This window comes from Zootoca vivipara, chromosome 2, assembly GCF_963506605.1.
Source record: "Zootoca vivipara chromosome 2, rZooViv1.1, whole genome shotgun sequence".
In the NCBI taxonomy this organism is placed as follows: Eukaryota; Metazoa; Chordata; class Lepidosauria; order Squamata; family Lacertidae; genus Zootoca; species Zootoca vivipara.
In genome coordinates this window covers 93,304,681-93,411,446 of record NC_083277.1, presented here as the reverse complement: position 1 = coordinate 93,411,446, position 106,766 = coordinate 93,304,681, and the positions used below count along the sequence as shown (strand labels likewise).

The 106,766-nt window shown below is 46.0% G+C and overlaps 5 protein-coding genes across 10 annotated transcripts; 3 read left to right on the top strand and 2 right to left on the bottom strand.

Moving 5' to 3' along the window:
* Window positions 1–7,705: 7,705 nt before the first annotated feature.
* Window positions 7,706–65,325, bottom strand: ACSF2 (acyl-CoA synthetase family member 2). 4 transcript variants are annotated; one of them, XM_035104379.2, is made up of 17 exons: window positions 57,486–57,625; window positions 55,909–55,987; window positions 55,482–55,573; window positions 54,019–54,147; window positions 52,444–52,497; window positions 50,741–50,859; window positions 47,580–47,742; window positions 45,862–45,957; window positions 44,770–44,918; window positions 43,607–43,698; window positions 42,368–42,444; window positions 14,858–14,965; window positions 13,849–14,000; window positions 11,669–11,810; window positions 11,312–11,422; window positions 10,120–10,188; window positions 7,706–9,443 (listed from the first exon to the last, which is right to left on the bottom strand). In XM_035104379.2, exons 4-17 carry the CDS (start codon window positions 54,085–54,087, stop codon window positions 9,363–9,365), a joined length of 1,482 nt encoding a protein of 493 aa, XP_034960270.1. In that variant the 5' UTR covers window positions 54,088–54,147; window positions 55,482–55,573; window positions 55,909–55,987; window positions 57,486–57,625; the 3' UTR covers window positions 7,706–9,362. The 4 variants fall into 4 exon arrangements, with proteins under 4 accessions (XP_034960270.1, XP_034960266.1, XP_034960268.1 ...); XM_035104375.2 differs by lacking the exons at window positions 55,482–55,573; window positions 55,909–55,987 and adding an exon at window positions 65,110–65,325 and having other exon boundaries at window positions 57,486–57,681; XM_035104377.2 differs by lacking the exon at window positions 55,482–55,573.
* Window positions 27,977–40,631, top strand: CHAD (chondroadherin). 3 transcript variants are annotated; one of them, XM_035104383.2, is made up of 4 exons: window positions 27,977–29,007; window positions 36,376–36,539; window positions 37,035–37,180; window positions 38,338–40,631. In XM_035104383.2, the coding sequence occupies exons 1-3, from the start codon at window positions 28,228–28,230 to the stop codon at window positions 37,174–37,176; spliced, it is 1,086 nt and encodes a 361-aa protein (XP_034960274.1). In that variant the 5' UTR covers window positions 27,977–28,227; the 3' UTR covers window positions 37,177–37,180; window positions 38,338–40,631. The 3 variants fall into 3 exon arrangements, with proteins under 3 accessions (XP_034960274.1, XP_034960275.1, XP_034960273.1); XM_035104384.2 differs by having other exon boundaries at window positions 37,035–37,189; XM_035104382.2 differs by having other exon boundaries at window positions 37,035–40,631.
* Window positions 65,326–72,720: 7,395 nt separating the features above from the next.
* On the top strand, window positions 72,721–86,408 carry LRRC59 (leucine rich repeat containing 59). The gene is made up of 8 exons (XM_035104385.2): window positions 72,721–72,790; window positions 74,997–75,152; window positions 77,938–77,997; window positions 78,707–78,865; window positions 79,483–79,587; window positions 80,755–80,827; window positions 82,430–82,603; window positions 83,688–86,408. The coding sequence occupies exons 2-8, from the start codon at window positions 75,048–75,050 to the stop codon at window positions 83,930–83,932; spliced, it is 921 nt and encodes a 306-aa protein (XP_034960276.1). The 5' UTR covers window positions 72,721–72,790; window positions 74,997–75,047; the 3' UTR covers window positions 83,933–86,408.
* On the bottom strand, window positions 86,368–94,586 carry EME1 (essential meiotic structure-specific endonuclease 1). Its single transcript, XM_035104386.2, has 8 exons — window positions 93,737–94,586; window positions 93,407–93,534; window positions 92,583–92,672; window positions 90,872–90,984; window positions 90,450–90,579; window positions 89,976–90,091; window positions 88,722–88,911; window positions 86,368–86,544 (listed from the first exon to the last, which is right to left on the bottom strand). The coding sequence occupies exons 1-8, from the start codon at window positions 94,539–94,541 to the stop codon at window positions 86,368–86,370; spliced, it is 1,749 nt and encodes a 582-aa protein (XP_034960277.1). The 5' UTR covers window positions 94,542–94,586.
* Window positions 94,540–103,496, top strand: MRPL27 (mitochondrial ribosomal protein L27). Its single transcript, XM_035099018.2, has 5 exons — window positions 94,540–94,556; window positions 96,076–96,203; window positions 96,874–96,996; window positions 99,226–99,293; window positions 101,380–103,496. The coding sequence occupies exons 1-5, from the start codon at window positions 94,540–94,542 to the stop codon at window positions 101,584–101,586; spliced, it is 543 nt and encodes a 180-aa protein (XP_034954909.1). The 3' UTR covers window positions 101,587–103,496.
* Window positions 103,497–106,766: the final 3,270 nt, after the last annotated feature.

Here is a 106,766-nt window from a genome sequence, read left to right as displayed (position 1 = left end):
GGTTGGCAGGAGCTGGGACCGAGCAACGGGAGCTCACCCCGTCGTGGGGATTTGAACCACCAACCTTCTGATCGGCAAGCCCTAGGACTCTGTGGGTTAGACCACTACATAGGCTGCGCAAAACTGCTTGGAAGATGAGTGGGATTCTATACGTAGATTGATGCATTTGCAGGTGTGTGTGTGTGTATCCCATAAATCTAGAGCAGGGTTTTCAGTACAAATATAGACCCTCAGCACTTGTAGGACTCATTTATGAAACTTCTGGTTTGGCTTTTTGGAAATAGCCCCTGAACTAGTTCCTGAAGTGTCTGGTAGCAACAGGAGATGGGGGTTGTTATGGAAAATTGCCCCTAAAATGCGCAGCCTTTTAGGAAGGACAGATACGGGTCATAGAAACAAGCAAAGCACGTGGCTTTCCGCAAAGAATCCCAGGAAATGTACTCCTTACAGAGGTTCAGCACCCTTAACAAACTAGTCCCCAGGGTTCTTTGGGGGATGTCAATGTGCTTTCAATGTATGTTGTATACACAGCCATGGACAATCTTCCTCTCCATTGCCTTGGAACTCCACACACACACACCCCTTTCCCCTCATGAACCTGTGAAACAGGACACACCTAGGAAAAACGAAATAAAAACCTAATAATAAGACCTTTGAAAAGCCCTAGGCCTAGGACCTGGATTTACTCCAGGCATATTTTTAGTTGAATCAATATGTAGGTTATGTTATATCAGGCATGTCCAAAGTCTTTTTCGGGGGCCTAAAAACAAGGTCAACAACTTTGGTTGGCCCCCACGGCCCTTCACTTCATCAAATCTAGCCCTCTTTGAAAAAAGTTTGGACACCACTGTGTTATATGAAGTACCTTGAATTGGTGGGTCAACGTCTGTGGTATCATGTGCAAGCCTTTGAAATGACTTCAATTCCAGCAGCAAGACAGCAGATGGCACACCTATGCTTTCTAGAGGCAGAGCGGTCACTCGGTAGCTATTAGACTCCTTAAGAGTACAACCCAACGATATTAGATGCGTCTTAGTAATTCAGAAGACTCTCAACCATGGCAACAAAAGGTCAGGCAAATGAGAGGCTAGTTAGTGTCACACACAAATATACAAACCGCCTGGCTTCTGGTCTTATTCGAATCATCTTTTTATACTATACTTTAAAGTCCCAAATATCCACCCCTTAGGGGAGAACGTTATGCTACAGCTGGAATAATGCATTCATATTCTCTCCCATGAATTCCCTCCTGCAAATAGAAAGCTGTCATTTCAGGGACGATTCATCCATGTAGAAATGTGGAAGTAGTTTCTGGATTTGTAGAAGGGTGTATATAATGAAATAAAATCCAGAGCAATAGCTATGTTAGTCTTTTGCTGGTTGTTACCACCATTGTTTTTTTTACTGATATCCCTGACTCTCCCATAATTGCCTAAAATCTGAATCTCTTTATTGCCGTTGTAAACCAAGTGTTAACAAGTTTTTTCTCGTTAAGGGAACTTATTAATTCTTAATTGTTGTGAATTCCCATAAAATCTTCCTTCTTTGGTGATCACTCGTAGCCTAGTAAGATTGTCTTCCATGAACACAGTCTTAACAGTGAGTCTGTAAGTGACTGTGGAGGCCAATTCTGGATCCACACGTCCTTCCACGGTGGGGACATAGGCTTCCAGACACCAGTCGATCATGGTGAGGGATTGCCAAGCGTGCCTTCCTCTTAGCACCTTTATCCCTTTCTTCTTGAGTTTGAGCGTCTTCAAAGTCCATGACACGTTTGGTAAAGGCTTTTCTCCAATTGGAGCACTCAGAGGCCGGTGTTTCTTCGTTGTTACTACATTTTGGAGAGCAAAGCTGGAATAGATTCTCTCATTGCTTTGTTCTCAAGTGACAGCTGTAACCAAGAATCGAATCTGGGAGCAACTCCCATTGGACTCGATGGACTGGACACATGGGATTGCATTGAGTAGACACACATGGGACTGGCATCTCTATTTCATGCTTTAGGATTGCAGCTGGAGACGCTGTGCATTGTCCATCTCCCCCACCCCCCACCCTGCAGCACCACTGCCTGCCTGCTAAATGACTACCTCATACACCACAGTGGTCAGCCCTGGCAGAGGCCTGTCTGGAATTTCTCCCCCCACTCAGGAACCACAATCAGTATCCCATTTTTTAATTGAGGAAGAGCATTCAGGTTTGTGTATCTTGCACGCACAGAGAGAGATGTGCGTGTTGTCTCTTTGGGTGCTGAAGGCATCATTATTGTCCTGGGAGAAAGGTGGAGGGGGCTGTGGCGCTTGATCCAAGGAAAATAGGAAACAGAGCAGAAGAGGGAAAGGACAAGTGAGGTTGGATAATTTGAGATGGGAGCAGAGGCGTAGCCAGCCGCTTGGGTGCAGCGCCTGTGCCCTGCAACCGGGGGTGGGGCGTGTTGCATGGAGCCTCTCCGCTGCCTCCCCCTCAGCTGTAGGGTGGCTGAGGGAGAGGTGGTGGGCAGATGCAAGTCCCACGCTGCCGTTTCAGGCAGCGCACAGCCTGTAGGCGTCCAAGCCACCATGTCACTCCCAGGAGAGACGCGTGGTTCGGGCACGCTGCAGGCCCCGCGGTAAGTGCCGGCCCCCGCGGTGTGGTGCCCAGTGCCAGCCGCATTATTTACGTTTGTTGACTGAACTAAAAAGTTTCGTGAGCCCAATTTTTTAAAATTATTTTTTTTTAAACTCATATTTTTGTCATTTTGTCACCCGCCTCAGTGATGACACCCGGGGCGACACCCCCCATCCCCTTCCTCCACCACTGAATGGGAGAAGAGGACAGGAGAAGGTTATGGCTATTGGACAGGTTAAAGGTAAAGGTAAATGGAGCCCTGACCATTAGGTCCAGTTGTGACCGACTCTGGGGTTGCGGCGCTCATCTCGCTCTATTGGCCGAGGGAGCAGGCGTACACCTTCCAGGTCATGTGGCCAGCATGACAAAGCCGCTTCTGGCGAACCAGAGCAGCACACGGAAACGCTGTTTACCTTCCCGCTGTAGCGGTACCTGTTTATCTACTTGCACTTTGCCGTGCTTTCAAACTGCTAGGTTGGCAGGAGCTGGGACTGAACAACGGGAGCTCACCCCGTCACGGGGATTCGAACCGCTAACCTTCTGATCAGCAAGCCCTAGACTCAGTGGTTTAACCCACAGCGCCCCCCGCGTTAGGTTAGGCCAGGGTTAAGAAGCAAAGGAAGCCTGAAGGAACATTCAGCACCATAAAAGGAAAGCCTTTGTGTACAAGCCCAAGCCCACAACCACAACCAATAGCTCCTTGCCCTGCACTCATCTCTGTTGGGAAATCACACAAACGTAGCATCCATGCAGGCAACAGTTTCTATGGAACTGAAACTAGATGTTAGTGCTGCTGTTAGAGCATTGGGGGATCTCCACTGAAGCACTATTCAGCTGTTCTCAGGGTTAACCATCCCTGCTCTCTAAGCTTTGTGTAAATGCCTATACATAATGCAATGGTCAATACACTTCCAAGAAGCCTAGCTTGCTTTTTGGGGGGCGGGGGGAGAAGCTGTGTTTGCATGTGTGGCATGGAGGCATTTCGCAGGCAATATTTCTAGAAAAGAGGAAGAGATTTATGGCTAATAAGTTTTATTTCCTAATTATTGTACTCGTCAGAGCCTGCAGGGGTTCAGCGAATCCCACAAACTGACAGGCCTGCTACCTTCCTACCATATCTGGGGGCGGGGGGGGGGGGGTGAGTCACACTAGCACAGTGAATGGGAAGGAAACCAGTTCCCTTATATGAGAATTTTTCCGTTCCTTCAGGATGTGGTCTCAATGTCACCCAATTCAAAAGACACATCAAAAAGAAAGTGCTTCTGCTGCAGAAATAAAAAGGAACGTTCTTAGGTGACAGGACCCAGGGGGTTCCTCAAACACAGAGTGATGACACACATTGGAATCACTGTGGCCTGGCAATGAGGATTTCCCCCTTGTCTGGCAACATTTATAAAGAGAGAGGGAGGGAGGAAGAGACAGAGAGAAACCAGGATGCACACTGTTTTTCACGATGGCTCTCCTGATACTGAACGTGATGTCCATGAGGCTGTGGTGGAAGGTTCGTACCTTTGCATATGCTGAGGGGGTAGAGGTCATTGCGACAACAGGGGATTAAGGCTTTGCGGATGGTAGCTAATGCTAGTCCTACTCGAAGTAGATCCATTGAAGCTAATTAATATACTGTACACAACCAACATAGGTTTATTTGTTTCATTGGGTCTACTCTCAAAGGAACTTCACTGGTTGCAATCTGAGGCATGCAATTTTTGTTCTTTACAAACACCCTGGTATGGGCAAGTGGGGAAGCGGTACAAAGAAAAAGCTAATTTGAGGGAAAGGGGAATGTTGAGAAATCATAGGAGAGCTTTACTCTGGCAATGTGGCCCGAAAACAGGGTCACAACGTCTCATATAGTAACTTTTCACTTGGCAAGGTAAATATGTAAGACAAGGTCTACTGCAGTGGTTTACAACCAATGTGCCGTGGTGCCCTGGGGTGCCTTGAATGATGGTCAGGAGGGCCACAGGGCAACACTGGCCTCTGTCCCTCTTTCCTTCCCTCCCTCCTCTGATGCCCTCTCGTGCCTCTGCCTCCCAAAGGCTTGCACAGCAAATGGGGATGGGGGCAGCTCAGAGACTGCCCAAAGGACTCCCAAGGAGAGGAGAGGAGGCTGAGGGAACACTCTGCAAGGGAGGGTGTTTGAAAAAGGGTGAGGGGCTGCCAGCTCTGCAGGCAAGGGGAGACATAACTGGGCTCCTGAGCCCCACAGGGGTGCCGCAGAAAGGATGTAGTTGGTCAAGGGAGCAGTGGACTCAAAAAGGTTGAAAACCTCTGTTCTTCTACTGGATCAGACTAAAGGCGTATCAAATTAGGCACCCTGGTTTTTTTTACAGCGTGTAGTCAAAACCTGCTGGGATGCTCACAAGAGGGCATGAGAGCAATAGCTTTTCCCCCCAGAAAATGATATCCAAAATCATATTCCTTCTGAAGCTGGGGGCAGTTCAGGCATTGGTGATTGGTTCAGGCAGATGCCCACTCAACCGCTTTGATCTGCAGACGTGGCACTGTAACAGATACCACATAATGCTTGATCCCCATTTGTAAGAAATGGATCTTTTAATGTTTCAGCACCTAAACTTGGGAACTCCCTACTTATTGACATCAGGCAGGCGCTGTCACTGTACTCTTTTCGGTACCTCCTTAAACATTTCTTGTAGAACACTGGCATGTGTTTTGAACTCTTTCTGCTTCCAAGTGATTTTAATTTTATTTTGAATGTTTTTAAATGCAGTTTTAACTGTATTTTATTGATAATTTTAATGGTGGGGTGTGTGTGTGTGTGTATATTTTAAACCGCTTATGAGGTTTTATTGCAATAAAGTTGTGAACTAAATAAACGTAACCATTATGCCTGTTGATAGCCTTATCCACCATGATAGTAAAGGTAAAGGGACCCCTGAACATTAGGTCCAGTTGTGACTGATTCTGGGGTTGCGGCGCTCATCTCGCGTTATTGGCCCGAGGGAGCCAGCGTACAGCTTCCAGGTCATGTGGCCAGCATGACATAGCCGCTTCTGGTGAACCAGAGCAGCACACGGAAACGCTGTTTACCTTCCCACTGTAGTGGTACCTATTTATCTACTTGCACTTTGATGTGCTTTCGAACTGCTCGGTTGGCAGGAGCAGGGACCAAGCAACGGGAGCTCACCCCGTCATGGGGATTCGAACCGCCGACCTTCTGATCGGCAAGCCCTAGGCTCTGTGGTTTAACCCACAGCGCCACCCACGTGCCATCCACCATGATAATCCCCTTCTAAAGCCATCTAAGATGGTGTCCAGCACCATATTGGTGTTACAGCATTATGAGGGAGAAAAACTGACTATTCCCTTTCTCCATATCCATGGATACATTCAGATACCTCTAGCATATCCACTTCCTTGCCTTTTATCTAAACTAAAAACACCTTAAACATTGCAACCTTTCCTCAAAGGGAAGTTGCTCCATCCGCCACCATTAATTAATAATTTTGATTGTACTTTTCTGCATCCTTTTCCCACCTCTACTTTTTTTCTTTTTAAAAAAGAAAGTGTTAATAATGTGAGGTCTGACATAATCATCTCACAGCATAATTTCTCTGGCCATCTCATGGCTGTTCCTGTTGCCAAATTCCTACCAAACAGATTAAGACTAGAGAAGCAGCATACATTACCCAACACTTATTTCATTCGCGTTTTTGGGATTTCTTCCAGGGTTTCACCCCAACTCCTAACTTCCTTTCCCATCAAAGAAGCTGGGCATTCTCCTGTGTTGCGGAATCCAACAATATCACAATGGTAAGTATATTTCGAGCATCTGTGGCACACGGCTGCTAAGCTTAAAGTGGCCACTAAGGACTGCTTGTGAGATAATTTCATATTGCGCTTAAAGGACAATGAAACATGTACATATTTCATATGCGGGCTGGGAAAATCTATGGTGTGTTTTTAATTTTTAAATAGTTGGCACAAGTTTCTTGTGCATTTGATGGGCCATAACTGGGCTCTTAATCACTCCAGATAAATAGGTTCTTGTGCGACAGGAAGGTAAATGGCATTTCTGTGCGCTCTGGTTTCTGTCACAGTGTCCCGTTGCGGCAGAAGCGGTTTAGTCATGCTGGCCACATGACCCAGAAAGCTGTCTGTGGACAAATGCCGGTTCCCTCGGCCTGAAGCAAGATGAGCACTGCAACTCTAAGCCTTTGACTGGACTTAACTGTCCAGGGGTCCTTTACCTTACCTTTACCTTTTATCTGTAGTTGAGACATAACAGAGAAGAAACAGCTGGCAACGTTGAGGTCCAGTGAGTGCCACTGGAGAGGTGATAGTTGTTGTCAAGAGGATAAAGGCCCATCCATTTGACATCTGTGGGAGGGATCTTATTTCCCTTCTCATCCCCTAGTCTCTATTTATGACATCAAACATTCACATAATGAAACCCTTTCTTGACCTGACCTGGATTCTGTTTTCTGTTTTTCAGCAACAAAGCAACATATGGAGGCCCCTCATGCTCTGCTTCCATGGGCAGAAACCACGCTTCAGCTGGGAGAGCAAAAAAAAGTTACGGAGGAGACACACCCTGACCACCTTCCTTTTTCCCTGATAAAACTCTGGCTGTTTCTTTAAGAGATGAAGAACAACTTCACGTGCACTCCCATACACCTCCAACCCAAGAGACATTCCATGTTTCATTTTGCTTCTGAAATTGCTCTGTGATGAGGAGTCACATCATCAGTGCTAATGACTGATCTAGAACTTCCCCTGGGGGGGTCTTGTTCTACTAGATAGAGGGAATTCCACTGCATACTTCACTTAATTTGTTTGGAAACCAACTACCAGTACATTCTGCAATACCCACCAGTGCTATAATGCAGTGCGTAAGGCCATTTAGAAAAGTTCAGGGTAGGTCACCGAAGGCGAGGAAGAAGAATCAAGATCAAATTCTGCTGGCGTGGACAGCTGCAGCCGGAAAAGAAAAGTGTTACGCACCGACTTCTGCGGTTCAGTATCATGGTTGGGAGGTGCTCTAATAAAGCTCCTGTAAAAACTAACTCATCCTAGGTGCATTCCAACATATAGGATTTGAAGTTTTGAATTTCTATGGCATCAATACTTGTTTTGAATAGGAAATAAAGCAGATGAGAAATCTAATGTGTGGCAAGATTCAACTTCATGGCTTGCACTCAAAAGAACTGGAAAGAGGAACTACCTCCTCCAGTCCATAGCAGGGAGTTGGTTGCTGTGGAAGTGATGAAAGTCCTTTTCTAATGCTCTCACGCTTCCTGATCCACGTATTTCCTCGATGGGCAGAAGGCTCTGGGTTGATTCACACCTCTAAAGCCACAGAAATCTGCTCTTTCCTTCCCTTTTGGTCACAACAGTGTTATCTTGAATTAAATATGTGGTTGTTGTTGTTGTTGTTGTTGTTGTTATCATCGCTGCTTTTTGTTACAGTGTCACACTTTCTAACAAAAAGGTGCTGGTACTGTGTACTCGTACCCCCTGAAAAAAAAAGCAGCGATGATAATAATAATATTTTGTTTTTTTAAAAAGCACTTATCAGTCACCTTTTTAACAAAATGCAGCTCACAGCAGCTTGCAGCAATAAGCAAATAGCGCCTGTGTAAGATGTGACATGGGAAATCAGGGCCACTCACATTTAAAAAAGAAAAACGCAATTGCAGAGGGGTGGGTGTGCATTAGCTGCTAATTTCCCTATAGGGGAAAGCATACAGGTATCACAGTGAGGGAAGAGCAATTTAAATTGGGGGTGGGGGGAGGCACAAATGGTTCTCTCCCAGAACTACAGTTCCTATCTAGCTCTCAATAAAGATGCCCTACTGTTAGCTACTCTAAAATGAAATCACAAAGAAACCTGAGAGAGCCTGATCATGGATCCACTGCGTCACATCTGGCTAATCCCTGGGAGTCCAATGAATGGTGTTCCATTTCAGTTACCAAAAGGTAGGCAAGTGATCAAGCAAATCTCACCCCCTGCTCCTTGCTACATCAGGTTCAACACCCTTCTCAGGCAAGTTGCTCCAGACACTTTTGGTGTGTGTGGATGACCTGACTAATGAGAAGACGAGAGGTTCAATCACCATAGCCTATTAGCATTCGGCAGAGAATGAAACAACAGGACATCCAAAAGTGAATCACGATGCAAAAGTGCCAAAATTAACAGATTTGTTCCTACAAATCCAATATGAACATGTTTCAGGTGACTCTGCTCTTCTCCCCATGTCGCCTTTCCGACTGCTAGAAAGTACTTTCCCCTTCTTTTGGCTTGTAATTTGCAACATGATAGCTCTTAATGTTCCTACATGGGACTTAAATTTCAGCACCCTGGCATTCTTTTCTCTCCCTTTGCATGCACCACTATTCCTCCAAAACTACAATTTCTAATAAAAGAACTGCACAGTAGAGGGAAAGGCAGGACTATGTCTCTTCCATGATGTGCTCTGATCATAAGGAGCAATGGGAATTCCCTTACGGTCCTCCTTATTGGGAGGAAATCGTATTTCTGGATGCCATTCCCAGAGATACAAACATGTTTTGTATTTTTAACAAAGTGAGGTGGAATTTCTTAACACAGAGAAATAATCTCTGCTAAAGAAACATATTTTTTATTTATTAGAAAAAAACCCCACATTATTTTAAGTATGCCTGACTAAATCATCTTAAGGCAGGCTGGTGATTGCTATCTTAAGGCAGGCTGAGGGTTGCCAGCTCTCTTAACGGCTTAGAAAGCTGAAGTATAAAAGTTGGCAGAAGAAATATTAATTTTGGGTTGCGCTGGGTTGTTGGGTTCGAAGCTGAAGATGCTTCTCCATTCGCTCCCTCAGTTTGTATTTCTGAATCTAAGATTGGAATAGGGAGGAAAGAAGAAAGGGATTGGTTACACCATTGCAAACATACTGGTCGTCCCTCTGCAAATATTTTGGTCCATGCCTATGGTCATCTCTCATTTAGGCTACCATAAAGCGCGCTCTCTCTCTCTCTCCCTCTCTCTCTCTCTCTCTATGTTGCCTCACTTTGGACCCCTCACTTCTACCCAGAACTCTGTTGCCAAAGTCATTCACTTGTCTCTCATTGCTCTGATGATGCGATGCCGCTCCTTAAAACCCTACCCTGACTTCCCATCTTATCCTGGATTCATGAATGTCCTTTCACCTAAAAGTCTCAACCTCCCTCAAAAAATCCCATCTTCTATTACCTGCTGCCCTTCATATGCTGGTCACTGCCTCCTATAGCACCTGCACAATGCCACTTCTCCTACATCTTCAGATTCCTCTTCAAAACCCACTTGCGGCCCACCCATCTACTAGTTCCATACCCAGTAGTCTGTAACTAGGCCTAAGCACATGTAACTGAAGCTATTGCACACACTCCTTCCCTGTTTAAGCCCTTCCCTGTGATTCCACTGTAACCAGTTTAGTTTTCAAGTTCCTCAAGGCAGGGCTCTTCCTGCACTCCACAAAGCACCATGCAACCTATTGGGGCTAAGCAAGCAAGAGCCTTTGGACGTTCACTCACCTTGCCCGAGACGGTGAGCGGGAAATCCTTCACAAACACTACATACCGAGGGATCTTGAAGTGAGCGATCTGCAAAAGAAAAGCCAACGGCTGTGGACTGACTCAATCTTTATATGGCTGGCTTGCTGTTCCCTGCTTGAGCAGGACTCAGAGCAAGTGCCTCTCCAACATGAAATACAAAACTGCAATTTATCTGCAGCCATGCGCCCACATGATATTAGACAGTGGGAGCTTCCACACTAGGCATTTAGTGTGGAACTGCCGTGTGTATTCAGTCACTTGTTATGAGGCATCCGCATGAAGCTGTCATCCTATCATACGGTCCCTCCATCTTTCCTCAGACTAAAGAAAGCCCCGCTTTTTTTCCAAAAGAAAAGAAGAGCAGCCCAAATGTGAGAAGCGTATAGTTGTTCCTTGTAAGTCAAACGGAATGCGTTCCAGAATTCCGTTTGACTTCCAAAGCATTCAAAAACCAAAGCGCAGCTTCTGATTGGCAGCAGGAAGCGCAGCTGGACCTTCGCTTCCAAAAGAACGTTTGAAAACCGGAACAGTCACTTCCAGGTTTCAATCGTTCAGGAGCCAAAACATCCGAGAACTAGGCTGTTTGAAACACAAGGTACAGCTGTAGATACTTTTAGCACCACTTATAGTGGGCATGTGCTGAGGTTCAAATGGCCCTACGCTCAGCAACTGTGCCATGCCCCCATGGATGTATACAGAACATAGTGGAATGCACACCTCGAAAAGCACAATCCTCCTGATAGTGTGGGACATCGATTGCAATTCGATGTACAGTGGTGCCTCGCAAGACGAATTTAATTCGCTCTGTGAGTCAATTCATTTTACAAAAAATTCGTCTAGTGAATCCCATAGGAACGCATTAATTGAATTTCAATGCATTCCTATGGGAAACTGCGATTCGCTAGACGAATTTTTCACAAAACGAATTCGTCTAGCGAGGCAACCTCCGCTCGAAACATTTCTTCGTTAAGCAAAAAATTCGTCTTACAGGGCATTCGTCTAGCGAAGCACCACTATATAGCTTACAACGGAAGAGCAATGATTGGGTTGAGCTAGAAACAACCCATCTGGAAGCAGCCCTTTACAGAACATCAACTCTCACCACTGGAGAGCTTGCTCTCTTTTATTGGGGGGAAAAGCAGGACACTCCCACCCACCTCAAAGCTCCTACCTTCCCTTTGCAAAATGCCTTGACTTCTTCTGCTGTGCACTCTTCTCCAGCTTTCACTCTGATGGTGGCGCAGATCTCCTCTCCCATTCGCTCGTCTTTCACGCCAACTACCTGAGTGGAAGAGAAGGGAAAGGTTGATCATTGGGCCCACACAACGTCTTGGGGTTCTTGACCCTGCAGGATCAGGCCAACGACCCATCTAGTCCAGCATCCTGTTCTCAACAGTGGCCAACCAGGTGCCTGTAGGAAACCCACACACAATCTCATTTCCCAAAGTGGCACTGGGGCCTTAAGTATTTAGCCAAACGAGAGGATTGGAGGGCATGTTCCCACGTCCCACCTCACCATTTTCCTCACCTGCACCTCTTGAATCTTAGGATGGGTATGTAGGAATTGCTCGAGCTCTGCTGGGTATATGTTCTCCCCTCCTCGGATGATCATGTCTTTGCAGCGGCCTACTATCTTGCAGTAGCCATACTCATCAAGAATAGCCATGTCCCTGGAAGGAGATCACAGTCATTCTACCCTGACCCTTGCCATGTTGCCAGGCGCCCCACTGGAGAACAGAAGAAGAGCCTGCTGGAGTAGGCCAGGGGCACACCTGGTCCAACACCAGGCCCTCGCGTCCTATGTAATTTTACACGCTTCAATCATATCTCCTCTTGCTCGCTTTTTCTTTGAACTAAAAGGCTCTAAATGCTGTAGCCTTTCCTCATAGGGGAGTTGTTCAAGCCCTTTGATCGTTTTTGTTTCCCTATTCTGAACCTTTTCCAACTCTAAAATATCATTTTCAAGGTGAGAAGACCAGAACTGTACGCAACTGTTCCAAAAGCTATTGTTGCACCATAGATATAATACAGGCACCCACAAACTCGGCCCTCCAGGTGTTTGGGGACTACAATTCCCATCATCCCTGACCATTGGTCCTGTTAGCTAGGGATGATGGGAGTTGCAGGCCTAAAACATCTGGAGGGCCGAGTTTGGGGGTGCCTGATATGATAAATGCTTAGATGCCCAAGACCAGATTCAATTAAACGGTTGGGCAAGCAGGAGCCAGCACAAAATCCCACTAGTACAATGGGACTTTCTGTCCATCTCCTCCCCATACAACTCCTCCAAAACAGTTCTGGCAGGTCAGGAGTACCCCCAGAACAGGGTACTGGGAGAAGAGAATGGAGATTGTTCCATGTGACAAACACAAATGCTTGTGCTGATGGAACAGTCAGCTTAGAGCAATGTTGAGTTTCAGCCGGAATGTTCCCTTTTCAGCTTGTTTTTTAGCAGCTAGTCCTCTGTACTTGCATAAGCAATAGATCACAAGCAGGACTCTGTGAATTCTGCATAACCAAATACTAGATTCTGCAATGTGGCAAGACATGACGTAGTGAGATATATCATATGCCAGGGAACAAAGGCTCCCTTCATGCACACCTGGAAGTTTGAGGCAGCTCCCTCTCCATGGAGCTATCTATCCCACGTGGGAGCAGCAGCAGCAGCAGATTAATGGATAATGCAGCTATGTGTCATTGATTGCATGGTTTTTTTTCCCCAACAGATCACCATCCCACCAATGAGGAGGGTGGTGATCTAGTGGGAAAGAGTCACAAGGGGATGGCTCCATGGGAAAGTGGCTCTCCTACAACTCCATGCCTGTGTATGAAACAAGTTTGCTGTTGAGTGAGTGTTGGGTAAGACTTAGGCCTAGGGGTGGACATGTTGCTGTTCTGCCATTCCCCATCAGGTGAAGCTGCCCAACCCCATTATCTCAAATTCAGCCCTGTACAAATTTAAATTTTAAATTTAAATTAAAAGACGCCTGCTTCTTGGGAGAAAAGCAATGAAAAACCTAGACAGCATCTTAAAAAGCAGAGACATCACCTTGCCTACAAAGGTCCGTATAGTTAAAGCTATGGTTTTCCCAGTAGTGATGTATGGAAGTGAGAGCTGGACCATAAAGAAGGCTGATCGCTGAAGAATTGATGCTTTTGAATTATGGTGCTGGAGGAGACTCTTGAGAGTCCCATGGACTGCAAGAAGATCAAACCTATCCATTCTGAAGGAAATCAGCCCTGAGTGCTCACTGGAAGGACAGATCGTGAAACTGAGGCTCCAATACTTTGGCCACCTCATGAGAAGAGAAGAATCCTTGGGAAAGACCCTGATGTTGGGAAAGATGGAGGGCACAAGGAGAAGGGGACGACAGAGGACGAGATGGTTGGACAGTGTTCTCGAAGTTACAAACATGAGTTTGACCAAAGTGTGGGAGGCAGTGCAAGACAGGAGTGCCTGGTGTGCTATGGTCCATGGGGTCACGAAGAGTCAGACATGACTAAACAACAACAAAAAAATTATGCAATGAATAGGTCAACTTGTCCTCAATTGTCCAGTTAGAGTGACTGACATGAAGAGATAATGTCTTGCTAAAGTGCAACTTTTAGGGCCCTGAATGGAATTCTCCATCCAGCATTCCACCTACTAGATCCTATTGGCTTCCCAAGGATTATCCTAATGAACAAATGGCTTCTTCCCCAACGTACCCGGTCTTGTACCATTTCTCATCATCCATGACTTCATTGGTTTTGTTGGGGTCTGCCCAGTACCCTAGCATGACGCAGTAACCTCGGACCTGAAGTTCTCCTGGGCTGTTGAGTGGGATAATTTCCCCTGTCTCAGGATCCTCAATTTTTGCCTGTTAATACAAAGGAAACAAAACATTAATGGTGGCATGGAGTGGCATAATAAAAGAGATCAGTTGGACAGAAGCATGTTAGGGTTAGAGACTGTGAGGGTGTGACAACAGAAGATACAGCAAAAGTGTTGTGATTAGCAGAGTCTTTCAAAAGAACGAGTCTTCCTTCTTTCCAGTAGTCATTCTTTTCCAGAGTTCCCAGTTAAGAAAACTCCTTTCCCACTCGGTTCAGTTTAGAGTGTTTGTTGCCTCATGAGACAAAACAAGCATAAACACACTAGCTACATAAACTTTAAGAGGTGCTGGCACATCATAAACTATTCTACCATAATACAGTTCCTCTGGCCTTAGAAGTAAGCCTTGTAAACATACAAATACACAGAGAGATCCACTAGCACTCTACCTTCCTAGATCTCCATGCTATACTGAACATGTAACCTTCAGCTTCTCCACTACTACCTTGCACTGAGGAAAACCTCTTCTCAGTGAATATCTCACACTCCTGCCTTGGCTTTATACCTGCCTCTGCACTTACACACATTCCTTAAAGAAAGGGAGGATGAGTCATACTCCAGTGGTGTCCAAACTTTTTTCAAAGAGGGCCAGATTTAATGAAGTGAAGGGCCGTGAGGGCCAACCAAAGTCGTTAACCTTTTTTTAGGATTTGTTGAGCTTTTTCTAGGGTTGAAGTTGTTGCAGTTTTTTAAAAAAGATTTTACCCAGGAAATAAACTGGAAATAAACTGAATTCTGAACAGAATTCAGGTGCGGGGCATGGACTGCTCAAGACACGGGCCAAGCACTTAGTGCAAGTTCACCCATTTCCCCCAGTTTACACCAACAAAGGGAATCAGTCACCTCTGTATGTGGGAAAACACATCCCACAGTCTCTGTTTTCTGGGCAATGTTGTCTTGAGGGAACCCCATGAAGGTGACAGGGCTATTCTCTGTGGTTCCATATGCAACCTGCAAAACACAAAGGAAACAAAACAGCTGAGAGAGAAACTAAACCAATGCAGAAGAAGTGCTAAAGTGTTATGGGCAAAAGCTCCCACCTGCAGCAGACAAATCTATATAAGGGAAGTTAGGAAGTGACAGTCTTTCAGGGAACTGCATTTTATTTTGCCCCACTATAGTGCATGCTATTCAAGCAAAACAAATCATCAACGTATGTTTGCATGCACCAGCTTAATCTGCACATTTCACCCACCTCTCAGTATATTTGGATCGTTGCAGAATTTGTTTCCCTACAAGGAGCGGACAGGAGGTATCTCATGGGAAGGAAGGATCAAGTACAGGCAACTCCCAATTTGCATGGTGGTTGTGTTGTGGGCATTTGTGCACCAGCATCCGCCGGCAGTTGCACATCAATTGAATGGGCGCAAAATGATTGCCACCTGTAATGTTAAGAGGACTCCTGCCCTCATGTCCCGATTGCGGGTCTCCACATTCACACAAAACCTAAAGCCATAAACTATGGATTAGTAAGGTATCCCATCCTTGTACCTAAGTGCTCCCACTTCATTCCTTCATAGATGGCTGCAACCATGGAGAAGCTGCTGCCAGTCAGAGTAAATACTGAACCAGGTGGACCGCTGGTCATGTGTCATGCGACAGCGTACAGACCCCTGACTAGTCATGATTAAAAAAGCAGGACGCTGGACTCGATAGGCCTTTGTTCTCATCCATATACGGGGCACAGAAGGGCGACTGATAGGGATATCTGCTGAAAGCGAATGGGATCGAACAACTGCTTGAGGCAATGTCATATAACCTCCCTGCAAGCATATTGGAATGAGTGCTGAATAAATGGCCAACATCCTAATACCCCTTGGCTAACTTTGTGAAAACAATTCAGGATGAACGCTCAGTAAACAGGTCACTAAGAAGCAGTTTCAGTATTTCTGGATAGACGTTTTAAGGATGAATTCACAAGTACTCTAAGACTTCCTTTGACCACGCCTGATCTTGCAAAGACCCTATTTCAGATTCACTTGACATGTTTTTTAAAAAGCTGTACAGTCCTGAGCTATAGGTGCAGCATTCTTCTGGTGGCTAAAATTAAGCTCATTTGTGCACTAGGGTAACATTTGGAGAAATCCTTGGAACCCCTTTAGTTCAAAAGAGGTCATAGAGAAGATAATCACATAATTGGCTGGTTACAGGTAGGTAGCCGTGTTGGTCTGGATCGAAGTAAAATAAAAAAATTCCTTCAGTAGCACCTTAAAGACCAACTAAGTTTTTATTTTGGTATGAGCTTTCGTGTGCATGCACATACCAAAATAAAAACTTAGTTGGTCTTTAAGGTGCTACTGAAGGAATTTTTTTATTTTACTTCGATCCAGACCAACACGGCTACCTACCTGTAACCAGAACTATGGAAGGCACCACATTGAGCCGCATGAAATGGAAGTCCATCAACCTCACCAAGAAAAAATCTGAAGAAGTGTGCATGCACACGAAAGCTCATACCAAAATAAAAACTTAGTTGGTCTTTAAGGTGCTACTGAAGGAATTTTTTTATTTTACATAATTGGCTGAAAATAATTTCAAACCGCAACTACTTGGCAAATGGATCATCTCATTTAGTGGATTTACTAAGAATCGTTCTGAATATTGCAGGCATGCAATTTATTTTTGGTGACAAGTGCCTCTTTCTTAGGGAATGCAGAGCCCCAGGCTAAATTGGGAATAAGAAACATATTAGCAGAACTATTTGAATCTAAACACTGCTATAAAACCTCGGCTGCTAATGTTGTTTAAACACTAGCCAGTGTAAGCCAGTCTTCAAAATAGAATGAAATAAACATTTGGAGGAACCTTGATTTACTGGGCAGGGCTGTTCATCAGGGGTGCCTGGGTTTTATTCTTGGCTCTCTCACTCTGTGTTTGCGCTGGCAGAAAACTCCTCCAGGTATATCTAAGGGGTAATTTACTACTGATGATACTGGAAGTGTAGCCTGTTTTTACACTATCCCCAGTGAAGGGCTACTCTACCAATCTGCGTGTGACAGAGGCCCTGAATTCAGAAGAAGCAAAGACACTCCCCAAGCTACTCCTTGGTGCGAGGAGACACATTTCTCACAGGCTTGGGATACTGTTGGTCACACGTAGCAAGCTGCATGGTTACAGTGCGGTCAAGATGTCCTATGAGTTAGCAAGATGAAGCAAATGGCCAAAGGGTAAAAGCAAAGATTTAAATCTGCTTCTGAATTTCAAGTCTGCTGCCAAGTCCACCAATGTCCAGGTTCAGGAAATCCTATTCCTCCCCTGGTGGCAGCCAAAGAAGCAGGTAAACACAGAGAGTCCTTACCACGTAATTTATTCAGTATTCACAGAGAGAGAGAGACAAAAGAAGGTGGTCCTTATTCAATAATGGCATTACTCCAAGTAAAGCCCAACCCCCTCCGTCTCTCTTATCCTACGTCATTCCTGTGCTGGCTGATCTGAGATTTTTGTCTCTGAGCTTTCTGTACTACTACTCTTAACGCATGCCTAGTCTTGGGAGAGACGGCCTCAGGAATGCTCTCCGAAGACACTGCGTCTGTCAGCTGTCTCTCCTCCAGTGTTTCTTCTTCCTGCTGGTCCTCTTCCAATATTTCCCAGCTTTCCCCCTCTGAAGTGTCTGCAAACCACTGTTCTAAATCTATACAGTCATACCTCATGTTGCGCCTACTTCAGGTTGCGTGTTTTCGTCTTGCGTCCCATGGCAACCTGGAAGTACCGGAATGGATTACTTCCAGGGTTTGCCGCTCACGCATGCAGAGCATCTCCACCTCCATCGCTCTGCCCGGACACTAAGGTCCAGTGCCAAGGGCCTTCTGGCGGTTCCCTCACTGCGAGAAGCAAAGCTACAGGGAACCAGGCAGAGGGCCTTCTCGGTAGTGGCACCCGCCCTGTGGAACGCCCTCCCACCAGATGTCAAAAAGAAAAACAACTACCAGACTTTTAGAGGACATCTGAAGGCAGCCCTGTTTAGGGAAGCTTTTAATCTTTAAGAAATTAGTGTATTTTAATATTTCTGTTGGAAGCCGCCCAGAGTGGCTGGAGAAACCCAGCCAGATGAGTGGGGTATAAATAATAAATTATTATTATTATTATTATTATTATTATTATTATTATTATTATTATTATTAGAGTTACAGGCTTTTCACGTTACAGACGGGCCTCTGGAATGGATCCAGTCCGTAACCCAAGGTACCACTGTACTGTCCTCCTGTTCTCGGGAAGGTTCAGGGGAAGGGGTGGTGGTCCCCACCATTCCTCCCCAGGTCCAGCCCTGGACAGCCAAGCATGAGAAAGAGTGTGCTGTGAAATGTCCAGAGACACCCACCCACCCACACATTTAAACATGTTATATGCAGAAGATATTTCAAGCTAAAGGCAACGAGGACAGGGGTACGGGGAAAGATTTAACTGTGAGCAGCTGCAACACATCCACAAATGCACAGCGACACTCCTGAGCTGCTTCTAGACTTTGATCATTGAAACGGGCAGTGTGCAGGCACAACCATGCTCTAATTAACAGCAGGCACAAATGTAAAGCAATGGTATTTTTCAGCAGGAACAGGCTGCCAGGTGTGTCTCCCCAATTGTGCCATGTGGGACTGGGTGCCTCTCTGCTTACAGTATAACAGTGGGAAAAGACGCATCCCTGCTAGCCATTCTTTAGTAGAACAGGAATTGTGCAGGTGCAAATCAAAAGTGGAAAAGTAGTAGCCAGAATTATGACTTCTGTTGCAGAGGAAAGTATCTTGAAGCTCAGAAGTGCTTAAAATGCTACAGAAACCCTGTTTGATCGGAGACCCGAGTGGGGCAAAAAGAAGTGAATGTGTGTACCCCAAAGATGATGACTGTTCAATCATGATGGCTCCTTTCGTCAATCAACCAACTATCACAGATAGTACATGAATGTGTTGCCACGATTTCCTAACATTTGTACTGCAAAGTGTTGCCCTCCTCCTCCTCCTGGCTGTAGAGGAGATGTCAGCCTTTATTACCAGGCTTGCATTATGCCAGCCTGACACAAACAACATTTCTATTAACATTTCTATTAAGAGCCACGTTTCAAGTCCTTTCAAAATACCAGGGCGAAAATTAAGTGGCATTGGCTTAAGAGGAAAGGGTAGACCTGGCTAGGAAACAAGAGTAATTTTTGAACTTCAAAGACAATGTGGCAGGCGGGGGAATAAAATAATAAACCAACGGAAGTACTTGGAGCGAAAGAGCCGTCTACCGGTCCTGTCCCCTCTTGCCCTACGGGATGGATTTAATTATCCCTCTAATAACACTGGGTATTCTGTCTAGACTTGAAATCAACACCAATGTTCTTTCCGGATCCTCCCTTGGCATCTTGCTCCCCGTTTCCCCCAACATTTTTTGTCCTTGTCTACTTGGAAGAAACTGGCACATAGCTCTGTCCCGTTCGGGGTCTGGGTACGTGCAAAGCCCCAGGACAAAGTCCTATATGCCTTCAATCCTATATTTGGAAGGGCTGATTTGGATTGCTGTGGATAATGGTATGCAGACCCTGCAGAGAGAAGGTTTGCAGGGCTTAAACATACTGTACACCATCTGACCTAGAAGCCCTTCCTCCTAATATCAGATGGAAAACCATCTGCATATGCTCAGGGGGCATTTTCTGTTTGTATTGCTCTTTCTTTATATGTCCCACAGCTGAGCCCAAGCAGTGAAAACAGGTTCTGGGGCTAAACCTGGTAGGTCATAAAGTCCCAGAAAATAAATAATGTCAGTTGTAATGTAAAGTAGCAACAGGGTTTGCTTACTTTGCATCCTGGCCTATTTCCCTGAATGCACCCAAGAAATTTTGTCTATGCTTCCTTTTAGGCAGTTGTAAAAACCGCTGGAGGCATGAACGCCTGTGCAGTTAAGAACATTCAGTGCAGCCCTGCAGGATGAGACCAAAAGCCCATATTGTCCAGCACTGCATTTCCCACATGAGATGCCACAAACAGGTCATGAGGACCATAGCTCTGAATCTTGTTTACACCCCCCAGGACCGGGTATCTGGTGGCAGACCATCTCTGAATCAGGAGGCTCCATGGAAGAGCCTTACCCATGCTCTCCAACTTTCTGCTCCCTAGCTCTGGGATGCTCTTACAAGATCTCATGGGGCCATCAAAGTTCCCACAAGATCTCACTAGGCTCTGAGAGCCGGCCCATTGAGGGGGCCTTGTCCCCCAAACAAGCCAGGGAGCTGAAAGCTCATTCCACACCAGGTGTGCTTAGATTACCCAGCATGAGAAGTGCTTTTAAACTCTCCACCTTGCTTGTTGGGCAACACCTGCTCAGCATGTGGACTCTAGGGATTTGCTCTCCCTATTTCAATTGGGGTTTGGACTCAGTTTGGCACAGAAACTGCTTTGGTCACTTTGCCTGATGACCTCTGTCAGGAGAGAGGCAGGGGGGACGTGTCCTTGTTAATTCTTGACCTCTCAGCGGCTTTTGGTACCATCGACCTTGGTATCCTTCTGGAGTGACTGTCTGATTTAGGGGTCGGTGGCACCGCTTTGCAGTGGTTCTGATCCTAATTGCGTAGTCGTTTCCAGAGGGTGTTGCTTGGGGAATGTTCTTCAGCCCCATGGACCCTTCAGTGTAGGATTCCTCGGGGTTCAGTTGTTTAACAACTGTTTAACAACTACATGAAACCGCTGAGCGGGGTAATCCAGAGTTTGGGAGTACATTGTCAGCAATATGCTGAGGACACACAGCTCTACGTCTCCTTTACATCTGCAGATTAAGGCCATTAGAGTCCCAAAGCACTTCTGTTTTTTTGGTGCCTCCTTATAGATCTAATTCAAAAGATAAACATCAATAAAGCATAAAACAAAATGTTTTTAATGAATCAAAACCTACAGTAAGATGGAAAACCATGTTTATTTTTGTATACTTCCACTATATTTATATTTGGGGGGAAATTCTCCTACATTTTCTAAATGCAAAGTGTTTGATCGGAACTAATCTTACAGAGGGACCCAGGTGGCGCTGTGGTTAAACCACTGAGCCTAGGGCTTGCTGATCAGAAGGTCGGCGGTTCGAATCCCTGTGACGGGGTGAGCTCCCGTTGCTTGGTCCCAGCTCCTGCCAACCTAGCAGTTCGAAAGCACGTCAAAATGCAAGTAGATAAATAGGAACCGCTACAGCGGGAAGGTAAACGGCGTTTCCGTACGCTGCTCTGGTTTGCCAGAAGCAGGCTTTGTCATGCTGGCCACATGACCTGGAAGCTATACGCTGGCTCCCTCGGCCAATAATGCGAGATGAGCGCGCAACCCCAGAGTCGGTCACGACTGGACCTAATGGTCACGGGTCCCTTTACCTAATCTTACGTAACACATCTGCTTCTATACTTACCGTAGTAGAGATAAGGCATCCGGCCTACCTTGCTGCATACGGTAGTTGTTTTGGTGGGATTTTTTAATATACTTCAACTGAGAAAATGAACGCTCAATCTGAGCAATATTTGACTATTAATATTGAAAATCCGGCAGCGGAAAATTTCTGTGGTGCTCCCCTTCCCTTGATGCCCTAAGCACGTGCTTATTTTGCTTAATGGCTAATCCAGCCCTGCTACATACAGTGTTTTGCCTGAAAAGAACCTGCATCATCAGAAGGATTTCTTTTTTTCAGCAAATGGCCCTGTCTTCATAAACATCATGTGAAAGATATCAACCCACCAGACCTGGCCAGACCACTGAAGATCTTGGGCTGTTTTCCTACCATGCTGAAAACCAACCTCCTGTTATTTTTCTGCATTGGTGGCTTGGAGCTAAATCGACTTTCCAGAATGATTAGCATTCTTGTGGTTCATAAGTATTTCTCCAGCTCCTACGTGAGCTTCAGAAGTGCCGCTTGGCAGCCGTTGCAGAAAAGTATGTGACATTAGCTTGCTATTTTATCCATGCCTTCATAGATGCCCTCGCTAAGTAACTAATCCATTTGCCTGAGACTGGGAGGATTATCCCAGCGTTCAGGAAAACAGTAAGGGCAAGTGCACAGAAATGACAGGTAGACCAGTTCTCTCTCTCCTCGCCCGCTTTTTCTATGGCCCTCATTTATCCTAGCAGCAGGCATTAGTCTTAAAATCATTTCTTCTATTATCCCCATTAGAACTTATGGGTGAAAGAATGTGTTGTGGGAAGGGGGTTGTTATTAGTTTGCTTTTCTTCTTATTTTTATTACGTATTTTGTGCTTCTTATGGTGCCATTTTATGTTGCGAACCACCCTGAGATCTACGGATGAAGGGCGGTATACAGATTTAATCAATAATAACCTAGTGGCTTCAGTCAAAGAATTGATGCTTTTGAATTATGGTGCTGGATGAGACTCTTGAGAGTCCCATGGACTGCAAGAAGATCAAACCTATCCATTCTGAAGGAAATCAGCCCTCAGTGCTCACTGGAAGGACAGATCCTGAAGCTGAGGCTCCAATACTTTGGCCACCTCATGAGAAGAGAAGACTCCCTGGAAAAGACCCTGGTGTTGGGAAAGATTGAGGGCACAAAGAGAAGGGGACAACAGAGGACGAGATGGTTGGACGGTGTTCTCGAAGCCACCAACATGAGTCTGACCAAACTGTGGGAGGCAGTGGAAGACAGGAGTGCCTGGAGTGCTCTGGTCCATGGGGTCACGAAGAGTTGGACACAACTAAACGACAACAACCACCTGGTGGCTTAGTTATAAATTTTGATTTGCACCATGTACTGAATTTGGGCTTTTGCTATTTGCAAACCATGTTGTAATGTATCACGGGGCGGGGGGGGGGGTGTCACACAGATGGTACATGTGCTAATTTGAATGAAACGTAAGGGTGTGCTAAAAAAGGGGTGGAGGGGGAAAGTGGACCATCTACATAAAAAACTAAGAGGACCAAAACAGCCCCGAGCTATGATGCCACTGAAATCTATATTTATGCTGATTTGAAAACGGTGCATTTACCGTGTTTCTCCTAAAATAAGACGGTCCTCAAAAATAAGCCATGTCAGGCTTTTAATTAGTAGAATAAATATAAGACATCCCCCGAAAATAAGCCGGGGGTGGGAGCCGCTTCGGGGAGCACAGTGCAGCGCGAAGAGCCTGGTGAGAGGCAGCTGCGGCTGCAGGTGAAGCCCGGGATCTGCGTGGGCGACTGGGGGTGAACGCACTGAGCGCTGCGGCGGTAGCGAAGAGGCGCCCGATCAGCTGAGAAGCGGGCTGATCGGGCGCCTCTTCGCCACCGCCGCAGCGCTCAGTGCGTTCGCCCCCAGTCGCCCACGCAGATCCCGGGCTTCACCTGCAGCCGCAGCTGCCTCTCACCGGGCTCTTCGTGCTGCCGCTTCGGGGAGCACAGTGCAGCGCGAAGAGCACTCTTCTGGTGCTCTTGTGCGTGCGTGCGTGCGAGGGAGAAGTCCCCTTTTCCTTACCCAGGTGCAGCAGCAGGAGGCTACCCCCGCGAGGTGGGCAGTCTGTGCTCTGCACACACACACACCGTTTCGCCTCGCTCCGTCTCTCCCCCCTCCGCAAAGACACCAAAAAAAAAAAAAGACATCCCCTGAAAATAAGCCGTGGTGTGTTTTTTGGGAGGAAAAATAAATATAAGACGTGTCTTATTTTAGGAGAAACACGGTATTTGCTTACCCCACAAGAGCCTCTGTGGAGAGGCAGCGGCGAGTCTGACCTTCGTAAATTATTAGCCACTTGATTCACGCACTTCTATGGCAGGGAATGTTTGCAGAACTGTTATTCAATTAAGAAGGAGGGGATTGCGGGATAATCCTGCCTCTTCTGAGACCATCCTGCTGGTCCAGGCCCCATGGGAGCCTCCAAGCAAGAGGACTGAATAGAGGTCCAGTGAAAGCGATGTGTTTGTTGCCCTGGTGGCAGAAGGAGAATTGACACAGGAGCCATTGTCACTTCCTGACCACATGCCACCCAGGAGACGCTGGCACAAACTAGGTAAACTGTGGACCTTGTGAGAAGAATCACTGCCTGCCTTTTGCCCAGCTCTTACTCATCCCTGCTAAAGAACTGTGAAAGTTAGTAGGCAAGCACTAAATCCCGCTGGAGTGAGTGCCACCAAGAAGTTCAGGCTTCAGACAACAGAGTGTCCAGAGGTGATTCCATTTAAGGCCATTCCACATTGGGCTCTTATGGATTTCCCCCTTCCACCAAACCTCCTCCAGAAGCTTACCCACATCAAAGCAGCAGGAGAGCCCAAAAAAACTTCCAGGAGAAAAGAATTTCAATTTTGCTAAATTTTAAAGAAAGTAGGGTAGCATCTCCTGGTAAATACTGCCATTACAGCCTTTGTGCCTTGCTTGATATGTTCTGAATAGAAGACATGTGGGTCTTGTTTAACCTCTGCAGTGCCACAGGGTGAGCCATGCAGAGCGCAATCATATGCCTATGCTAATAGGGTTGCCAGACGTCCAGAATGTCTCAGACATATCTGGAATACTGCAGTTGGAAGCAGGGTCTGGGTGCAAATCGCAAAAATGTCCAGGAAAATCTGGACATATGGCAATCCATGCTGGCAGTGTCGTTTTTGCAGGGGGTGCCCTCCAGAATTTGTCGGCTACAACTGTAGACTAGGCAATATATCATTTAGGGCTGGGTGATATATCATCTAAAACCGGTTTGAAGTCCATATTGCGATATCGGTTTTATAATTTTTGACCTGGCAATATATTGCGAATCATGATGTGTTTGTGTGTGGTAAGCAAAAATCACAATGTGGGGAAACTGTGAAAGCTCCATCCTTATTTCAGACATTGTGATATCCTATATAATAAAGTCCAAGTGTCTCTGCGCATGTGCCCCACGGACAGCCATTGGGACTTGGAGCGCAGAGACTTCGGACAGGATAAACCAGGACCGTGAGAGAGATTACATGCTTGCATATACACAACCATACAAAAAAAATTGTGTGGCTCCCCCTTGCCTCTGCTGTGCTATGGAAGGATCTCTCTCTTTCCTCCTGGTTTCTTCTCCGTTAGAGGGGAAGGAGAGGAGGCAGGCGTGTGCTGGTGAAAGGGAACGGGAGGGTAGGTGGGTGTGGATAGAGAGAGAGCGCGAGTGATGCGGCTGCTGGGCTGAAGGATCGTTTAGCCCAGGGGTCCCCAGACTACGGCCCGGGGGCCAGATATGGCTCGCGAGGCTCATTTATCCGGCCCCCACCGCCCCCCACCGCCTGCCCTTATCGGCGCAGTGTGGCTGCCCACTTGCTGGTTGCCGGAAGCTATGTCCGACACACTTCTGGGTCGGAGGAGGCCCATGCACACAAGCTACTTCCAACGCTCCAGAGACCTGGAAGTGCACCGGAAATCGCATGTGAGCACGCGTATGGGTGCGTGCTCCAGCGCGCTCCGGCCCACTGTGCGATCAGCGCTTGAGGCACCGGCCCAAGGCCAGGTAGGTTTGGAGGTCCCTGGTTTAGCCATCACTGAGGGGCGAAAGCAGGAGAGCGGGCAGGCGGGCGCACCCGCGGGGGAAGGGGGAATTAGTCCCTGGAAGTGTGTGTGGATTTTGGGGGGGGGGGTTTAGAAGGGCTGCTACAACTGGGACCAGCGAGGGGAGAGAGAGAAAAGAGGAGTAGAAAAAAGAGGGTGGGAAATGGGGAGGGAGAGAGGAAGCTGAGGAGGCAGCTGGCTGGGGCGGGGGGGGGGCAGGGAAGGGACTGAGTGAGGGGCTGAGGTGGTGGCGGTGGGTGAGTCACCGGGGGGGGGGGGGAGAACCCCGCTAATTAATTCTAACACCCATTAATTTGATGGGCTTCATGATACTAGTATCAATATATTGTATTATGGACAGCACAGGACACTGGGCATCACAGGAGTGAGTTCGCCACATTCCCAGTTCTTCACTTCTGAGAGAACTTCATGGGAAGTTGTTAAAAAAATAATGTCGCACAGTTCATTTGGCAGTAGTAAAAGTTGCCCGGAATTATGACCCAAAATCAACGTGCACACCCCAAGGTGCAAAAAAGCCCTCCAACTTCAGTTAAAAAGTCCCTTTGAAATGTACCCCTGCAAAACAAGAGGCCTGGCTAGTGTGCATAACAGCCCTGCGCCGCATGCGCCGCGATACCTCCTTTCAACAATGGAAAAAGCCAGAAATCCTTGTGAATAATCCCCCCTCTGTGTCCTAAGCCAGTCCTTGGATTTCCTGCCTTTCTTGAGACTGTCTCGCCTCCGTAAACACCCCAGCCAGCTTGGCTTTTGTAGCCAGCTCCAGCGGTGGAAGCCTCAATAAGCTCACAGTTATATGCCCAGGTCTTAGTTGTTTGCTACAGCCAACGGCATCTGGCGAGAAACCAGCTCAAAATGTTCCATTTCTAGCCTCTACCCTCAACTCCTCTGTAGTCTCTCTCTCCCCCACCCCCCCCACCCTTGTCCTGTCCCCACTTGGCAAAGGACCAAGGCCTGGGGTTCTTGGGTACTTCTTCACATCGTGCTGTGTCTCTGTGTTGGCCTTTCAAGTGCATGGATACTATGTACTCTATTCTCTGCCTCCACTTTTGCTAAACAAGTGGAAGGAAGGAAATTCCACATCTCTCCACTCCCCTCTCAGTAGCCTAATGTGCCAGGATCTCTATTGCAGGTGGTTTATGAATAGATGGGATGGCACTCCCAGGTTTGTAGCTACTGAACCCAACCTTACTCCTAGATGACCAAGTTGTGGCTAGGGGTGCCTTTTACCAGCTCTGTCTTAAACACCAGTCACGTCTTCTCTTTGGAAAGTCAGAACTAGCCATTACTTATGCCTCAATCAGCTCCAGGTTAGCCTACCGTAGTACGATCTATATGGTGATGCCTTTGAAGACAGATTGGAAGCTTCTGCCAGACAAGAATACAGCTGCCAGAACATGAACTACAAGTGACAGATTGGAGCGTGCAACTGTGATACCATCTAAACTGTTTGTCACTTTGCTTTAAGGCAAAGTGCTATTTTTGACTTTTAAAGCCTGAAATGATTTGGGACGAGCGTATCTCAAGCACTGTCTCCAGTGATATGAAGTTGCCCAACCATGAATATCATCCAATGAGACTTTGATCTGTGTCACTCTATCATTTGAAGTCTGGAGACTGGACGCAAGGAGCAGAGGCTTTCCTGCAGTGGCACCAACACCTTGCTCTAGGGAGGTTGCCTGGCCCAATTTCTGCTCTCTTCCAGAGGGCATTATGAAGTACTGCCGCTTGAACTTAGTTCTACTGATGGCTTTTACTGTTTTTAAAATTGATTTTAATTAAGTTTTCCAGAGCTTATCGGACTCTAGATCCCCTCAACCCTGATCACTGACCATGCTGGCTGAGGCTGATGGGAGTTTGAGTCCAACACTATTTGGAGGCCACCAGGTTGGCTACATTTTGACTAAGGACATTTAAAGATTCAGAAGGTATTTGGAATAGTTTGAGCCCAAGTTAGCAACATAGTCAATAAATCCATACAAAGCAGCAATGCAGTGTTGGTACAGGTTGTATTACTTAACTGCCAAGTTCTGCCAACAATTTAGCTGCAAGGCTATTTGTTACTTGCATTATTATTATTATTATTATTATTATTATTATTATTATTATTAGTGAAAAATAACAAATTAAGGATGTAGACCACTGAGTTCTAGGTAAGCCAGATGGAAGGGAGGCAGGGGGAAGATGGGTTGCACCCACAGTAGCCAATCAGTATACTCAATGGAACAGCCCAAAAGATGCCCTGTGAACTGGGCAGGGGAGGAATTCAGATTGCTTCCATGTTAGTTACCCTGGCATGCCTTTCCTACCAGCTACTGATTGGAAGGCAACAAGGAGAAAGTCCCCCTCAGCACATCTGAAGATCCCCTTAGATGCGGTTGTATTTTCCTGCACGCATAGTTGACGGAAGGACGAGAATTTTCAACAACAGACATACAAACACTGTTCCCCGTGGTGATTTGTTAGCAGGGGAAACACTCCCTGCATCATCAAAGTAAAGAAGAGGAGAGGGAAGGAGGATCCCTCTGTGCTTGGTGCCAAGGGGTTAAAGTCACACCAAGTTCCTGAAGCCAGCTGCTTCCAAGTCAGAGTCTGGCTGCTGGCTGCGGTTAGTGGGAAGGGATTTTGTTTTTTAATAACATTATAAATAGGGCTGTGTTCAGCTTGCTGCATGCTCACTCTCCCTTCCACCTTCTCCCTCCTCCTCCTCCTCCTTCTCTTGCTGCCGCTGCTCCTCCCTGCACATCCATCGCAGCTCTGTGGACATGGACCGGTCGGGCTTCATACTCAAGCTCTTTGGCTTGCTGCTATGCCTCCTGCCCGTTCTCCAGGCATGTCCTCAGAACTGCCACTGCCACGGGGGAGACCTCCACCATGTCATCTGCGACAACGTTGGGCTGAGAAGGATCCCCAAGGTAGCTGAGCAGACGCGGCTCCTCAACCTGCAGAGGAACAACTTCCCCGTCCTGCCGACCAACGGTTTCAGGGATATGAAGAACCTCGTCTCTCTCCACCTCCAGCACTCTCACATCAAAGAGATCTCCAGCGGAGCCTTCCGGGGCCTAAAGCAGCTGGTCTACCTTTACTTGTCCAACAATGACATCAGCGTCATAAAGATGGGGGCCTTCGATGACCTGACGGAGCTCACCTACCTCTACCTAGACCACAACAAGATCCCAGACCTTCCCAAGGGGCTCCTCTCCCCACTGATCAACCTTTTCATCCTGCAGCTGGGCAGCAACAAGCTCCGAGAGTTGAGAGCGGGAGCCTTCCATGGGACCAAGGACCTTCGCTGGCTCTATCTCTCGAACAACTCTATTAACTCCATTCACCCTGCGGCCCTGGACGATGTGGAGAACCTAGCCATATTCCACCTGGATAAGAACCAGCTGACCAGCTACCCAGGGGCTGCCATGAGCAAGCTGAGAGTGGTGGAGGACCTGAAGCTCTCAAACAACCCCATGAAGATCATCCCAGATTTAGCCTTCCAGTCCTTTGGGCGCTACATGGAGACACTCAGCCTGGACAACATGGGCCTAGAAAAGGTAAGCGGTCCACAGCACTTTCCCTCTCCCTCCCTAGATCTTGCCCATTCAAAATATTCCATCCCATTCTCACTCAAATTCCACCCCGTTCTAGCAGTGGGGCATTAATGCAGCTCCCCAAACTGTTTTCTGCCCACTCCCTGCACACCAAAAAGGAAATAAAAATTAAAGTAAGGCACTATACTGGGTTGGACAGAGAGGATTTAGCTTCTGCACCTAGCCCAGCACCCAATAGGGATGCAAATGTCCCCTCCCTGGTCACTGGATCAATCATTTGATGAGCAGGGAGAGGGTGACGACTCCATCGCCCTCAGCTGATCTGCATGGATCAGCTGAGGAGGGGGCTGTCTGTGTGTGCAAAGTGAGGGTGCAAAGCGGCCACACCCACTGTTGGCATGCAGGTGCTGAAGGGCTGCCCAAGGGCAAGGGCGACAAACAAGGTGAGCCACCCCAGGTGAGCCATCAAGCCATGAGTTTGTTCTCAGTGGCTGAGACCACCACTTCTTTACATATGAATTAATCATTTCCCTTCACTTCTGCGGGGAAAGCAACATTTGCCCTTGGGAGGCACTGTTGCCTTCCATATATAACCCCAGCCACCATGATGATTGCAAATGTTTCTAATGCAGACTTTTCAAAAGTAGTCTCTCTCTCTTCTGTCACACTCCAGCCTATAGCACGGTTAAGAAACAGAACTCAGGGCTGGCTGGGTTCTCAGTCGCTCCCATCACAGTTATATGGGGCAAAAAAAGGGGGGACACGGTTTTGGATGCACATCCTGCTTTCACTCCATACGCAGGGGAAATGAGTGGCAGGGAGTAGGTTTCAATCTGCCTTCTTTCAGTGGCATGTTTGCAGTGCACCTTTAACATATAATTCATTCCGACAGAACAAAGACAAATGCTACATTTGGGAACGACATTGAAAGCCACACAGCCTGAAAGTAAATCCAGTGGTTTGTCACAGCCTCCTGGGTGATTTGGAAAAGAGGCAAAATAAAATAATAATATATTATTTGTACCATGCCCATCTGGCCGAGTCTCCCCAGCCACTCTGGGTGGCTCCCAATCGAATATTAAATTTTGAAGCATAAGCTCGATTCAGAAAGGGGGGACTGTCAGTCTTCCCTCCCTAAGCATAGTTTTTTGGTAGGGAGGGTGAAAGCATTGGCTACCTTCTTCTCTGGAAGGCATGTTTAGTTGGGGGAGAAGAAGGGGGGAACACCAGGTTTGGAAAAGCATGACTGGCTGCTATGGATGGGGGCAGGGGAAGAATTAGTTTGGTTCACATTTAATGGGAATCCACCTCATTCCCACTTCTTGAGCCAATCAAAATGCAGTTACCCTTCAAGATGCACATGTCACCGAATTCAGTGATGCAGTTCTCCATCCAGCTACAAAACATATATTTACAGGAAAGGGTGCGCAAACAAGTGTGCATTAATGAAAATAATGTACAAAAGGGGAAACCGCTTGCAAAAATGTGTAGTTTATGAGGAATGCGCAGGTTTTAAAAAATAATCCCAAACCGATGTGGACATAGCGTAAATGGAACTCAAAATCAGAAAAATGAAAATTTGAGAAAAATGAAGTGGACAGATTTTCCCCATCCCTACAGGTCATGCCTCTTGCTGTATTTGAAGCAATGACCTCAATGATGGTGAGAAATCGGTAAGTGGGATGTGAAAAGGACAGGACTCCCTCCCTCCCTCCCTCCCCATTTGTCCAACCTCAAGAGCTTTGACTGTTTACATCATAGCTAGGGTCACATCAATGCCACCGCTTTTAACAGTCATGGCTTCCCCCCTCCCAAGGAATCGTGGGAACCGTAGTTTGTTAAGGGTGCTCAGAATTGTAGCTCTGGGAGCAGCTTCCTAACAACTCACAGCACCCAACTACAGAAGTAAATCATTAGCAAAATAGCACTTCAGATGCTAGTGAAATGCAAAATAGTGAGAATGGGTGATAGATATGCATTTGATTTATTATTTGCATTTCATGCTCCTAGGTTTGAAATAAATTGCTTTGGAATAATTTCCTTACAGCCACTTCTCTCTCCATCAAGCCATGGGGCCCTTTCTGCCTTCAGGTTGCTCCTGAAGGGAAACTAATATTTTTCTGCATCACTGTTCACATTTCCACTACCTATCTCCCTGTCCACTAGTTATGCTAGTTATTCATTTGAAATTCCTCCCTCCCCTTGCCTTCATCTCATCTGTTTATAAGCCCTGTAACCTGGAGGCTTCATGGTTCTACATGGAGCCTGCGATGCTTTCAAACGAAGTAATATTGAATAATAACAGCCATGGTCATGGTGCCTGTCCTCCAAAACAAATGATGCAAAGGCTGTGTCAGTTTGTATAGTGAGAGCGATTGACAGGCAGAGACTAGGTCCCCAACCTTCCCCAACCTGGTGGCCTTCAGATTATATTGGATTACAACTCCCAGCAGCCTTATGGACTACCAACTTCCATTGTCCAACGACTTATGGAGGGCACCATCTTGGGGAAGGCTGAACTAGGAAATTAATGGGCTAGAGTACTGGAGGCAGAAGGCTGGCACCCCTATGCCTGCTGTTTGCAAAAGGGAGAGTGAAGCTCTGTTCCTAGACCCCAGACTGATAGCTTGTTATTGGAACGAGTAAGTGAATGCAGTGACCGCAGCAGAAGTAGAGGCTAACATCAGCGACTGGTGAGTGCTCTGCAGTCAGGTAGACTGAGCACACATGAGGACTTTTGCATCTTTGCCTCTCTCCAACCTTACACTTCATAAAGAAGGGTTTGTTTATTGACTATCTCTCAAGAGAAACCCTCACAGCACTCCACAAAGGCACTCTGTTCCTATCAAGAGAGCTAGAGGGACATTCAGGTAATGCAGCAAAATACTCCTCTTCTTCTCGGCAAATGAGTCATGTCCCAGAGGCTGAAGCATCATGCTTGAGGTGCTTTTCGTAAACAGGAGGCAGCAGTGACATCACACTAGATGGAGCATGTCCCAGATGGGGGGGGGGGAGTGACCACATCAAACAGAAGCAGAAGGATCATGGAAGGCTTCCAGGTGAACAAGGAGGGAAGTTTCCAGCCATGCTATGTACCCATGCTGAGGTTATCCAGGTGAATCAGCACCAAAACAGTGACCCTCAAAGAGATGCTAAGGGATGCAGCAACATGAACCCCCACCATCACCGCAATAAAGCTCTGTGAATGACAGAGTGTTGGCATACAAAATTAAATACACATTTTACATGGAAAAGAAAATCACCCAGAGCACAGAGCATACAGGGTGTCTACAGACTGTCAATATTTCACAGGGGGAGGGGGAGGTTCAATTGCTTGCTAGAACTTCAGGTTTGTGCAACTAAAATAGATTAAAGCACAAATCCACATTTTTAAAATGAACTTTTTGCAGCGTGAAAAAGGACAGTGTGAAGGCATCATAGATTATGCATTGAGAAAGTGGGGTGAAAAAACAATTAATAGGAAGTCATGTAAACACCCAAGAAACAAATCAGGAGAAATGCTCATTGTCATATGAGCCTTGTACACAAATCAGAATGAATACTCAATAAATACCAGACACAGTCTAAGCTCTACGTAAGCTTTGTGCAGGCGTATCAGAATGAACAGTGAACAAATAGATTCACCTGAAGGAGCCTATAAACACAGGATGCAAAGTTATCAAGCAGGTGGTGGTGGTAGAGAAGGAGGAGAGAGTTTTCAGGGATGGGGATTGGCAACTGGCAAATTATTCAGGACTGGAGCAATGTGAAGTCCTCTTGATGAAAGAGCTTTTCAATTTCCAAATTACAACAGTAATCAAGAGCCTCAGAATTGCATACATATTACCATAAAGGTGTTATCTTGTGACACACTTTTTAAAAACAAAACAACAAAGCAACCTCTTGAAGTAGTCATGGAACTCTTTTAGGCTTTACCCAAGCAAAATACGGTATACAGTACCTAAAAGAACAATGGGGTTTGGAGTGTTGAATGAATTGTATAAACTCAGAGACACACAATGGTGATTTTCACCAGTCCAGAATCCTGGCTCACAGTTTGACGTTCAGTTATACCAGCAACTGGATTACTATTTGACAGTTATATGTATTTCCTATCCGAAAAGGATGGTATCTAATCCAGAAAGGAGAAGTCCACATGGGAGCTGTCCACAGCACCATAAACAAGCTACGTCTTTTGCCATCTGGCTCGTGAATGGATGATACTCACTGATACTCACTGATCGAATGGATGATACTCACCCCTTCGAAGGCTGGAACTTCAGCAAAGCTCCACACGAAAGGAGGGTCTCAGGTGGAGTTTTGTACACATGCTGGAGCCTAATCTAAATCTCCATTCAACCTGTGTGGACCCTCAGTTTTCTTGCTTCTTCAATCTACCTGTATGTATGTACACGTGTGTGTGTGTGTGTGTGTGTGTGTGTGTGTGTGTGTGTGTGTATATATATATATATATATATATATATATATATATATATATATATATATATATATATATACACCTAGTCTAATCCCATCTATGCATTTTCACAAACTCCTCTTTATGGGTTCTGTTGGGTGACATGGGAAGAACCAAGCCAGATGAAAGAAGCTGATGCTGTGGATCCTTCCCCCATGCCAGCATTACTGCTGATACAACCTGAGAAGGGGATCCATGCACACTTCCCTTTCTCCTGCTTCCTTAACTCTCTTCTCGTTACCCAGCTTAATTACTGTGCTATGGCCTTTGGTTCTCCTTTCGTTTAGCAATCCCATATGGTTTGGTTATTGGCACACATTGGTACCCTTAACATGAATTCTAAAAAAAAGCTTCTAAAAGCTGAGAATTTGCTATTTCAGTAGTCAATGTAATGAACACAACACTTTTACATGTAGTTTCAACATTATAGGTTTCTGCAAGCATTTAGAGCAGACCTAAGCATTTAGTAATGGTTAGGTTTCCAGGTCAGAGTACCAACCAGCCAAGGCTCAGCTGGAAAATACCAGAGATGACAGTGCAACCTCTTGGAATGGGTCAACAGACTTCTCAATGAGCAACCAAACAGAGCTACGCCTTCCCTGGGAAGATCACAAATTCAATAGATCAATAGAATCATAGAATCATAGAATGGAAGGAACACAAAGTACCCTATATAAACACTCAGTCTCATCTCATCCTTTCAGACAATAACTACACTAGACAACTCCAGCACAAACTCAGCACCAGGAGGTACAATATCTAAGAGCAGGTGGTAACACCACTACACAAAGCAAGAATTACAACATCTGGCGGTGAACCGCAAAGCCCTCTAGAATGCAGCACATCTACTTCAAATATATACAGTGGTGTCTTGACTTACGAATTTAATCCGTTCCAAAGGCACCTTCGTAGGTCGAAAAATTCGTAAGTCGGAAAGCGCCATTGGAAATGCGATTTCCCATAGGAATACATTGGAAATGGAAAAATTCGTAAGTCGAAGCAACCCCATCTAAAAATTTGTAAGTTGAAAAAACCCTATCTAAAACCGCCGCGGTTTCCGTTCGGATGTCGAGAAATTCGTAAGCGTGCGGCCATTTGCCCCATTCGTAAGTCGAAAAATTTGGTTGTCGAGTCATTCATAAGTCGAGGTACCACTGTACAGCTCTTTGAGATGAGATGCTTGCCTTCCCATCTCGTGTGAAAAAGAGCCCTGCCAACAACTCAAGGAGAATCTTCTGGGATTCATTCAGTGATGGTCTGTAGAGGAATTTATTCAGCAATTGGACGGTTCTTGTTATGTGTTGTGGAAACACTGCAATGACTTGTAATTTTATCTGGGCGTAGTATATATTCTTTTCATTTTCCTGAAAGGGGGGGGGTAAGGGGAGTGGTAATGGGGAGAACGTTGTTGTAACCACTGGTAGATGTTTTGAACCTAAATTAGTAGCCTCCAAGGAAGTTTATGTTGTTGAGTTTGTGTGCATCGGAATTTTTCCAAGCCAAGCAAGGAGCAACAACTAGGCCGAGAAATAACTGCTTTAACTCTTTATCGTCTCATGATTCTGTGAAAGAGCTGTAATCTCCAAGCAAACCTATATATGGCATAAATGTACACATTATGCAGCATCCCGGTCAGGAAAAAGAGAAAGGGGAGAGGAATCTTGAGTCACTGGAAATCTGCCTTGCTATTTCTACTGTGCTTGAATGCCAAGTGTAACTTTCCATTGAGAGTCCACCGGGTTCTGCCAAAGTCTACAGGCCCTTGAGTCTCCACAAATACTCCTCTCCATGAATGTGGCAACTGGGTGCCAGAAAGGATTTCAACTATGAAAAGCCAAATAATCTCTTTGCTCGTTTAGAAATGAAGATATGTCTAGAAAGAAGCTGGAGGCAGGGAGAGCGATGGAGGTTGTCGGAACACACATATCTTTTAAATAATATGGGGCACATAACCCCCCCAAAAAATGTCATCAATGTCTCTTCTAATTGGAGAACAGCCTTGTATTCTACACATGCCTGTAGAGTCATGGTTTCAGATTCCAAGAGCTTAAATTCAGCGACCCTAAAATATGAAGACAAATACCAAGGTGGTCCTCCTTCTACCTTTCACTCTTCTCCAGAGCTCAGCAAGATTCATACTGCAGGGAAGGAAGCTAAACATGAGGCTCAGGTCTGCCCCTGTTTTTTGACTTTTACAAAATACAAAATACAGCTGAAGAAGTTTAAAGTGGAAGACGCACACTGGGGAGGGGGGGAGGCTTTTTAACCTTTTCCCTCCTTGAGGTTTTTTTTCTGAAATGGCTGCATCTTTCTTTCTTTTCTCATGAGGAAAGTCACCAGAAAGAGTGGCAATTTGGTCCTAACGTCTGAGAAGAAGAAGAAGAAGAAGAAGAAGAAGAAGAAGAAGAAGAAGAAGAAGAAGAAGAAGAAGAGGAGGAGGAGGAGGAGGAGGAGGAGGAGGAGGAGGAGGAGGAGGAGGAGGAGGAGGAGGGGGGATACTTATGGCTAAATTCATAGGTTAGGTGTGCATGCAAAAATCTAATGGGCATTCCGCACCATATATCCCACCCTGATATTGATCCCTGAAACATTGGTCACTGCTGGAGGGAAATGAAGAAAGAGAAATGGGAGGCACTTAAGGGTGGCTGCTGGACTTTGGGTTGGAGTCATAGAAACAGAAGAAGAGCCTTGTTGGATCTGGCCCAAAGGTACATCCATTCCAGCATCCTCTTCTTACAGTGTCCAACCAGATGCCGACGGAAAGCCCAAAAGTAGCCACACCAACTCAAAATGCACTGCCAGCAAAAAAACTGATTTGTCAACTAGGCCCAAAGGATAAGCTTCTTCTTTCCCTGCTGGTAGCGTGATGATGGACATGTGTGCCTGTGCTTCAGTTTTCAGATAAAGCATTTGCTGGCGTAACCACACTGAAGACTGTTCACATTGAGAACAACAAACTGTCCAGTCTTCCTAGGAACTTCCCTTTCAGCCGTCTTGAGACCCTCACCCTGTCGAACAACCCTTGGCACTGCTCCTGTCAGCTAGCACCTCTGCGCAGGTAAAAGATCACTTCGTTCTATATCTCAGGGGTGCAATGACTCCCCTAGTCCAGTCTTGTGTTTGTGTATAGGAGAGAGAGGGAGGGAGGGAGAGAGAGGTGATAGATGATAGATATAGATGATAGAAGATAGATAAATAGCTAGATAGATGATAGATAGATAGATAGATGATAGATAGATAGATGATAGATAGATATTAGATAGATAGATAGATAGATAGATAGATAGATAGATAGATAGATAGACAGAGATAGATAGATAGATAGATAGATAGATAGATAGATAGATAGATGATAGATAGATAGATAGATAGATAGATGATAGATAGATAGATAGATAGATAGATAGATAGATAGATAGATAGATAGATAGATAGACTGGTTAGCTAATAAATCCTTGCCAGTACAAGGCATGAGTTTGGTAAATCTCACTCAGGAGATCTACCCTGACAACCACACTGTTGTGACCATGAGAATTTGCTTCTTCTTCTGTAGGTGGCTGGAATCCTCTCGATCACGCCCTGATGCAACCTGCGCATCACCCTCTCCAGCTCGAGGACAGCAGATCCGAGATACCTCTGCACTCCGCGGTTGCAAGGTCCCCACGAAGAGGTCCAAGAAGGGAAGTCGCCATTAAGCAGGCAATTGAGGTTCCCCCCCCTCCTGTTTTCTATTGAAGATGACTTTCAGAGAACCCTTCCCACACAGGCTTCGCCTGATCACACCCAAAATAACCCTATAAAATATTATGAGACCACACCCATAGTATATCAAACAGGTGACACGTTTTCTAGCACCAGTGTCTGCCCATGTATATTTGCAACCGGAGAAAGTGAGGCGAGTGAGGTCCTGATTCACAGTGTTTGTGCCGTTTTTCAGAATGGGAGGGCCTGCCATGTTGCTCGAGCCAAGACAGAACTAATGCCTAGCTCTCTGTTGCTGGTAGCGTCAGCAGCAAAGCCATTCCAGGGGCTTCTTTGAATGGAAGCCTCTTCTACTCATCCCTGAGGCCCACTGGTAGGGCATAATTACATAAGCTGGCAGCATAGGCACCCGGCCTGTTCCTGTTCTGTGTCTCAACAGAAGGCTTCATTTTGTATAGTTGTCAAAAGTCCAGTACCTTACAAAACACATACATTTGCATTACATACAAGGACCCCGTGTCCCAGAACATGGCATCCCAGTAGTCAGAGATGGATGCAGTTCAGAGAAGGGAGGTTGGAAACAACATAGCTTCTTGTTGCCAAAGGTTTGGCAGGGAAAAGGAGTGCAGAGGAACGAGTGAGAAACAGAAAGCGACAGATGAGAGAATCTTGTTCCAAAGCTGAGCTGCTGGCTATGTCTGTCTATACCCTGACGCTATCTATTGGCTAAACCCAGCTGAGCTCCTGCCTCCTGAACACCATGAATGTTCCAGAGCATTTTTTATTGCCTGACCAGAGGTGTGTGTTTTTCCATGGAAAGTTCTCCTGTTTGAGTCATCTCTGCTTTAAAATGGTCACAGTACAGATCTTTTGAAACTTGGTGGAGGTACCGACCAGGGCGTTCTGCCAGGAACTCGCTAAATCGTCCTGGGCAAGACACACATGTTCAGCCTCAGTCCCTCCATCTGCAATATGGGGTGGTGGTAAAACTAATTTGCCTTGCAGAGTTGCGAGGATTAAGCAGGTGAGGTGCTCTGAAAAAAGTGAAAGCGCCATACAAATGTCAAGTGTAATTATTATTGCGCTTGATCTGCTCAGAATACTTTTTAGGTTTATGGAGGTATTTCTTTCTTTCTTCTTCCCTGCCCTCCCAGGACCCAGGAAAGCTGGTCCAGGTGACTGGCTGCTTCAACCAATCAGAAAACTACTGACTCCATCCAAGCCCTTCATCCCCAAGCAGCTCCACCCCTTCAAGAAACATATATCTGGTAGCAACCACCTCTTGCTATATGAAGATCGCAGAGTGGAACCCACCATTTCATCCGCCCCCCTCTGTTATTATATCTATTATTTTAAAAGATTTAGTTGTTAACAAAAAACAAAACCTAAACTTATGCATGGCAGTGCTAAGACACAGCTAAACTAGATCCTGCTGGTAAAGTACACAGTCCTCTTTCTTGATACCATTCAGCTACTCAGTTTATCTATGGGATTTGCCTTCTAACAGGATGGGAGTTAACAGAGAACATTAAAAGTTTCTCCACATCCCCAACCCAATGAATCCCTGATTTTGCATTGGAAACTTTGTACTTGAGCAGAACCTTAAAGTCTACCAGCATGAGAGCATGAATTCAGTGTGCGGCCTATACTGTGAGGAAAGCTTTTTTTGGGTTATTCTGAATGCAAAGGTTGCATTGCCTTCTTTTAATATTTGGCACGGTTGCCACCTGGGTGGTGGTTGTCAATAGGGGAGAAGCAATGGGACAAATGCTGGAAGATTACTGGAAACAAGGCATGGGGTGGAAAAAGGATTGCGCACCATGACATGTGAGATGAGCAATTCTCAGCTCCATCAATTCTGCACATCTGAATTGGTTTAAGAATCGGCTTTCCCAATGCAGGAAAACTTAAGACACTGGTGAGGAGTTCTGGGGGTCTCCAGTGGGGAATTCTCAGCACCCACACATGCCAATATTCCTCAGGGTGAGCAGTTAACATATTGATTTCATAAATGCAAATATGGCCACAGACTGCTGTTTCCCCCCCAACCAGTTCAATGTAAGAAAGAGACTAAATCACCAACTAGAGGGCTGCAATGGTTGTTCTGCCCTCTGCAATGCCCAGACATTCAAGAATTTGGCATCCGATGTTCAACATCCCATTTGAACTGCCAAATGCAGAACCAATGGCCCCTAATATCCAATTCCATCTAGATACTCTGTGTAGAAAAACAAACCAAAGAACAATATCCTTGCCCTATGCTTTGCAGAAACGTGAGTGCAATCCTGGGACTATATAAAACAGGGACAGTGATTCGGATCTTTATTCCTGGTATAGATAGATTTTTTCGCCCCCATGCAAATAGGGCAAGAAGGCCATCAGGCTCTAGTAACAAAGTTATCTTGGGATTTTTGTGGTAAGGATTTCACAACTTGCCCTTCAACCATACATGAGCGGCAAAAATGGATTTATTGGATGTCTTTGAGCTGCGATCTCCAGAATCTTTCTATATAACATATGCAGTATAACTCTATAGATTCAGCTCATAGAGATGGAGCATCTCTCCTGTTGGAAGTGCTACCACAGTGAATCTGTACAGAGGACTGCAGTTGTGGCAGTATGCGTGGGCTAGCTGGTCACCATGAAAATAACAGCAGATTTTCCTCTCTAGGCTGATCAGACTGAACAGAAATCTAGGGTTCATTGGAAGTGAAGCCCTTTTTTTTACTTGGGGGAGGCAGGGACTGGTTCCTCAACTACTGATTTTCTAATCACACACACACACACAACCGTTCCCCGAAAGGCAACTTGGCTATTGCCCACCATTACTGATCCTCCTAGTCAATATGCAGGTCCAAGAGGGGGTTGGGTGGCTTCTAGGCTGCACTCTCGGTTCATGTTGAGCAACGACAAAGCCTAATGGATTTGGACGGCAGGCCTTGCAAATGGAGATTGCGCCCCAGAATCCTTTCTGCATGCAAGGCTCTTGAGCCGATTCACAGGGGCTCATTGGCAGACAAGGAGGGTTCTCTTGAGGAAAATTGAAACCCACTGTCCTAGAAGAACAAGATATCAGAAAGTGTGCATATATAAAATGGGCAGGGGTGGGAGGGGGAAGAGGACACAAAGGGATTCTCACCTGCCATCCTGAAAAAAAGATTCCTCCATCCACCCTATGACATAAAACATATAGCTGTTTGCAGCAAGATGACTGTGGCTTATCACCATGGATTTTACAGTACCACGATTTCAATTTAACTGCTTTTATTTTTTTTAACCCTGAAGGTTTATATAAATATATAATATTTATTCCTCTGTTACTGAGTGTAAATGACTCCAAGGAGGGTTTTTTTAAAAAAGAAAAACGAAACAAAACACCAAGATCTTCTTACTCTTATGTAGAAAACAAATTATATATTTTCTTATGTACAACTTCTGTATAAAGCTATTGCTGCAAAGATGAAGTGACCAAGTTTTCATGCATTTTTATGTGTCTTCCATGAGTCAGAAACTGAGGTCTGTCAATAACAGACACTCCATAGACACTACTGAATGATATGTGTTGCGACCCTGCTATTGCTACAAGAGCAATCCCATAGGCTGAAAACCCTTGACAAACACCTTGCACCTGGGGACACTCAAAATATGGTCTCTGGTATCAGTACAGCAAGGGTGCTCCCCCCCCCCCCGCGCGCGTTGATGTCGCTGGACTATAGCTTCCATTATTCTTGAACCCTGGCCATGCAGAGTGGGGCTGATGGGAGTTGGAGACCAAAAAGTCTGGAGGGCCTGAAATACAGTCTGCACAGCATCTTTTCTGAGACCCTTCTCTTCATCCAGGATCCTTCCAGAGCTCTACTTTTGGTGTTGTTGCAGAAAATAAGCACAGGCCACAATCATAGATGTAACAGTCCCTAACTTCACTGTTTTCAAATAAAGAGCTGGCTCTTTCCAGGACAGAAAAGCTGGCACACTGGAGACTGTGCAGTCACAAAAACGATCCATGGGAGCACAGCCTTATGCCCAGCCATGCAACGTGCGCAAGTATCAGAAATACGTCCTAAGGGGCCCAAACAATACGTCACCACAGTCTAGTACAGGCATCCCCAAACTTCGGCCCTCCAGATGTTTTGGACTACAATTCCCATCTTCCCCGACCACTGGTTCTGTTAGCTAGGGATCATGGGAATTGTAGGCCAAAACATCTGGAGGGCCGCAGTTTGGGGGTGCCTGGTCTAGTATATTACCTAACACCAGGAATGCACAGGGCTGTATGCGAGATCTTCTTAGAAGGCTTTGCAAGAAGCTGCCTGGCAGAGCAGAAAAGGTCACCTGCCACACCATATATTGCTCCCCTTGTTTAACCCCATCGCCAAAGCTCCTTCCCTAATATTCATAGCTCTGCCGGCACAAGGAGAGAGAGCGTGCACATTATCCATGTTACAATATGAGTGCCAACAAACTGACCAGATATGCATCAGAAAGAACATCAAAGGATCAAACTTCCGAGCAAGGCCCTTTCCTTTAAGAGCAACATGCCATGTAGCCATGCAAAATGATAAACACACACAACAGGGCTTGACTTGGGCTACAGGTTTGTCCAACACCAAGACACGCCATTGCCCATATTCTTCCAGTGATCTACAATGGCAGATTTTTTTCCCCTTCCATCTCATACATCCCTTTAAAGGCCAGCTACACCTTTAGTTCCCAATTCAGACATGTCAATTTCCATATATATCCAAACAACCATGTTTTCTTGTGGACAGCCTTCCATGGGTGGCCTTGCATGCCATGGGTGAGCAGTGCAAGAGGCGCAAAAAAGTGGGTGGGATCAGAAACAAAAGTGAGTGAAATAACTTCGATGACTCTAACCTTTGCACAACAGGATACATCCCAACCATGCAACAAAACAGGGGCTTCTGCACCAACCATCTCTCCAAGCGAGGCAGTCAAGAGGCATTATCAAGGTTCCAGAAGGCATCCCAGCCAGGCAAAAGCATTCCAGAAGGATGTAGAGCAAGGGTGACAGCGATAGGTGTGGCCACGAGATGGGATGGCTGGGGCAGAGTCCCCAAGGGTCAGACACAGAGGCTGAGAGGGCTGCATTTGACCCCCTGAGCTGAGGTTGCCCACTCCTGCAACAGAGGAACCTTCACAACCCAAAGATTAAGAGTGACTCACCACCAGCTCCCGCATGTTCATGTTGTTGATGATCTTCTTCATGACCTCAGGAGGAACTGGCGAACCTGCAATGACTCCTGAAAGACAAAAATGCATACCTTGAGAGGTTGCCTAAAGGACACTGCAAATTTACAAAGCGAGTCATGACAACAGCTGCATACTTTATTATTATTATTATTATTATTATTATTATTATTAACCCTGATGCTTTGCAAATCAGCTGAGATTTTGGCACAACCAATAGGGCAGACAGTAACAAAACATGTGAATATAGTTTGTGTGAATTCAAACAGTGTAATTCCATACTTGTATTTTTATTTGCAGATATTTGGTTTGGGATGCCTTCCATTCAATATTTGAAGTCTGCCTGGCCTCTGCTGCCACACACTGGTGGATGCAGAATTTTTTTAAAAAAGGAAAACCAATGTATTGTCTACCTTGTGCTATTTCAGTAACAGAAATAGCAAAAAACCAACGCGAACTTTCAGATTATTAAGCAATAAAAAGGAAGGTGTGCTTGATGGATTGCTCATGCATGAGAATAAACATAACATGATTCAGTGGTTCACTAATATACTCCAATATTTTTTATTAACCTTCTGCTGCTCTTGAAAGTGTCACCAAGGTGAAGGGAGGAATGGTCCCTAGGTCTGTGCTGCTGGATCAAACCCATGAGATTACTTACCTCAAAATATCTGAGTTTGGGGAAGGAGTGGGCAAGATCAACCAGCAGCAGCAGCAGCAGCAGCAGCAGCAGCGCCCCCTCCCCCATTCACCTAGAAATGAGCCAATTCCTCTTTTAAAATGGAGACATGCTGGCTCATTTTTTGAGGAAATTAGTTTAAACAAGAGTTGCAAGCTTTGGTCGAATCATTAAGAACTTATGCTGACTGGGGTTAATTTTAACAGATTAGGGCAAACCTGAAATGATTGAATGGTGAATTAAATGCATGCTTTTTGGTTCTGGTATGTTACTGTAATGGGGAATGAAAAAATAAAATATTAAAGACAACATTTTGTTGTAGCCAATATAATAGCATATTTTAAAAGTAGATTGCAAGCCATCTAACACTTCTTTCAGTACCTTTAAAATGCTGTGCTACCGTATATGCAAATTGATGCAAATACATTTGATTCCGTTTAAAGCTTGTATTTAAAAGGCATCCATTAGCTTTTTTTTAAAATGTGGGGCTGATAAGCCTCATTTAAACATGCTTACATTTGGGTTCTTATACTTACCACCCCGAAGAGCTGAAAGGTTGTAGCTGGCAAAGTCAGGCTGAGCTAGCATATCTATGAACATGGTTGGAGTGCCGTGAACATGGGTACATCTTCAAATAAAGACAAAGAATTGCAGGTTGCTAAAACGAAGGCAGGAGCATGGCAACTGCCTCCTCCACCTGAATCGGACTGCAAGTATGAAAGCTCAAGTTCGTCTTTATTGCCAAGCTTAAGCATCCTTTCCTTGTAACCATGGGAAATTCTTTTCCCAATGCAAAGAGAACACAATGTGCACAAACGCTGTATGCATGCATATCCCCCGTTGCCTAACTCCACATGAAAGATGGCTCCCCAGCTTCACAGGGTACCAGAAGCTCCTGAAAAATCCTCAACCACCTGGCATTGAGGTTTCCAACATTATGAAACACACCAAAGCTGTGAAGTGTTTAGTCAGCGCAAAGCGAAAAAGCAGATTTTTGTGAAATATGAAAGTGCCCTCCCCCCCAAAAAAAATTCAGGGGGGCAGTCGTTCTAACAACACCCCTAACCACCCGCCCAATTTAAAAAAAGCTCAAAATGATGCTAGAAGTGGGGGAATTCTGTTGTGGAATACAAACATGCCCAGTCTGTTTCTGAATATACTTTCTTCAGAGGCAAAAATATATCCGTTTCAATTATAGTGATTCCTTCAGAGCAACATAAATGAATTGCCACAATCTCTTCGCTCCTGAAGAAGGCACTGTGCTGTAATGTTTAGTGTGTGTTGCGTTCTCCCAATAACGTTCCCTCGCTTCCCGCTACACCACGTGCAGAAACTGCCTTCTTGAATGTTGGAGCCACTATTGGTCAATCCACCGGATCTCATCTTTCAATGCAAGAGAAGTCCCTAACTCACCAAGACTTTGAGACTCATCGGCTACCCTCACCTGGCTTAGCCAGCCAGTCAAAGCTGTTTCCCAGGGTGTGGCTGCTGTCCCATGCTGACAGCTTCTAGGAATCACAGGTGCAAGCTAAGTGCAGGTTGGGGACCAAAGATGGACAAACCTCCCCAGAAGGAGCACAACGCGACCCCCCCCCCACCAGACGTGCTACTCTTCCCCTAACACCCCATATACCCCAGTATGGTCTGTATTAATAGACAGCTAATTCTTCCTAGAACCAAGCTTAAGACGGACTCTTACTTTTCATGGTCCAGGGCCTTCAGTGCTGCTTTTGCATCAAAGCTTAGAGACGGGAAGACAAGACAGACGCCATGAATAGCCATCAGCACACAGCCTGCCACAGACCCCAGGCAGTGGTAGAGGGGGACAGGGAGGCAGCAGCGGGCATTCTAGGGTCAAGGCAAACAAAGAAAGGGTAGACTTGCCTTCCAGTGCTGGCTCTAACTTTGTTTACAGTTCATTGTCCCAGAGACCAGAGGAATGCCAGCAGGAAGCCTGGGGTGGAGATTTGGATGGCTGGGACAATGTGTGACTGTGAGAAAAGTGTATGTAGCTTTAAAAATTTCTAACCATTGAGTAATATCCACTCCTAGACTAGAACATTCACATAGAATTAGGCAATCTCTAACTAATATAGGATATGAATGTGCCAAATTCAGGTTAAGTATATAAAAAAGGAGCCTAGAAATTGAGAATCTGGTGGCAAATGCACAGTATTGATCCTTGCACCTTTTTTAAAAAAATGAAGTTACTAATCATTAAATTTCTAGCAAAGACCTTGAAAAGTGTATGAAAAGCTGAGAAACTAGGAGGGAAAATGATGTATACTTCTACATTAGCACCATATCACACACACACACACACACACACACACACACACACACCAAATAGCCCTCACTCATTACTTAAGGCATAGCTGCCAAGTACCCCGTATTTCCCAGGAAACCCCCGTTTTTTCTTAACCTTTCCCGCTGGTCTCCCATTTGAGCTCCTCTCCTGTTAATCTCCCTTATTTTGGCTCCTGTCGGCGGCCATTTTTCTAGTGTCGCTTTGCCCATCTATGGGCACTGAAAATGGCCGGTGCCGGTGCGTAGACGCACTTCCGGACATGCGTAGATGCGACTTCCGGTGCCGGCGCTGGCCATTTTCGGTGCCCATAGATGGGCAAAGCAACGCTGTAAATTGCATCTACGCACCTTCTGGTATCGCGTGGCTGCTGATCCCGGATTTCTTCACGAGAGACTTGGCAGGTATGACTTAAGGGACACAATTTTGCTCCTTACAGATAGTGTTTGCATGCTCAACATTAACCAATAGACTGAGATGACTCACCCCATCTTGAACTCTCAGCCTTAATCCAATGAGGAATGCATTGTTCACAATGTTGTGGTGAGAAAGGGTAGCTCCTTTGGGGCTTCCTGTTGTTCCCTGAAAGAAAGAGATGTTTTGCTAACTCGGTTAGACCTCACCCTATCCCACAGTCGTGGGCTAATTACAACTCTTCAGATGTAATACATAAATTGCTGAAATGCTATACATGGATGGGCAGCCTGTGGTCCCCCCAGATGTTGCTGAACAACAACTCCGTTCAATTCTGGTCAGCATGCAGAATGGTGAGGGACGATGGGAGTTGTAGAACAACATTATCTGAAGAAGCCACATGTTAGCCACTGCTGTACTATAATAAGATCCCAGCTCTGAGTAATCCAGGACTCACCTGGATTTCAGGAAACCTGCCCTGGATAGAAATACACAGAATAAGGGGGCGGGGCGGGAAATATCTGGTTGAAAAAGAGTGAGAGGCAGTATAATTCTCAGAGAAGAAATGGGCAGGGTGGAATTCTAGAAGAGTAGGGGACATGAGATACATGTCCCAGGAAGGAGAGGAAATAAAGGAGCAATGCTGGTCCTGAAACAAGCAGAAGGGGGCACAGGCAAACAAAATTCAGTGCAGGCCCATGGTCCTAGTATCACAAAGCCAACTCAGGAAGACTTTGTGAAGCTTCTGGAAGTTCCTCAGGGTTGGGATCTGGTGGGTCTCCAACCTTAATTTCTGGGGCTTCAGAGGCACAGGAAACTCGATGTATCTGGAATGAATGATAAGCTGCACTACCGTCTATTATCACACGGAATGGTTCTTTGCCTGTATTTTACTTTTCAACTCTAAAGAAAGATACTTGGGAAATTTCTGCCAGCTAGAAGTCTCTAGACCAGCCTTTCTCAACCTTCAGTCACCTGAATTTCTTGAACTACAACTTCCATCATCCCTGACCACTAGCCATGCTGAGTAGGAACTCCTAACTCCCACCAGCCCCAGCAGCATGAGCAATAGCCAGGAATGATGGACATCTTGAACACACTAGCTTCCCCATTTGTGGCCTAGAACAGCCTTTCTCGATCTTGGGTCCCTGGATGTTGTTGGACTACAACATCCATCATCCCTGGCCATTGCTCATGCTGGCTGGGGCTGGTGGGAGTTGGGAGCCCAACAATATATGGAGGGCTGTTTGTTCCCCATCCCTGCTCTAAAGTGTGATGGTAAGTAAAATATGCTTTGCCTGCCTGCCTGCCTGCCTGCCTGCCTGCCTGCCTGCCTGCTGGCATATGCTTCACCCCTGAGAAAACAGGATGCTAGACTGGATGGGCCTTTGGTCTCATCAAGTAGGTTTCTTATGTTATTCTAACCTATGAAAATTTAGAAAGGAAATAGAAATTTGGACAGGCACTGGAAGTGGTCAGGAAGCTAGAACTTCTATGTCACTTCTTCCTTCTCATAGTTACTAATCCTTTTGATCTTAATACAGTACTACCATACACACTAGTTTTTCCTTGTTTTCTATCAGGTATTATAAAAATATTTTGGATTTCCCCCCACCAAACCATTGTTTTTCACAATCCCCAGAAAATAAATTCCTGCAAAAGTAGGCAGACGTTTCTGTACAACAGATCCTAAGCTTCAGATCTTGGCTTCTTTGGTACACGATATTCCTGTTTTCTGACCATTGTGGCAGCATTATTTGAACACCAGAAAATGCATATTTGGTACTCACTGAAGTGAACTGGATGTTGATAGGTTCTTTGCAGTCCAGCGTCTTCTGTATTTCCTCTAGTTGCTTCTTGTGGCTGCTGTCTCCAGCCTGCATCACATCGTTCATTGAGAATGCACCGGGCAACTTGGAGTCTGAGGTGATTACAACAGAAAGCTCTGGTAACCTGATACAAAAAAAGGAAGGTGTGCTCAGTAACAGGGGAAAGCGGAGTATAGTTTGCCATGGTACAAGCACAAGTTCAGGGAATAAGCTCCGGGTGGCGCTGTGGGTTAAACTACTGAGCCTAGGGCTTGCCGATCAGAAGGTCCGTGGTTCAAATTCCCGCGACGGGGTGAGCTCCCGTTGCTTGGTCCCAGCTCCTGCCAACCTAGCAGTTTGAAAGCATGTCAAAGTGCAAGTAGATAAATAGGTACCGCTACAGCAGGAAGGTAAACGGCGTTTCCGTGTGCTGCTCTGGTTTGCCAGAAGTGGCTTTGCCATGCTGGCCACATGACCTGGAAGCTGTACGCTGGCTCCCTCGGCCAATAACGCAAGATGAGCGCCACGACCCCAGAGTCGGTCACGACTGGACCTAATGGCCAGGAGTCCCTTTACCTTTACAGTATATGGACCAATTTTTCCCCTGCTCCCAGAAGCTGAGAAGGAAGATGGGACTAGGAATTCATGGACTCTTGATGTTTGATGAATGAATAATCTGAACAGTTTTATACAATCCCTCTAAATTTAACTGGGCTTCCAATTCCATCCATGGCTGCTGTGCTGACAAAAAAACAAACAAACACAAATTGATGGTTTAGTAATTTCATAACGTTTTCATTATTCAGGTTCCACAATTGACTCATATGGTATTAACACAGTGCCACGGTGGTTTTGTGCTGAAGAGACCTTGGGAAATGATTTTAGGATATTCTAAAAGTGGAGTTGGCAGCAGTTTGGATCCACAGATAAGAGACCGGAACAGACTACGTGGGGTTGGCGGGTCTCTTATCTTTCCATGAATGTTTGGAGACTGAGAAATAGTTTTTAACACACTGGCTGTGGTTCCAAAGGTCATCCATGCCAAATGTCTATGCACCAAGCACACATAGACTGTCCCCTCAACCTTCCTTGGCAGGAGCTGCCCATTTGTGAATAGAGGACCCGCCACCCGCTTGAAGATAAGAAAGACACGAGGACACAATGCATTTAGGTTAATGGGCTAAAGAAGACCACAACTTTTATTGGTTACACTACAGCATGTGAGTGGTATTGGCTTAGGCACTGGATCAAACAAACCATACATGACTCCACCCCGCTCAGCGGGGAGTCATTCAAGGGTTAAAAGCCAGAAGGTGGAGCTTCTTGGTGCAAATACAACTGGAAGCTTCCCCTGATGTCACCGGGGGTCATGCCATGGCCCTAGCCACCAGCAAGGCATCGGACAGGATCCACGACCACCGGATCCCTTTAACGGAATACCCAATAAGTAGAGGGATAGGCGATGGCCACAACCTGCCCTCCAATACACTGACAAAATCCGAAGCACAATGAGGGCTCAGCACTGCCGCGGCCGCTTAAGTATGGCTAAACCCCGCCCCCTAAGCCAGCCCAATTGGTTGGCTGCAGGGGCACGGTGCAGCAGCCGGGACATCTGATGCACGCACACACACCCCGCCAATGCGGAAACCGGCTCTCACTCACAACTCCTCCCCTCTGGAAGGAGGAGAGACTTTCACATCAAATCACCTTTTCTGTTCCAGCAATAAAGGTTACACAAAAAGCGGCTTGGCCTGGATTCTGTTATAAAGATCATATTCCACTAAGTCTGCCAGTAATTCCACTTGGCTTTATGACACCATATATGCATAAAAGCCACAGGACTCCAGCAGATACGGATCCTGCTGGCAGAATACTTGGGAGGTGGGGTGGAGAAAGACACACAGGAAACTGCCTGATATTGAGCCAGGCCACTGGTCCATCTAGCTCAGTCTTGTCTACACTGACTGGCAGCAGCTCTCCAGGGTTTCAGGCAGGGAGCTTTTCTGAGCCCTACCTGGAGATGCTGTGAGTTGAACTTGGAACCTTCTGCATGCAATGCAGGGGCTTTAAGTGCTGAACTATGTCCCTTTTCCCAAAGGAACAGAGGAGAGGCTTTTCAAGGTCCGGCACTGGCAAACCATTGCAATAAATAAACTAATCCATTAATTATACATATGTATGAGAGGGCATAGGGGAATACGATCCCCCCTGTGGTAACAGCCAAGAAGCAGAGAAACAATTAAAAGTTCTTACCACGTAATCTATTAATATTCACAGAAAGACATGAAGGAATGCAGTCTTCCCTAAAAAAATGGCGTTGCTCCAAGTAAAGTCCCACCCCATTACGTCTCTCCCTGTGTCGGCTCATCTGAGCTTTCTGCCTCTGTTCTACTACTCTCAATGCACGCCTGGTCCTGGGATGGGGGATCAGGAATGCTTTCCAAAGACACTGAGTCTGTCAGCTGTCTCTCCCCTGGTGGTGCTTCTTCTAACTGCTGTTCCTCTTCCAAATTTTTTCAGATTCTCCCCTCTGCAGCCTCTGAACCAGGGGTCCACAAACTAAGGCCCGGGGGCCAGATGCGGCCCAATCACCTTCTAAATCCAGCCCGCGAACGGTCCGAGAATCGTTTTTACATGAGTAGAGTGTGTCCTTTTATTTAAAATGCATCTCTGGGTTATTTGTGGGGCATAGGAATTCGTTCATATTTTTCCCCAAAAAATATAGTCCGGCCCCCCCCACAAGGTCTGAGGGACAGTGGACCGGCCCCCTGCTGAAAAAGTTTTCTGACCCCTGCTCTGAACTATGCCCTTCTGCAGCCCACTGTTCTAAATCTATACTGTCCTCCTGTTCTTGGGAAGGTTCAGGAGAGGGGGGGCAGTCCCCACCATTCCTCCTCAGTCCAGTCCCTGACACAAGGGGTGAAAAAGTGAAAGAACTGAAACGGTCCTTAAATTCATCATCATGTTTCCCTTATGGTGTGCTCCAATGTAATAGAAAATCTGAAAGCCCCTCCCGCTCTTAATCTTGTGGCGCCTTTGATTGATTGTGTGGGTACTTACCTGGGCACTTTATTAATAAGAAAACAGTGTTTAAGATCGGGCCTTGGAGGAGACTAATCAGCAAAAGCTCAGTGAACACTTACTTCTTGCTCTGTAATGCTCCCGGATTAGATTGTTCCAGCTCAGGGCACACTTGCTTCAAGATCTCATAGTACTTCTGTGATTTGAACTGTGTAGGGAACACCAGTGCTTTGCAGCCAACCTAGAGAGATAGACGTAAGGATGAAGCAAATGGGACACAAGGCAACCTGTGCAAAAGAGCAGCCATTCCAGGTGTTTTGAACCACAGCAGTCTTTTCAGCATCAGCCAGCGTGCTTTTGTTCTGCCTTTTACTGCTCTAGGTGAACTTTTGCGTACCCCTACCCCTTCCTATCTACTTATTAAAAATGATACACCACTTGATTATAAAAAACAACAACCCCAAAACCCTCAAAACAGCTAACACAAAGAATAAAATGCCTTATTACTGTATGCTCCAGCAGCATTGCAACAGTAAATTAAATTATCAAGACTTCACTGGGATACTCTTTTCTAATTTTAATAATACAGTGGCATCTTTATACCCTCGACTTTACAACTGCATCTATGCCGTGGGTGACCTGTGGACACCAAGAGCCTCTCAATCATGTCTTCTGGAATGAAGGAGATACCACTCCAGCCTGTGTGCCCAAAATGCAGGCAGGTGGTCATTTCCATATGCCTGTTTGAGGCAGGTATACTCAGAGTTTTGCCATTGCAGGGCCAGCCCTTAATGAGACTCATTCCCAAGTTAGCGTGCACAGAAAGCAGCCATCCTTTGAGAGAGCACTGAAAATACATTCTGCTGAATTCAGTGAAAGTTACTCTTAAGAACATTAAGAAGATGTTCTCATAGCGGTGGCCAACCAGGAAGGAAACAAACACATAGGAAAAATGGGAGCAGTAGGAACTGCAAATGACCAAGCAAAAAACATTTGCCAGCTGAAACAGCATTGTGCAAGGCCACTAGTACCGGATAAGCTTGTCTCATTGCTTCCAAACTTTTTCCCATAGCGAGAGCAAGCAAGAAGTAGAATCACCTACTGCAGCTTTTGCATTTCACCTCTCATATTTTAACGATTTAGCTCCAAAGCTAAACCAGAAAAGTAGGTACAAGAGGCCTCTTAATCTGGGCAAGGATTAATTTTTTTCCACAAGACACTTAATAGCTTTAATCCCTCATTATTAGGGATAAGAAAGTTGAATGGCTTAAGTCAGCGATAATTGCCATAGAGGGAGACTATGTTGATTAGGAAATGTTGAGAGAAGCAAAAACAAAACAAAGAAAAGCCATGTATGCCACATCGAGCTCCTTGGAGCAACCATGGGATATAAATATAAGAAAATACAGTCCATGAACATAAATGCTCAATTTTAGCATCTGGGTATTGGTCTTATATTTTTTTAAAAGTCATCTCAGCTCATGGTAACAAAATCCATCAGTTCATTCTGATTGGGGGGGGGGCACTTTTTCATTTGTGCCTGCCCTCAATCAACTGCCAATTAACTTGATTCGACAACCAGACATGTCAGTATTATGAGAGAAAAAGATACAACTCCCATTCTCTTCAGTCAGCTTTTCCTCCAAAACCAAAAAACCTCCAAACCCATTAGCCATTCCCAAATTATTGTTTGGGCTGCCTTTTTCTATACTTTCCTCCGAATCAAACTGCTAACTTAATCAACGCTTTCCCAGAGCTTCAAGAGTTTTCGGAAAGCGCTGTGGATGAAAACAAGCAGTGCTGGCCACAACAGCCCTTGTCGTACCTTCTTCACCACAAACTCCAGCTCTTGGGATTGATATGCTGGGTTCACAGACACCTGGAAATGATAAGAGATGAGATCAATCAATCAATCAATAAGCTTTATTTGCATAGCTGACAGCCATAGCAACAGAATACACGCAATATACAATTAAAAACAACATGGATAAAAGGATCAGTCATATGACTATGATTATTGTTTAAAAGATAGCCCTTAGAGATGAGAATTAAATTAATCAGAGATACAGCTTCTTAACCATGTACAGCTAAACAGTGATCGTGTGTGTTGAGAGGTAAGAAGTCTCCTAGTATTGGTTTCAGAGAATGAAGAATACAAAGCGGGCCTAAACCACGCTTGTGTTTTAATTAATTGTCACTTGGTGGAAACAGGAGAGTATTTCCTAACACAAGTTGCCACTGTTTCCCAATGTAATATTTATTTATTTAAAATATTTATATACCACCTTCCAGGCAAGCATCTCCTGGCTTGTACTCCTCTAATACCAAAACAGAAAACAAATACAAAATATGCAGTGCGATGTCAACACAAACCCTCCAGCTAGTGCAGGAGAAAGAACTCCCCATTCTGCCAGCATGATGCAAATAGACTCATCTTGTTTATTTCACCTCCACAAGCATCTTTTCAGATTTATTTTTTTTTAAATGTCATGGAAGTGCTGATGACATAGGAGCCAACTCCTAGGGGCCAGCCCCCCCCCAAGTTGATGGGCATTGCCACTCAAATGCTGTGTGTGCTGTGTGTTGTGATTGATAATGCGGGGCGGGTCTTACCTCAGCCCCCCCAACAATAAAATATTCCAGTTGGCACTCCTGGCCGATGGCATGATAAAAATGAATAGACTAGATTTTAAATTGTGCAATATATGTTGCAAATGTCAATCTCTACATTTCCAGTTATGTAATCATGGCCATACAAAAAAAAGGAGGACCCCTCATTTGCTTTTATCTCATTTATTGTTATTTTGAGATGGTATTGCAGTGGAATCCATTAGGGGAGTGGGTTAAAAGCATGCCAGCACAGTTATCCAACTGTGAAAATATGATACCTGTTAACAGCAACTAAAAAGGTAGGTCCTGTTTAACATGTAAAACAAGCCATTCCAAAATGTGTTAATCTATAGCGGGGAAATGGGAAGGAGAGGAGAGAACTAACAATGTTCTTCTGGAAGAACATTTGGGTTCAGAAGTAACACAAAACCTGCAGGAAGTATGAAATGCAAATGTATATCTGTGAAACTGGTCTTAGATTAAATACAACTTTTATTAAACCAAAGGATATTTGTGTTTTTTTAAAAAAAAAGCTTATGAATTTTACAAAGTAGATAGATTATTCCCATCATACAGAAAGAGCAGTTACTTTCTGCCAAAATACAAATTCAAACACTTTTATATACTAACATCAAAGGTGTATATAGTTGTGTCAATACCGAATGGTGTTGTGAATGTTCTTAAATATACAAGCTCTCTTCCCCAGCATGACGTCCGTCTAGGGAGTTATTTGATTTTTCCTTAACCAGCCACCAAGCCACTCAGCTGTTCATAAGCAGGAGGAACTTACCAGGATGATTCCTGCTTGCGCCGTGGCAAATTGCATTAGGACCCATTCGTACTTGTTGGGACCCCACATTCCCAGCCGGTCACCCTTTTTCAAACCAAGGGCCAGAAGTCCTTGTGCTGCCTGCTCTACCTAGAGAACAGGAGAGAGAGAAAACCCCAGTCTCAGCAGATTGAGCTAGACAAGTAGGAAACGATGGAGTGTGTGAGCTGAACGTTCCATTCTGTGCACTGACAATATGGAAGAATCTAAAAAGGCAGTAGCCGGTATGTTCATCTCCCAAGGCAAGATGGTTAAAAAGCATCAGACAAGTTTCCTCATAATCAGAATATGGTGTGTTGGTTGTATTCAGACCAAACACCAATGATCTAAAGGAAATTCACCTTTCTGGAGGGCCACCAATTGATTTAAAAGCTCACAGAATTCTACCATTTAATTCACTGTGTAGTCTCTTAAGAATGTACTTTATTTAAAGAGGTAATGGCTGTGAATACTGGATTTTGTGTTTGTTTGTTTGTTTGTTTGGTATTACTTATATTATTATTTATTGAATTTATATACTACCATATCCCCGGAGGTCTCAGGGTGGTTCACAGAATAAAATCAAAATATAAAACCACAAAATACATAATCAAAATAAAAGCAACCCAATAACCCCCCCCAAAAAACCCCACATTTTAAAAGGGCATAGGATGTCAATCAAATCAACAGTTTCCACCTCATTTTTATTATTTTATTTCATATTTCTTACTGGATTGTTATTTTAACTTTGTGATAAAGCCTTGAATTGTTTAATAAAACTGACACAAGCCACATTTAAAATTACATATCTGATTTTGACATGCCCAAGAGAGGTTCAACGTAAAATGTGACGTGAGAGTAGTAGATATTCAGCTCTCTATGTTTGCTAGAAGCAGCCCTGTTGGTACCTGACCAGGACTATCTATGATAATACAGGATACAAAGGTTCCTCAAAGCTACTATAAGCCACAGAGACCAGAACATACAGGAACTGGGTTTGTGCCTGCATGTTTCCCCCTCCTAATAGTAAGAGAGCAGGGAGGGAATTGGATGAGGGCTGTGGAGTGGGGGAAATTAGCTGGACACTATCACTGGGATCCAGGTGGCGCTGTGGTTAAACCACTGAGCCTAGGGCTTGCTGATCAGAAGGTCGGCGGTTCGAATCCCTGTGACGGGGTGAGCTCCCGTTGCTTGGTCCCAGCTCCTGCCAACCTAGCAGTTCGAAAGCACATCAAAATGCAAGTAGATAAATAGGAACCACTACAGCGGGAAGGTAAACGGCGTTTCCATGTGCTGCTCTGGTTTGCCAGAAGCGGCTTTGTCATGCTGGCCACATGACCTGGAAGCTATACCCCTGCTCCCTCGGCCAATAATGCGAGATGAGCGCGCAACCCCAGAGTCGGTCACGACTGGACCTAATGGTCAGGGGTCCCTTTACCCTTTACCTTTATCACTGCTCTGCTCCATTGTAGGGGGAAACGAAAGAGGGAAGAAAGGCATCCACAGACTTCTACATCACAATTAGATTGGCCCTAACCTAAGCAAAACGAGTGAAAACAGCCTGAGATTAACTGATGTGTGATGAAAAGCTCTACAAGGAGCATTAAAACATTAATGTCCTAACTTCAGGTGTTGCTGTCTTATATAATTCCCAGCCCCTCTACCAATTGGCCACAGTTGCTGGGCCTGATGTGGGGACTGGAGTTCCACAACATCAGGAGGGCCACAGCTTCCCAGCCCCAGTTCTAAATAGCTTATAAAGCTTCAGCTAGTTTGAGCCTTTGTAACCCAAAATCCCATGCATTTAATAGGGAGTTAAATCCCACTAAAGTACGGTGGGACTAATTTCTGAGTAAACATGCATGAGATCACCTTCAAAGCGTTGCAGACAGATGCTTTCAGTAGCTGCTCAGTCCCACTCTGGAAAACTTATCCAAGCTTTGATCATCATCTGGAACAATTAAGTCCATCTTACTTTTAGGATACTTGTTATTTATTTATTTCCAGGCAGCTTTAGAGACTTGCTTTTTCAGCAACTGCTCTCAAACCAGCTTACGGCTTAAGAAAAAAATAAAGTACCCATAAAATCATGACAACAATAAAAGGTTAGGAGAAATTAAAACAGGGTCAGGTAAACCTGGAATTACAGCATAAAAATGGAGAGAAAAGATATCGACAGCGTGTTTCAACGGACCATTTCCCAGAATTTGTTGCATCAACTTTCCTAAATGATTCCAGTGCTCGGGGGCCATCACAAAGAATGGAAAAGGAACTCACGCACAAAATGTTGCTTGCTCAAGGATCTGTGTGGCCCAGAAGGGCTTTAAAGGTGAGTGGCAACGTCTTGAATTTAACTCTGCAACAAACTAGCAACTAGTAGAACTCATAAAAAGCAAATGTTACCTAAGCAGGATAGCACATTCTGGACAGCTGAAGATTCCAAACTGCTCTCAAGGGCAGACCCAGATGCCCCAGACATTGTAACTGTCAATTATATGGGTTATGAGGGTTCTGATTATTGCTTAGGGTTAAAACGGATCAACTTGAGATTATCTGTGCTCTCCTTGAACAAAAAGCTTTACCAATGCCTAGTCCCAAAAGCCATATTCAGTTCTAAAATTCAATTCTAAGAACCGTGAAAAATAAAGGTTATATTATCTTTGACCATGTGCAGAATGGTCTTCTCACCACCGCCAACAAACCCTCAAAACATCTGAAATTTTGGAAAGGTCTTTTTGGACAGCAGAGGCAGCTTCCAGACATGCTAGATAGAGTCTTTAGAAATGCAGTTGTTGGTATTGTAGACAGCTTTTATTCTGACAGGTGTATTTTTTTAAATTTATAGCTACAGTACTGTATTTGTTTTGTTTTTTTCCTTTTTGGGGAGGAGGGTCAGGAGAACCCTTTGAAAAGGGGAGATTGTTCAGTTGGGCCAACAGAAATGTTTGCACTGACAGAATGATCTCTTTACACTACTGTATGTTGAATTACGCAAAGTCATATAACCTGGTTTTTGTTAAATCTTTGCATTTTTTTGAAAGAAGGAGGGGGAAATAAGGATAAAATGCTAAAATATGTTACATTTTTGAAATATAACTTGGAAATGTATGCAATATTGAGCAGTAAATAAGGGTGGGTAGTGAAATATCAAGGCAGTGGGGCCTTTTAAATTTGTATTAAACTTGAATTAATTTGATGGCAATTTGTTAAAAAAACTGAAAAGCAATAAAAATTAATTGGCAATATATATATATATTTCCGTTTAGGGTCATCTGGAAGCTACTGCTTCAAAGGCCTTTTAAAGTATAGGCTATCCTATCAATATGTCTTAGTGCTGATTTGTGTAAGCCACTCTGGAAACCATTTTTAGCTGAGGAGCAGGGTTAAATACTTTAAATACATTGTGTGCATCCCCAGATTCAGTAGCAAAGGAATCGTGAGCCACCTACATCTTGTCTGAACTGCGCAAACGTCTTCCGAATCCCTTCTAGAGGGAACACCAAGGCTTCTCGCTCAGGACACCGGTGGGTTGTCTCCTCCAGGCACTGATCCAGAGTTTTGCAAAGAAGTGGAATGTCTGTCACCCCATGGAGATAGCTTTTGCTTGCTATAGGTGTGGCAGGGGGTGCATCCGTTTGTAGAGAACTGTCAAGAGAACAGATGAGATGCAGAAATTGCAAGGGGCAATGTCGTTCACAGCCAGAAGAAGAAAGGGTTAGGGTGCATGGTCCTCTTTGATATAGCCAAAGGGAGGAAAAAACAAACCATAAGAAATATCATCAACCTATGTGTGCTAGTCACAGCATATGGAGAACTTTCAGTGGTGCACAGAAATATTTGCTGCTGCAAACTTGTTCGCTGTTTCACAACAAAAAGTCTGCAGGGGATAAAAATGTTATTTGAATGTGGAACTAAAAATGATAATCTAAAGTGGCAGATGTTCTAGGTTTCTATTCCCTGCTTGGTGTTCCTCAGAACTACTTCCCTGTTCCTTAAGTATAACCAGGCATAACCAGGCATGGAATAATTTGATTCCTAGTTCAACAGAGAATCCTACCGGCCTTCAGCTGGTGGGTCAGGCAGGATCAGCCTGATCTAAGATGGGGTGCAGCTGTAGCACTGCCACCTAGGTAAGAAAGAAAGAAAGAAAGAAAGAAAGAAAGAAAGAAAGAAAGAAAGAAAGAAAGAAATGGGCCCCACATGCATGTTTAAGTTAAAGGTAGATACCAGGTCTGTAAACAGTGGAGACTATTTATGTATCTAGTTTTATGCTCAGGGAGGAGATCTACCAGCATAGTAGCAGCATAACAGCTGTGAGTATCTCATGCAAGCTCAACCTAGGAGAAGGGGGAAATCAGAACACAGAACATTGAAAAGCGTAATGAAAACACTAGCCATTTCCTCAGTGACCCTACCATAGCCTCAGGGGCTGTGCTACCAACACACAGAGGGGTGCACAGAACTCACAAGCACGTGCTCCTATCCTGTAGCTTTGCATCACAATGTAAGAGTGCCCCTATAGCCCCCATTGCTGGTACTGCAGATCAGGGGCGGCTCGCCCATTGGCCCTAGTGGCACGGGGCGCCGAGGGGCGCTGAGGGGCGCCCCAGCAAGTGGGGGAGCTGTGCGGCGGCCTCCCTTTCCCTCCTCCTGGATGCCCGCCAGCCACGCCGCTGGGAGGAGAGAGGTAAACGAGCAGGGGCACTAGGACCCTGTTCCGCTCTGCAGCGGAGCTTTCCTTTTTTTTAAAAAAAAAAGAGGGGAGCGCCCAAGGGATCTGCACCAGGGCACCCGATGACCTTAAGACGCTACTGCTGCAGATCTGCAGTTTAGGATTCTGTCCGTAGGCCTTTGGGTTTATTGGGGATTCCTTCTACAAAACTGTGCTTTTTAAACTGCTACTCCTTTTCTCTGCCAAACTGTGCTTTTCTCTGCTGCTCTGTTTATTTTTTATACTATATGCATATTCTTCTAAATTTTGATGGTTATTAGCCACATAGATCATCTCAGAAACTCAGGAGAGGTGGTAAATAAATATTTAAGATGAATGAATGTCTGAATAAATAAATAAATGGCAACTCTTCCCCTTGCTGGTTCAAGTCTACCCACCTCCAATTTGAGTTCAGCTTCCATCTACCATCGTAATTTGTGTGACAAACCACATTTCACTGCATGAGATGCTGGGTCAACCATCAGCCCTTCCCTTTTCAACAAAATAAATAAATGCAAGTAATACATGTGCATTTGTTCATTTCTATGTTTGTCCTTATTTAACAATAGATATAGATGGGTGGGTGGGTGTTAAAAGAGTTATGAAACAGTTCTGGCCATTGAAGGAAGTGCCTTAATGACATCATAGACATTCACCAATTGGCACATCCAACCATGGGCTTTTTTTCTGAAAACCTGCAGAACAGTAACTGAAAACCTGGACAGGAAAAGGTGTGTTCATTTTGAAAGAGCAGAATGCACATCCAAAATCAGTCCCACTGCTCTAAAAAATGTCATGTCTGTCTTAAATGCAGAACAGAGGGGAATCATTCCTGTTACAATGGAACTCATTGTGGGGAAAGGTTAGGGCAGTAAAGAAGGGCAAAACCTCATATTCCTAATCTTCCATTTCGTGCAGTTGCACAGGTTACCCACTTTTATTACATTTCAAGCCAAGGCCATGATATTGGTGCTATTGCAGAATGGAGGTGATCAAGAAAAGAGAGAACAAACAGAGAAAGGTATAAACCAGCAGGCAAATGTTCAGTAGGATTATCCTTTTTTTATTGGGAAATTGCTGGGCAGGTTATGTAAATAGAGCTGGTAAGAGTTTGCAGAAAAACAGACCTATAATTTAGGAGTTTTCAGTTCCCAGGAAACACAATGGGAGAAGCTGAGAGAAGGTAAGCAGCTGTTTCTTGCTAGTACAATAGCACACCCATCCGCACAAACAAAACCACCAAATTTTTGAAGCTACCAACCTCATATCTCACCAGTTACTACATGCCCTAGAAGAGGGGGTAGCTAGCCTGTGGCCTTCCACCTCAGGTGGCGGAAATCCGAGAGGTGGTGCCCTCAAGGGCACCCTGCTACCCCTTCTGCTAGCTTCCGGCGAGATATCATGAGATCCTGCTGAAATTTCACAAACGTTGCTGAAACCCACCACTGGCGGTGCCGCTTTTCGGCCCTGCTGCACAACCCAGGTAAAGGAAGTATTGGCAGTGGGGTGGCACATTCTCACTTTGCCCCAGCCATCATGACCAATGGTCAAGAATGATGGAGTTAGCAGCAGAAGAAGCTGCTTTCTACTGAGAAACTCCCAATTGGGTCCATCCAGCTTAATGATGGCAGTAGCTCTCCAGGGTTTCAGGCTGGGGGTCTCTCCCAGCCCCACCTAGAGATGCTGGGGATTGAACCTGGGACCTTCTGCATGCAAAACAGATGAGCTATGCCTCTTCCAGTTGTAGTCTAATGACACCTGGAGGACCAGAGGCTGCCTAGAAATACTGCTGCCTAGAAATACAATACCGTAAATATTCTAAAATTGGCAAATCAATTCCTCAAACTCCTTGTGGAGGAAAGGCGGCGTGTAAAATTAATAAAATAAATAAATAAAAATAGAAGGGACCTACACACACACACACACACACAATGATTGCTCCTTGACTTAAAGGAACTGATAGGATGCCATTTGCCCAACAGATAAAATGCCACATCCAGGAACATTCCCAGGCTACAAATACCTCCTCCAGCAACGCAACCCACCCCCCAAACAAATATTTCTTTAAAAATTACAGCATAGTTTTTACTTTGTACATTTCATGGGTGTTTGCTGCACCAATCTGGAAGCTGGCCCAGGAACTGACAACTTTAATGACAGCAGGCCAATTCGATGTCACATGGCTGCCTTCTTTAGTAAAGAGCCGTTGACTGTTGCAAACCATGACCGTCAGCACATATATGTAACACTAAGATTAGATTCTTTGAAACTCAGCTCTGCAGAAATCCTCCTCCCGCCCTCAAGGGAGAAAGTGAGGGAAGTGGGAGGAGCCTGCAAGCCCAACACTTCACTCCCAGAGGCCCTACACATAGCACTGACCTAGTGCAACACTGCATGCAAATACAGCATATGAATCTGATCAGGCTCTTCTATGGAAACAAAACTTTCACTTCTGCTATAAGATTAATGTGTGTTTTGACTCAGATGCCTTGGTAGCTTCTATTCTTCCATGCCCTAAATCCTGTTCTTAGCAACTGTAGGACCATGAACTTCCAAGACTCCCAAGTTCTTTTTATAGCATGAAATTAGCTGTCAGAGATGCAGATGAAAAGGGGATAACGGGGGAATGGTGCAACTGTCATTATAAAAAATGTAAGCTGCTTTGCACCTCAATATGGAGCACCCAAAGTGGTGAACTACTTCTTTCCATTAAGGAAAAGAGGCTTTCAGAGGCTCTGCAAAACTCTCAGGGTTCGCTGATTCTTTGTGCAAGAGATGCAGCATCTTCTGAAGGCTGGGCACTAAGCAAATATGAGAAGACTGACGTTTTCCTTCTTCTGAAGTTTCCATGGAGATTTAGATCCAAAGGAACAGCTAGCAACTGGCAATGTTTAGACCTGGCACAGTGGCAAAACTCTAACAGTAGGGAAAGTGCAAATAAAGCAGGATTTAGAAGGAGCTGGTGAAAACAGATGAAGAAAGTTGTTCTTCCTGATTATTTGTGTATTTTACATCCCGTTATTCTGAATTACAACAACTCCCAATATCCCTGGCCATCAGCCATCCTTTCTGGGAACCTGGAGGCCTCCAACATCTAGAGAGCATTACATTGGTTCCCCTGGCCTATAGGACAAGACAATGTGAAACAGAGCAGAGTTCCTGTCACTTTTAACAGTAGGAATATCAAGGAAATTTTAATAGGTGAAAAAGCTGTATTTCAGGGGTTACTAACCCCAAGGATGTGAGTCTGATACCAAAAGCCACCTAGATCCTATACAGCCAAGCAGGAACTGGTGTCTAATATGTATACATCTCAATTTGCAACGTAGGGGGCAGGGTACTCAAGATTTGTGGGTAATGATACACTCAGATTTTTGCTTCTCCAGCATTTACAGCAGTGTTATAAAATGTGTGTCAAACTTTGCTAGAGTGGGAGAAGTAGAATGACAAATTGTTTCAATGGAGGCAGGGCAGTCTTGAGTAGGTCGGGCACCCTGGCGTTGAGGCGCGGAGATTGCTCCGGCGCCCCCGCCCTCGCAGCGCACAGCACGGCTTCCACACGGCTTCGCCGCGCAGCGCCGCGCCTGCCGGCCTGGTGCCCTGGCACCCCAGGCCACCAGGACTCTACCTAGAGCCAGCCCTGAATGGAGGAAAGGGATATAAAGCACGATGATCATGGAAAAAAGCTAATGCTATTCTAGGCTGCATCAACAGATGTATAGTGTCCAGATCAAGGGAAGTTATAGTACCATTCTATTCTGCCTTGGTCAGACCACACCTGGAATACTGTGTCCAATTCTGGGCTCCATAATTTAAGAAGGATGTTGATAAGCTGGAACATGTGCAGAGGAGGGCAACCAAGGTGATCAAGGGTGTGGAAACTAAGCCTTACAAGGAGTGCTTGAAGGAGTTGGGTTTGTTTAGCTGGAAAAGAGGAGACTGAGAGGAGATATATTTGCCCTCTTCGAATATCTTAAGGGCTGTCACATGAAAGAAGGAACACGCTTGTTTTCTCCTGCTCTGGGGGGTGGGACTCGAACCAATGGCTTCAAGTTACAAGAAAGGAGATTCCAACTAAAAACTTTCTGACAGTAAGAGCTGTTTGACATTGGAACAGACTCCCACAAGACACTTGGGTCCCTTCCAATGCTACGATTCTATGATTCTATAATGTAACTATGACATTTTATTAGCAATCCTATTTATTCTGTGGGGAGAAAAGCAGCCCAAAAGAGCCCTTGGAAGCATAATGCTGGGCTGCAGAGTTTGCTGATTTAAACCCCGTACTGTACTTCTAATTTGCATTATCATCTCAGCTCAAAAGCTTGGAAGGGCAACAATGTAAATGTCTTTAAAAGGTGTGTTGAACTGGTTAATTTGTACCTTGACAGTCAGAGATACCCACTGAGTAGATAAACTTACCAGTAAAGACAGCAGAGTTCACTTTCTAGTGAAACTGCTGACCCCAAAGCACATGCATTCCCTTAGGCAATATTTGCCAAAATCATCTCTGATATCAGCACATGATCTCTGGCTGCAAAAGCAGGATGTGATGGAAAACCCAGACCTCAGTACAATACGAAGATGGCAGCTGAGCCCGGAAATACAAGAGTCTCCTATGAAAATTAGCTTTGGGGATTGCAAGAAAAGTGGTTCAGGTCTTGAGGCATCATTTTAAAAAAGTAATTAAATCCAGAAGAAATCATGGCGTTGAAATATAACCCGGGGGCATCACAAACATAGCTTGAGGGTCCAAACCTCCATTTATACCAGTTGATCCAAAATGAGTGTTTCAGCTCTATATTCCAACACCATCCCCATGGAAATCAGAGGGAGAAGGAAGAAAATCCACAGTTGCGCAGATGGCCCTCTGGAAACGGAGACGTATTACACAAGGGTCACATTACTCAAATTCACCCAACTTGTGTTGTATTTTGTGCACCAGTTGAAATCATGCTGCCCTTTTGTGTTTTGACTGCCCCTTTCCCACCAAGACTATGGTAGTTTGAATCACAAGGCAAAAAGGGAGCACGGGTGTCCACAGGGATTTTTGTAGTGGGTGGGGAGAGAAAAACACTGAAACGAGGAGCAGGATAGTTCCCCCCCCTCAAACACACACACACACACACACACACACACACACACACAGTTTGCCTTACATCATAGAATCATAGAACTGTGGAGTTGGAAGGGACCCAAGGGTCATCTAGTCCAACCCCCTGCAATGCAGGAATCTCAGCTAAATCATGCATGACAGATGGCCATCCAACCTCTGCTTTAAAACCTCCAAGGAAGGAGAGTCCACCACCTCCCGCTGGGAGTCTGTTTCACTGTTGAACATCTCTTACTGTCAAAAAGGTCTTCCTGATGTCTAGTCAGAATCTCCTTTCTTGTCACTTGAGGCCACTGGCCTCCTGAGGAGGAGAAATCAAACTTCCTCCATCTTCCATATGACAGCCCTTTAGATATTTGAAGATGGCTATCACCTCTCAGTCTCCTCTTTACTAGATGAAACATACCCAACTCCTTCAACTGTTCCTCATAAGGCTTGATTTCCAGACCCTTCATTATCTTGGCCACCCTCCTCTGAAATTCTGTAACTTTTGAAAGCACAAATGTTCTGGTTTATTTATTTTATGTTGTCCCCCTTTTGTTGTGCTGTAGTGCAGAAGTGCCCTTCTGGACAGCAATAATGCAGCAAGGTAGGGAAGCATCCTAGAACAACTTTCTAAAAATGATGCATGTGTTGATGTGGTATACTGTAAATCCACTACAAAAGCACTACTACTATTGCATCAGGGACGTGTTGCAGAAGACACCTGCAAACAACAACAACAAACCCACACCAAAAAATCCACAAAGGACCTGCCCAGAGTATCTTTTTGATAATGGGGATTCCGCTGAACTCTTTTCACTTCACCTGCTTTGCTTCCACTCTCAAGACTCTGCTGCACTAACCTACGCCTGAATCAATGGCCTCTTGGCGTAATAACGCCCCCAAATTTATGTCCGGATATATATAGCCACTTCCTCCCCTCCCCGCAGCGCACCACTCCCGCCCACCCCGTGTCCTCAAAATACCTTCATCCCAACTTTTCTCCGGCAAGCGCAAATCGACCCTGGCAGACCCTTTGCATTCCTCCTATCACCCTCTTCTCTTCAACTCACGCAGGAGGAGCCCCGAGGAGGGAGAGCGCAACAGCTCCAAATATAGCACCCCATTATTTGACCCTTAAAAAGAAAGTGAAACTCTATCGGCTCCCCCACCTCCACCCCGCGCCGGCCTCCAGCCTCGCCCCCCCCCATTTCTGTGGGTGTCCCGTTCACCCTAGAGCATCGGTTCCTTTGCCCCCTGGCTGTACCTGACACTACGGATGCCCCGGAGGCCAGTTCGAGCCACCAGCACTGCCCAACCCTCCCTGGCGACTCTCTTCAGCAGGCCGGTGGTAGAAGCCATGGGCTCCCTCTCCCAGCAAAGGCGTCGCCCCTGCCTCAGCCCCGCTGCTTGCAGTTGCCTCTCTCTCGGGCAGGGGAAGAGCCACCGGCCGGCCGGGAGCAGCAAGGAGTAGGAGGGTGGAAGCTGGGGGTGGGGGAATGGGAGGCAAACGGGGCGGCGCTGCCGCCGCTCAGCCCGCCCGGCTGCTGCACCTCCTGCAGCCTCGGCTGCGAGAAGGAAGTGGAGGCGGGCGACAAAGAAGGAGGCGGCTGGAAGGGGTTCCTCGGAGGAAGCCCCTTAGGCGCCGCTGAAGAATTCCATTGCCCAGCAGCGCGGAGGACGGCGAGGCGATGCTGGGAAGCATAGCTGCCAAGTTATCCCTTTTTTTAAGGGAAATTCCCTTATGCTGAATAGGCTTCCTCGTGAGAAAAGTGAAAACTTGGCAGCTATGCTGGGAAGGCGAGCGAGCGGTTCTTTCTCCCGCTGCTCTCTCGCTCTCTCCGCGCAGCCTTCGGTCGACTCGAAGGCATCGCTTGAAAGCAGGAGGGGCCTCTCGCATTTCGGGAGAGGAGAAAGCTACAATCTGACTGACTCTGCACTCCTCCGCCCCCCATATATTATTCAAGTTGGCACTTCTGCCTAGGTTCCTTCTTTCTTGTGGGGTGGTGTTTTGGACAGGCCCACCGTAAGGGTTTGAAAGTACCTACTAGTTTGGCAGGGCAGGGCATGCACTGCGCTGTGATTTCTATTAAGTTTTGAGAAGTCGTATACTGTAGTTACCTCAACAAGATGTGGGGCGCTCCTACTCAGGGTTCTAGCAAGAACATCCTAGGACTGCATGCCCCACCCCACCCCCGCCTGTAAAGCCCATTCTTTCCCCTCCAACAACACTCAAGCTGCATGAAGCAGGGCCCACTGACTGTTACAACAACCATGGTCTGTTTGTTTTTAATTTGAATCAGCAATTCCACTGTTTGCTTTCATAGATATGAAGAACAGTCCTATATAGTTTCCATAGTGGATGTATTGGAAAATGAAACATGCTAAGCCTAAAGTGCACCGACCTAATATTTCATGGGAAGGTGGTATACAAATACGTCCATGAATTCATTGCTAAATAATTAAAGTGCCTATCCTTTTTTCAGCTTAAGAGCTCTTAGAAGAGTGTACACTGTATTCCACCTTCAGCAGCAAAAGCACCCTGCACAAACTGAAGCCAAGCAGCTTTTCCAGGGTTGCATGTCGAGCAGGATTGGCCCTCCCAGCTCCGGTCTACTTAAGATAAAACATGTTTGTTTACGCAGATTCTGTCTCTCATAAAGTGGAAGCCTTTATTAAAATACTGGAAAGCTCATTATATCATGAGGCACACATGAAAAGAGAAGTTCAAAATAACAAAGGGGAAGAGGCAAGACACAACCTAATACATGTAGCTGTATCTCCTGGGACACATTCAGCCTGCAAGCTCCATTTTGGGACACAGTCTACAAGCTGACCTCAAGGCTTTACCTTTACCTTTTAATAAAGATAATAGACCAACTGTGTTTTTCCCCCCTCTCAGTTATGGACCAAGCCTGCTACCTTTGCTTTCTGTTCTGTTCTTAAAAGTACCCCACTACCTGCATACTGGGACGGTCCCTACTCGGTCCCTGCTCCTGCCAACCTAGCAGTTTGAAAGCACGTCAAAGTGCAAGTAGATAAACAGTGGGAAGGTAAACGGCATTTCCATGTGCTGCTCTGGTTCGCCAGAAGCAGCTTTGTCATGCTGGCCACATAACGCGAGATGAGCGCCGCAACCCCAGAGTCGGTCACAACTGAACCTAATGGTCAGGGATCCCTTTACCTTTACCTTACCAGCATAGTAAAAAGAGAGAGATTAAAACAGCTGACAGCTATTGCTTAATGCTCTAACCTAAAGAGACACAGAAAGCATCGAGCCTTATGGGACAAAAAGTGCATAGATAAGTGTCCAAATTGTAAAAGTGATAATTGCCTCAGTATATTGTCACAACAATACAGACCAAAGTACAGAACGCATTAAACTGTGGGTGGGAAGTAAACTTTAGGAACATTATGTCTTCATGAATAGCACATGCAACTGTCTTACTAGATGTGTGGATGTGTAATTCATTTGATCCTTACCCTCCAATGTCTAGACTCCAAATCCCATCAGCCCTAGCCAGCCTAGCCAATAGTCAAGGGTGATGGGAATTGTGGCCCTCCATATGTTGCTTGCAGTGTTAGAAACTAAGATATGAAAGTTAGGAGCTAAATCGCACCGCAAACCTAGCTTATGGGTGCAACAACGCAATGTCTAGGCGTGCTGTTTTGTAACAAGAATACGAAGCTGAAAATGAATGAACTGCGGCTAAAATGTTATATATTCTTTTTTCACATGGTCCAGTCCTTCCCCTGCCCACCCCCCTAATATTCATAAGAGGGCCTATTCTCCAATCTTCAGAGAGTAGCTGAAAGTGGGGAGGCAGGAAAAGGTCCTCCTTTCCTTAGACACTGCAGTTTTATTCTGAAATCTTCGGTGCAGTACTGTGCCCAGAGCTCAGAAACTGCTTGCACTAATAAAATTCCCTGTCACAGAATACGCCTAGAACAAAGGGAGTTTCGAACACTGGTTGCTGAACTACAAGTTCCCTAGTCCTGTTTTATTGAATGGTCACCAGAAGTGCTTTACTTCTAGAAAAATGGTGCTGGCATCTACCATCTTGATGTTACAGTAAGTGCCACATTTTTAACGAGTGCTTTTCTATATACTCTCTCTCTCTCTCTCTCTCTGTGTGTGTGTGGGGGGGGGATCAAGGGGATCAAAGGGAGAGGGGATCAAGTTGATTCCAGGCCAAAGGCCAGGTGGAACAACTCTGTCTTACAGGCCCTGCGGAAAGAAATCAAATCCCGCAGGACCCTGGTCTCATGAGACAGAGCGTTCCACTAGGCTGGAGCCTACACACACACACACACACACACACAGAGAGAGAGAGAGAGAGAGAGAGAGAGAGAGAGAGAGAGAGAGAGAGAGCTGATACAGTAGTGTACCCTTGAGTACCCCCAGAAAAAAGCACTGGTCACCAGCATGAATGAACCTCTCAGCAGATAAACCTTTCGAAACCTGTTCAATTGGCACATGTGCCAGTGCAAAAGTACTGTTAGATGAAGGTGGGAAGATGATTCTTGCCAATCTTTCCTGGAGTCCCCAGCATCACATCCCATGCTGTTAAAAAGGGACTGAACCTCTGAACCAGCTATTCAGAGAACATGGGCAGGTGGGGAATGGGGAAAAAAAAATCACTTCCCACTTTATCTTCCAGCAGAGGAACTTGTGGTTAGAGTTCCACCCACAAGTACCCTGGACTGGTGCCAAACCCGTTTGTATATTTTACAGCTTTCAATGCTCCAACAGCTTAAACCCAGGGTGGATAATGCAATGTGTTCCAGGTGTTGTGGGAATTCAACTTCCATCAAGCCCCAGCCAGCATGGCCAATAGGCATGGAGTTGTAGTCCAATAATGTCCGGAGGGCAAACCCTTGGCTAGCCGTAACTTAAGCTGTCTCAGACAGTTGAAGGCGGAAATAATAAATACAAACTAACTACTGTAGATTATAATCACCAATACACACATTGGGATTTACTTCTGCATGAGCACAGGACTGCGCTGTGTAATAATAAATTAATAATTAGTAATAAGGGCAACACAGACCAAGGATCAAATGGCTCATTCACACTCAGAAAGCATTCTATGAGTTACACATTAACAGCCATTCAAAGTAGGGGAATTTCCTGAGTGACTCTCACAAACTGAAGGACGGGCAGCCAAGTGTGTCAAAGGAGCACCAGTAGAATTGACAGAGCGGCATTTAAAATGTTTCCATGGATTCATAAAACATAAGGGCCACGCTGGTTGAGGCCAAGAGGTGACTGGGGTAGTGTGGCATGTGATCATGCCTCTAGCCTAGGATCTCTGCCATACATACTGCCCAGGTTTGCACACAAGAGAGGTCACTTTGGCGCTGCTAATGCAGCAAAAACAACACAGGAGGCAGCAGTTGCGAGTTACTAGGTTTTCCACAGCCTCAGCAGGTGCTATGATTCTCCAGCGGTTTGACTTCACCCCGAAGGCGCACTCCATTGTCTCCCAAGACAGACAAAAGCTAACAACAGATCTGCCTCTTGAATTAATCTTTGAATTAATCTTTCAGGAAACATATTTGTTCCTCTGCTCTCGCCCAGCCTTCCTAATTCACATCCTTATAAAATAACAGCTTGTGTGTTCTGCATCTCTAAAGCCCTTGATTTTTTTTAAAATGCCAGTTATTCTGAACATCTATGACTTAGTGCATGAAGAATCTTGTGTCCTCTATTAGCCATTCCTGCAGAAAGAATCCAGCTGTCCAGTGAAATTTCTCATGAACTGTGAAAATCAGTGGACATATTAAAGGGCTTGGGGATGCTGCCATGCTCAGGGTCTGGTAAATTACAGCTGTCTGTGAAAGTACTGGGCCCCAGAGCAGATTGGTATGGCTGTCCGTGACTGGCTTCTGAATCAATTGTGTTATCATTTTTCTACTACTTGTATCTCCTCCTGCTTTCTTCTGGCTGGTACGCTAATTCAGAGGATATGTCAAGTTTGGATAGTGAAAGCCCTTCAGTGATAAGGGACAAATTAGGTCAGGGGTCAGCAAACTTTTTCAGCAGGGGGCCGGTCCACTGCCCCTCAGACCTTGTGGGGGGCTGGACTATAATTTGAAAAAATATATGAATGAGTTCCTATGCCCCACAAATAACCCAGAGATGCATTTTAAATAAAAGAACACATTCTACTCATGTAAAAACATGCTGTTTCCCGGACCGTCCGCGGGCCGGATTTAGAAGGCAATTGGGCCGCATCCGGCCCCCGGGCCTCAGTTTGGGAACCCCTGAATTAGGTGATCTCCAGCCTTACAAATCCCTTATTCTTTCCTAAATCAATTCACAGCGATGTCACAGCCTTTGCTTTGTAGACAGCAAGGAGCTTAACATTTCTGCCAGTAAGCAGCGTCATGTCTGGTTCGCCAGAAGCAGCTTCAGGAGCGTACCCAGGATAAAAATTAGGGGGGGCAAGGGGCGGGGGCAAGGGGCGGAAGGGGAGGGGCCACAGTGGGAATGTGGGCGGGGCTACATTGCCTGCGCCTCCCCGGTCTTCCGAGGAGGCGGCCCCAGGCTCCCGCTCCCAGCGCGAAGCCCCAGAGGTGCGCGGGGAACGCGAGCCTGTGGCTGCCTCCTCCGCGCCTCCCCGGTCTTCCGAGGCGGCGGCCCCAGGCTCCCGCTCCCGGCGCGAAGCTCCAGAGGCACGCAGGGAACACGAGCCTGTGGCTGCCTCCTCCGTGCCTCCCCGGTCTTCCGAGGAGGCGGCCCCAGGCTCCCGCTCCCGGCACGAAGCTCCAGAGGCGCGCGGGGAACACGAGCCTGTGGCTGCCTCCTCCGTGCCTCCCCGGTCTTCCGAGGAGGCGGCCCCAGGCTCCCGCTCCCGGCGCGAAGCTCCAGAGGCGCGCGGGGAACGTGAGCCTGTGGCTGCCTCCTCCACTTACGCTCCCCACTCCTGCTTAGTGCTCCTCCGCTTACGCTCCCCGCGCGCCTCTGGAGCTTCGCCCCGGGAGCGGGAGCCTGGGGCTGCCGCGCTTGCGCCCCTCAGCCTTTTGCTTCTAGGGGGGGGCAATTGCCCCCTCCTGCCCCCCTGCTTACGCCCATGAGCAGCTTACCGTAGTCATGCTGGCCACATGACCTGGAAGTTGTACGCTGGCTCCCTCCGCCAGTAAAGCGAGATGAGCGCCGCAACCCAAGAGTCGTCCACGACTGGACCTAATGGTCAGGGGTCCCTTTACCTTTTTACATAACTCAGAAAGGTCTGGAAGCAGATTTTTCATGGTGGGGAATGAGCCACACAAGGAACCAGAAAAGCCACTGTAAACCACTTATGGTTCAATTTTTATGAGTCCATTAAAGCTGGAAACTACAGTACTGTGTAGACTGCTTTGTGTCATGAATGAAAAGAAATCCACCAGGAACGCAGAAGGCTCCTCTTTCTTTCAACTCTCCCTTGTGCGAATCCATATACAAGTTAGAGATTTGTGAGAGGAAGAGTGATTGATGAATAAGCAGCCTGATCTTGGGTTTGCTTGCCAGGAGCGGCCCATTCTGTTTTGCCACCTGATGTGGAACAGGAAGATGTAGCCCCAAAAGCCACACTTATTGGGGTCACATGGCGTGAGATCTCGCCAGAAGCCACAGCTGTGCAACCCCAGTGGCAGCAGGAGCCGGTGGGGCACCTAAGGGAGCACTGCCCCATGGGATTCTGCCACTTTAGGCAGCTGCTTTATCCCACCTCACGGGCAGGCCAGCCCTGATGCTTGCTGGGAATAAGTGCCACTGAATTTCATGGGGCTGATTCTGAACAAAGCACACACCCTTTCAAAGAGATGTGTTTTGCTCCCTACCCCACCCACCTGGTGCCAATGGTTTGCCTGGTGCCTTAATTATACACTTTTAGGCACCAGGCAAAAACGTTGCCCGGCTGATTGACATCCAATGGCCTATTATAAAATGTGATGGGGAGGAGGGCATTTATTGGGTTGATTTTGTTATGTATTTTGTGTTTTTATGATGTGATTTTATGTTGTAAACACCCTGAGACCTGCAGGTATAGGGCGTTATACAAAATTAATTAATTAATTAATTAATAATAACAACAACCAGTGTTTTTCCCATGGAGTACTCAAGGGTACGCAGTACCGGTACATCTTTTTGTGGTTGAAAAGTGTGGCGCTGAATTTAACAACTTCATGGTGAATAAAAGCACCTCTTCTTCTTCTTTTTCTTTTGGTTAAAAAGTGTGACATTCGCTGTAACAACTTCCTGGTGAGTACCAGCACCTATTTATTATAATAATAATAATAATGGACAAAAAGACAGAAGACCGCGATAAATGACAAGTTTCTGCCTTTCTTTCAATACTGCAGTTGGTTTTGCATCATGCACAACATATCTGGACCAGCATACAGTATTTGCTCTTAAGTTGAAAAGGGGCACTCAAGTTGCCGAAGAAGGTGCTTCTGGTTTTTCTTTTTTAAGCTGAGGTGGCAAAGGTGTGTAAGGGTGGATGTGTATGTATCACAATGAGGCAACAACCTACCACAACTCTTCCCCTCAACCCGACAACGGCGGCGGCAAACTTGGTTCCCTGCGTCGACTCTTGAGGTAGCCGTGTTGGTCTGGCGTAGTCGAAACAAAATAATTTTCTTTTTTCTTCCAGTAGCACCTTAGAGACCAACTAAGTTTGTCATTGGTATGAGCTTTCGTGTGCATGCACACTTCTTCAGATACTGTACTCTTGTTAAGTTTCAAGTCCCCTACTTGCCTGTCTAGCGAGACCTCCTAGGCTGCGACCTCTGTCAGCCCCCAGAGGCCGCTATCGCGCCTTTCCCCAACCGACTTTCGCGAGGCGCTCTTGCCGGCTTCTCTCGCTGGTTCCCGGGGAAGGCGCTCCGAGAGGAGGCGGGTGCGGAAGTGGCTGGCACGGGCAGGGGAGCGTCAGCAGTTCCGCTGGAGGGGCGGGGGTGAGGTGAGTGAGGTGAAGGGATAGCGGGAGGGAGGGAGGGGGGATTCCTAGACAGGACACCCCCTGGCCGCTCGCTGAGTTTTGGGGACTGCTTCCTTCGCGCGCCCCCTTTTTTTGCTCTTTTCAGTGCAGCAGCCCCGTAATGCTGCGTGTCCCACGCCCACATTGCTTGCTCGCCGTCCTGGACCGTGGGAGCCACGCGGGCGTCTCCGGCCCCAGCCCCGGAGTTGGCAGGGAGGGAAACGCGTCTGCCGCGTGTGCAGGGGGAGCCTCTTGCGAGAGGTCCAAAGGGCAAAGATGGTGGGGGAATAGGGTTTGCCACCTGTCCTGTTACAATGCAGGATTATCCCGTATATAAATGAAAAAATGCTGCGTCCTGTATTGAAAAAAAGAGAGTTTTGTCCAGTATTTCAGGTCTATCTCTCTGTCTCTCCAAATGCATGTGTTTGAAAAGGTGTGTGAAAAGTCTAGGGAACCAAGCACAGATTTGCAAATCCGTGTGTACAGGTGAAACTCGGAAAATTAGAATATCGTCGAAAAGTGCATTTATTTCAGTAATGCAACTTATTATTATTTTCTTTATCTTTTAATTTTTACAAATGCTTTCTTTTGGAAATTCCACAGTAATAAAACAAATAGTTACAATAATACAAAAAAAACCCCATCGCTATTATATTTCATTAATTACATTCCATTTATAATTGACCTGCTTAATGACAAATAATTACAATTACAACAAATAAAGGCTTGACAACAACAAATAAAGCCTTTATTTACAACAAATAATGGCTTGCTTTGCATGTCATGCATCTATCTCATATATTGGTTTCACCTTTTAAGTTGCATTACTGAAATAAATGCACTTTTTGACGATACTCAAATTTTCCGAGTTTCACCTGTGTGTGCAAGTGTGACAGATTCTAGAGGGGTCATCTTGTTAGTCTGCAACAGATTGTAATGGATTGCTTTGAAGTCACTTCAGCACCAGATGAAAAAAAAAGTCGCCCTGTATTTTGCCAGAACAAAGATGGCAATCCTAGGTGGGGAGATTGGAGATGTGACTTCTTTGCCCCAGTTTCGCCCCTGACGCATTGAGTTGGCCGGGAGGAGTTGTTAGCCTAGGCATGGGGCCCCCGCCCCACTGCTTTTTATTTCTTGCTGACATTGGCTCTCTGCATTTAAACATTTCGTTGTCTGGTAGAGATGGAAACAGGTGTGATTTTCCCCACTTTGGAGATGCAGATGGTGTGGGGGGGGGGGGGGAGGAAAGCCACATGCCCGATTTCCGTACATGTCAACGATATTGAGAAAGGCGCAGAGAGCCTCTTATCAGAAGTCAGAGAAAAGGTGTTGATGCTGCATCTCTATAAAGGGATTATAAATTGATTTTTCTGTGAGCACCACATCCTAATATTTTGCTCTGTCCTCCCCAAAAAGGAAACCCTAGGCAGGGCTTGGGATCTGATGGGGTTGGTTCTGTGTGGCTGGAGTTAATAGTGCCTCCATTTTCAGTGACCAAGTGCACTCATTTGGACTTCCAAGTGGCTGCTCATTCATATGGGGAAATGTGGTGAGGGAGAAAACTGCCCGCTGGTTTGACATTGGGTGCTGCGGCCCTCACTAAAGAGGCCCCCCCCCAAGTGTGGTATAATGATGCATGGTACACAACTATGGGGGATCTTGCAGTATGTGTATTTTTGCTGTGGTCAGGGCTCACCTTCCACATGTTGGTTGGTGTCTGTTGCAGTTACGTTAATGATAAGGAGGTCCTTGGTGCCGCACAAGTTTTCTTCTACTATAGTCAAGTGGATCTCTTTACAGTCTCAAACGTCAAGTGCAAGGTCTCCAACCTGTGCACTACAGACTATGCTGCAAATCCTTCCTCTGCTGCCAAGTGTAAATTTCAGCAGTCTTGGCATTGGTCCAAAGGCAACTGAGCGCCATGGTGACCCTCTCTCCTTTTGACCCGTCCTTCCAGTATGGAGCTGAGCAGGAATGGATAGTCCAAAGATAGTCACGCCACCTCAACCATTTCCCGCTGGCAATTAAAATAGTAATAAAAAATAATTCTGACCTGTTTATTATTGAGAATTGGGTGCACTGCTTCAGAATGTCCCAATTTTTGTATAGTGTGAAGCTAACTATAGTAAGCACTCTGGGGCTTGCTTATCAGTGTGTATGTAGCCTTAACCTTTCTCTCTCTCTCTAGGAACACAAGGGTATTTACCAGGCTCGTTGGGAGACTGCTCTATTGAAGATTATGGCAAAATCTGGAGGAAAAGGAGTGAATCTAAAAGACAAACTGGAGGGCAATGAGTTGGACTTGAGCTTGTGTGACCTGAATGAGGTGCCAGTGAAAGAACTGGTTGGTATCTCTGTAGAATAAGCCAAATAATTCTGTAACACTTTGTAGCCTGCATAAATGTACAGGCTCTTGTAAAATGGTAAACTGGTTAATCTGTTGCTCTGTCAGAATTTTAATATGTACAGTGGTACCTCGCTAGACGAATGCCCTGCTAGACGAATGGGTTTTGCTATCGGAGGTTGCCTCGCAAGACGAATTCGTTTTGTGAAAAATTTGTCTAGCGAATCGCGGTTTCCCATAGGAATGCATTGAAATTCAATTAATACGTTCCTATGGGCAAAAAATAATAATTAAAAAATTCAATGCATTCCTTTTTTTTTTTTTAAAAAAATATTTTTATTAATTTTCCAATTAAAACCAATTATATCACATTCAATATTTCAAATTATACACATATATATATCAATCAAACCGAATGTTATGCCAAATCATCTAAAGAATTTTTTATTTGGGTTCCCATGCTTCAAGAAATTGGGAATTCCTCGCAACTGTCCACTGCCGTCTTTTTTCTAAAGTTCAAATCGTCCTCCAAGTTCATAATAATCCAGATCTTCCCCTTACAGTCACATAGATGTTTTCCACTTTCATCCGATTGTTTCCCAGCCGCTGAGATAAATATCAAACAAAGTTTCACAGATGTTCTTTCTCCTGTGTGAGTTAATCAGACCAGCCTCCCCATAAATCTTCTTAATGGAGCTCCTTGTTGCGTCGAAGCAGCCCGAAGCAGCGCCATCTCAAAAAGCTCAAATCACTTTCGCTTTCTCTCATAGCCATGAAGATTCACGATCATTATAGAATTTACAGCTTTTTCAGGCAGGAGACCCAAACATCAAACCATAAACTCTTGGTAAATTAATGGATCTCCTTGCCCTATAGCTGAACTTAGCTTCAGGTCGCTGCTCCAATTTAAAGTGCGTCACAACTCATAAATCCTCCGAGCGTGTCCAGAACTCCTTCCGCCCGACTAGGGGGAGGCTTTTCTCATCGGCAACTCCACATCTTTAAAAAAATATGCTCAGTAACAACAGTTATAAAGTTCAACTCACACAGTCTTTTGCTTCTCTTTCACTCCAAACAAGCCAGGACATCGCGTCCGGGAAGGTACGAGGCAACAATATGAAGGAAAAAAAAAATAAAAACTCGCTTCCCTTATCGCTCCGTCCCCATCAATCCTTCTTCCAGATGCAGTACAATCTTTGACTCCTCTCCTTTCATCAGCATAAATTTCTCAGCAGTAAACAGCGCTTCTTCCCCTCCTTCTGAAGTATGTCCATAGATTTAAGCCTAATTATCTTCTTTAACCATGGAAATCCCCGCCATGCAGATTAGCGTCCGGGAGTCCTGGCCCTCGTAAGTGCTCAGCCCAAGCTCCCCCCACTCCAAAAACAGTCGGAGTGGGTCTGGGGGCATCGCGGGCCAGCGGCCCCTCTCCGTAACCCCCGGAGAGGGTAGGGGGTTGCCATTTACTCCCCTAGCAACCGCCAAATTCCTTACGAAGGTCAGAGAGATGGAAAACAGGTCCGCCATTCCTGCAGGCGGAAACCGGAACCTCAAAAAATTCAATGCATTCCTATGTGATTCGCAAGATGAATTTTTCGCAAAACAAATTGACTCGCAGAACTGTACTTTAAAAATATGCTTTCAACTAGTAGGGTCTCTGTGACCAGCCAAAAATGGGTGGTCATTGGGATTGATCATACTGCTTCGCCAAAGTGCAGCTAGTTTCGGTCCTCACCAGAAATAAAGGGATGCTTGCCATGGTGAGTGGATTGTAAGCAGATAGCAATTTTGGATTCCGCCCCCACCCCCGGAAAATAGGAAACAAATTGATAATGGCCATGTAGGCAGAAAGCTTTACCTAGCAGGACAACCAGTCTACTTAAAAGACAAAAATATTTTGTTCCTGTCAGGGGGACTCCCTACAGGGAGCCTTCCACCATCATCCTGACCAGCACTTTCAGGGGAAAGCCGAATGCAAGGGGGGGAGGCTCAGCGAGGCATCAGAGCCCTGGCAACGCTCTGGAGAACAGATGGTGGAAGAAGGGCTCAGCGATGTATCGGAGCCCCTGTACCACTCTGACCATCTAGGGGAGGAGGGACGGCTCAGGGAGGTGTCGGAGCCCAGGCACTGTCCCAGCCAGCAAGGGGAAGATGGGACACCGCTCCTTCCAGCGCCCGAATTAAGGCACGTGCCCAAACGCAGGGCGAAGGGGCGGCGTTTCGGGGTGCCCTGGTTATTATGCTGGCCCCGAAGCCGACGGGCTCCATTGCCTGGTTGTGAGAGTGACTTGGCGGTCATGTTTTCTGCTATCTCTGCACAGTAAATAGTATGCACAATAAAACCTTTAAAGACACCACGGACTGGAGCGTCTTTACTCGGGAGTAGCCGCAACAACTCCCTGACAGTTCCCAATTCATTTTACAAATCTTGTAATGAAATATATAAATTAGCACCAACATGGAAGTGTATGAATGATAAAGAAGCATTTAGGAAATATAGCTAGTTTAGTTAACTGAAGTTGTGGGAGTTTGATCAATATTGTGGCAGATGTAGAATTCTGAAAACTCCCGTTTCTAGAATAAAGGTCCATGATGCGATACTAACATTTCATATGTCAATAGTCACTTGTTGAAATGTGTATTGTAGACAAATGATAGATCTATGTTATAATCCTAACTACACATGCTAGGAAGGAAGAATGGGGCATTGGTCAAGGCAGGACTTGCTTCTGAGGAAACAAGCATAGGATTGCACTGCTAATTTGGTTCTTTGGTTCTTTTTCAGGCAGGGCTTTCAAAGGCTACCATTTTAGATTTGTCCTGTAACAACCTTACAGCTTTGCCAGTAAGTTTCAACTGTATCCCATCTACAAACTTTTTATATAGAAGCATGCATAATAATAATACAATCTCATCCTACTCTTTAATGCAGAAGGTGGGCTGTACTTAAGTATAGGATGAGATTGCATTATTATTTATTAACGTTTGTACTACTTAGAGGGTGAGACTGTATGCATTTTTTATACATACCACCTAATGTAGTAATAGCTGCAGTTCTCATATCCCCTGGTAAGAGTGAATGTTGATGCCACAGTCACTAGAAGGGCAATTTTGACCAATGACTTATTGTAAAAGATAGACGCAGGTACAGCTACTTAACTTTCAGAGAGCACAGGTACAAGTTTTGATGGCAGATACTTTCATCTCAAAGTGGATAAATAGCTAGAGTAATGATGCATATCTTTGAGTCTCTCTGCCAGGGTGTTGCGGAGAGGTTGATACTAAGGGGCTTTGCGGTTAAAGGGTAGAACTGAAGGATCAATGGTTTGTTGTCTCTTTTCCCTTAGAAGATGCTTTGTGTGTATCTTCCTCCACTTGCAGGCCTAGGATTAGAGGGAATGGCTGCTTCACGTGAATAGCTTGGGTGAGAGACTGGGCTGCCGTAGGTCTTTGGAAATCCTTAACTGTATCTGTAACTGCTCAGCTTGCCAAATGCCTCAGCTTTGGGTCAAGAAGGTGGTTGGACTCTATTTCACTTGTGTTTTTGGTTGCAGTCAGAATTCTGCAGCTTGACCCACCTGGTGAAATTGGACCTTAGTAAAAACCAGCTTCAGCAACTGCCTTCGGACTTCGGTCGCTTGGTCAACTTGCAACACCTGGACCTTCTGAACAATCGATTAGTTACCTTGCCTGTCAGTTTTGCACAACTCAAGGTAATGTTTTCACTCTCCAACTTGTGCATTAAGAAAGACATTGAACTTCAGCTCAGAACATTTTTGAGATTTATCTGAGGCTTACTTCCCTGCTGGAAATCAAATCTTCCTGGTGGCAGAGAGGTGAAAGTTCAAATCTTTATTGCCATTTATGCAGCTGCTGGCTCTGGAGAAACCTTGGTAGTTTGAGCAAGCTCTTGGCAAAATTTATCTACCTCTCCATGTGTGATAGTATCGAATGGTTATCTATTCATGGTTTGGTCTGTTAGAACAGCATTTCTCAAGCTGTGTTCCATGGGGTTCCCCATGAATGAAAAAAAGTTATAATGGCAAACAAGCATGCACTGTGTATTTCGCTCAAGCAATCATCCTGGGAATCCTTATCTCTTCTTTCATTTTCTTGCCATGCTTTCCAGGGGTTAAACCAATAGCAGTTGGTGAGGTTGCTTACCTGGCTTCCCAATATACCTGGACATAATTTTCCATTCCATCTTTTTGTTTTGCTGGTTTTTGATAAACTTGGGAAAAAAGTTAACAAATCAACTTGTTTTTTTTTTATCAAAAGAGAAAATCATAACAAATGATTTGGTCTCCTTTTCTCTGTGTTTCCTTTTCAGAACCTGAAGTGGCTGGATCTGAAGGACAACCCTCTGGAGGCTGCACTGGCGAAGGTAGCTGGAGATTGCTTGGATGAAAAGCAGTGCAAACAGGCTGCCACCAGGGTAAAGCAATTTATTCTCAGTTACATTCCTTCTCTGCTGCTGTCTGTATTTATCCTCTCTTGAATTTTTATGCATCCCAGTCCAAGGCTCCATTTGTGCCAAACCAAAGATTAAAAAATAAACTCTAAACCTAAAAAGAAATGCACAAATGAAATGTGCACTCCCATTTTGCGGCCAATCTTTATATATATATCTATATCTAATAAAATTTAATTAGTGTTGCTTTACCGTTATGGATGTTAACTTTACCATACTGCTACATACATTTGGACTAGAAATACCAAATTGGCTCAGAGCTTGCAGTGGGCAACATGGGAGGAATTTGGAACACATATTTTTACATGCAAGCATTAGGATAATGAGAGTAGTACACTGTTGCACTGGTATATATGTTCAGGATGGTGTTTTGGATGTGGGAAGAGATGTATGTATTGTTGTTAGGTTGCTAATCTGAATGCCACACCTGCCTTTTTTACTCACTGGTATTCAAGAGCAAACAGAGAGGAAACTCCTTTTTGAAAGACCATGTATTAGCAATTAACTTGTTGCTAATTTTTAGAGGTTGGTGGGTCTACACCCCCTCACCCATGCCCTGTGTGTGACCGTGCTCGCTTGCTTCATTCTTCTGGAATTAGCTCTGCAGGCATCCCTTGTTTTTGATAGGGTTGGGCCCGTCTTCGGAGAACAAGGGCGCTGGACCACACAGCACTTGAATTTTCTAATTCTATATAAGTGGTCAAAAAGACAGCTCTCCTCAAAGGCAGGTTGGCCAAATCAACTGAACTTTCATGAACGTCTTTCCTTAGTTTGCTTTGGTTGCATATTAAATAAGATGCTGTTACAGTGGTACCTTGGTTCTTGAACGGCTTAGTTGCTGAACAAATTGGCTCCCAAACGCTGCAAACCCAGAAGTAAGTGTTCCGGTTTGCAAACCTTTTTGGAAGCCGAACGTCCGATGTGGCTTCCACTTGAGTGCCGGAAGCTCCTGCAGCCAATCGGAAGCCATGCCCTGGTTTTCGAATGGTTTTGGGAGTCGAGTGGACCCCCAAAACAGATTAAGTTCGAGAACTAAGGTACCACTGTACATCCTTTATGCTGGTTGTGGCTGTACAATCTCCCTGCTGCTTGTAATTGTGAAAGCTAATCGCACGTCTTGAATCTCAATAGGTACTCCAGCATATGAGGGCCATCCAATCTGAGCTGGATCTTGAGAAGCAACGAAAACTACAGGCAGAGCGAGGTAGGCTTAGTAACCCTAGTTCTCTTTCCATGCCCCCTAAATCTGCTCTTGGGGGGCTGGGGGAACCCCCAGAACACGTTCGGGTGGCATGCATGGGGTGGGGGAAGTCTCGTTGCGACGAGTGGACCACATTCCCTACACGCAAGCCCCACTTAGTGCTACACTGAATTCCACCCTCAGTATCTCCCCCCAGCCAACTGCCAGGAGCCCATTTCACAAGGCTCTTATCCTGTGACCGTTGGGGAGGGGAAATGATTAACCTGTGATGACCCTTCACCTTAGAAATGATCACATGAATCAGTTCTCTGCCACTAAGTTTATACTTAGTCTTGCATTAAAAAAAATTAAGGTAACTGAAATGGAGACTTGTACATATTACAAGCATTATTCTGGAATCATTTCTGCTTTTATGAGTCGTGGTTCTTCCAGCTTTCCATTTGCTATACTTTCGGTAGGCACATTATCATCCAATCTATTTGAAGCCATGCCGTCATTGCCCAGAAATTGGATTAGATTATCTTCAAGGTCATTCTATCTCTCTACGCCTATCCTATCCTTTTAAACAGAATAAACAGTTACAGAGGCAGATGTTGGTTTAAAGCCAGGTCAGACCCAGTCGTATGCAAAGTGGAGGGTGGCAGGGATAAGTCTGAGCTTTGGAGCAAAAGGGTGTCTGGATTTAGGAGAGGTGAACTCCCGTCCTTGCTCAAAGCAGCTTCTTCATAGCCAAACTCTGATACCACAAGAGAGCAAACCTTGGGGGAAAAGAATGGAAGGGGGGGAGTTTAGCACTCCTCAGCCACGTGTCACATGATCTTGTGATTGGAACCCCTGTTTGACATGTGATTGAGAGCAACTATGAATTTCATCCCCCCTTCCAACACTTGCATTTTTGGTGTAACCCTTCACAACACGAATGAACTCAACCAACATTTCTCAGGCGCCACTTCTGTCGTTCAGGTGAAAGATGGTTCATAATTCCAATCAGTAATCTGGTGCTACACAACCTTTTAGCACCTTTAAACAACGGGCCGTACCTTTGGTTACAGTCCCTAAAGAATTATTTGGTATTACTTCTCTTATCACACTGAGCCGGGGGATGCATTTAATGTTTTCCTGTTGCAATCAGTGAAGAGAAACTGCTGCCTGTACTGGATGTACTTACTCCCTGTATAGGGAGTTCCTTGGAAGCTGAACGGAATCCGTTCCGGAAGTCCATTCGACTTCCAAGGTGTGGCTTCTGATTGGCTGCAGGAGCTTCCTGCCGGACGTTCAGCTTCCAAAAGAACGTTCGCAAATTGGAACACACACTTCCGGGTTTCAGCATTTGGGAGTCAAAATGTTCGTCTGCTAAGGCGTTCGTCAACCAAAGTATGACTGTATTATGATACAGTATTAAGTTCACCCGTTCAGCATGACAATAGGGCTTACAGGGTGCAAAACACAGGAGGTACTTAAAGCACCTTGCAGCTGCAGATCTCCTCCTTTGGGGGGGGGGTTAGGGCATCAACCACTGCCACATTATTGTATCAGATGCAGAAGTAAACGATGGAAGTGTTTTCTAGAGCATATGAACATTTTCTGTTTGTACGGTATACTCAGAGCTGGAGAAGAAGCGTGAAGCAGAGCAGCGAGTGAGGGAAGCCCAAGAGAGGGAACTCCGGAAGCGGGAAAAGGCTGAAGAGAAAGAACGGCGAAGGCGGGAGTATGATGCTATGAGAGCAGTAAAGCAGGAAATGGCAGCACAATCAAGGAAAGAAAAAGACGAGAATCCAAGTAAGTTTTTTTTATTTTTATTTATATTTATTATTATTAGTAGTAGTAGTAGTAGTATGTGTGTGAGAGAGAAATAATGGAAACCAAGATGAGATAGGTTTGTTTAAAAAACAAAACAAAAAACCTAACAAAACTTACCTTAATTACACTTCATAAATTGGCAAAGGAGCAGGTCTGTAGCTTGTGGGTACTCCTGAATCCAACTTTGCTACCGGAGGCTCAGTGGGCCTCGGGGACTAGGAATGTTTATTTTGAGCCCAGGCTAGTTTGCCAGCTAGGGTACCTTTTGGACAGACATGATTTGCCCACTACACCCCATGCTCTGGTAACTTCCAGATTGGATTATTGCAATGGCCTTTACATGGGACTGCTCTTGAAGGTGACTCACAAACTTCAAATGGTTCCAAATGCAGCAGCTAAGAGTTCCTTTTAGAGTTGACATATATCCTCTGTTCTGAAAGCATTGCTTTGGCTGCCTGTTCATTTTGGGGCCCAATTCAAAGTGCTCGCATTGGTGTTTAAAGCCCTGGACGATCCAGATTCCAAATATCTGAAAGAACGCCTCCTGCCTTACAGAACTCCCGCTGGGTGTTAAAATAAACAGAAGGGGCCCTCTTGGTCATTCTGACACCCTCAGGTGGGGTTTTTTTTTGGCAGGGTGGCTGCCTGGGAGAGGGCATTCTCTATGGCAGCCCTTATGCTTTAGAACTCCCTCCCCACAGAGGTGTGCCTGGCGCCTTCATTGTATAGCTTTTGTCGTATGTTGAAGTCACACATCTGTACCTTGTGGCCTTTGACACCTGGGATTTATTTTTAGGACGTACCGCCCCCCCTTCCAATTGTAAATTGTTTTAACTGTTTTTATATTGTTGTAAACCTGCCCTGGGACCTTATGGGGAAGAGTGGGTAAGAAATCAAATTGTTGTTGTCGTTAGATCTTGCAAACTTTGCGTTGAATGTTGCATAAGAATGCATTCTTTGCATAAGAACGTTGCCTGCATTTGCAGAGCTTGTGGAGTTGGGGTTAGTCAGCCTGATAAAGCACAATAAATTCTCATTCTTTGCCTGTTCTTTGTTTCTGCAGAGGCCTCACTTTCCCATCCATCCCACCTGCCCCAACACAAACGGTCCTGGTCTGGAGTCCTATTGAAGATGCTGCTGTTCCTGCTGCTTGGTACCCTCAGTACTCTGGCTATCTGTAAGGTTACTGAGCTGCAGCACCAGCCCATATGCATCCGTGTAAACATGCTCTATGAGGAGGCGCTGTCCCTTTTGCAAAGCCGTGAAATCCTTCGGAACGTACTGCAGCCGAACACACAGCAGTCCTGAAGGACCCTTCCCCTTGCCAGTACCACCACCTGCTGTTTTGTTTTGTTGGTTTTTTGTTTTTGCATCAGCGCAGCCAGAAATTCCTATGGAATTAAGCTCTGGTGGAAATTGCCTTCAGCCATTCAACGCTGGGTTTGGTGGCCAAAGTTCAAGCAGCGCCAAACCACTTGCCCGGGTTGCTTCGCTTCGACTGCAGTTCCTGCGGTAAATCAGAATTTATTGCCCTTTCCTTCCTCCATAGTGGATCCTTTCCTGGGCTGCAAAATGCAGACTTGGTGGTCTGTATGCAAGCAAGCAAGGAGAGACAGTACCCTTAGTAGCAGCCTTGCTATGAGAAGTGATACCTATTTTTGTCACCTTGAGAAGTTTTTGTATATGTTGTCTTCGAGTGTTACTGCTGTAGCAAATACATGCTCACTTTGGAAACAACTATTGTAACCAGGAGGACTGAATGTATTCATTCAGGGGAGAGTGGAGCCATGGTTAAGGTTAGCTTTCGTATATGCATATGTAATTTTTCTAAGCAGCTTGATGTTGGATTTGTAGGTAGAAACTGGTGGTTGTGGAATATAAAGGCAACCTGCCTAAGGTATGCTGCTTTTCGAAAACTCATAGCTACACCCACATCTGCCAATACCTAATTCTTCTCTACCCAGATATTTGTATACCAACCAATGGAAGTATTATCAAAGTATTGTGAAATCTGCACTCAAAGTTTAGCAAGTAACACGTCATTTCATTATATATAATTTTTGCTTTTTACATTTTTGAATTGGTTAAAACAAACAAACTAGGTGCAGTTTCTGTGTCGTTGTGCCTAAGTGCTTTTTCCTGTTGTATCTTAGCTTGGTGGTCTGTACTCCTGAACATACGATGTTATTCCTTAGTGTGAGTTATCTGAGAAAGTTATCTACTCAACTGTACTTTCCCCATTTGCTTGTTTGAGCAGGTAGCGAATAAGCAACACATTTGCCTTATCCTCTGCCATTGTGCAAAGGATCTAATGTGGCGCACAGATCCTGCCTGCTACCCTTCAGTCTCCTGGTGGGTCAGCTTAGACCATGAGTACCTCTCTTGCTCAGGCAGCTTCCACTACTGTAACTAACAACTTTACTAGCTGTTGAAATTACTTCCTAGATTATATCTGGCAAACCCAGCAGCCTCCCTAGGGTAAAACCCCACCGAATCCAGTGAAACCTCCCGAGTAAATACACATAAGATCAGAATGGAAGTAATTTGTGTAGAGTCTAAAAAAACCAAGATGAGAAGCAGAGCTTGGGCATGTGCTTTACAGAGCACAAGTCCCTCCTGGGCTGAGAGCTTGCAACTTAAAATTAGTCACAGGAGAAACAGCAGATGAAAGTGGAGGTGGGGTAAGCAGGGAGGAAGAAAGGTGAGATTCTGCTACTTAAAATGAGAGACTTGGTTCAGGTGGGGCATATGGACAAGGGGATTGTGCAAAAAAGGCTTCATGGGAAAAGTGGGCCTTGAAGCAGGATTTGAAGTCACTGACGTCATCCCAGGGCAACAAGGACAGATGCTTTAGAGGGATTAGAAGACTTTTAGGTAGCTGACAGTGGTGGAGATGCAACTTGAGATTCCTTTCCTGCAGCAAATGCCCCTAAAGCATTTAATATGTAAGGTTACATAACCCACATGCACAGCTCTAGTCAAATAGACATCCGTTACATAGTTTGTGCTTTTAAGAGGATTTGGGTTCTTACAAAAAAGAAAAGAACATTGAACGAATAGGAGCTATGAGTAAATCAATACAGTCATACCTCATGTTACATCCTCTTCAGGTTGCGTCTTTTCAGCTTGCAAATGCGGCAAACCCGGAAGTGTTTACTTCTGGGTTTCACCGCGCACGCAGAAGCTCGAAATATCGCACTTCGCGCATTCGCAGAAGCGTCGCTCTGGTTGCGGACTTTTCAGGGTGCAAACGGCACCCCGGAATGGATCGTGTCCGCAACCAGAGGTACCACTGTATTCTGTTTCTAATTTGGCACATGGGCACCTCTTACGTTCAAGTCAGAGTTGTTGCAGCTCAGCCTCTTTAGCAACGTTTAAAATAAATTTGACAAATTTCTGAATAACATTGGTGTAGAACAAGCACCGCCCATCTCTTCTTTAGCATCCTTGTCTATCCTGAGTAGTAAGGGGGTAGATGTAGAGCGTCAGGGGTTGTGCCTGGGCTTTCTTTCCAAGATTCATAAAATAACTACAACTCAATCATTCCTGGTTAGCCAAGAAATACTTGATTGCCTAATAAGGACTGTTGCAGGAATAAAGGGGGGGAAAGCAGGAGTCCTTTCTGGGTGCCAAGCAGCGACACATTTGATATTTTCAGAAAACGTTTAGTTTTAACATTTCTTCCCGCTATTAAAAAAAAAAAGATTCAAACAAAGCTTTTACTTAAAATACATAGTTCAGCATCACCCAGTAGCATCCAGGGAAAGGTCAGGGTTATGGGAAGTCATCTGCAGATAAATCCGTTTGGATAGCTCTGGGCCAACCCGCCTTGTAGTAGCCGTCACCCCATCGCCACGGCGGACAGGTATCTCTGCAAGGAGGTTGTGCCGCTCCTGTAGAGAAGAGCGGGTGTCATAGGCCTAAATGTAACACAGAAATAATGTTACAAATCACAAAATGCAATATATGAATAAACTTAACTACTAAATTGCCGACTCAGTCTTAAGATTGGTTTACTAAAGAAGCCAAGTATGTGCCATAGAGCAGCTGGCCAATATAGCCAGCCTGAAGTTACATTCATATTTTTTTCTTTCAGAGATGATTTATTCATCTACAGTACCATTGCTGGGGCAGTTTTGCAACATCGGATAATTGCACTTCCCATAGTAAGTTTGTAGTCTAGATAAGAGTAGTTGATCCTTTAGGCAGTTACTCCTAGCCGAAGCCTCCCATTGCCTGCTCTCCTCCCCACCACCACGGTTACAGCTTTCATATGAGCAAGATTTTGTGCAGCCATGCAAATAACTCAAGTGGCAATCAGCCACTCCCCAAGCCCACTGAATATAGCGTGAGCAGTTCTGTTACTGAGAGACTCAAAAAACTGGGAGAAGTTGTATACTCCTGGGGGATGGTAGAGATTTGATGGAGGACTCCTGATTTCGAGACGGGGATGTCAGTCTCTCGGGGTGAGAGGCTGGGAGAAGCTACTGTCCTCTGTGGGTGGTAAGGGCCAAGAATTACAAAGAGAGGACTTTGTAATTTCGCTTACTCGATTTGTATCTTCTGTAGTTGTAATTTTACTGTATTATGGGAAAATCTAAATAAAAAGAAGCTTAAAAACAAAACTGGAGTAGGCAGATGGCAACAACTCAGCAAGGGCTGCTGCAAAGGAAAACAGATCAGCTTCAAAAATGCAAAATGGGATATCTGTATAGAAATGTTGTTTTTATTTTAAAAAAAGATGTAAGGAGTCACAGTCTCCACTGAGAACAGTAGTGGTAGCTTTATAGTAAAAGGAATGCAAAGTTTGGTTAACGTTTGGAATGCTTTCCTGATCATGAGAGCAGTTCAGTGGTGGAGTGAACAGACGTCTAACAGGGACTCTCTACGTCATATCCGGTTCTAAGGCAGGAGGGCAGATTCACTGAAGCACAGGGGCTGCATATAGACAAAGGGAGTAAGTCCACTAAATAAACATGTATAGAAATGTGCTCTTGAATTGTTTCTGCAAAGAGCTCGGTACCTTGCATGAACCTCTTGAGGTACTGACGTGTTCCATCAAAACACATCTACGTACCCTTCAGTGGAATCTTTGCCTGTGCCATTTTTGAAGAAGAATCTGTATCACAGATTGGGCAATATGTGGCTGATAGGTCAGGGAGGAAAACCAGAAAAGAGCTAGTCTTCACGCCTAGCTCAGAAGCAGCTGCTTTTCTCAGGTTCAGTACTGGATCAGACCAGGGGTCCATCTAGTTCAGCACCCTATCCTCACTTTGGCAGGACCCAAGTGCAACTGTGAATTGTGAATCCCAACAACTGTAATTTGAAAGCATACTGTCTCCCCCAACAGTGGAGGTAAAACCTGCTGCACTTAAGAATGGGCCAGAACCATGCATGCATTAATAAGAATCAAGTTACATAGAGGCAGATGTATCGAGTCACATCTCTGGTTAGTTACTGAGGCCACAATCCTGTGCAGGCTGACCTGTAAAGCCCATTATTAAACATAGTGGGACATAATTCAGGCTTGAACTGTTGCAAGCAACTTCCAACATCAATTACATTTATCACTCACAGCACAAGACTGGGTAGCCTGTATTATACAATGCCTAAATTCTGGATACAGAATAAGTTACCAATGTATAATTGCTTCCAAGATTTGAGTTTCTGTGTTGAATACAGACTAAAAGGTACGGACCGGTCGTGACCGACTCTGGGGTTGCGGTGCTCATCTCACGTTATTGGCCGAGGGAACCGGCGTACAGCTTCCAGGTCATGTGGCCAGCATGACAAAGCCGCTTCTGGCAAACCAGAGCAGCACATGGAAACGCCGTTTACTTTGACGTGCTTTCGAACTGCTAGGTTGGCAGGAGCTGGGACCAAGCAACGGGAGCTCACCCCGTTGCGGGGATTTGAACCGCCGACCTTCTGATCGGCAAGTCCTAGGCTCTGTGGTTTAACCCACAGTACCACCCGCGTCCCTATGTTGAATACGCGTTTCTGTGTTGAATACAGACTAGCTGTGCATTTTCACAGAATCTTGAGAGAACGCTCACAACCTGGAATACAGTATCCCTTTGGCAGCAGAATAGCGTACCTGTTTCAGAAGTAGAGGAGATGGATATTTGGCCACGATGGCATTAGCTGTCTCTAGGCTGACCCGGTTAAACTGCTGGATCTGCCTCTTCCAAACTTGCAGCAGTCCCTTTCCAAAGCGGTCCACCTTCATACCCCCGATCCAGTCTCCCTCCAGGCAGAAGGAGAAGCTGGTTTTATCTCGTTCCCTTCTGCAAGTGATGTGAACGAGAAACACAACAGAACAAAGTTATGGGCGTATTGCATCTAGCGCTTGTGCTCCTCTGCAAGGAAATTATCTGTCCACAGCAGAAAGCAAGGATTACATATTAGAAGGTGTCTGTTTTCACATTTCCACCTAAACATTGAGATGTGCTCTTCTTCTTTCAAGATCTCAGCACCTTGTGCAAACGTCATCAGGTCTTCCCAAATAGCAAGAGTATTAAAAAGCATTGAAATCAAAGAGCTTTAAAGTACACAAACTTGAGTGTCTCAGTCACTTCAAGGAATTGAGCCTGCTTCACATGTTACAGCAGGAGGAAAAATGTCAAGTTTCTACCATGGGTCTGACAACTCTCTTCCCTATAACATGTCCAGAGACTCTTTGCAGCTGCCAGGTATGCTCACTACGTGTTTCAAATACAAACTGCACTTAAAATGCTGCAGGAGAGACACTGTCAGGCTGCCTTGGAATTTCCTGGCCCTCACTTTCCTCTAATGTGAAGGCCAAAGATGGTGGTGTTTGAGGCAGGAATTTGGAGAATGGGAGTGAACTGCAGACGTAGAGGATTGGAGGCCAATACTGGCAGCGGAATGGAACAAATCTCTGCAGGAGAAACCCGAATCCTGGCAGGAATCCATAAATGCTTCTCAGGTAGTATCTGAAACTAAGGCAGCAGGTGCTAAATGGAAGATTGAGCCAGATGCGAATTCCTGCGTACCATACTGACCCTTAGGGCAGTGTTTCTCAACCAGTGTGCCTCCAGATGTTTTGGGACTACAACTCCCATCATTCCTGACCACTGGTCTTGCTAGCTAGGGATGATGGGAGTTGTAGTCCCAAAACATCTGGAGGCACACTGGTTGAGAAATACTGCCTTAGGGTGCCAGTTAGACCCAATCATGCCAGGAAGTGGGCCTCACGGCAAAAACCAGTATTTTAGATTCCACCAGAAGGCATGGCACTTGGAAGAGAGCCCAGTGCCCACGTAACCCAGTGGCACACCAGAAAACGGAGCTGCTGAGATGTGCTCAGGGAAGTGTTTGCTTCACTCACTTGAATGGAGCTTCCGCCACAGCCTTGGTGAACGTACTGGCAAAGTCGGCAAACTCCTTCCAGCTCTCGAGGAGTCGAACTTGGACCCCCGTCTGAAGCTGCAGAGCCACCAGGCCCTGCAAAGGCAAATAATGGTGGTGAGCAAGGCAGCTTAGCTTTGGGATACGAGTCTGCGGCATCTCCTGCACCCTCCTGGTGATTAATAAGAGTCTTCATCGTCATAGACCAGGCATCCCCAAACTGCGGCCCTCCAGATGTTTTGGCCTACAACTCCCATGATCCCTAGCTAACAGGACCTGTGGTCAGGGATGGTGGGAATTGTAGTCCAAAACATCTGGAGGGCCGAAGTTTGGGGATGCCTGTCCTAGACATCACAGCATTCTAGTATTTACTGATCAGCCAAGTGCCTTACCCTGGAGGAAGAAGCAAAACAAAAAAAGCAACACATGGGTCACTGACTCCATGCTCACTCACTTCTTCCACGTCCAGTCTGGATAGGTTTGGGATGGAATTTGCCTTTCCTCTCCGATTCCTCCGTTTACTCTGCTCCTGGGCCTCACTGCCACTCTGCAATGCTTGCTGCACTTTCTTCCGCGACTTAAGACTGAGAAGACAAGGAATGAATGAACAGCCCACATTGGCGGTAACAACTATTTGCATTGCTTAAAAATCGGCATTCCCAGTGGTAAAATATATATGCCCTGCAAACACAGACGGTACCACTGAGAAAGGTCCAGTAGGCGCTGCATGTCTGCGTATGCTGTTCTGCTCAGGTGTTTGCTGCATCGGTTTGCAAGGCTTTTCCTGTGACTTAGACTGGAGAATGCTGAGCAGCCTATTGCCACGACCGTTCACAGTGGGGAGGCAGCATTCGGAAATTTCAGCAACATTCTAACCTGAAGTATTTTTCTAGTTCTACTACAGCCAAGGCCAGAGTTTTCCCAGGGGTTTTCTTCATGACGTTTGCCGCAAAGCTCTGCAGAGTCTCAGTGGGCCCTTCCATGCTAACCTGGGGGCAAGACACACAAGAAAACAGAGGATATCTATTCCTGGACCAGAGTTGAAATAACAAACAAACAAACCACCACCTCCAATTGGCGTTATAAGGCTCACATTCTATCTCCGGACAAACCCGTTTCGGGTTCATGCACTCACCAGTTTTTCAGAATGAAACAATACCTGGGCCTCCTCCTATATACCAAGGGTGTTGAATCTCTTCCAGCTCAAGGACTGTAATATCTTGTTGGGAACCATACCAGTGGTGGGCAGGGAAAGAGGCAGAAGTGGGTGAGTGTGTCTCTTACCTCTGTATAGTAATAGAATCATAGAGTTGGAAGAGACCACAAGGGCCATCCAGTCTAACCCCCTGCCAAGCAGGAAACACCATCAAAGCATTCCTGACAGGTGGCTGTCAAGCCTCTGCTTAAAGACCTCCAAAGAAGGAGACTCCACCACACTCCTTGGTAGCAAATTCCACTGCCGAACAGCTCTTACTGTCAGGAAGTTCTTCCTAATGTTTAGGTGGAATCTTCTTTCTTGTAGTTTGAATCCCTTGCTCCGTGTCCGCTTCTCTGGAGCAGCATAAAACAACCTTTCTCCCTCCTCTATATGACATCCTTTTATGTATTTGAACATGGCTATCATATCACCCCTTAACCTTCTCTTCTCCAGGCTAAACATATCCAGCTCCCTAAGCCGTTCCTCATAAGGCATCGTTTCCAGGCCTTTGACCATTTTGGTTGCCCTCTTCTGGACACGTTCCAGCTTGTCAGTATCCTTCTTCAACTGTGATGCCCAGAACTGGACAAAGTACTCCAGGTGAGGTCTGACCAGAGCAGAATACAGTGGTACTATTACTTCCCTTGATCTAGATGCTATACTCCTATTGATGCAGCCCAGAATTGCATTGGCTTTTTTAGCTGCTGCATCACACTGTTGACTCATGTCAAGTTTGTGGTCTACCAAGACTCCTAGATCATTTTCACATGTACTGCTCTCAAGCCAGGTGTCTCCCATCCTGTATTTGTGCCTTTCATTTTTTTTTTGCCCAAGTGTAGTACTTTACATTTCTCCTTGTTAAAATTCATCTTGTTTGCTTTGGCCCAGTTGTCTAATCTGTTAAGGTCATTTTGAAGTGTGATCCTGTCCTCTGGGGTATTAGCCACCCCTCCCAATTTGGTGTCATCTGCAAACTAGCTCAGGATAATAATAATAATAATAATAATAATAATAATAATAATAATAATAATAATATAATTTTATTAGTGATACCCTGCCCATCTGGCTGGGTTGCCCCAGCCACCCAGGAGGCTACATTCCAGCCCTGCCAAAACCAGAGGTTCCTACACACAAACACGCACACCCCTCCATCCAGGAAGCAAGTCGGATTGTCAGAGTTCAAGTACACATCACAACCAAGCAAAGGCATTTGATCACACGGAGCAGGACTGGTAAGTGGATGTCGTCTATAGGTAGGGCTTGGCAGAGAGGCCTGGAGGACTCACTAGGCCTCAAGCCTGAACATTGATACAGTAGATTGTTTTTAAATAGATGGTGCAAGCTGTCACTTGGGTAGCAGTTAAGACACTACATCGTGAGTGACCTCACCTGTTTATAGTTATGGATCATAGCAACAAATTCTTCTAGCAGCACTAGGACTAGAAGGTTGGGTTCTTCTGTCCAGTTGTCTTCTTCAGCCTAGAGGAACAAACGAACATTTAAGACGGGACAGTACAAAGGAGAGGGCTATTGCTATTAAAAAGAAATAAGGGATGTATAAACTGCTATGTATGCTCCAGAATGAGGAAGCTAAATTCTTGAAGGAGAGAAATTACCAACAAATGGGAGTGAACTGACCTAATTCTGGTTACAGAGTGTGGGCAAGTTTGTGGGCAACGAAGAGAGGTATGTTGAGAGACCAAAAATGGGGAGGTCCTGGAGATCTTTTTCTCCCTACCAAATCAGAAAGCTCGATGGTCACTGAAAGGATTCTAGAGGAATTCTCTGCCACACTGCCCATATAATGCAACAGGCCTCCTTTGATTGCAAAATTGTACATTCCACAAGGCTCTAGCAAACAAACGGATTACTCTTGGCATGTTTCCTCAGGTAACGTGGAGGATATTGCCGGATGTGTCGTTAAATGTACGCAACAAGCATCAGAAAGGTGGGTGGGAAAGGATGTGCTATCAGGGAGATCACCACAGGGATAGCTTAGCACAGACATCCCCAAACTGCGGCCCTCCAGATGTTTTGGCCTACAACTCCCATGATCCCCAGCTAAGAGGACCAGTGGTCAGGGATGATGGGGATTGTAGTCCAAAACGTCTGGAGGGCCGAAGTTTGGGGATGCCTGGCATCAGTTCAACCGCCTCCCACTATGACTTCAGTGCTAGAAGGGGGGGGGAGCCTTTGAGGAAATGTAATCCTACCTGACCTAGTCCAGTTTTCCTTCTCCAGGCGATACTGCAAGGAACAGCTTGACTCTCAATCACACAGCTGCACTCCATTGCCTGCAGAGCAGTAAGCACCAGCCCGCCACCTTCAACCTGTAATAGACCTAAGGAGAGGACAGAGATCAGCTGCAGGGCCAGTTCAATACATTTCGCTTGCTGAAACTTCTTAGGTGACACCGAGCAAACTGTGGGGCTTGCAACAGCTCGTGCTTCCCAACACACCCCTTGCATGAGCTGCCAAATAGTAGGGCCGGCTCCAGGACAGGCAGTTAACACCCAGCAGAGCTAAAAGTGAAGGGGCAGTACCTGGATCTAGGACTGCTTGGATGTGTTTCAGACACTCTGCTGGCCTCTGGGCCTTCCACCGGTTAGCAAGGGCCTTCCTCCTCTCTCTTTCCTGCTGCTGCAGCATCTTCTGGGTTTCTTGCTCATTTCTCCTCTGCCGGGCTTTGCCCAGTTCCTCCTGGCTGCGCTTTGTTTTCGTCTGAAGAGGCAAAGGTTTCAAGCTTTCCTCTGCCACCTGACAGCTGCCGTTTTGCACCAAGCAGTCGGAGACACAAACGGTCGGTCGAAGCACAGTCTGTTTCTTGGGACCCAATGAACCCACTTCCTGGTCGCTATCTGACAGTTCCCATGTACTGGGTACAGCCCTTCCCTGGGTTCCTTGGCCTCTGGGTAGCTGTGACAGCTGCCTGCAATCTGTGACCGCTTTCTCATCAATGGAGCAGAGTCCGTTTCCTCCAGCGGAGTCTCGCTTGCTCAGTTCCCGGATCCTAGTATACGAAGGACAAGCGGAGGAAGGCTCAGACGTCAAAAGCTTCCTCTTGAGCCTTTCAGCCAAGGGAATAACTTCCTCCTCCTCACTCTCGCTGCTGAGCTGCACTATCGCTCTCAGACAAGTGGGAGCCCTCGCCGAATCCTGGCTGCCACGTGCTTTTTTCCATGCAGGAGAGGCCATGGACGAATCTTCCGAGTCTGAGCTGCAGAGCACAACCACATTCTCTTCTAGAGGAGGAGTTTGGACGCCACTTTTTATGCTTGGGGGCTGCTTCTTCAGGAAATCAAAGGTTGGCAGGTCCTCACCATCACTGTCCCCCAACTCTGGGGACATGGTGTTCAGCCTCACGTGATGAGCGGAGTGCCAGGAAAACGGGGCCCGCCTAAGAAAAAGAAGCGCCAAGTTTTAGTCCAAACGACAACAGCTGCAACCTCTTAGGCATGAGAAGCAGACATTGTGCATCCTCATTCCCCCACAGCAGCCTTCGCCAACCTGGGGTAATCCAGACATCTTGGACTACAATTCCCATCATCTGGCTGAGGCTGATGGGCATTGTAGTCCAAAATGGAGGGTCTCAGGCTGGCAATGGCTGCCCCGGGAACTTGACGAGGTTCCCCTTCCGGCAGGAAGAATCAAGAGCTGTAGACTGTCCAGGTGCTTGGGAGAGAAGAGAGAGAAAAAACATCCACAGACCCAAACATCTGGGGCTACCTGGTCCCAGCAGCTAGGTAGCACATGGAGGGGGTGAGTACTAACTGCCACTCCATAGGGTTGTCGCAGAATGTGAAAGAGCAAATAGTATCAACAATAGTAATATTGAAAGCCATGGGCCTGGACATTACACACACCCCCACCTCCTTTCATGATGTACTGCTAAATTTAAAAAACAACAACCCTTTATGTTATTTTTTTTTGTTTACATGACTTATAAGCCCACTTTGGGGGCCAGCCTGCTCAAAGAGGTATACAATAGCATTTTTTTAAACAATACAACAAAACCACACCATATATTACTAAAAACACCAGCAAACTAAAACAGATAATGAAAGCTGCAGTACTTTGTGAATCCTATGACTTTTATTGCAATTGTGCTGCTTGGCCTTTTTTTTTTTAGTTGTTTTGTTAATGGTGCTCTATAGATCACTAATAATAATAATAATAATAATAATAATAATAATAATAATAATAAATGCCTCGCTGATCCTGTTGGGTTTCCCCAGCCACTCTGAGCGGCTTCCAACATATCTAAAAACATAATGAAAGCATCAAGCGTTAAAAACCTCCTGACGCTGCGCTGCCTTCAGATGTCTCCTAAAAGCTGTGCAAATTCTTTATCTCCTTGGCATCTGAATGGTTCCGTTTTATATTTGGTTCATTATTCTATCTATGTTGTGCCTGTGGTGCTCTTTCTTGGTTTGTAAGCTGCTTTGCGATTCACGGGGAACGAAAAGCTGCATAGAAATATAAGCAAGCAAGAAACCCCCGTGTGTCCTGGGGGGGGGGGCGCGGCTTCAGAGGACCCACCTTGTCAGCCCACCTTGGGGTAGGTCTGAATTTCATCCCCGGAGACTCGTTTTTCAACAGTTGAGTCCCTGGAATGGTGAGCGATAAACTAGGGAGGAAAGTGCTTCTGAGCACGTGCAGAGAGCCTTCCACCCACCCACCACCCTCAGCCTCTTTGGAAAGGAAGCAAGGGGCACAAAGGGCTTTCTCGGCGGTACCTCTCTCTCTGCTCAGAAACAGAAGCAGCCGCTCTCCTCCTCCTCCTCCTCCTCCTCTTCCTCCTCCTCCTATTCCTGGCCCGCAGCAGTTAGTATGGAGCCCGGGAATCGGAGCCTCATTCAAACGCGGCGCTTCTCCCCGCAAGCCCCGGATCCGGAAGCTTTGCAAGGCGGAGCCGGCCGGGTTGCCGACCAGGAGGCGGCGGCGAAGAAGGTCAAATGGCGGCGCTGCTCGGCAGGCTCTCGCCTTGGGCTCTCGGCTCCGGAGGGCAACGTGAGTGGCGGGCGGAGGGAGCCTGGCAAGGGGACAAGTCCCGGGGAAACGGGGTGGTGGGGTCGTGGGGAGAGATCGAGACGCGTGCAATAGGCGGGGATGCATGAGGTGCAAAACATGCCGCATCGCCGGAATGGCTGCAAACGCAACAGCAGCAAAAGTGGGAGTTCAGTGGGCCTTTATTTTATTTTTGCACAGGGAGTGTTTCCTGTTCAGAATCGGGTATTGCTCTTCTCCCCCCCCCACCCCCACCCGTTTTAATATCCTTCCTTCCTTCTCTCCCTCCCAGCCTTTGGTGACATTTTGCCTGTTGAGGGTTTGGGCATTTTTGTCTGTTCGCATCGTCGTGGGGACGGGACAAAACAGCTTTTCTTCCTTTGGTAGTATAAAAAAGCCAGCAGTTATTTGGCTCTGCATCTAAAAAAAGGTCACCCAGAGTGTTCATGATTGAGTTGCGGTTTGAACAGGGGACTGCTGGCTCACAGCTCATGGTCGTCACCGCAACACTGACCAGTTCTTCCCAACCCACCCTCTCTGAACTTTCGAATAACATAAAACACTTCAGTATCCAGTGGCTGGTGTGAGGTTTCTTTCTCAGTTTAAATATTTGACGGTTTATATCCCACCCCCAGTTTTGATGAGTCTTTCCTCTCTCGCTCTCTCTCCACAGTTTTGCCTATTTCCCCCCTAAGTGCAGTTGCAGTGAGGTTTGCATCTAAGAAGAGTGGAGGCAGTTCCAAAAATCTTGGGGGGAAAAGTCCTGGGAAAAGTTACGGAGTTAAAAAATTGGACGGTAAGTCCCTTGGCTCTTTTTGCAGCTGCCTTTCAGTTTACAGTACAGTGGTACCTCGCAAGACGAAATTAATTCGTTCCACGAGTCATTTTGTCTTGCGATATTTTCGTCTTGCAAAGGGCGGTTTCCCATAGGAATGCATTGAAATTTAATTAATGTGTTCCTATGGACCAAAAAAAAGCGCAAAAAAGGCGCTGACTCACCCGCCACGGCCGCTCTGGAAGTTTTTAAGGCTCTGGGGAGGGGGAAGCAGGAGGAGGGCCAGGGAGAGGCTCCCTCCCTCCTTCCCCATCAGCCGTTCGCGCCCAACCAGGCAGCCAGTGGGACTGGACGGGGCGGGGCGGATGGAGCACTTCGGCAGCCTGCGCTCTGCTCAATGACGGCTGCTCTCCTGTGCCTCCGTGCAGCCATGCCGTCCTACTCGGTGATGGTGGCGACGGGCAGCCAGTGGTTCTCGGGCACCGAGGAGTAAGGGAGGGGCGCGGGCGGGATGACAATGGAAACTTCTGCCTGCTCCCTCCCTTCTTCCCCAGCAGCCATTCACACTCTCAACCAGATGGCCACTCTCTCGTTTGCGCGCCTGCCCTGCTTCATCTTGCGAAACACGGCCATAGGAAACTTCATCTTACGAGTCTCCCAAAAACTCGCAAAACGCTTTCGTCTTGTGAGTTTTTCTTTGTGCGAGGCGTTCGTCTAGCGGGGGATCACTGTATTTTTCTTGCTGCCAGCTGGTCTGGCTTTCACAGGGATGCTTTCAAGAAGGCATATACTGTACAGTGGTCCCTCGACTTACGAAGTATTCGACTTACAAAATTTCAAGTTACGAATGAAAAAAAATGGCTGCACGCTTATGGTTTTTTTTGACATCCGGAAGGAAAACCGTTGCGGTTTAGATGGGGTTTTTTCAACTTACAAATTTTAGATGCGGTTTACTCGACTTACGATTTTTTCCGTTTCCAATGCATTCCTATGGGAAACCTCTTTTTTCGACTTACAAATTTTTCGACCTACGAATGTGCATTCGGAACAGATTAAATTCGTAAGTCGAGGGAGCACTGTATTATGAATGTGTATTGGCAAGACTGGCCAGTAGGTGGCAGAATTGCACTGACCAACGACAGGATTCTGCTTACTTGGAAGCACACAGTACAGTACTGCTAATTGAAATTTGTGCACGGATATTAATTCTCTTTGGGATGCAGATTCAGGAGCTTTGCAGCAAGGGAGAGCCTCAATAAGCGAAGTGGAATGCACCATCCAGTTTACATTGCATGTGTCTATACTTCATGTGCACCAGGTGTGGAGAGCTCCTTTAGTAGAGCACGGGACTCTCGATCTCAGGGTTGCGGTTTGAGCCCCATGTTGGGCAAAAGATTCCTGCATTGCAGGGGGTTGGGCTAGATGACCCTCAGGGTTTCCTTCCAGCTCTACCATTCCATGATTCTAAAACCTGTGGCCTTCCAGGTGTTGCTGAATTACAGCTCTTGTCATCTCTGAGCATTGGCTTTGTTTGCTGAAGCTGATGGAAGTTGCAGTTCAGCAACACCTAGTAGGGGATGTGCACGCATAGTGCTATGTCGCCATTACTCCCAGGTATTGACATCCTTGGGACCCAGGTGGCGCTGTGGGTTAAATCACAGAGTCTAGGGCTTGCTGATCAGAAGGTCGGCGGTTCGAATCCCTGCAACGGGGTGAGCTCCCGTTGCTCGGTCCCAACTCCTGCCCACCTAGCAGTTCGAAAGCACATCAAAGTACAAGTAGATAAATAGGGACCGCTCCGGCGGGAAGGTAAACGGCATTTCCGTGCGCTGCTCTGGTTCGCCAGAAGCAGCTTTGTCATGCTGGCCACATGACCCGGAAGCTGTCTGCGGACAAACGCCGGCTCCCTCGGCCTATAGAGCGAGATGAGCGCCGAAACCCCAGAGTCGGACACGACTGGACCTAATGGTCAGGGGCCCCTTTACCTTTACATTGACATCCTTAGGATAAGCCCAAGGTTTGCAGAAGTATTAAAAATCGTTTGGAGAGAACGCTAAAGGAAGGCTGTGTGTGAGTGAGAGAGACAGATACCGGTTTTCTAATTTACGTGATCTAGCATCATCTGCAATGGGTATTCCTTCGTAAGAAATGAGACTACAGGTAGTTTTTGTTCCATGGAGCAATTCCTATTCATTGCCTGCTTTCATCACGGAAGCCGAATTCTTCACTTCATCTTAACGCCTTTTTCAGGAAACTTTGTCCACGCTGGCAACACACTGGCGACACAGCGGGTGATTCGCTGGCACCCGGGAGCTCACGTAAGTTATTCTTTTTGGTATTCCCGAGAGTGTTTATAATTGAGACTTTGCTTGTTCTGCTCCACTTTCAGCAAACTTCCTGCTTCCTTTTCATTCTGCATTATCCTGAAATGAGCCAAGTTTCTTTATACTAACCTTTTCTCGAAGGCTTCCAGGGGAGTTGCTTATTCTAACAAGATATTGGAGAGCCTTCTTAGTTGAAACAGCCCTCGCCTCTGAAAGCAAAGCTTTCGCAACCCTGTTTTAAGTGACATTCAGATTCAATGAACAATATAGTTAAGCTTCGCGCACCTGAATGTCTCGGGTACATTGAAAAAACATTGCTCAGTCATGGATCTAAAAATAAATGGGCAAATTACACTGTAGTCAAGCGGCAGGAAAGCGGGAGAGCACTTCACAGCTCACAGTGTGATAAGACAGGGGAGTTCTGCTTGCTGCACAGCACAACTTGCAATATTTCAAACATTTCCCCCCCCCCCTTTTTAAAAGAAAGGTCTATTCGCAGAGCTCCTGAACCGTGCCAGGAAATACCTGGGCAGAATAGTGTAACACATAATCCCAAATCCCAAAGAAGCCAAACCCATTTGAGATAAGTTTCAGGTGGCCTGAACTTACTGTAGGTGTGTTGAAATCACTTACGAGCAGGTGAGGTTTGGCCAAGCGCCATATCTAGTGCTTTACAGCAGGTGCATGGGCAGATGTCAGAGAGGGGGAACCTGTGGCCCATCAACTCCCATTATTCCTGATGACTGGCAATGCAGGCTGGGGCTGATGGGCGTCCCAACAACATCTGGAGGGATACAGCTTCCCCCATCCTTGACGACTGTGTCTGTTCCCATTTCTACTCAGCACCCTGATATCCACCCATCAGAGCCAGGTGCAAAATCATGGCTGAAAGTTGAGGGAGGGGGGTCAGGTGTAAAATTGTGGTTTTGCAGCAGAGCTAATAACCTACTGCCTCCCAGGTGGAACATACACTGCGATGACCTGCATATAAAAATACAAATCTGAATCAGAGAACTTCCGGCCAAATTCAATAGCCCAGCGAGGTTAGTTTTAAACAGTTTTTGATGTGGTTTTTAAAGTTGTTGTGACCTGCCCTGGGATCTTAGGGCGAAGGCCTAAGTTTTCTGCTTAGTTTTCTGCTGCTCCAGATAAGCGGACACGGAGCAATGGATTCAAGCTACAAGAAAGAAGATTCCACCTAAACATTAGGAAGAACTTCCTGACAGTAAGAGCTGTTCGGCAATGGAATTTGCTGCCAAGGAGTGTGGTGGAGTCTCCTTCTTTGGAGGTCTTTAAGCGGAGGCTTGACAGCCATCTGTCAGGAATGCTTTGATGGTGTTTCCTGCTTGGCAGGGGGTTGGACTGGATGGCCCTTGTGGTCTCTTCCAACTCTATGATTCTATGAAATCGAATAATCAGAAGTATTACTAATGGGAAGCGGATGAAGCCTTTTGGTCTTGCTGCCGTTCAGCAATTGAGAGCCATAAATGATTACTGCAGATCGTCCAGCGATCTACTTTTTGCCCGTCCGTATTTTCATAGGCGCAAGCCAAGTGGGGTGAAAGATCCAAAGGGAAAAGTGAATGGAAGTAGCGAACCAGCAGTTGAATAATAGTCTTATATGGTGATGAAGCATTATTGTCATATGCCATGGCTTCCGACTTCATGGCAGCCCTGTGATCAGACATCCAGTGGCTATGCAAACAGCCTTCCTCACATGAGCAGAGCCATGAGTTTAGTTGCCTGTGTATAGGGTTGCCAGACTCAATAGAGGACAGGACTTCTGTGCCTTTAATTGCCCTGCTCTCTTTTGAGTCTGGAAACCTTAAAGAGAAACCAGCAGACCCTTTGTTTAATTTCCAAGCAAAGGCTCTGCTGGTTTCTCTTTAAGGTTTCCAGACTCAAAAGAGAGCAGGGCAATTAAAGGCACAGAAGTCCTGTCCTCTATTGAGTCTGGCATCCCTACCTTGTACCAAAACACACCAAGGTGCTGACATGTAACATTGGGCATCACTACTGTGCTCCAGAGTCTTAAAACTTTTCTCCTCTTTTAATTTTCCTTGTTTCCGCCTGTTAATAGGTGGGAATAGGCCGCAACAAGTCGCTCTACGCGCTTGAAGATGGGATTGTGCGGTACACGAAGGAAGTCTACGTGCCGCCTCCCCGCAGCAAGGAAAGCACAGAGGTGATCTGCCAGTTACCCAAAGGAGCTGTGCTGTACAAAACTTTCATCAACGTCATTCCCACTAAAGAGGTGGGGAGCTTCAAGTTGGTCGAGATGGTCTGAGACTTTTGAGGTCTCCTGGACGACAGCAAGGAACTGGCCAGCTTTATCTGAGCCCGGACATAAACAGGTCTGAAAACGCTGGTGTAGTTCTGAATGGACTTCACCTGCTCGGTCACCTGCGGGTTGGCTGCTCAATATATTCTAGGCACCTGGAATGCATTCTCAACAAAGAGGATGTTGTTTAAATTTCTTTTTCTAAAATAAAAGGGCAGTTCTGTCCTCTCTTATCATCTTACCAGGAGAGCTAATTCAAGCTGATGTTTTCATCCGATTAGCTCGTAACGCAGGCATCCCCAAACTTGGCCCTCCAGATGTTTTGGGACTACAATTCCCATCATCCCTGACCACTGGTCCTGTTAGTAGGGATGATGGGAGTTGTAGTCCCAAAACATCTGGAGGGCAGAGTTTGGGGGTGCCTGCTCTAATGTAATGGGAGAATTTTGATGGGCTGGATTAGAGTCAGGTTCTGAACACGAAAGTGTTACTCAGGCAATTCTCAGAAGATTTCACACAGCAGCCTGAACGTCTATAAATGCACATGCAATCATTTCTCCTAATATTTCAACACAGGAGTGGTTTGATGGGGGCCATGGGCAACGAGCCCTCTGCTGCAACCTCCCCCAATGCCCCTACCACCACCCTGGTGGCTGTTCTCCTCCACCCGCATAGCAAAGTTATTGGTAGGATGGATGCAGATGGGCAACAGTGGACCATGTGCAGACCCACCGGGCAAAGTAGCTGCAGCATCTCCCCAAAATACTCCTGGTCCCTGATGCAGTAGCATACATTGGGGCCCATAAGCACCAAGGGTTACGCTGTAGCCGCTCCGCTCAGCTTACACAAAGCAATCAGACATTGAATGTTTTTGTAGGGTCTGTTGCTGAGTCAGAGTCGATTTCTGTTTCCGGGGTTCATTACTTTGAAATGCTTCTGCAGTGGTGCTGGCTGGCTTTGACACATATCAAGCCCTGCATCTGTAGCCTTGTCCTTCCAGCATTGGCTACCATAAATATAGCGGGAGCGGGTGGCGCTGGGGTCTAAACCACAGAGCCTAGGGCTTGCCGATCAAGAGGTTGGCAGTTTGAATCCCTGCAACGGGGTGAGCTCCTGTTGCTCTGTCCCAGCACCTGCCAACCTAGCAGTTCGAAAGCACGCCAGTGCAAGTAGATAAATGGGTACCACTCCGGCGGGAAGGTAAACAGCATTTCCCTGCGCTCTGGCTTCCATCACAGTGTCCCGTTGCGCCAGAAGCGGTTTAGTCATGCTGGCCACATGACCCGGAAAGCTGTATGTGGACAAACTCTGGCTCCCTTGACCTGAAAGCGAGATGAGCGCTGCACCCCATAGTCTGCTTTGACTGGACAACCATCTAGGGATCCTTTACCTTTACTATAAATATGCAGGACCAGTGGCCTTGCTGTGGTTTGTTTTTTTAAAAACTCTGGCCTACTGAGCTGGGAAGCAGCTGTTAGCACAGTCAAGAGGGCAGAACTGATGCAATGCTTTAGGGAGAACCCTGGGCTATTGTGCTCCTAGCCAGGAGTGCCGCAAGCTGCCCTTTCATGCTCTAGTCCAGTGTTTCCCAACCTTGTGCCTCCAGATGTTTTGAGACTACAATTCCCATCATCCCTAGCTAGCAAGACCAGTGGTCAGGAATGATGGGAATTGTAGTCTGAAAACAGCTGGAGGCACAAGGTTGGGAAACACTGCTCTAGTCTGCCCTGTGTGTCTGGTTGTGTCCCTCAGTTTGCTTTTGCCTCCGGCACATTTCTTTTTTGGGGGATTTAATCCATTCTTTTTTAAAAATCTGGGTTGTAGCAGCTCCCTCCATTTTGATTTTCAGGTGGGAGGGGAAATGCCACCATCTGAAACCATGCAGCCGTCTACACAGGAAACACCAGCATTTGGGGGGGGGGAACAAAAACCTAGTAAGGAAAGTGAAACTGGATGATGCAATGCATGCATGAATGAATGCAGTAGACACAAAGTTGAATCCACCAAAATCGCTGCTTGCATGGGAGGTCTTTGGCAACACAACACAACTTCCCCTGCCTCTGTGCACCTTCTGCACTGCTGATATCTGCAACAGAGGCTTGGGCGGGGAGGGGGGAGGGAATGCCCAAGGAGATTTGGGGTGTGTGGAAAGGGAGGGAAGTTCCCCTGTGCCTACACCCGTTTTCTAATGGTAATAATGCAGAATTGATCTGCAGTGAGCTTTTTTCCTGGAATTCAAACTAGTTTGTCAAGTAGCACTTTTCAGGCGCAAAAAAATATGCAACGGGGCTAGCTAGTGTGGGGAGTTCGTAGGGGAGGAAAAATAACTCAGTCTCCATGGATTCTAGAATAAAATAATGTGTATTCAGCCTTAGTGTTACGTGTCTGCACTCGCCATAATTATAGGTTGGAACCTGTATGAAACAAAAGACCACCTCAATTCCACACAAAGGAATTTGGCTAAACGCCCCCCCCCCCAAGCATTTGAATACACTCACAAAGTTGGACTGTGAAAGGAGGCCCCCAAAACATATATATTTTTCTGATCGGATTGTTTCAGTTTTAATGGCATTAGGAACATTTTAAAAGCGTCTTTGTCAAATACAAAAAAAAGCAACCACCCAAATAACAAAAATCAAAGAGTCGAACTGACAGAGCAATCAAGTAGAGTAAACAATGACTGGAGTGATAGCTATCAGTTATCACCACCTTCCTCCCCTCCTGGGGGAGATCCCTCTTGTCTCTGCCTGAAACCCTTTCTTGGTTATATGGCTTGGCCCCTAAAACCTCGGGCTGCTTCAGACTCCTGAGAGGGGAGGGAATTCCCTGCAGAAGCTCCAGATTCTGCCTTCTGCTGTCCTATTTGGACTTTCAAAACTGCCCTGCAGCATTTGAAAGAGAAGAGAGAGAGAGAAATCCCTGTTGGAATTTGTCCGAGAATCAGTAGAAACAGCTGGAGGCAAAATACATTCATTCTGTCACTTGAAGCTGCAATCCCTGATAAGCATCACTCCTTAAGTCAGACAACCAGAGACTAAAATAAACGTTCTCTTGTTCAGGCTTAATACTTTGCAAGTTTGGCAGCTCCCACTGCTGTTGTTGTTTTTTAGTGTAATGGCTGCTGGTGCTTCCCTCCAAGGATGCCCTTTTGAGTAGGAAGTCTTGGCCTGCCTCTTGAAAAATGACAAGGGGAGCCTCTTGCTGGCTTGGTCCAATGTTTGACCCTGCAGACTGAAATCTCCATAGGGTTTTTTCTATGTGGCTTTTTCAATTCCTAGGCAGCCCTGAGGGTAACTGATTCCGGCCTTCTGCCCTGTGTGAGAGGAGTCCCTAAGAGCGAGACTCTTGGAAGCTCCTCCGGCGGTCTTGGATACTTCAAAAGAGAGAGGCCACAGCTTCCCCCAAGTGGTGTACACAGCACCGTCCAGCTGTCCTCAGGCTCAGTTCCAGAAAGAGCTGGCAATCTCCCAGCATTCCCTCTCAATACTGTAATACTAGTAAGGAAGGGAAAGGGGAACACAAAAAAGACTTGGCTGGCTTTGTGTCGGCTCTGGAGAGTTCCCCCCAGTTCCTTTTGCACCTGGAAAGGTTTGGCAGGCTGCTGCTGTGCAAGTGAAACCCACACCCCAAACTCTGGCATTGTCCCAGACACGAGGTGGGGTGGGGGGTGGGGGACCCGACCTGCAGCCTACTACACCGAAGTGTTCCTCTGAGCATGGTAAGTCGGCGAAGCTTGCAGCATGTCCGGCAAGCTCTGTCCGGCCGACAACTCCGACCCGGCTCCATTTCCTGGTAAGGTTGCAGGGTACCTCAGGGCTTGCTCGTAAGGTGGTGGTAACTAAAAAAGAAGAAGAAGCTTGTTATACCGCCTCCCGAGAGAACCGAGAACGGGTCTGCCCGCCTTGGCCTATGCAAATGTTTTCCCCCTGAATGTGTGCCAAGGCTCAGTTATTGTGCCAGCTTCACCCACCAGCCAGCTTCACCACACCTACCCTGCCCAATGTCCATGCGCCCATCAGCTTGGTTCCCACGAGCCTCGCCCCTTATGCAACTGCATCGCACAATTCACGGCCCATAGGTGTGCTCCCGAGGCAGAAGCTGAGCCGGTTCGCCCTTCGGCTGAGAATCACACGGCAGTTGACAAAATAAAAAGCACAAAAATGCGTAACGTAACGAACGAAAACAATAACATATGTGCACCCCCACACCGTCACCCCAGTTTGGAAGGCCACAGATTGACCGGTTAATGGTGCATTCCTAGACAGGTCTACCCACGAGTAAGTCCTAGTGGTTTAACTGAGGCTTACTCAGAGGCAAGTGGACAAAGGATTGCAGCCTAAATAAGTAAGAGAAAGGTGGGATTCACCTAAGGAGAGACCCATATAGTTGTTGTTGAATTTATATACCGCCCTATACCCAGGGGGGTCTCAGGACGGTTCACACAATAAATTCAAGATATAAAACCGCAAAATATGTAATAAAAATGGAAACAACAACCCAATAGTTCCCCCTCCCCAAAAAACCCTACATTTTAAAAGGGCATAGGATGTAAATTGGATCAACCAAAAGCCTGGTTAAAAAGGAACATTTTTGCTTGGTGCCTAAAGGTGTATATAATGAAGGCGCCACATGTTAAAACAGTGGCCTGGATTACAAATGTGCCAGTAGATTCTGGCAACCTTGCACCTACCCTTACACTGAGACTAGAGGTATCTGTAGGTCAAAAGTTAAATATAGTACAATAATGCCAGCAATGAAATTAAAGACAAAGGATGCACGCAGTCTCTCACTGGCCTTGCACCTTGTTATGTCTGTGTTTCCCCCTGAATATATAAATATGGCAACTTTGTGGGTTGTCTGTCTGTCCAACAGAATACACACAACACAAAATATGCATTGGCTGCCCTACCCTAGTCTGAGCCAGGTGTGATTTGATGGCCTAAAGATGTCCAGGCCAGGCATCCCCAAACTTTGGCCCTCCAGATGTTTTGGACTACAATTTCCATCTTCCCCGACCACTGGTCCTGTTAGCTAGGGATCATGGGAGTTGTAGGCCAAAACATCTGGAGGGCCGCAGTTTGGGGATGCCTGGTCTAGGCTACCTGACCTGTAGGGTGGAAATTCCTTTCTATGCCTTTATTTAAGGAAGCCATTTTCCTGTCCTAACACAGGGACTCAGAGCCAGC

Coding starts and splice junctions, on each gene's coding strand:
- CHAD (XM_035104383.2), top strand. CDS start 28,228: ATGGACCGGTCGGGCTTCATACTCAAGCTCTTTGGCTTGCTGCTATGC. Junction 29,008..36,375: donor ACAACATGGGCCTAGAAAAG/GTAAGCGGTCCA, acceptor CCTGTGCTTCAG/TTTTCAGATAAAGCATTTGC. Junction 36,540..37,034: donor CAGCTAGCACCTCTGCGCAG/GTAAAAGATCAC, acceptor CTTCTTCTGTAG/GTGGCTGGAATCCTCTCGAT.
- ACSF2 (XM_035104375.2), bottom strand. CDS start 65,204: ATGGCTTCTACCACCGGCCTGCTGAAGAGAGTCGCCAGGGAGGGTTGG. Junction 44,919..45,861: donor GGCTGAGAGTTCAAGATGGG/GTGAGTCATCTC, acceptor CCTTGACCCTAG/AATGCCCGCTGCTGCCTCCC. Junction 14,001..14,857: donor GTGTTTTCCCACATACAGAG/GTGACTGATTCC, acceptor TTGTATTAACAG/GCAAAAATTGAGGATCCTGA.
- EME1 (XM_035104386.2), bottom strand. CDS start 94,541: ATGTCCCCAGAGTTGGGGGACAGTGATGGTGAGGACCTGCCAACCTTT. Junction 93,535..93,736: donor CCAAGCAGTCCTAGATCCAG/GTACTGCCCCTT, acceptor TCCTCTCCTTAG/GTCTATTACAGGTTGAAGGT. Junction 88,912..89,975: donor GTGGCGGAAGCTCCATTCAA/GTGAGTGAAGCA, acceptor CATCACTTGCAG/AAGGGAACGAGATAAAACCA.
- MRPL27 (XM_035099018.2), top strand. Junction 96,204..96,873: donor TCTCGGCTCCGGAGGGCAAC/GTGAGTGGCGGG, acceptor CTCTCTCCACAG/TTTTGCCTATTTCCCCCCTA. Junction 99,294..101,379: donor GCTGGCACCCGGGAGCTCAC/GTAAGTTATTCT, acceptor GCCTGTTAATAG/GTGGGAATAGGCCGCAACAA.
- LRRC59 (XM_035104385.2), top strand. CDS start 75,048: ATGGCAAAATCTGGAGGAAAAGGAGTGAATCTAAAAGACAAACTGGAG. Junction 75,153..77,937: donor AGGTGCCAGTGAAAGAACTG/GTTGGTATCTCT, acceptor GTTCTTTTTCAG/GCAGGGCTTTCAAAGGCTAC. Junction 79,588..80,754: donor GCAAACAGGCTGCCACCAGG/GTAAAGCAATTT, acceptor GAATCTCAATAG/GTACTCCAGCATATGAGGGC.